This window comes from Adelges cooleyi, unplaced genomic scaffold, assembly GCF_023614345.1.
Source record: "Adelges cooleyi isolate 19-005CV unplaced genomic scaffold, UGA_ACOO_1.1 ACOO_flye_CR_arks_rails_tigmint_CR_PRNA_396, whole genome shotgun sequence".
Lineage (NCBI taxonomy): Eukaryota > Metazoa > Arthropoda > Insecta > Hemiptera > Adelgidae > Adelges > Adelges cooleyi.
In genome coordinates, this window is record NW_026096074.1 from 219922 (window position 1) to 360210 (window position 140289).

Here is a 140289-nt window from a genome sequence, read left to right on the forward strand (position 1 = left end):
ACTTCATTTATAATATTATGAACATTATTTAATTATATTCATATAATAATGTGATGTATGAAATTTCCATGCATAATATTATCACGAAGTACTAGAATTCTAATATGCTCTATTTTTTTTTACACCTTTGATAAGTTTGATTACGGATTTTTACTAATAACCTACTAAAAAAACCGGCAACACTAGTAAGCATAAATTAAATACATAAGTCTGCATATTTATTTAATCTGCGTAGTAAGTAAGTATGCACGATAATATCGAAATTTAAGTTTTGCAGGAGTATATTTTTTATTTTCAACTATACATTTAATAAACTCAGCTTGAATTTTTTTCAATCAATTTCGCTTTAAATTTCAATTTTAACATATTAGTTCGGATTAAAGCGTAGGATCACCTCATCCCTTCCAAAACCAGTCCTGTCCATAGATTACGTACATTATAATTTATTTATAGACAAAAACACTCGATTTTTGTAATTTTTTAAAACAATTTTAATACCAAAGATTGAATATATTAAATTATAAATTGTCATAATAATAGATTAAAAATATTTAGTAGCATATCATGGAAATTACTCCGTTAAGTTATGTGAGCTCGTCGACTTAAAATAAATTCGCAGGACAGAGTGTATGTATTAGGTTCACATTTTTTTGTGCATTGACAAAACTATAAGTATTTGAGTCTACACGTGAAAAACCAATAATAATATTAGGAAATACAAATCTTGTAGGTGGTGACATACGTAGAAGTAGCAAAGACAGGATGTAATAAAGATATGAGGGTATACATTTTTTCAAGTTATCGTTACCATTGATTTTTTATACATACACATTTTATGTTGTTTATTTATGTTTTGATGTAAAATAGCTGATTACCTACCCAAAGATTCAATTATTTTTGACATTTTCATGTCTTAGCTCTGGCACATAACCGAAAAAAGCGTTACCAAAAGATCGTAACGAAAAAGTTTTTCAGCCGTGTCTGCAACCACGAAAGAGCATTTTCATGTCCCGTTGAAGTACCGAATAAATATAGATTAGCTGTGGAATTATAATTTAAAAAAAAAAATTACATGGAGCTTCCAGTTACAGCATAAGCCAAGGAGATTAAAAAATTATGTAAAATCATGTTTCTGGCTAAAATTGAAGTGTTTATTATTTGGCCAAAAGTAACTTAACATAGTTTAATATATAGAGAATTAAACTGTTTTGAATTTATTATTTAGTTCTAATTTGATCGTTGAACGTACATCATATCTCTTATCTCCTATATCTTACCCCTATCCCCTACCTATATATACCACCCCTATCTCCTGTCCCCAATATTTAAGCAAACACTTGGAACGACTATAATCGTTTTTTAATTAAAATAAATTTGATAATCGACCATAAAGTTTCAGTTAATCAGTTAATTTTTTTTGCTTTGGTGTATATTTTATTTATAAACATTTTTTATAATAAACTAATTGGTTATTATAGGAACCCAAAAAATTGAACGAGGGAGAAAGTAGGGATTGTCTGGTCCCTGGCAGCGACGGCGGTGGTGCCATTAGACTTGTTGGAGGACGTAGGCATTACAGTCGGCCTAACCCGTGCACAGCCGCCTTTAATGGAGCCACATTTAACGGCCAGGTGGTTGTGTACTCTGGGCTGGTGATAAGGCCTTCGTCCTTGTCGCGGCGCAACCGTCGAGGTATCCGGAAAACCCCACGTAGTAAACATAAGTGACATTTATAAATATTAGAAACATTTTCTTTTCTACATTTAATTTGATTGATGTTTTAGGCTGTTACCAGTGTGGGGTCGATGGCCACCTCGCCAGGAACTGCTCGGCATCAAGTCCGTTGGCAACTCATTGTGGCAGTCTATGATTTAGTACATGTTTTGCGATGACTCGTTCTGTGCCGGATTGCCCTGCACCGACGTGGGGTCCGGTGTTCAGACAATGGGAAATACGACGCTATAGAAATCACAATAAAGATTATTATAGCTTATGCACACTGCTCAATTTGTATTAATTGTCCCGGTCTGGAAACGAGGTCAAACGGATATACCAACAAAGGGAACCCGTTGATAAATTGAAGGGTCGATGAATACTAGCGTTTCTCGCGGGATGGATTAATAAACGGCAATAATTGCCGGGACGACTTTGCCTGCCAAACAATTATTACTAGAGGGGTCGGCTGAGGTTTGTGTCACACACCAGCTCTGGCAATCGTCATTCGATCACGAAGGCTTTACTCGTTCGGCCGCGAATTTCTTTTGCACATTTTTAGTGAATTTCCCATCATAAAAACTGTTTCGTTTGTGTGTATTCGACAACGTCACCATGTTCAAAATCTATATTGTCTTATTGGTTGCACTGCTATCGCTTTGGTTGGACATTGGTACCGCCACGGGTGGATCTGGGCTTCAACACGAATATACTCACGACGACCATGTTTATGCCGTGTTATCAGCAAACGTTGTCAACTTTACCATCGTCGATAACAACCAATACGTCGAAATTACATTGTTAGTAGAAGGCGTAGGTCTCACGAAAGATGTAATGGTGCGTACGACTTCAGCTTTTAAGGGGCGTGGATCATTATGCTTCACAGAACAACAATATAAGTATGCCGACTCCGAGAGAAACTCGTTTGAAATAGTAAGTCTGACATTTATGTTTTCAATACTTCGAATATGAATAATATCGGCTTGTACATTTTTTAAATACCATCGTACCCGTGGATCATTACTTTGAACAAAACAATTACAGTTAGTTTAATACTGATATACTGTTCGTTCATAAGATATAAAAACGTATCATAATATTTTTTAGTCAGTAGTTTCGTTAGGTCTAGTTTAGATGACAGTTGTATTGATAAAATACGTTGGTATACGCTTTAAACACTTGGTCGTACTGTTAAACGTAAAAATGCTGTGCTTGTGCGATACGTTTTATTTTTCAATATGAATTTCGATAGATTTAGTTATCTCAATATGTAGTTAAAAAAAAAAAATCAAAAATTAATTCTAAAAAGTCGCTAAAAGTCAAAAACATTTTTTATAATTCATATTACATTATGTAGCATTATAATTGACGTCTTATTGTTAAAAAAGAAAATATAACATTTGTATATGATATTAGGCCCTCAGATCTCGTCAGTTGCCTTTGCCCTATCATTTATCAATATATATATATATATATGAATATTAATTGTAATACCTTTAATGATTTTTAGTTGCAAGCAAATGGTACACGAATGTATTTAACCAACAAGTTGAAGATCGATGAAAATATCGTGGAAGGAAAGTTGTTCCTGTGCCTTAACAGACCACGGTTATCGACCAGAAATTCGTCACATGGTCGTTGGGTACATCAGGGTGATTTTGGTTGGATCGTTTGGCCTGTACCGCCGATGTATCTGTTTCGTAGATATGCATACGAAGTGTGAGTATGTTGTAGATAAACTTTACATATCGTTAGTAGTATTTAACTAATGAGTGGAATAGTAACGCATTAAGTTACTTAAGGAATATTAAATAATTACCAAGTTCAAATAAAATCTTTTTGTTTTGGTGATAATTATTTGTTGATCAAGAAAAATTTAACTTTCCGTAGAGATAATTGCGAAAAATCCGTGACTTCGATTCCACAATGCTGGCTATTTTATTATTTCAATTTATATTGAAAATTGACGATTATTTATTTAGACAATTTGTTATTTTAATTGTCATTTCCATACCTGTTATTTAAGCTAATCCCCTAGGATTGAACCTGGGCAATTTTTATTTAAATAACAAGTTGTTTGAAATTATTACTTAAACATCTATTTGTTAATATAATGCTCAGGTTCAACTACAATATTCGTGCGCCGATGGTAATCACTAATCTTGATTAAATAATTGTCGGTTTACAGCACCGAACCTGCAAGTGAATCGAACTCATTTGAGACAACAACAAGCGATTATGGAAAAAAATACAAACATCGCGGTAACAAGTTACATTTTTTAAATGACACGGCTTGATCCTACACAAAAATGAACCGGACGAACACTTTAGTCACCGGTAATGGCCTCAGGTGCAAATTCCTCGTCAAAGCCGTTAAAAAGGTAGACTTTTTTTTACGCTCGAGTCTCGTTCTGTCAAACATCAGAAAACTATCAGATTCTATAAATTATATAAACTCATATATGTTTTTTACAATCACCTTTTTTCAGCCAAACTTATTGGACGACTACAGCAAGTCGGAACCCTCAAACCTTCAGCGTGAAACAGTTTATTTATGTGAGCACTAGTCTGCCGTAGCGGATAAATACAGAAAAAGCAATAATAGATGTAAGTAAAGGTTTTAGGTTTTCTTTTCGTTTTAGCTGTAACTGTCCATTTTATTTGACGTTTTACAATTATTTCCCTATCCTTAAGTTCTTCAGGCGGTTAACTACTTCAAAATCATTTGTGAATTAAAAAAAAAAATTAACGAATTTTAGTAATTATTTAAAATTGTAAACATTTTAAAAATCAAAATAGAAGAAGAAAAGGGGGTTTAAAAATACCGTTTATGCACCTTTATTTTATACAGCTGATTAATAATATAGCTTCGTGATGACACTTCATCTTTCGACTATTTACTGAACAATTTTTGTTTTTTTTTTTTTCAGAACGCCGAAAAAATTGAGTAATGCTAATTATGCCTGTACTCGAATTGCACCCAAATTTAGTTGTTTGAGAGGGTACCTGAAGTCGCACATATCACCTAAATTTTTTTTAGAAATTATATTCACTATTAAACTATATGCACGAGTATTTTACACTCATTCAAAAAATCAATTTTATTATAATTTTATCGAATTATAAATATAAAGTTATTATACTCATTCGGTGTGTTATGTCAAAAATATATATTGAGTAAAAATAATATGTCTTATACTTGTATTTAATTAACTAATCTAATTAAAATAGAAAATTATAAAACAGATTCACATTAAATATTTTTAAAGATTGCAACATTCACAAGGATACTATAACAATTGAGACAAATTGTTTGTAAAGACGATCCAGGTGATTAAACCAAATATTTACTTCTTTTATATGTTTATTAAAGAATAGATAACATTAAGTAGGTGTTTTTGTTTTTAAATTAATCAGGTAAGAATAACCAGAACATGTTTCGAAACAATCGTCATTAAATATTTCAAACAGGTTCTGTGTTTTAAATAAAAGTTTTCGGTATTCGGTTTCTAAAATAATATTCACATACGATATTGAAATTTACTCAATCAAGGTTAGCTTTACAAGTAGATCAATGTACAATACAATGTTTTGCATACAATCAAATTGTAAACATCAATTTAGTATTAACGAAAAAAAAAAATTGTTAAAAGATGAAGTGGCATACTTACAATTTTTTTTTTCAGAACGCCGAAAAATTTTAGTACTAATTATGTCTGGACTCAAATTGTATCCAACTTTAGTTGTTTGAGAAGGTACCTCAAGTCACACATATCACTTACAGCTATGTAAATAAATTAGCCCTAAATTTTACTTATGGTATATATAAATACAGATTGTATATATTTTTAATAAAAAAAAAAAATGTTTAAACAAATTATTTAAAAAATGCAAAAAATACAGTAGGTCAAACCAAAATTATTTTTTTAACCATTTTTTTTTCTTGTACTAGTTTTCTTTTCTAGCATTCTTTAATTGATAATCGCTAAAATTTAAGATATAAAATTGCAATGATTTAACTTATTAAAAAACTGTTTGTCCACTGGACACCGGCCTGTCACCGTTGTGCCTACATCCCCACAATAAATTACAAGTGGTTTATTTGTAGAATTCAGTAATAATTATAGTCTGTAATAACCGTTAAAACCAAAATACTCATTAACTTGCATAGTTTATGTCATACATATTGGCAGCTTGCAACATTTTTTAAAAAATAATGAGTGATTAAGTATGAATAATAATAAATGTTACTGAATGTGTTGTATCTACTATTGATACTTGTTACCTTGAACCCTATTTTTGCAAGTTAAAACACCGATAATATAAGTATACATATATCATTAAGGAACCCTAAATTGTGAACTCAATGAAGAGTAGACTGTGTACACATTATGACTTCCAGTTTTTTAGAAATTATATTCACTTACAGACTTCATGCACAAATTAAACTCATTCTAAAAATCAATTGTGTTTTAATTTTATATAATTCTAAATATAATGTTATTTTACCGATTAGTTGCAGAATAGCAGTCCAAATACTGTTTAGGCTAAAAATACTGTCCTAACAGTCTGGAACCAATTTTTAAATTAAATGTTAAAAACTTCTAAAAGCTGAACTTTGACATTGCTTAATCAAGGAATAATTTTTCAATTGTTAACTCCTAACATCATTCTGAGCTAGTTACTACATCCATTAATTACAATTACTTAGTCGATCTTCTTGAACACACAAATCTTGTAACCCTATGCTATAGGTTACAATAAAATTGGTCCTGGTTCAGTGTTAACTTAAGCTTGTTTGTTTAATAACAAACAGTGAGTAAAAATGTACATTTTTAGTATAATAATAGTCAATACCTATATTATAATATTTTAGCAATATGCAGTGTGTCGAAGAGGTTTGCCATTATATTTTATATTAAAACAATTACTTTTTTTAACGACAAACATAACTGTCATAGGGTACCAAAATTTTGGACATACCTTCAAGCTATTCCAAAAAGATCCTAAGCGTGACACCAAAGGCATATATATTTAGCTAACGATAAGCAGTGTGTCAAAGCGTGTTAACATTGCAACCGTCTTGGTTACATTAGTACATACGAATCAAGAAAAAAGTGTAACATTTCATACGTTGTTTATTCAAGTCTGTAGTAAAGACAATGGGTAAACTAAATTTCAATTAAGTGTTCAGCATATCACAACTGATTAACACAAGAAAAGTTAAATCAAATATGTGTAATCCAGTATAATTATCGTTTACAACAGCGAATGGTGAAATATACGGTTTACTAAATTACAAAGCCGACAATAGTTTTTAAATCTTGGCTACCGACAACCTTTATGAATGCTCGTTTTTTTACAATTAAGGATTATTATACACATCGTATTTGACCAAAAAACGTATATCGTATTTGTAATAAATTATAATACGTGACATTTGGTGATGTCATATTTCTTATTACCTTTAACACGGACAAGACTATACGAGTACACCATTTCATGTCCGGTATGTTAAAAATGTACAAGTAATAATATAAGGCTTTTTATTATATTCGTACGAATAGTATACCGTATTTACACCACAAACGCATCGGTTTAACGAAAAAGATGTAATAGCATAAAAGCTTTCTTTTCGACAAAGACCAGTGTTTTTTTGTTTTTATTAAGTAAACGAATCGTGTCAACACCAAAGTCACCGGTCTATCGGGACTCAAAAAACGTACAATACGAAATACTAGCCGGCGTCTGCACTCGCAACCAATCGATACGTACGATTGAATTGAAGGAAAAATATTGAGTACAAATTTGTAATACCTAGTTTTTTAATTATACAAAATTATTAACCACGAGCAGCAACATATCCGAAATGCGAAATGAAAGAAAATAGTGATAAACGACTGGGATAGGGACGCCGATTGTTATCTAGCATGGTTAGGTCGAACTCGGTTATAAATGATAACGTGGTAACTGATAAGCCGTACACACTTCGTATGGCGGTAAATACAAAGTTTATTCAAATATTATAGGATTTTCTTGTGAACAAAATATTAGAGCTCATAACAAAAAACAAATTAATAAACACATTCAATCGAATAGTATGTAGCTTTCTCACTTCCTTCGATAAAATCCATTTTTAAATAGTTAGAGTATTACAAAATGCGATGCTGTAAATATTTTATACAGCAACATGTACGATATAAAATACAGTATGTATATATAGGTATTGTTAATTAAATAAAAGTTAGCTATAAAATTACTTTTAACGAAACAATATAACATAGTTTATTAATAGTATCTGACGATTTTTTACGAAAACTTAATTACGATAGTTAAAAAAAAACGAAAATTCACAACTCAATCTTAACGTGTGACACTAATAGTGTAGGTATCGATTTTTATATTAGCATACAACTAAAACAGTGTTTCTGTAAAGTCCTTAAATTCATATATAAGATTAAATTGATAATAAATCATAACCAATTTTAGCTTCGATGCAAAGCGAGAAGGTATTGGTTTTACTCTGATGTGTGTTTTTTTTTTATCTGTATACACTGTAACTTCTTTAATACTTGACCAATTCGTTCGAATAGCAACTGTATAAATCGCAATTTTCATCTAGTTGGTACTTTGGGGTGGTAAAAGTTGAAAAAGTTTAATTCTTCACAGACGAAAGTTGAAAAAACAAAAAAAAAACCGTACGAGTTTTTAAGTTAGAACTTTTACTGGCTATAATTTCGAGAAAAAGAGTCGGATCGAGTTGAAATGTATAAGAAATAATTATTTGGTATGCCCGCACACGTCAGTTGTGTCAAACTTAAACTATACCCATTTCCCACCCCCCCTAGAGGGGGTACAATTTTTTTTGTTTTTCCGGGTTTTTAGCGGTAATTTTAAAAATTTTGGGTTGAAAATTTGGCAGTAGTTGGAACTCATATGTACCCATAACATATTAAACGGGAAAAAAATTCGGCACTACAGTTTTTTTTTAATTGCCGGGAAACTGTGTTTTCGCAGGTTTCGTATATTTTAACAAAAACACCTAAAATCTTTAAAAAAAATTGATCAAATCATTAAAACAATTTTAGTTATATCTATGCAGAATGATACTATTAGGTTTTGTGCTCAAGTACCACTCTTGACTTAAAGTTTACACAAAGTTCAATTTTTTTTTTTTTTTTTTAAGTACAAACGCACTCTACCAGATGTGAGAAACGAAAAAAAAAAAGTATAATTTTTTGTTCTATTGGCATCATCGTGTGTACGAACGGCATATTGATGCGCGCTCTTATCTGCTCCGTAATGAATTATGAAATCAGTTATGATAGAAAATATTGTATGTCGTTTTAAATAGTATTTTTAAATCTCTACAAAAACGCTAGTTTTTATTCTGGTTGTAACTTGTATTGCGCTGTATAAAACTTTTATGACGTAGTTGATGTTTATTTTATCAATTTTCATTATTTAATAAAAAACAATTTGTCAACAGAATATAACTAACTGGGTGTGGATTTTATTAAGTCACAGTTGATATAAAATCGATTTGGACTTGAACTTTTTGCGGAATGACTGAATTTAATTTAAGTAACTAATTTAATTTTAATTGGCAGCCATTACGTGAGAAATGATAACATGAGTTGTTTATACTATAGTGTATAGTTGTTGTAATTATCAATTTTCGAGACAAAATAATATTCGATCGTGACCATATAAACGCCCGATCGCGTTATCAACTGTCCACCGTCTTATGTACACGGTACAGGTGGGAACAAAAAACCCCTTATCGGCCCGAGCCGGTCATGGAGTGTGAGAGAGAGGTCTATTTACTCCTTAATAATATGTCATGCTGGCAGCACAACTAGCACCATTAATAATCGTATATTGTACACACATATTGTTAGTGTTGGCATTACTGGGAGGCGGTCTTTTTAGGGGCGGCGTTTTGTCGATTTTTTGTCCGGCGACGTTATGTCGGGCGACGTACTGCGGTGTAACCACTATTATTGATTCCATACTATCTAAAATTTTATCGCCTAACGCGCGGACAGGTAAATGATATTACTTTAATTGTATCTGGGGTCGCATTTATATTATTTCTGTAGGAGTATATACACAGACATACAGAAGCACGAAGATAATGATTATTACTAGACATTAAAAATTACGAGTTTACTTACTTACTTTTGACAAATATAATAACAGCAGACTAGCAGTTATCGATGAAAATTTGATTATAACTATAGTAATAAATTAATACAATTTTAATATATAAAGATATTTTTTTGGTTTGTCAACGTTTTTCCGTTTACGTTGTATAGTACTTTATCCGAAGAATATTCCATAGAAATTTGGAACAAAATCGACTATTTTAAAAAAAGTAATATGTACATTTTTATGTGTTTTCCCAATTTTGAAGGGGAAGAAGTGAACTTTCAAAATTTTGCCCCAAGAAATAAACTTTTAGATTAGATTTAGATTTAGAACGGGAGGCACTTGTGACGGCCAACCCTTGTAGTCAGAACGATCGGCTGGTGGAAATAGTGATTGAATATTGTGAGAATAAACAATATAAACTCAACTATAATCGTTCATGCGTAGTTGCCGTTAAAATAGTGCAACTTTAATACAAATAACTCTATTATTGTTAGTTGTTACAATTCATAAATGTGAAACGTTTATAAAAATAGTTGAAAACATTTTGGTAAATATATTATTTTACTTATCAAATTAATCTGGATAGTTCATCATGACCCTCGGAGACAGTTTGGGATTAAAACTGTCATGGGTAGGAAAAATTCTGTTGCGGTGGCGTTTAATTTTACAAGTCAGTCACACGTCAGAAAACAGTATTTTATGGTGTTTAATTTTTTTTCCAAGACAGCCGCCAAAGGGTTAGAGATTTCTAATATATAAAGTAAATACATGAAGAAATCGGTTAACGGCATAGAAGATACGTCCAAACACAAAAAATAAATACAATTAAAAACACATCATTGTAAAAACAATACCTTCTCAACTACGCACCGAAGCTAAAACAAAAATTGTTTTTTGGTAAAATATGCCGTTCTTAAAAATATAATACATAAGGACTCGTTTTAATCATCAAGACATAATATTAGGTAACTCACGGAGCATGATCTAACCTCTCTCTGGATAGTTTTTTTTATTCAGCGAATTTAAATTCCCTTTATTCTTTATCCAGCGAGATAAGGGTTTTCTATACTTAGGTCAATACTTCCTAGTATACTTATTATTCATTATTATATGAAATATAAATCATATAAAATATGAATTGTGTGAGTATAAGACGACCTGACGATGGACAACATCAACAACGCTAGTCGAATACTCGAATGACTAAAATCTAAATTGTAGAAAAACGATCATTTTTACAATTCAGTATAAATTGCAATGCTCTGCCAATGATCCTCGTTTTAATAGTATTTTGTTATACACCGTACATGACAAAATATCTAAAAATAATATCCTCATCTGCAATTTGCGGGTGCCATGCGACGACGACGATAGCGGTCGATAAGAAGTGTCACGCACTCGCAGGCAAAAGTCAATAAACTGTTTGAAGCCACAAAATTTGAAATTGAAATTTCACTTTAATACATCATTCTACTTCAAACGTACTGTCCTTAAAAATACTTCGATTTAAATTTTTAAAAAACATTTGAATTCTTCACAACATTTTCAAGGCATCGGTCGTGGCACAATTTTAAAATTAATTTCAGTTAATTAATTATTTCAATGTAAAAAAATGCAATTTTTTTACTTTTTTAAACTGAAATAATTAATTAACTAAAAATAATTTTAAAATTGTGCCAAGACCGATGCCTTGAAAATGTTTTGAAGAATACAAACATTTTTTTCAAAACTTAAATCGGCGTATTCTTAGGAACAGTACGTTTGAATTAGAATGAGTTGTTTTCTACTAAAAAAACGCAGGTGTAGAGGCCCCTTAAGGGGAACATCCCAATGAGTTATCGACAAATTCCGTAGGAGCGCGCCACTATTATCGGTTGCAATAAAATAATATAAATTGTACACGTACTGTCGTCGCACGTCGGCAACCGGCAACGTGCGATGGTCTGGTGCGATAAACAACAATGTTCTCAGTTTACAATACTATTGTCATATGCCTACCTACCTATCCGACCGATTATGAACCCATCGGCCGAATTTACGGTTAGGTACATATGTACACCGTTCAAAATAAAAAGCGATCTCGGTGGCTATCTGAATGCCACGTGGAAAAACCGGTTTTCAGGTAGCCGCTGAAGTCGCTTGTTATTTTGAACAAGAATATACAAGATAATAATATTATTATTATTATTTATCATTTATATTATGAATGATATTAGAATTATTTGTTACTTCGTGACTAGGTCGTACTGTGTAGATTGCTATACTTAAATTTAGATACATTTTGCGTTTTTACCAAGACAAATGTTTAGGCATGTTATATGTCATTACCATTTGCGTCCCTGAAGTGAAACGTGAAAGCGGTAAAAGCGCAAAGTGTGGTTTTTTCTAAAAAATAACGGCAAACAAAAACATGGCCGACCATTTAAAAGCAAAAAAAAAAAAGCTCGAGACCCCAACTCATTGAAAGTTTAACTTATAATAGAATGCAAAAAAAATATTCTCTAGTCGTTCCAGAGACTTCTTCAAGTTCTCTAGAGATTCCTCTTTCTGTGGAAAATACAAATATGTAAGTATATCATTGCAGTAATAATAAGTATTTGTTTATTTGACCAATGATAAATTATAATAAAATGCAAGCCAATAGAGGTATAATCTCCATTAGCATACATACTCTGTAATACAAAATATAATGAATTATCTATTAACCCATTTTCCAAAATTTAACCCCTAAGAGTGTAAAAAGAAAACGCGTATATTCAAAACAATAAAAACTCTCCGTTAGCTTGGATCAAATTAAAAAAAAAAGAGCATATTGCAAAACCCCCGGCGAAGCCGGGCAACACAGCTAGTATACTATATTATAGTACATACTACAGATACACATATATATATATATATATAATAAAAAAAGTAAAATATGAAATTATCTCCTACTATTAGGTATAATTAGTAAATATTTTGTTCATGAGTCATAAGTCTTATTGCTTCCATTAGCAATCAAATATTCATATGGAAAATGTTATCATCTTATCAATTTTTCGTCCCAACGCGTCCGACCATCAGTGATGCCGACTTCTTGTCGGTATAGAGGTCTTATTCCCGTATAACCTTTTGGTTTTTTTCCGTTAATTAATTTCACCATTTCTTATGTCGAGTCATTAGTTTAAGCTATTAACGAATTATCGTTGTTTTACACTTTAAATTTGGCCAATGTCCATCACTCATCTGTATTTAGCGTCGGCGTCTACACAATTGTAATATAGATAAAAGATATTTTGTGTGCCGGACATGCCCGCACTGTAATAACACAACAAGCGACGCCTCAGTAAAATCATAATTTCACAATGTTGTTATTTACCAAACGACTCGACTGCTTAGTAGACGAGCCTTGAGTATTTAGGATAATAATTTAACTGCTAAATCCTTAGAAATTGGATCGAGTTTAATTTTGAATTTATTTTTAAGAGTTTGATATTAATTTTAACTTATAGTGCTCATCCGCCGTGTACGATAATGTCTGTGGATCCCTTCCGTTTCGATAAAAGTAAGTTACGATTACAGTCTCTTCTTTTTTTTTTTTTTTACTTTTATGTATTATTATTTTTTACCCGAGTAAACTTATAAGGTGATTCAAAATTGACGGTGATGAAATTTAAATACGAATGAGGACATTTTAGAGATATTGAAAGTAGGTAGCTAAATTAAATATTTTACATTGGATCTGCTGGACAAAATTAAGTAGAGTATATTTATCTAAGAGGTAGCATTAAGTTTGTATCTGTAGTAGCAATAATTAATGAGATTAGGGAATAGTTAATACAGGCAGGGGATACAACAGAGAACGAGGTCAAGAAAACAGCAGTAGCGTTTGATCTTATGAAAAGTGAACAAAGAGTAGCCATTATTTATAAAAAGTAGGTGAGTTTTGTTGAAAGTGAGTTAAGATGATATGAATTAGGTAATAACAAATATTGTTAAAATTTTGAGTAATATGCACTGATTGGATAGAAATCTAACAAAAAGAAAAGATTTTTGTGAGTAAATAAAAAACCAGACAGCTGCAACAACCATTTTTATACAAATATATGCAATATTTCTTTTCATTATAAATAAATAAAAATTTTAAAATCACAATTACGCCAAATTGATTTGAATCGTTTGTTATTTGACAGATGACATAGTGCTGTGTTACCACAGATCTATGCTATATGAAGCAAAGTGCTTAAAACGACGAATTGGACCTGACGGTGAATTGAACTACTACATTCATTACATAGGGTGGAAAACGAAATGGGATGAATGGGTACACGGTGATCGTGTTTTGTCTGTAAATGAGTTTTCGCTTGACCACATGAAAGCACTCCAAGACCAACAGTAAATATGTGTTTTAATATTAATATTGTATCGAATGCAATTATTATGTCGTCAATTTTACCAATAATATTAATTTTTTTTGAGAGAGAGAGTGATTTTTAAATTTTCACATTATTTATAACATGAATCGATCAGTCTAATTAAATAAATACTTTTGTAATATTTTCAGCAAGTTTAAAAAACATTTTAACAAAGGAAGAGTTGGCAGACGTAAAAAAAATACTGAAGTAAACCAAACCACTGATGCTCCATCTTCGGCTACTGAAGAGTCTGGTAATTAATTGAAATTAAAAGTTTAAATTTTTTGACCTGAAACATTCCGGAAAAAAATCCAAATTTTACTAATTTCCTTATTTATTTAAATAGAACCATCTTCTAATCCGGTTTTGGTTGCATTCAGAACTGTTGGTCTAATAGAAAATAACATTAATAACTTACCTGCCATACAAGAGTTTTTGGTAATATACCTTTTTATAATTAAATTATTATCTTAATAAATATTTTGTTTAACAGAAAATTGTTATTATAATCTTTAGAACATTGTTATGGCTGATAATTGATGTATGTGTTGAACGGATGTACGTATACAGCCAAACAGTTATTTATTTTGATTTTGACTTTGTCTGCAACAAAACTATTAATTTTTCTAGCCTCCATACGATAAACAACTAAAATTTGATGTGCCTACAATTCTGAAACGGCGATTGTCCTACGACTATAATATGATAAACGTTTTTAACAAGGTATTTAACAAGGTGTTTTAAACATTTTAATAATATTTGGTCACTTTGTTAATAAATTGTTTGCCTAATAATGGTGTGTAAAATATTTTAGCAATTAAAGTTTCCATCCAAATTCACTGTTATGCATCTCATTGATGGTTATATCGGTTCCAAACAAAAATCAACAATATTTGTTAGGTAATTATTGTTTTTCTTACAAAGTTAATAGTATAATAGTGTCGAAAATATAATAAGATATTTTTAGGGAAAGAGCTTTGTGTGTTGGATCGACTTTTATTCAATATTTTAATTCACGAATACAGACGCTGCTATATGCGAAAGAACGTAATAATGAAGTGCACAATAAAGTAAATTATTTTTCGTTGATGAGATTTTATGTAATGAGAATTTTTATTTAATAACTTTACCAATATTTTTCTTTTAGGCTGTTGCTCTGTTATCAGAAAAAATAAGACTTGACAGTTTACAATTCAAATATAAAAACATTTATTCGGAAGACTTGTGGTGTACAGTTTATGGACCCATTTATTTACTAAGGCTATGTGGTACGTATGAAATATTGACTTTGATGTTAGCGAAATGATGTTTTATTAATTCCTTATAAACGCGTTCAGGAGCTCATTTAGTGAAAAAGAACACCTTCCTTACACTCAACCGTTTTTGAAGTGTTTTTCCAAACATTGATAATAACATTTTATATGGTCTTACACGAAGTGCTATCCTAATAAACATAATTTTTTAGTGTTTTTGTAGTGTCCTAATTATATTTTTTATACATATACCTATGTGTATTTTAGTATTCGATACTTGATGACATATTAATGGATTTTAATCAATTTTTCAGTTAATTTGAAAAAATTTCTAAGACCAAAGTTTGTGACCGAAGACAACCAGCTCTCTTCCATTGCTGATAGCATAAATGATTTTTTCAAGTAAGAATTAAATTTTTTTTTTTAATTTAACGATCCATTTAGTTAAACTATTATATTTATTATGGTTTATATAAAATAATAATCAAATGAACTTGCTGGTTCATCTATGGCTATCATTTTTAATAATAAAAAAAAAAACGGAACACTATTTTGTCCAAACTTCTAAAGAAAGAGCTTCAATAAAAAATTGAAAATTACTTTTTGCACCTTTTGATAATAACAATTTTTATTATTATAAATAATATTTTGATAATAAGTATTATTATTTTAAATTACTTTAATTTATTAATAAAAAAATCGTTTTAATTTCTTGTTTTGTATTAATAGTTCACTGACTAACTTTCAAGTTTCATTTTTTTTTATACAGTTCAATAAGTACATCTTTATTTTTTTTTTTTGTAAAAATGAGTGGCAAGAATTAGAAATTTTCTTTTTTTTCTCATAGAAAAAGTCATATTTTTTTCTACCCAAAATTCTATTTTAGTTATTTTAAAATCTTTTTTTGAATAGTTATTTAAAAATAGTTAGCGTTTAATTCCACTACTTTCTCCACACTTTCGAAATCTAAATCAAAATTAATAATTATTGCTCTATTTTTATTAATATTTTGATAAGATAGCTGATAAAGAGAGAACCTAACCATATTCTAAGAACCGGACAAAAAGCGTCCAGTCGAAAGTCAGTTAGTGGGACAAGGGAATATTTAGCTCCAAAAAGGGACAATCCCATTTTTAACGAGACGTATGGTCACCCTAGGCTAAGTGAGAAGGTTAAGTGAGTGATAACTCGTGTTTTATCGTAGAGGGCCATGCGATTCAGTAGGAATTAGACAGAATATGTTGAGATAATTAGAGATATGATTTATTAGCAAAGATAACTTCTGCAATAGATTCATCGCTTTATGCAAGGTGTAAACAACAGAATGCGTTGAGGATGTATAGTACAGAGTTAGATAAATAAGATAAATGGTGGTAGGGTTGAAGCAACAATGTGAAGTAGCTTACATTTTTAAAAACTGATCCGTAAAAAAGCCACATTTGTTTCAATCTCAACTTTAGTCAACAATCGACGAGCAATTCAAATTGAGCAGTCGTGTACGTAGGTATCGACTATAGTTTGATGGTAAATTGTTTAGTTATTTTTTCAAAAAAAAAAACATTTGGGTCTAAAATATAATTTTATTCTTATGTTATGAAACATCAACACTGTTTTCTGACAACCTTTCTATAAAATGTCTTTGTTAAAATATTTGTTTTCAGGTACCTAGAACAGCAACATTCCAAATATTTTGCCAACGATGACTACGAACCTGCAACTGATACGAGCGAGACAGAAGTATCGTTAACATAATCTATTTTTCACATCACTAAAAATTCATCCTCTCAATTCTTAGTTTTCTTCCTATTTTGATATAAACTAAATTATTTGAGCAGTGAAGTATAATTTTATGTATTTTATAATGTGTTCAGAATTTATATTTGAATTTTTTTCTACGTCATCCATCGCACATTCAACTTTTTTCCTCTTTTTATCTTTTGACTTATCAATTTTTTTTTTTTTTTATGACGTAACTGACGTTTGGTCGATAATGTACATCAATTTTTAGTCATAATATTATTTGTATTTTTACTAGTTGTCCAAATGTATATTTTTTCAGTCAATTATCTATTTTGTATATTGTCATTCTATTTTTTGTTCAATTTTATTCGTAAGCCAACTAATAATTATATTTTTACATCAATTATTGTCACTTGCTATTATTGAATGTGCCAATATTTTTCCTTTTTTAGTATAAGATAGTACCTACAGTTTGGTTAGATGTTCCTGAGTGGTACCAAAAATAAATAAATTGTATCCATACTCTTTTTAATCCCACCTTAATTTCTACTCTACGCTTGTACGAACGGTCCATCTGTTCAGGTCAAATTTATTAAAACGAGTTATTATTATTCTTTTAAGTAACTTTTATATTAATTGTATACAATACATCTTGTGTTATTTTTAAGTGATACTAGCAATTTTTTGTGTTGCATGATTTAATTGTATTTTTAAGCTTGTGTCAATACGAATGCCAAATAAAATATTTATTTACTTTTGTCTTAAAATTGTTTAAAACACTTTTTTTTAACTTGAGCAATTATTATAAACTATAATGATTTCCGATTTTATAAAGACAAATGTAGTAAAAAACATAATAGTTAAGGTTCGAATGATTTTTCATAAATATTAATTTATAGAAATAACGATTGATAAAATGAAATAAAATAACCAGTATACAGGTATTTTTATGAGTTATATGTGCAAGCATTTAGTGAAAAGATGGCAATATGTACTTTGAGTGGTTACATGATTATAATAATTAAAGTATTGAACAAATTAAAAACAAAGTTAGATGTTTAGAGTTTGAATATTTGTTCCACACATAAATTGTCATTTATTGGTAAATAATCAAATATTTTTTAGACCTGGTTACTGAATGGCTTTAGGTGTTATTCTTTTTTTTAAATTAATGTGCTTTTATTTAAACAATATTACTGCACGACAATTACAGGTGTTAGGTCCTTATCGAGGCAAAAAATGTGTTTCCCTAATCCAAAGAAGTTCGATTTATGGACATAAAATTTTGATTCATTTAGAAAATCCACTCGCACACACATTAGATGATTTGGCATGGAGTGATTATAAAAAGTAGTTTTTCCAAATAGGCAATAGTTATTTAACTTTCAAATACAAAAACTTTATCTTCAAACAAAATCTGTAGTGTTACCCTATCAAATTGTTTATAGGGGGTTATCTTATGTATTTTATAGAGCAAGAATTAAAATGGGTACATTCATTTATTATTATTTTTTTTTGCTAAATCTGATTCGGGCCTTAGATTTTTTCAAGCACGTTTAGTTATTTTTCAAATAACCTCTAAAAATGTGAAATAAACCGCTTTGTGTATTATTTTTAGCATGTTCGATACGGTTGCATAATTATCTAAAATATACTTCAAATAGAGTATTTGTGTTTAGAACTAATCTAAAAATTACTTAACAGTTTTTACAATTTTTTTTTTTTAAACCAAAACCAAAATAAAAATTTTAATTTTGTTTTTCACAAATAATTTTTTACAATACACAAATACACTTTTATTTTGTGTATTGTAGTTCAAAAATGTATATGCTAATGAAAATAGTAGGCCAATTTCGGATTCATTAAATAGGTATATCCTATTAAAGTAGTACTTTTTTCACTCTCAATTAAGACCGCTTTGGCTGGCATAACTTGAGCATTACAATCAATTTGGATCTTAAGAGAGACACTATTGTGACGGTCGTTCCTTTTGATGGTTCAATTTACATGGTTCAATGGGCTAGGCATATATAGGTGTATCACAATGATCCGACAGCTTCGCATATAAATTGTATGAAAAATCTTTTAGATGACTGATACACCCTGTATACTATAAAGAGCCTGTCAATTAGTGTATTATTTAGATTGGGTCCTGTCCCTACATCCTGTCCTTGTACCTACGGTTTAACAAATGAGCCGTTTTATAATTCTACAATAGAACTTTGATGTATTATAAGTTAAAACGAGCAGTGGCGGTTCTGGCATTAAATTGTTAAGGAGGCAACAACTTTGTACCCTTATTGATAAAAAAAAGCGCAAAACCCCCAGACCTAAAATTTCTTCATACTAGTTTTGTTAGCGTACTTCCTTTTTTTAACTGTACCAGAAGGCTTTTGCTTATTTTCCTAGTTATTAGTTGACTAGTATCTTTCTAGTAAAAAATAATTCTTATTCAAGTTTAACAACATATTAAAATATTTAAAACAAATTTAATAAAGAAATCAATTAATAATTTTAAATAAAACAAATTGTAATAATAACATTTTTTTGGTCTAGTATCTTTCTAAAAAAAAATAATTTATATTAAAGTTTAACAACATATTAAAATAATCCTATCAAATTTAATAAAGAAATCAATTAATAATTTTAAATAAAACAAATTGTAATAATAACATTTTTTTTGGGCTAGTATCTTTCTAGTACCTAACAAAAAATGAAAAGTACAAATTTTAGTAGGGTAGAAGTTAAATAATAAAATATGTTGAATTCAAATTTGGATGTATGAACTAGTATCTTTCTTGTAACAAAAAAATAAAAGAACAAATTTAAGAAAGATAAAATTTTAAACATATATGTTAAATTATAAATGTATAAACTATGTTTTATATTTTATCTCAATATTTCTATCTTTTTTATCAGCATATATATTAATGATATCTTCATAAAATGGTTCATTTTCTTTCAGCTGTTGGATTAATAATTTTTCTATACTTATTGTAGACAGAGAACTTAAACGTTGTTGGGATGTACTATTCCTTAAATATGTTTTAATTCGTTTCAGGCAAGAGAAACTTCTTTCGACAGAAACACTAGTAGAAGGAATTGTTAATATTAGAGAAAATAGCTTATAAACTTCAGGCATAACTTCTTTTAAATAATCATTTTCAAAAATCTTAACCATGTCATAAATGTGTGATAGATTATGATATTTGACATCATTGTATAAGACTTCTAGTTCTACTTTTAAGTTGTCCATATCTTGAAAAATATTAGAATATGTTTTTTTAAGATTTTCTAAAGCACTAGTGGGAAAATTACAAGAATAATCTTTAAATTTTGTAACATCAGCTAACTGTAAATAAATTAATTTATCAGTATCATTTAATCTAATACTTAACTGCATTAAAATATTATCAATAATTTCATAAAATACAATTTAAAACTTAATTCACTATTTGAATTAGTTCTTGAAGCTTTGGGAAGTCTAGTTAAGGCCACTGCTTTGTTATATTAACTCAAAATATCTGTCTCGTTTCTTTTTTGTTTTATAAGATCACATGTAGAGTTTATTTTTCTCAAACAATATTCTATATCAAAATATTTATTTTGAAGAGTGTTAAATAGGTTATCTGTAATTAAAAATATGTCACTAAAAATATGTGATAAAAATGCAAATTCAAAAGTATTCAATTGTTTTAAATGACCAACTGATCCACTAATAGTTTCAGATGGTGATTTAGGATTGTTTATAATGGTTTCAAAAACTGTTTTTAAGTTGTTCCACTCTTTAAATACTAAATGTAAAATCTTTGAACGCGATGCCCATCTAGTTTGAACAAACTGGGGAATGCGTTTCCTTATAATACTGTCAACTACATTAGTGCGAGATGTTGAATTATGAAAGAATGTACTTGTCATATTAGCGAAAAATATGCGACATTTTTGGTTATTACTACATCCATGTTGTAGTACTAAATTTAATCTATGTGCTAAACAATGGGTAAATAAAGCATTAGGGGCAATTTCTTTTATCCGGGCTTGTAAGCCGTTTAAATTTCCAGCCATCACACTAGCACCATCATAGCACTGACCAACCAATTTGTTTTCAATACTGAACTCTTTTAAAAGGGAATTGATTAAATTAAATAATTTACCGTGTTCACTAATAACATCTACAACACTAACGGTGTTTTTTTCTAAATTTTTTAGATTTAAATAGTTATGAACATGATCTTTAGAAGCTTCGTGTCTTTGAATACTTCTTGAGATACTTTTAAAGTCACAGTAACCTGATGAGGTCCAAATAGAATTTGTTTGGCTCAATAAAATGCATGGCCAACAGAATAATTTTTGTAAATAAAAACTTCCACACAACCACGCATGTTTATTATACAAGTTTGAATTAAAAGAGCTACAAAACACTTTAGAACCTTTTTTGTCTGCAGACAAACATGTCAGAGGAGGAGTTGGTTTACCTTGCTTAATCAAATCGTTTTTGTCATTATTACTCCAACGCCTGTATGGATGTTGCTTAATAACTACTATACTGTCATATACAGAATTAATTTTGAACAAAAATAATGAAACTAATATGTATAAAAATATATTAACTAATAACTTATGAAAACTAAATAAAACGCCAAATAGGATGCCGGTATCAGAATCAAGTAAAAAATATAGTGATATCAAATTAGGAATGCTGATAAATGATTTAGTGAGAATGGGAAATGGCGTTTTGTTGTTGGCAGTGTCGGTGCTGATGAACATGCTGAATATCTATGCCCCCTTTCTGCCCCAAGACAAGAACGATCATCGGTCAATTGCCCACAAAGGCAATATTTTTGTGTCGCTTCTCGCAGAGAATTGCACATGCGCTATTCGTATTATGTTATGTATGTGTGTGTGTATGTTGTGAACACAACAACATAACGTGAGATACTAGCGGCCACGGTTGTCTTCTCAGGTTGGCGCTCGCGCAATGTGTCTAATAGAATTTCGCGGTAATGAGCGGTGTTGACTAGAACTAATAGCGCTAGTGGTCACTGGCCATAATATTACCTATAGAGCAATAGGTACATTATAATTTTTTTATTATTACGCTAAAATGGTTGAATTTACGACAAAAATAATAGAGAACAAATTTTTAGATTAATAATTTTTACATATGATAAGTACATTTTCTGAAATATTTTACCGAAAATTGAACTAAAATAAATAGTCAATTGAACGATATCCATTACGTTTTAAACAAAACGACTATTTATAACTCTTAAAACTAATGTAATTTTAGTCAGCGTCAGTGGTCGATATTTATTATTTAAAACAGTAGGTTCTGTTGTAGTTTCCTTAAATATTGGCATAGCGATTGATTTGATGAATAAAATATAAATAACCTAGTTAAATTTAAAAAATTATTTTTACACCTGATAGCATAAAAAATATAGTCAATATTATTGGTAAACAAATAAACATTAAACCATAAAAATATTAATGGTTGCATTATACTGTTAATGTGTTTTTCGCTTAGCTCAGAATCTAAAAATAAAAAACTACACAGACACCTTTATTATTAGTACATGAGTATGTTTTTTATAATTTGATTTTTATTTAGACTAAAATTGTAATTGTCTTAATGGTCATATAACTGAGAACCAGTGGCAGACTTACGGGGAGGGGGGTATACGTGGGTTGTATCCCACCTAGGGCCCTAACAGTACACAAAAATATAACAGTCACACCTAATGAAGTACTCAATATTCTTTCACTGTCCTCGAGAAAATTAGACTTTGTTTTGTAATTAAGAATCCAAACTTTTGTTTACATGCAACATGTATATAATAATATGAATATATGTTTATATTGAATAGGTATGGATGTTATAATCTGTATTCCCCCTCCCTAACCGTTGAAAAATTCTAGATACGCTACTGCTGAGAACATGATATTGCATGACAAATCAAGCTTAATAAAATAATGTAAATTTGATACCTAATATCATTTGGACAATACTATTACAGTTTTTTGGAAGAGAGTATAGATTGAATATTAAACAAAATATTTAGAGAATATAGAACTTTAAGAGAGAATTCTGTGAAGTAGAAGAACATTAAAGAATATATGGTCAATATAAAAAATTGGTTATGATTTATTATTAATTTAATCTTATATATGAATTTAAGGACTTTACAGTAACACTGTTTTAGTTGTATGCTAATATAAAAATAGATACCTACACTATTAGTGTCACACGTTAAGATTGAGTTGTGAATTTTCGTTTTTTTTTAACTATCGTAGTTAAGTTTTCGTAAAAAATCGTCAGATACTATTAATAAACTATGTTATATTGTCTCGTTAAAAGTAATTTTATAGCTAACTTTTATTTAATTGCTGTATAAAATATTTACAGCATCGCATTTTGTAATACTTTAACTATTTAAAAATGTGTTTTATCGAAGGAAATGAGTAAACTACATACTATTCGATTGAATGTGTTTATTAATTTGTTTTTTGTAATGAGCTCTAATATTTTGTTCACAAGAAAATCCTATAATATTTGAATAAACTATGTGTTTACCGCCATACGAAGTGTGTACGGCTTATCAGTTACCGCGTTATCATTTATAACCGAGTTCGACCTAACCATGCTAGATAACAATCGGCGTCCCTATCCCAGTCGTTTATCACTATTTTCTTTCATTTCGCATTTCGGATATGTTGCTGCTCGTGGTTAATAATTTTGTATAATTAAAAAACTAGGTATTACAAATTTGTACTCAATATTTTTCCTTCAATTCAATTGTACGTATCGATTGGTTGCGAGTGCAGACGCCGGCTAGTATTTCGTATTGTACGTTTTTTGAGTCCCGATAGACCGGTGACTTTGTTGTTGACACGATTCGTTTACTTAATAAAAACAAAAAAACACTGGTCTTTGTCGAAAAGAAAGCTTTCATGCTATTACATCTTTTTCGTTAAACCGATGCGTTTGTGATGTAAATACAGTATACTATTCGTACAAATATAATAAAAAACCTTATATTATGACTTGTACATTTTTAACATACCGGACATGAAATGGTGTACTCGTATAGTCTTGTCCGTGTTAAAGGTAATAAGAAATATGACATCACCAAATGTCACGTATTATTATGTATTACAAATACGATATACGTTTTTTGGTCAAATACGATGTGTATAATAATCCTTAATTGTAAAAAAACGAGCATTCATAAAGGTTGTCGGTAGCCAAGATTTAAAAACTATTGTCGGCTTTGTAATTTAGTAAACCGTATATTTCACCATTCGCTGTTGTAAACGATAATTATACTGGATTACACATATTTGATTTAACTTTTCTTGTGTTAATCAGTTGTGATATGCTGAACACTTAATTGAAATTTAGTTTACCCATTGTCTTTACTACAGACTTGAATAAACAACGTATGAAATGTTACACTTTTTTCTTGATTCGTATGTACTAATGTAACCAAGACGGTTGCAATGTTAACACGCTTTGACACACTGCTTATCGTTAGCTAAATATATATGCCTTTGGTGTCACGCTTAGGATCTTTTTGGAATAGCTTGAAGGTATGTCCAAAATTTTGGTACCCTATGACAGTTATGTTTGTCGTTAAAAAAAGTAATTGTTTTAATATAAAATATAATGGCAAACCTCTTCGACACACTGCATATTGCTAAAATATTATAATATAGGTATTGACTATTATTATACTAAAAATGTACATTTTTACTCACTGTTTGTTATTAAACAAACAAGCTTAAGTGAACACTGAACCAGGACCAATTTTATTGTAACCTATAGCATAGGGTTACAAGATTTGTGTGTTCAAGAAGATCGACTAAGTAATTGTAATTAATGGATGTAGTAACTAGCTCAGAATGATGTTAGGAGTTAACAATTGAAAAATTATTCCTTGATTAAGCAATGTCAAAGTTCAGCTTTTAGAAGTTTTTAACATTTAATTTAAAAATTGGTTCCAGACTGTTAGGACAGTATTTTTAGCCTAAACAGTATTTGGACTGCTATTCTGCAACTAATCGATAAAATAACATTATATTTAGAATTATATAAAATTAAAACACAATTGATTTTTAGAATGAGTTTAATTTGTGCATGAAGTCTGTAAGTGAATATAATTTCTAAAAAACTGGAAGTCATAATGTGTACACAGTCTACTCTTCATTGAGTTCACAATTTTGGGTTCCTTAATGATATATGTATACTTATATTATCGGTGTTTTAACTTGCAAAAATAGGGTTCAAGGTAACTAGTATCAATAGTAGATACAACACATTCAGTAACATTTATTATTATTCATACTTAATCATTATTTTTATACTCATTATTTTTTAAAAAATGTTGCAAGCTGCCAATATGTATGACATAAACTATGCAAGTTAATGAGTATTTTGGTTTTAACGGTTATTACAGACTATAATTATTACTGAATTCTACAAATAAACCACTTGTAATTTATTGTGGGGATGTAGGCACAACGGTGACAGGCCGGTGTCCAGTGGACAAACAGTTTTTTAATAAGTTAAATCATTGCAATTTTATATCTTTAATTTTAGCGATTATCAATTAAAGAATGCTAGAAAAGAAAACTAGTACAAGAAAAAAAAATGGTTAAAACAATAATTTTGGTTTGACCTACTGTATTTTTTGCAATTTTTAAATAATTTGTTTTAACATTTTTTTTTTTTTATTGAAAATATTTACAATCTGTATTTATATATACCATAAGTAAAATTTAGGGCTATTTATTTACAAAGCTGTAAGTGATATGTGTGACTTGAGGTACCTTCTCAAACAACTAAAGTTGGATGCAATTTGAGTCCAGACATAATTAGTACTAAAATTTTTCGGCGTTCTGAAAAAAAAAAATTGTAAGTATGCCACTTCATCGTTTAACAATTTTTTTTTTTCGTTAATACTAAATTGATGTTTACAATTTGATTGTATGCAAAACATTGTATTGTACATTGATCTACTTGTAAAGCTAACCTTGATTGAGTAAATTTCAATATCGTATGTGAATATTATTTTAGAAACCGAATACCGAAAACTTTTATTTAAAACACAGAACCTGTTTGAAATATTTAATGACGATTGTTTCGAAACATGTTCTGGTTATTCTTACCTGATTAATTTAAAAACAAAAACACCTACTTAATGTTATCTATTCTTTAATATACATATAAAAGAAGTAAATATTTGGTTTATTCACCTGGATCGTCTTTACAAACAATTTGTCTCAATTGTTATAGTATCCTTGTGAATGTTGCAATCTTTAAAAATATTTAATGTGAATCTGTTTTATAATTTTCTATTTTAATTATATTAGTTAATTAAATACAAGTATAAGACATATTATTTTTACTCAATATATATTTTTGACATAACACACCGAATGAGTAAAATAACTTTATATTTATAATTCGATAAAATTATAATAAAATCGATTTTTAGAATGAGTGCAAAATAGTCGTGCATATAGTTTAATAGTGAATATACTTTCTAAAAAAAATTTAGGTGATATGTGCGACTTCAGGTACCCTCTCAAACAACTAAATTTGGGTGCAATTCAAGTACAGGCATAATTTGCATCACTCAATTTTTTCGGCGTTCTGAAAAAAAAAAACAAAAATTGTTCAGTGAATATTTGAAAGATGTAGTGTCATCACGAAGCTATATTATTAATCACCTGTATAAAATAAAGGTGCATAAACGGTATTTTTAAACCCCCTTTTCTTCTTCTATTTTGATTTTTAAAATGTTTACAATTTTAAATAATGACTAAAATTCGTTAATTTTTTTTTTTATTCACAAATGATTTTGAAGTAGTTAACCGCCTGAAGAACACTTAAGGAAAGGGAAATAATTGTAAAACGTCAAATACAATGGACAGTTACAGCTAAAACGAAAAGAAAACCTAAAACCTTTACTTACATCTATTATCGCTTTTTCTGTATTTCTCCGCTACGGCCGACTAGTGCTCACATAAATAAACTGTTTCACGCTGAAGGTTTGAGGGTTCCGACTTGCTGTAGTCGTCCAATAAGTTTGGCTGAAAAAAAGGTGATTGTAAAAAACATATATGAGTTTATATAATTTTTAGAATTTGATAGTTTTCTGATGTTTGACTGAACGAGACTCGAGCGTAAAAAAAAGTATACCTTTTTAACGGCTTTGACGAGGAATTTGCACCTCAAGCCATTAGCGGTGACTAAAGTGTTCGCCCGGTTCATTTTTGTATAGGACCAAGCCGTGTCATTTAAAAAATGTAGCTTGTTACCGCGATGTTTGAATTTTTTTCCATAGTCGCTTGTTGTTGTTGTCTCAAATGAGTTAGATTCACTTGCAGGTTCGGTGCTGTAAACCGACAATTATTTAATCAAGATTAGTGATTACCATCGGTGCACGAATATTGTAGTCGAACCTGAGCATTATATTAACAAATAGATGTTCAAGTTATAATTTCAAACAACTTGTTATTTAAAAAAAAATTGTCCAGGTTCATTCCTAGGGGATTAGCTTAAATAACAGGTATGGAAATGACAATTAAAATAAAGAATTGTCTTAATAAATGATCGTAAATTTTCAATATAAATTGAAATAATAAAATAGCCAGCATTGTGGAATCGAAGTCACGAATTTTGCGCAATTATCTTTACGGGAAGTTAAATTTTTCTTGATCAACAAATAATTATCACCAAAACAGGAAGATATTATTTGAACTTGGTAATTATTTAATATTTCTTAAGTAACTTAATGCGTTACTATTTCACTCATTAGTGAAATACTACTAACGATATGTAAAGTTTATCTATAACATACTCACACTTCGTATGCATATCTACGAAACAGATACATCGATGGTACAGGCCAGACGATCCAACCAAAATCACCCTGATGTACCCAACTACCATGTGACGAATTTCTGGTCGATAACCGTAGTCTGTTAAGGCACAGGAACAACTTTCCTTCCACGACATTTTCATCGATTTTCAATTTGTTGGTTAAATACATTCGTGTACCATTTGCTTGCAACTAAAAATCATTAAGGGTATTACAATTAATATTCATATATATATATATTGATAAAGGATAGGGCGAAGGCAACTGACGAGATCTGAGGGCCTAATATCATATACATATGTTATATTTTCTTTTGTTACAATAAGACGTCAATTATAATGCTACATAATATAATATGAATTATAAAAAAGTCTCTAAAAAATAAACGAATAAATAAAAAAAACCAGTACAGTGGGGTCGGGACATAGTGGGGACGGAGCATAGTTGGGTCGGGGCATATTGGGGACGGGGAGGTCACAGGTTTACAGGAATTTTTAAATCTGAAAGTGATAAAATCACTTTCGAAAAAACGCTTCGATGCAAATCGGTAGTTAGTATTTTCAAGCCAGTACAGTCCAAACCAAGCACAGTATAAAACCAGCAAAGTTAGAAAGTATTAAAAGAAGGTTCTGTATTTACAAATGAGCATCAAAGCGTTTATTTGAAAGTGATTTTGTCCGAGAGGACTAGTACAGTAGAGTATTGGCATAATGTAATCAAAGCAATAAGGAAACGGAGAGGTCACAGGTCTACAAGAATTATTATAAATAAAAGTGATAAAATTGAATAAAATCGCTTTCAAATAAACGCTTTGATGCTCATTTGTAAATCCAGAACCTTCTTTTAATACTTTCTAACTTTGCTGGTTTTATACTGTGCTTGGTTTGGACTGCACTGGCGTGAAAATACTAACTACCGATTTGCATCGAAGCGTTTTTTCGAAAGTGATTTTATCACTTTCATATTTAAAAATTCCTGTAAACCTGTGACCTCCCCGTCCCCAATATGCCCCGACCCAACTATGCTCCGCCCCCACTATGCCCCGACCCCACTGTACTGGTTTTTTTTTTTTTGCAAAAACTTAGTGGACCAAATAACACATATACAATGTCTTGTTATATTTTGTTGGAATGGTCGACGATTCATGTTTCAATCGTTTGTACTCCATAGTTTAAATTATAATCGCTTATTCTCAATAAAATTAATATTTATGTATTATATACTTCCATTAAAGCAATTTCACACAAACTATTTATACTTCACAGATTATATTATTTCAAAGCTATATTATACTTCTATTTTACTAGATTGACGATGTACAAAATAAAATGCAACTAAAAAAACCTTTTCATAGATCCTTAAAATGTAAAGGGTGGGATAGTGAAACGGGTTTTTACCATTTAAATACATTAGAAAATCGCCGTTTTACTGCCTCATCCTGTATATTAATTTCTTGTTATTTTCTAAAGAAAAATCGATTTTCTTACATTTAAATTAAAATAAATCGTATACTGGTACTGTGATGGAGAAATCAATAAATTTTACCTACATTTATTACTTATTAGTTTAATATTACTAACGTGTATAGCCACTAGCGGTCGGCTGTTGCCTGTTATTTAACAATAACCTATTATGGAGATTTTAAAAATTGTGTTTTTTTAATAAAAGCATAGGAGCAGTATCAAGATATTAAATGTTCACGAGATCTGATCTAGTCACAAAATAAAGTATTATCATTTATGACTTAATTATTATTAAAATTTATCTTAATAGTAATGGTACATAGTAATAAAATAATGAAATATTTTTTACAAAATTAGAGCTACAAGTTGATAAACTAAAAAAATAAAATTAGCACGAAGCAGATTATCTAATATTAGACAATTTAAACAATCAAGCGTGAATCTCTTTAAATGAATAACAGTATAACAATATACAAAACATAAGTTTTCCTTTAAAAAAATTGTGTAATAAAAAAAACATTTTGAGGCGGTATACTGCATAAAAACTAACACTTAATCTGAATCCAAAAAACAACAGTCCTCATTCATTGTTTGCAGGTAGTTGGACATTAAATACTCATAGTTGACCTTCGGTACGGTAATATAACGCAGGCTATAAAATAACGAGACAACGGCAGTGGTTTTGTCGTATCAGAATCATTAAATGTCTTAATAAGTACACGGATAGGTTTTTTTCCCAATAAATCGAGTGTCTACTATAATCAGTTACACGATTTAGTCGCCTGTGATATCATGTAATATAACACAATGTTATGATACCGATCATTGGGCCCTAACCTAATCTAACACGGATAGACGTTACCAACTGATAGTTTTTAGTGTCAGTTCGTTTCTCACATCTGGTACACTGGGTTTTTAGTTAAAAAAAAAAAAAAAATGAACTTTGTGTAAACTTTAAGTCAAGAGTGTTACTTGAGCACAAAACTTAATAGTATCATTCTGCATAGATATAAATAAAATTGTTTTAATGATTTGATCAATTTTTTTTAAAGATTTTAGGTGTTTTTGTTAAAATATACGAAGTCTGCGAAAACACAGTTTCCCGGCAATTAAAGAAAAACTGTAGTGCCGAATTTTTTTTATACATTTCAACTCGATCCGACTATTTTTCTCGAAATTATAGCCAGTAAAAGTTCTAACTTAAAAACTCGTACGGTTTTTTTTTTGTTTTTTCAACTTTCGTCTGTGAAGAATTAAACTTTTTCAACTTTTACCCCCCCAAAGTACCAACTAGATGAAATTTGCGATTTATAGAGTTAAACTGACACATAGATTTATTTATAAAATATGTAAAATTAATAAAACTAAAATATAAAAGATAAACTATGTTGGGCGAACTATGTTGGGAAATTGGAATTTAAACTAATATTAGCAAGGCAAAGAATACTATTTACAGAATAGTTTTGTTATATTAGCTTAATAAATTAGCTTAAGTTTGTATAAAAAAAAAAAATGTTTTTTTCTACGTCTATTGGTCATCGTTTAAGACTTTTCCCTAAGTATACTCGTAAAGTTAAATGTTTACCTAATATAGAAGCTAGGTTTGGTTCAGATCCTATGTTCACTTGGACGGCTTGGTCAACCATATTTATTTTTCCTGGCTGCTCAGTCAATGGAGGTGTGAGGCTTCTAAATGTTATCCTGTGGATGCTGGCTTGATTTTCGGTGGACGGTGACGGCAACGGGACGTGGTACGACGCTATCCGGAAATACCACTTGAACGCCATTACCTTGTTCCATTTGATCCGACGTTCCATAGATCGGTATTGGGCCGCTCTGCTGTACAGCACGTGGTCGACGTAGCAACACCCGTACAGAAAGTGTTCGGTGGTCATCCACGTTCTCCAAAATCGCCGTTCCGCAATCGCGCCACCAGCATGTCTACGATGCAGTTCGGTTCGTACAAGTACGCGTATTCGACCACGGTCCCCCGGATTTTATTCTTCAACTTAACCACTTGGCTTTCCAGTGAAGTCGCGTTCGGCGACTGTGCGATAACACCGGTCGGCGCTGGCCGCGGTGGTCGTGTAGCCTGCGGCTGTACAGTCGACGGCACCCTGGGCCGCGAACTTCTGACCGTCATGCCTATGCCAAAGAACTCTCTGAGCTCCACGATGTCCGGCGGCAGAGGAAGTTCCACGTCGGCATGACTGACTAACCAAGGTTCCGCGTGTTCCGAAGGACGGCCTACATCGATTTCAATCATCAGTTCATCGTCATCGTCATCGTTTCCATGCTGGTCGGCGACCGGCGAACAGTCGGCTAAAACGTAGCCCGCGTCCTCGTCGTCAGAAGTAGTCAAATCAATGATGGCCGAGGTTGGAATCGTTTCGGGGCTCATCTCTGGTCCTGCTGCTGTAGAACAGGTCGGCTGTTGGTATTCGTCGTCTTCGTTTTCCGATATGATTATTACTTCACAGTCTTCTATCGTACAAAGCCTGTTCGGCTCCTGGTCGGGTGCTGTCGCGACAACAGTCCTTCGCCCTTTGTTTTTACCGATTTCGGTTTTTTTTTCCCATTTTTGTCGATGTCGTTTTGGCACAGGTCGACGGCATGCAGCACGAGACTTGGATGTTTGTATATTGTTTCTTGCCACCGCCCTAAGGTTAAATAAATCCCTCAACCTTTGGCGTAGTCTTCTACTTTTCCTTTTCAATTTGTTAAGATTTGTTTTCTTTATTTTTCTTCTCTCTTTGGACGACTGCTTTTTTATCGGCCCGACGGATACAGTCGCTGATGTCGATTCACCGTTTACACCGTTGTCACAGAAGGCCCGTCGGCGTTGGAATGAGATGGCTGAATATCTCCTTCGACATTTTCAACTACTTCGAAGTTTGAATCGCTGACACAAGCAGTATTATTTGTATTCTCTCTATGAAAAAAAATAAAATAAAATTAGTTCACAACTTGAGTTATCTGCACTTATTCCACTGATTACAACGGTAAACATACTTTTGTGTATCGTCCAAATTGGGTTCCATGTCTATTTTATTGTTCATTGTTAATTTCAACGACCACAGTACGCCTGAAAATATAATGATTGTCTCAACATTTTAAAATTACAATTAAAAACAACTATATAATAACTTAAAATTTGATTTTTGTGACAAGAGGTCCTTTTTCCCCAAATATTTGTTTTTCTCATGTTTATTTATAATTTTTAAGTACAAAATTAGAGCGTGTTATCTTTTATTTTAATAAAATCTATTGCGTGATAATTTTATTAATACGGTAAACATTTTAAAAACTCTATTATATGTGTATGTATTTTCCACACAATTGTTTAACATAAAAAAAAATCAAAGAAAGGAGAGAGAACGTGACATTATATTATTCTCATCACTACTACCCGTCACTAGAAAAAAATATAAAATATAATTGGTTATCTACTCTAAACACAATTTTTCAAGGGCGATAACAAAGTGGTTAATATAATAATATAAACTAAACACAAATGACTTAATTTTTCCATAAATCTAACAATTAAAATTAAATTTATTTTTTATGATCTGTCATTCATAAATCATAGTTTTACCTTTGTCTAAAGCAATATAAAACATATTCGAATTATGTTATTTTGTTGGAAATAAAGCAACTAATTTTTTTTAAATTTAGGTAAAAAAATAAAATAGTTTAAAAATAATTAAAAAGTACATACCACCTAAATATCAAATTTGATTAATAAGTTTTTGTAAAAAACAGTGATCTATGTCATTTTTTGAAATCACGAATGTTGGTTTTAATAACCAAGTTTTGGATACCTACTATGAATATTATGCTACTATTATTATAGATATGCTTAATTATTAACTATGTGTTCATGTGATTTCCTTTTATGAAAAAACGCCCGTATTGAAGACTTATAAGAATCATCAGAGATTTTCGTTTCGGTATTTTAAGTTAATAGTCCAAATTAATAACATTGTTTTTAGGGATCATACGGAAAGTTCTGACATAAACAAACATGAAGTTAAGTTAATATTATTCTATTGCAAGTAACGAAAACCTAAAACAAACATTTCTTACGATTCTCTATGAATTAAAAAAATGGTATCCAGTAAACCTTGTTTAAATATTTTTAAGTTGTAACCCTATTGTTTTTTAGCACTTAAATTTAAATTTATAAAAGCTATGGGAAAGCGACCTCTTCTCGCTTTATAACACCTGCGGTGCTGGTAATAATGTGAATATAAACGGAAATTTATTATGACGGTTTCAGATAACAAATATAAATATAAATAACAAATCGCCCAGTAAGCATTCAATTACTTCAATTACATCGGAGTATAATACGGGCTCATAAGTACCACATGAATAAGTTTAATCAAATATTACACTAAACACCGGAACTACTTCATTACTAGTTCCACTCAAGTTACCCGTATATGTATTTGGGGCGTGTGCTAGAGAAAACCGATTATTATATTATATTTTGTTATATTATTAAATTGACGGCAAATAAAAACGTTTAACATAAAGTGTATTGGTTTTTTAGTTTCAGCCAATGTTACACAGTGCCTAAACCTCAACAAAGTTATGGAGTTTTATGAGACAGAATATTAAATATTTATCGTACATTCAAAATAAGTACTGCTCGTGAGACTTGTACTTAAAATCATTTACTTTTAGTACTATTAGTGCTAGTGAAATGTAGCCTGTTTAAATCCATACTTAAGTTATGTAGTTATAAACCGGGTGATTCTTTTAACTCCCTACACTAGGTTACTTTTAAAATAATTGCAATTTTCTAGTGTCACTTTTTGGAATCATTTTTATTTATGTTATAGTACACTATTAGACAATATTCAAATTTTTATCATTTTTAGTGATCTTTCAACTTATAAAACTTAAATGGTAACGTATATATTTAATTTGCCATTTCAACTAAGAAGAATTTACTGACAAATTTGCCTGGTCATAACAAACTATGAATAATTATTTTTGAAGTTATTTAAGTTTAAAACTTAGGATGGAAGGTGAAGAGGGGTTGATAAATGCGCAAATATAAAAATAACTCTTTAATCTCCACATTTTCTCCCGTCCTAAATTTTAAACTTTAAAACTATTTATTCAAAACTGATATATGCAAAGGCATTATTCGAAAGCCACTATTAATTTTCTATTTAAATAACCCACAAAATATACTATTATATTAATTATATAAAATATTTATATACTGTAATTGAGTTTTGACAAGTAGTTTAGCCGATAAAACCCTCGGAATATTGAAAAAATAACAAAAGAAGATTAGATAAGAGCTGTAACAATAAAATTAATTCGATATTTATATTAAAATTTGTTTTTTTGTTTCGATATTCCGAGGGTTTTAAATGCTACTTGTCAAAACTCAATTATAGTTATAATCAATCTTAGACAACTTTTTATAAGCTTTAAAACGCTGTATGTTAAAACCGTACATCTTAAAAATTGAATAAGTTATGTTTAATTAAAAAAAAAAAACTAGTATATTTTGTGGGTTACTTAAATTGGAAATGAAAAATGCCAAAGTACTCATTTTTTATTGTGGAGGTGGAAAAAAAACAATTTTATTTAAACCAGTCTAATATACAGGGTATCATTTAAGTTTCAAAAGTTGATAAAGCTCTAAAAATACATAAAAAAGATAGATAGAAATTTTAATATTGTCTAATTTAGCAATATATCATAAACAAAAAAGTTAAAAAAAAAAACACTACACAAATTATCTTAAGAGTAAACCAGTGTAGGGCGTTAAAAGAATCGCTTGGTTTATATTGTAACATTTTTGGCATTAATTGATATATTTTATAATTCCAATAAATCTGTCACTTGCCTATAAAAGGTAAAAAACAATGATTATAAACCCTTAATAATTATTATTAATTGATAAAGTTTATATTAATACATTCCCACTAAAATACCCTTGTACTTCACCAATTTTTGCCAACAACGTTTGGTTATCTTTTGGTTCGATTTGTTTTGATTTCAGATTTTAAAATAACACTAAAAACTATTTTAGGTATTTTTAAGGAAGAGCAGACGTGTACAATGAATAACAAAAAATACTGTGTTGTATTTTATTTAAAAATTGTTTTTTCTTCACTTTTAACAAATAGAAAAAATAATAGCTAGAGCGTTATCATTCAAACATGTTGACGTGGCCGTACGGTTCACATAATCATCATCAAGTTTTACCGAGAAGTCATTTAGTAATAGTAATATATTTAGTTCAGTACTAGAGAAATACAAAATTAACTACTGTGTAGTGTAAATACAATACACAAATCAATTTATATTATACATTTACAGTTATTATGATAACATATTAAATATAAACCAAAACCATTTAAACACATGATGTATCAAATAAATAAATCGTAGTATTTTATATTAGTATTATGATTCATTTTGAGTACACAAAAAAAGTACAACAGCAAATATTGAGGAACAAATCTAGTTTGGTTCCCCAAGCGCTTCTTTTGATTTGTATTTGTATTCAAGTTATACTCAGATTTTTCTAATTGCACAGTTTTTAAATTATAAAAAAATATACTTAACATACTTAAGCATAAAGCATAACACATTCTAAAAATCGCTAAAATTATACTGATACAAAATAAATATAAGCTGTACATCATTTAGAACAAATAAAAAGTATTGAATGATAAATAGAAACAAATTATCTTTTTTGAAATGATTATCTAGTAAAAGACACTTATTGCAAATTGTTAAATATATGAAGTGTTCAATTAGCTTATTAATCCACACACTGAAGTTTGTATATTTTACGTTGATGGTTTTTGAGTAAATTACTAAACAAATTCCGCACTGGTGGTATCAAATATTACCAACAAATGCGAAATTTGTTTCAGTAGCTTCTTCAAAAATTCATTCCACATATGTAGGTGTAGGTGAATGTTGTTAGTTTTTTCTCGCTTGTCTGCTGATTTTCTTGTGCTGATTGTCGAATATTGCAAATTGTCAAATGTATGAAGTGTTCAATTAGCCTATTAATCTACGTACTGAAGTTTGTATATTTTACGTAGAGAGTTTTGAGAAAATTACCCAGCATACATCACACTGGTATTATTTATCAAATATTACCTACCAATGTGATGTATGCCTTAGTAGCTTCCTCAAAAACCACATCTCATTAGGTCATTAGGTGTACGTGATATTTGATACCAGTTGGTCATTTTATATCGATAAAATTATACTGATACAAAATAAATATAAGCTGTACATCATTTAGAACAAATAAAAAGTATTGAATGATAAATAGAATCAAATTATCTTTTTTTAATGTTTATCTAGTAAAAGACACTTATTGCAAATTGTTGAATGTATGAATTGTTCAATTAGTCTATTAATCCACGCACTGAAGTTTGTATATTTTACGTAGAGAGTTTTGAGAAAATTACTCAGCATACATCACACTGGTAGTATTTATCATATATTACCTACCAATGTGATGTATGCTTTAGTAGCTTCCTCAAAAACCACATTTCATTAGGTCATTAGGTTTGTATAATACGGGATACTATTTGGTCAAAGCAATATGCATTGATTCCTTTTATTTTAATTTCATGATTTTTGTTTTGATGCTCAATTAAATTACACAATAAATCAAATTTCATGTCAAAATAGACGTTAAAAATTGATGTTGGGCTTTATTTATTTGATACATCACATGTTTAAATGTTTTTGGTGTATAATTAATATGTTATCATAATAACTGTAGATGTATAATATAAATTGTATTGTGTATGTTACACTACCCAGCAGTTAATTTTGTATTTGGGCACTAGCACTGAACTAAATATATTACTATTACTAAATGACTTCTCAGTAAAACCTTCTTCAACATTTATTTTATCGTACCTTAACCATAGTTATGTTAATATATATATTACTTGAGGAAAAACTATAACCAAAGACCCGCTAAGCATGACGATGATTATGTAAACCGTAAGGCCACGTGCACAAATTTGAATGATAACGCTACAGCAATTATTTGTTTATTTGTTAAAAGTTAAGAAAAAACAATTTAAAAAAAAAAAACAACAGTTTTTTTTGTCATCTATTGTACACGTCTGTTTTTCTTTTAAGATACCTAAAATAATTTTTAATGTTATATTATGATCCGAAATCAAATCAAAACGAACCAAGAAAAAACCAGACAATGTTGTACTCACACTGTTTCAGTAACATATTATCCATTATCCACTATCCAGGATAGGGAATTGGAGGCTTATAAGTTACAACTATTTCCCGTAATGTCTTCGGTGGTTTTTTAAATATATCAATAAATGCAAAAAAATGTTAACATATAAACCAAGCGATTCTTTGAACGCCCTGCACTGGTTTACTCTTAAGATAATTTAATTTTAGTAGTGTCTTTTATTTTTTAAACATTTTTATTTATGCTATATTGTTAAATGAGACAATATTCATTATTTTATATAATTAATATAACAGTATATTTTGTAGGTTATTTAAATAGAAAATGCGACTAGCCAAAAAAAAAAGGTATCGGATAAATCGGAAAGTATTTTTTTTTTACCAAAATATACCCATTTTTCATTGTACAGTCTACTGCATATTTTATTATTATTTTTGTATTAAAAATAATTTGCAAAAAATGTTGACTGGTCGATAATCAGTATTGAATAAATAGTTTTAAAGTTATTAACGTTTAAAATTTAGGACGGGAGGAAGTGTGGAGATTAAAGAGTTATTTTTTTATTTGCCCACTTCAAAAATAATTATTCATAACTGGTTTTGAACCAGTCAAATTTGACAGTAAATTATTCTTAATTTAAAAATCAAATTAAATAAAACGGTGCCAATTAAGTTTTGTAAGTTGAAAAGGCTCTACCAAATAAAAAAAAAAAAAAAAATTTGAATATCGTCTAAAACTGTACTATAACATAAATAAAAATGATTCCAAAATGAAACGCTAAAAAGTTGCAATTATTTTAAAAGTAATATTTAAATTTTATACGGCGTATCCAAACACATTTGTATGTAAGAAACATTATCACGAAGATCGGTGTTCATCAACTATTCTTTAGTCTAGTTGTCTTAATAGTAACAACATTGATCTGATAATATTTCTGGACTGCACATCGGCGGACCTATTTAAAAATATAGAAAAACTGGGGTTTTGTTTGTAAAATATTAAAAAAAACCTTTCAGTTAGGTTACTCTGATAACTTGTTAAACAATTGTTTTACTGATAAAAAACTCCTCATTGCTGTATTAACCCTACATACAAATACTTGTATGTATTTTTCAGAAAGTTTAAATCTAAATGGGCTAATATGCCATTATGATATGAAAAAAAATTATTTTGTATTAAAATATTTGATTTGTTATTTTATTTATATAAGTATAAACAAGACGCAATTGTTTTAAAGCTGACAACATGCACATCATATGCAACCGAGTATACAACCCATATTATCCAAGAAAAATACTGTAGGTAATCCAGACCTCTTTAAATTATTTTTAATACTTTCAAAACCCCTCGTAAATTGTCTACAAAAAATTACACCGTGGTTTAAAGTAGTTTTGGGAAATCGGTTGTTTCTGTTATTTTAAACTAGCGAGTTTCATGTCTGTAAATGGATAAAATCCTGTTATATAAATAATGACCAGACGAAACTATTCAATAAACGTTACACGACTAATTCAGGTAACAAATAATTAATACCTAATAGACTTATTGTGATCAAACCTTGAAAAACATAACAATTATCTGGGAAAATGGTAAAGTGTTGCTTAAGTAACAATTTCAGATGCTATATTTTATTTATTTCCTAAACTAATTGTTACCGTAAAAAAAAAAAGAGTACCCGATTAAAATCACCTACACATAACATTTTAGAAATAACTAGGAAATGTAATATCGGGAATGATATGAATAAAAATCCACAAGTATAATTGTAAAACTACTTAAAAAGAAAATTGTTCACAAAGGCTTAGTTATTAAGCTGAAAATAAAATAAATATTAATTGAACGGGCCAGAGCAAGAACCAGGTCATATCTTCACTTTTTATAAAAAATTGTTTTTTTTATGGGAAGATGTTCATGGAAAAATAATTTACCCTTTCGTGCATCAAACAAATCATAAAATCGGACAATTACCTACAAAGATATTGCAAAACGCATTTTTTCCCGCCAATCGTGGTAAATGGGACAATGGATTTTCTTTTGGCTGTCCTGAACAATTTCAAAATAAGGAGATAACCTGGTTCTTACTATGGACCCTTCAATCAACCCTACACTGCGTACTAGTGCATTTTGTCAAGTTAATTTATAAAGTACAACATAATTTATTTTGATATAATAATGACATATTAGTGCATACCTCTAAGGTCAATACGTTGGCAGTTTTTAAAAACTGAAAGGGTTTTCACAAACAATACACTAGTTTTTCTATATTCTTAAATATATCCGCCGATGAGCATTCCAGAAATATTATCAGATCAGTGTTTTTACTCTTAAGACAACTAGACTAAAAACTAGTTGATGAATACCTTCGTGACAATGTTTCTTACATACAAATCTACATGTAATGTGTAAAATAATGTATATTTGTAAGCAAATATGGTATAATATTGTAGTAACATAAAGCATATGTTTAAGTTTTAACTATATTTATTAAACTATCATTTTGTAATAACATATTATACATTCAAATTTATACTATATGTGACATTTTTATATAACTATCATGTTATTATTATTCAATATACAACGCGCGTAGTGTGATATAGAACCTCTTTGAATAATTTCAATAAACTTAAAATACTCTAATAGATAGCGTACATACTCATTTCAGGCGTAACATTTACATAACAATAAGTTCATTAAAGAAGGGGTCGGACACACGACTCGACACGAACTTAACCAACACAAAAACGCACTATTTAAGCCAGCCTACAGCGCAGCGAAGCGCAGTTGCTCTCTCACATCTCTCATACAACCTTCCTCTCCTTATTGTGTGGACGCCAAAGTCGGGTAGCTGTTATCAGTCCGCCGCGGCCACCAATATCCTTTCTTTCCTTATTGTGTGGACGCCAAAGTCGGGTAGCTGTTATCAGTCCGCCGCGGCCACCAATATCCTTTCTTTCCTTATTGTGTGGACGCCAAAGTCGGGTAGCTGTTATCAGTCCGCCGCGGCCACCAATAACATAATCCTTCCTTATTATCCTTACACATACATACGCCGAGTCCGTAGCGATATATAAAAATACTATATTCATTACAATTCAATTACTTAAAACCGTACGAGTTTCTTATCACACACGTGTCATTATTAAGCAATAAAAACACTGTTGTTCTTTCGTTCATACATATAACTCTTAAAAGTGTCGTTAAAGGTCATTAATTCTAGCGGTCGAACAATCCTATTACACCCATGTGACTATTTTTGGTCAGCAAGGAATGTAGTCGGCTTATAATAACTCAGTAGACGTTGTTATTTCTGACAAGCGCATTGATTATTATAAAACCATTGGTAGACCGTGTACTGAATTACACTTTAACGAGAAACAGATAGTCGTAAGATAACGTTAAAACACCAGTGTCTGAAATATTTTATGAATGAAAACATTCGTGTTAAAACAACGTTCATTTCGACATATCAAGATCACATACTCAAGGAATATCGACAAGGTCATAGAGCTTCGAGTGACTCCACGACAAGGTATGTACTGTATACAATATTATAACACTGTGTAATAGTAAGTCTAGAGGCAGGAAGTGAGCCCTTGTAGTAAACATACACACATGCACACCCCGATTAAGAGCCGTTTTCATACTTATTTAAAATATCCATTCACCGCCGCTTCCCCGTGCTTTTCTTCTATTACAATATGTACACAAACATTTTTTTTTTTTTACAAGACCAACAATGTTTGCGTTTTATTAAAATATATTTGTCACACAACAACAGCTGTACCCAAGTGTTCAGTTGAAATCGAAATAAGTGTTTAAATTTTTAAAAAAATATTATCGTTTACATATTTCAACCGTTAACGTTTACCCCGCGCTTGACTACAAACCCTTTTTTGGGGCGGCAAATAAATTATAAACCCGAGTGTAAAACATGCGTCCGCCTATCCATATATTTATAATATACACGCGCAAACGTTTGTGTGTTATAATATACACCTACATGTTATTTTATGTACAATAAATAGATAAATGTATACTCACAAAAACAGGACGCCTCGCGTGGTCTGCACGACTCTTTTGGGCTTGGAAACGACAGCTGAACATAACCGTCAGAGGGATCGCCTGATCACAGAGTGCCCGTGTGGAGTGTGCATGGCGGCGTGGGGAGGTCTTCGTTATTGATTCGAATAGGCTCTGCCCGGGACGACCTGACTTGCGGCAGCGTTGCCGAACCGCGTTGCTGTTACAAGCAGATGCCACCAGGGTGCCTCGATCGCTGCGCCTCCCCTTCGAAAACAACGTAGGTAATCCAGCGGCTACATACAGGAGGGTCGTGTTATAACGATGATCCGCATACAGGGTGATCGTTTTAAAACATCGTTAAAGACACCGATAGTCTTTAAAAAAAAAAAAATGACAATAATTGCGGCTTTGCTGTTTTTAGCGACATTCGAGTTATTATTTATACGATATAATAGACAGTATTGTAATTTTTAATTTCCCGTTCACAGTTCTGCCAACTTTAAAAACTCGAAAAATGAAGTGCCCGATGGTTACACCTCAAAGAGCCACTCGACAAGGGTTGGGGTAGTTCTTCCAAAAAATGATAACGCGTGATAAGAAAAAAATGTTACATAACCTATAAAATGTGTAATACTACAGATAGTACCAACATCGATTTTACCAAAAACCCGCCAAGAGAAATTTCGTATTTTAATATCAAAAACATTGCCTTTAGTTAGGTTCTTATCTTTATTGCAAATTGTAGTTAGATCTTTATCAATTATCTAATTTAAATCGTATACACTATACACGTAAAATCCATAATAAATTACATTATATTATAGTATATACCTATCATATAAGTACATGTTATAATTTAATATTATTTGGTATAAAATAATAATAATTTTATTAAAATTTCCCTCAAATTGTTTATATTACTATTTAAATAAAACATTATTTTTACTTTTTACCTAAATTAGTTGACGATTTCAGAATTTGGCTGTCAAGTATAAATTAGTTTTACCACATCTTACATATGTATTCTGTAGTTAAAGAATACAGGTAGGAGCTTATAAGCTTTGTCTTCAATCTTGTCTCTTAGAAGATATATTATTAACAAAATTTGGTACCTAAAGGATATATTAGAGCAAGATAACGGAACATATGACACTTGTAGTTTAAATACCTTACATGAATAACTAGAACAAAACACATATTTAATTTTCAAGTTTCCACATAAATCAATATATACATTATAAGGTTATAGTCCAAAGTGAACCTTTTGCCAGATAAAGACTCGTGAAGAGAAAAAAATTGTTGTACGGCCCCTTTTGCATGGGATAATAGGTAGATAATACGAATATGGCATAATATAAAATTACTGTAAACTAGATTTAACAATTCTGTTGTATTAATAAAAATGATCAAAGTAGGGTCGTAATCGTATAAACGTCATACTCAATAAATATATAATGTAATTTAATAAAAACTTGCTTTTATGTTGGTAAGATTATCAAATCAGACTGATCGGTATTAAAATACCTTGCAAGACTGAATGTTATTTATAATCAATTAGTAGGTTTTTAAAAAAATTATTATTAATCACTTAATATTTTACAGAAATTAGATTATATTAAGCTACTCTGGGTATATATTTTTATTATATAAACCATACTAAACAATATGAATTTGTTCTGAAATAGTTATTCATATGATTTAAAAATATGATACAATTTTTGGTCAATATAAATTTGCAAATTTACAATTATCTCTTGATTTGAAAATGTCCTTGTTTGTTAGAAGATTGCATAGCCCATATTTTATTAATCTATGTACTTATTCATTTAATATGGCCATTTACTTAGCGATAACCAAGTCATTAGATTTGTTTCTTATAGAAGTGATATTATAACTTTTCTGTTATTAATTCTGTCTACATTCCATTTATTAAGAAATGTATACTTTACTTATATTATAAAAAAAATAGAAATAATACATATTATAAAATAAATAGATACAATTGCAAGTTGCAGCATCTCATCATATTTATTTATCTCTTATCTCGTTCTCATCGAGATCTGCTGTTAAAGCTCTTTTTGCCCACAAAAAGTTTAATAAGTTATAATAAGACTGATTTAAGTATGTTAATATTTACTTAAGACTGGTGAAGTTGTGAAAATTTAAATGATATAAACGTAGCTATGGACATATTTAATGTGAAAACTAATGAGGCTATTTCCAATTCCACTAATATGTATATAATAAAATTGTCAAATCAGAAATTAAAAGATTGAATATCAAGCGGTCAGGTTAACTCTATTTTAACTAAGTGAACATTTAAAAACAGATTAGATAATCCCATTTTTATTTAACATTAGTTAAAAATGGTATAATTGTGTTAGGAATATCTTATACCCCCATAATTTTGGTTAGAAATACTAGATTAAACTAGTAGAAGATAATTCTAACTTTATACTGTTAAACAGTTGTACTTTACTAAATTGTAGTTAACAATGAAAAGTATAAAAGTTGTAGGTATTTAATTTATCATTATTTTCAGGTAAGTGCCCCAATAGTTTTAACAAATGTGTCTTCATTCCTTTACACAAAACAGGAAATAAATAATTGTTCAGTAGTTATTATCTATTATTTCAGTCGGTAATTATAATTACTAGGGCTCTAGTTATAATTACTAGACTGTAGCCATTATAAACCAATATCGTTATCACTGTCTCTATAAAAAATATTTGAAAAATCATTAAATCCCAAATAATGAAGTAATATAATATTTAGTTATTAAAACATATTTACATGGTTTTACGAGTTTTTATAGTTGAATTTGAATAAAACTAAACATATGGTTTTCAATATTCAAAACTATTTTAATCTGGATAACTTAAAGTTTAGAGGTCAAACTGTGTAGAGCTACAAAATTGTGTTTCATGAATTATGATTCATATAAGATGTAACTGCGTTACTATTAAAAAGAAAATAGTTGTATACTTTGATTCATTGATAACTGACTAAAATGAAAATATCAAAAATATTGAATATGTTATAAAACTATTCAATTATTATCAAGACATTATTTATATATATCTATAGTTTTTAGATAATAGCAGGTATTGTTAAGGGTTAAACTTACTAAAGCTAATTTATTATTTAAATGTTGAATCTATAATTATTTACTACATTATACTATGCATATAAATAAAGATAACGGTATCTGGACTTTATAATACAATTTATATCGAACACATCATTGTATACTCAAAGAGAGTATTCAATATGTTAAACATCCTTCGTTTAATCGCATTATATAATATCCCTTGTATTACAATACACAGATACAAATCAGTCGTTATCGAGAGTAAACGTGTCTATGAGAACAGATTTAGAAAAAATACATTTGGTTTACTTTTACTTTATTGTGTCAAAAACTACATCTAAAAACTAATGCATTTCTAAATAATAAAATTATAAACAAATATATACTATATACTAAATACGCTTTGAATTTTTATCATAATTAAATATTATTTAATTAAAAATTATCAAAAAAGTAAGTGGTTATTAAAACATGTTTTCAGTTGTAAAATAACACAAACAAAAATGTTTTGAAAAATAATTTTACCTAATTGAAATTATTATGAGAGAAAATTAGTCAATCACACTATATAATTAAGCTAACCAAGAAAAAACAACTTTTATTTCTAAAAAACAATATAGACTTCCTGTCTATCAGGCTACCTAAAGTAACACAGTATACATTTCAGACCAATTTTATAATTTATAAAGTACAATTCATAAAGTTTGATAAGTCATTTAAATAAATAATAAATAGTAATAATAGAAATAATAAATGTAATAGTTTAAAACACATAAAATAATCTGGTAAAAAGTATAAATAGTATAAAATGATACTTAAGTAAAGATATTTTTTAACTAAAAATGTATATATTATAAACTAAACATCAAAATTTACAAATGTATAATTACTTGGTTTAGCAAAAAAAAATTGTACCGTTTTTTTTTTTTTAATCTAGGTATTCAAAATTTTGACTACACAATTTTTCCTAACAACATCAACATAATTTCACAACAGTTTACAAATTTTCAATCTTTTAGTTAGGTCAAGATATTTTTACAATAAATTAATATTTTAATGTTATTAAGGTAAGTAAATTTTAATAAATAAGCAAATACAGAAGCTACATTTATAATTTATTTGGTAGGCTAATAATTATGTTTGTCAAAATTGTAATAATAATATACTGTTAGTATCGTTAAACTAAAGATACTTGTATTGACACTTAAAGTGTAAAAATATTCAAACAATAATACAAGTATTCAAAAAAAAAAAAAATTTAAACAATCTTAATTTTGTTTTAATGTAGTTGAAAATTAAAAATATTTAGCCAAATGAGATATCAGTGTAGTGGTCATAAATACAGTACAGTTTATATGGACGTTGAAGACAGGATAATAAGTTATTCAATAAGTAAACAACTGAATTACAGTTGATTAATAATAAATTATAATGAGACTTTTTTAAATAAAATTAAACAAAATATAAAGAGATTGGAGATGATACTACGATGTCTAACAGCAGGTAAACAGAAATACTGGGTGGTTTTAATAATGTTAGTCTGATACAGAATATTCTTCCAGGGGTTTTGCACAAAATCCAATTAACTTCAACAACAAATATTCAAATATAGTGTCAAAAATCCGTCTATGGATTACAGTGTCCATGGAGAAATATATGATATGTCCATTACATCTTCCTCTGGTCACATTCTAGCTGAAAAAACAACAAATGGTTAAATAATATTAATAATAATTATAATATAAAACCAATTTTAAATGAATTACTAATGTTAAGGTTTGTTAATTGTGAAGTTAAAATTAAATATAACGAAAATTGATAATGACATTTTTTTATACCATTTAACTTCCAACTTTTTATACCATTCAATTTAAATTATCTATCAATAACACTTGGAAGAGTGATTTCATGAATAGACTATATTTGTGACCGGTATATATCATGTGGACCTAGTTTGTTATCTCATACCAATGAAGCGTAAGATCTACAAGTAAATGCAATTTTTCTTGTACAAAAACTAACAATGTTAGAAAATAGTAAATTAAATTATTAAAAAGAAAGATAATTTACATTTGATTTCTTTTTTTTTAAATACCCTATATTAGGGTGTTTTAGATTGATATTAAACTAATTTTGTATCAATATTTGTATTAATACTACAAATCTAGAATGTTTTCCATACCTAATCTATTTAGACAAATGATAAAACAATTATTTCTTCCAGTTGGTGTCGATGGAGAACTGTTCAACCAGAATCTTTGACTCATCTTAAAACTGAAAGATATATTTTTAATAAATAAGTTAAAAGTTGAAATGTTAATTATTAAAATAATAGAGATTAAATCAATTAAAACAATTTTACAAAAAATAACTCCATACCTGTTACCACACTTAATCAGACTAGAGATAGTTTCAGGAATCGAACCGCTCTGATGAATAAGCATACCGATAAGCTTTTTATGACTTCAGACAACTACCATCATACTGTAAAACATAATTTACTTGTATTAATAGTTTTATTTAAATAGGATGTAATAATATTGTCACACAAATTAGTACAATATAGTGTATGTCTGAACTTTGTCGCTAGGTACTATAATTGATAAATATATTATGTTATTCATATTAAATATTGCAAGTTTATATTATGTGAAAATAAGAGTTTTGAATTATGAATTAAAAAAGAATTCTAATAAAAATATTCATTTAATATTAATAAGAAACGAAAGTAAATTTTATTTACCAATAATTATCGTTGTCGTCATATGAACTAGTTGGTTTTTTGTCATTATAAATGTATCGTAAAAATGTGTACTATTTAAGAAAATATAATATATTTTAACACGGTTATTTTTTTTATCATTTGAATTATTGCCGTTTAGTTCTAGAGATAACAGTTAACTCTGACAAACGTTAGTTATATTTTAGTTACTTTTATTCTGATAGAATTGGCAGACTGATAGAATGTGATTTTATATTTTGGTGTTTCTGGGTTGGTCACGCTGATAAAATAAAAATTGTGTTATCTTTTGGAAGAACTCTTATCTCTTATCATTTTTTGGAAGAACTGCCCTGAACCCACTCGACAAACTACCACCGAAAATCGACACGGAGCCACTCGACAAGCAGCCACTCGAAGGGGTACCAACATATACAATATTTATAAAAAATGCACGATTATTATCCGTGTATGTTGTGCGGCTAGTATTGTTTATTTAAAGGGGAAAACTTGTACATTTCATAATTAATGCAATAAGGCTTGAACTATTTTTAATTCACTGTGTGACCTGTCTCCTGTTTTGAGTTTTTTTATTTAAGTTATAATCAAATCAGTTTCTATTATTGAAATTTATATTAAAAAAAAACTGAAAGTATATGAAACAATATTTACAATATTATATTATAGTGATAATTTACCAACAATTAATTGTCTCTTGAGTTTGTAAAAAAAAAATATTTTTTAAAACATACTTACACGTTTTATAATAAGTAAAGCAGAATGTTCATTGATCAAATTTCAATGAAATTATACTTTTTTTTTAAATTATTTAATACCGATGTATTATACCTATCTATTTAAAACAATACATCGTGAATACCTCATACGAAACTATTCGATACCCGACAATAAAATTAAACACATTTACTTAAATACTTTACAACTTTCAATAGGCAATAACACAATAATAAATTATAGTTAAATATTATTTAATTTTGTATTATATATTTTCATATCTGTGTATTAGTTATCATGTTATATATATATGCCGAAAATAATAATTCCGAAAAAATTTAGAACCAAAACATATATTAACCGAAAATATAATAGCCGAAAAATATTTAAGTCGAAAATAATATTTACTAAAACTATTTAGGTAGAAAATAATGTCATCGAACGTATTTTAGCTGACACTTATTATTTGAACAGAACCTTATAAGTTATAAATTATAATAGTATACAAAAACACTGTTACGCGCGCCGTGTGACCGCGTTGTGTCTACTATCTACGCTATTTTTATAACATCTGTGATAAGTTCCATTTGATATTGAAATATGCAGCTATTTTTTATTTTGTGGTTGACATTTTTTTTCCATATATACTACCAATGCTTAATTGTTAGTATTTGTTTATACTTAGCTACACAATAGTAAATTCAAACAGGGACAACCTATGGTAGACTGGCGCCTTGCCGATGCTGAATAAAATGTTTATATATTATTAAGCCGGCAGTAGTTTTGTGGGGTCTAAAATAACCGGTATGGTTCTTTTGGATCTAGATATGATACACTCATCAGACTTATCACTAATGTCCAGCTAATATATAAAATAGATCACTCCAGTTTATGTGTAAACAAGGTCAGATACAAGGGGAAGGCTGCAGTTAATAGTTAATAGTTTATAATACAATCTATATTAAAATAAATATAAACCAAGTCAAACTATAACGAATTTATGAGTAGTAAATTCACATGACTTCTTAAAAACAATCCAAATTAACTCAGGTGCTATAATATAATATACATAATATTATCATTGATTATCATTAATCAAAGATATTATGTATAAATGCACAAACAACAAAAAAGTTCAAATATATTAAATTTATATTTAAAAACACAGATTTCCTTATTTCACACTATTATAATATACAAGTTAAAAGTTAGCTATAACTTAAATTTAAGTGACACGTGTATTGGCGTTGTCGATTGCATTATCTAGATGTTTTTATACATGTGCATAGAGTACACAAGGGTTTCACAAAATTATTGATACTTAGTGTGTGATATTATAATTAACGTGAAGTGGGCCTCATACGGTTAAAAAGTTATTAACGAAACGTTAATATTACTAAGTTTACTGTGGTCAAGTTTATACAAACTAACGGTTGGTTACCAACTGCGGCCATCCATCACTGACATCCATCAAAACATCCCAAGAAGACGTGGCGAGCGTTACGCAGCCTGTAATTTCGTTTTGACGTCCATCTGATGCGTAAAGGGCAAAGCGGGACTCGTCGGTGAACAGGACGTCACTCCATTCTGCTTCTGTCCACGCACTATACTCACGCGCGAATTCCAATCGCGCTCGCTTATGCGCTACCGTCAATGCGGGTGCATTTGCTGGTCTAAAGGAATGCAGTCCATATTCTGCCAACCTTCTTCGTACTGTTTGGGCAGAAACATCCACTCCCCGGGCTGCATGAAGCCTTTGGGCTATCTGCACAGGAACAGAGCCACGATTTCGTAATGCGTATAACTGCATAAAACGGTCGTCCACCCTATTTGTGGCCTTCTGCGGACCTGTACCAGGTCTACGGGTTAAGAGACCAGTCTCCCTGTATCTTCGGACGCACCTACGAAGTGTACTTTCCGGTACATCCAGAATACGGGCCGCGTACCTTTGACTGCGCCCATCTTCGATCAAGGCCACAGCACGGGCAATTTGTTCACTAGTTAACACCATTTTTTTCACTTTAAATTGTTTATTTATTGTTAATTGTCCACCAAAATTAGTTTTTTCGTGTTCGAAGGCCGAGAACGTAAAATGAACTAACCATTGAATTATCCATAGATATCCTTTTCAGATTTGTTTTGCTTAACCTGTAGGAATTTATGTGATAAGACGAAAAAATCATATGCTAGCACATTAATAACGGTGTCATAAATTGAATTTTATTTATTTTAAGCATAAAAATGTCAAGTGGAAGTCATAACATTTAAAATTAATAGTTTATTTCAAGTGCGCCACTTTCCGTGTAACTCAGTGTATATATATAATATAAATAGATAATAAAAATAGAAATAATTAATCAGATAAAAAAATCAAATTTATATAGATGGCCTATAGCATAAGCCAAATGTGTGGAAAATATACACATTTGCCAATTAGCTAAAAATGTACTTTTTTTGGATTTTTATATCGGTATTTATCTAATTCTAACCCTCTGCTTCTGAGTTTTTAATAATTAGTTCTAAGTCAATAAAAAGTAAAAACCTTTATCAAATACTTTTTAGTTGTATATATAATATATACATGGATCGTTCATTTCGATACTCATGAAAATGCACACAAATTAAACAATGTTCAATAACTTCATTTGTTTTATATTTAAAATATATTTGTAATTTAATTGGAATACATGAAAGCAAGTTAAAATATTATTCAATTAATATCGTTGCAATATACATAATTTTTTTACCTATGTATTATATTAATAAATAAGTATCAATAATATAAAAACGTATAATTATTTATAATAATAGAGTAAAAGTATTTAGAAACAATAATTATTATTAATAGCATGAGTTAACAATAAATCCTGTTGAGTAAATTGAAATGTTTACAATGAACATAGTAACAATGTCTACTATACAATAGGGGTTTTAATAAAAATATAATATTTTCTACAAAGTTACTGTTTTTATTTTTATTGATATACAATTTGGAAATTACATTTTTTGCTATTACTCCGTTATAATATGTGGTGTCGGCCGCACAACATACACAAATAATAATCGTACATTTTACATAAATATTGTACATGTTGGTATCTCTTCGGGTGGCTGTTTGTCGAGTGGCTGTTTGTCGAGTGGCTCCGTGTCGATTTTCGGTGGCTGTTTGTCGAGTGGCTCCGTGTCGTGCTCCCTGCCCGATGCGAGAACCGGCTGTCTACGGTTTTTATCAAATTCATGGAAAGATGTACCTACAAAACGCGTTTTTCCCCGCCAATAGGATGGTAAACGGGACGATTAATTTTCTTTTGTCTGTCAAAATATGGATGTAGCCGGTTTTTGCACCGGATCCTTTTAATGGTGTTTAATTTACTCAATTATGAATAATTTGCCGACAATTTTTGACTGGACGATAACCATAAGGTAGAATACATGCGTTTTGAAAAGCGGTAGATTAATCCCGTCTTAAATTATAATGTTTAATAACTCAAAAAGTGACCATCAAAAACCGGTTACCGATCAGTCAAATCGGTCAGCAAATTATTTCTAATTTAAATACCTAATGAAATTTGTATGCTAACATTTAAGTTTCGACAGAGATGTGGAAAATATTAAAAATGGTAAATGTTTAGTAATTTTATAATAATACGAATAGAAAATAAACAAAAATGTTTTCAAAATTGCAAATATTCTCTAGGAAAATGAGTGTCTTACGTTGAATTTATCACACTGTATGTACAGTATATGTATACAAGTTGTATCACAAAGATTTGACAAATAAAATAACTTTTGTTCTAGTAAATATTTTTTAAAAAACATTTTTTTAAATTTATTTATATTTATTTGCATTATAAAAACCACGGTTCGTATTTCTCTCAACTGTTTTACTTTTATAAATTTTATTTTTATTTTTTTCGTTACCTACGCTAACTAACCCTACCCGTCTCAAATTTTGACCTTTAATAACTTAAAAAATAATTATCCAAAACTGCCATAAATAACGCGGCGCTTAAAGCGCAAATGTGCATAAATAAATGTTGAAATAAAAATCTTAAAAATATTCACCAGAACAAAAATTACTCGTTTGTCAGATCTTTGTGGCACACCCTGTATATTTTGTGTTTTGAAGGATCATTTTGCTCCAGTAAGGTTCACAGCCGGTCGGTAATAATGCATTGGGGAAAAGAAGGGTCGAACGAGGGTCCGACCCCTGTTTAAACATACTATTTTTTTTTGTTGAAAGAAGGACCCCGTTTGTCGACAAAGCGATAGTTGGAATACAATAATATGTTAACGTTAGTAGTTTTTGGGTAGAGGGTTTTAACCATTATTCTAGAGCAAAAAATCCTATTTTTCCCAGGCCGACAACCTTATATTCTTATTGACACAGCAATAATATGTACTATAGCTACTATGATTGTCTAACTTTCAAGTACATACATTTTATATTAATCTAATAATCTAGAGTTAGTGTAGAACTAGTAGTTTGTTTTTATATCAATTGGGAACATACAAATAACATTTAAAAAAATATAAAAACATTAAATATAACAAAACTACACGCAAATTTTAATAGTATAAGTACACTGGACAGTTTTAAAAACGATAAAAATTGGAAGGCTGTCCAGAATAGCACTATGCTTTTATGAAAATCCTGTTTATAAAAGCCAAACAATTATCAACAGTCTTCTGTTTAGAGTGGTGTAATGTTGACTGAATTCTAGATTTATTGAAAGAAACTTTACTTAGCAGCTATATAGAGTAGGATAAATAGAACGCTGTTAAACCGTGAAGAATATTAAAAATTGACAAAAAAACAACATGGTCAATTGCCAATTTTAAAATTACAATAACAGCAATAAGTTAAACAGAATATGTAGCTGTAGCTTGTAGGTCCCAAAAATAAAAATTAAAAAAAATATAACAACGTTGTATTGTGTTATTGAACAATTTTATAAGCGTTTAATGAATGTTTTTAATCGTGGAAAAAATATTATGTAGACAACTTTGTCGGTTTTGTACTTTAACCAAAAACATAATATTATTATACATAAGTATTATGTTAAAGTCATCAAAATTGAATTTATAATGTAAAAATTTGTTTTTTTCATGTTACCAAAAATTTGAGATTTTTTCTAATAGTTTTTTTCAGAGAGCCGAGGAAATTTTACATAATATGTGTAAATTTCAAATTGGGATCTCCATAAAAACAAGAGGTCAAAATTCATATAAAAACGACCACAGTATTAAAAATAGTTAAAATAATTATGTGTAAAAATTAGGTAATTTTCCCTTTTTTTTTAGAAAGCTGAGATTATTTTACATAAAAAACTTATTTTTAATAAATATATACATATATATATATATTTTTTTTTTAAGGCCGAAGATACGATAAAATAATGATAATGAAGAAGTATCAAGGCAAAAACTCAAAATACTTTTTACGCCCATGACCAAAATAATCGAAAAAAAAAATTGACTGGTGGTCTGTTCAAACGTTTGTTCATACTTGGAGTTTTGACCCATATGGAATATTTTATTCACAACAATTAGGTAGGCATCTAGACATAATAAAATATCATACTCATATATTACCTATAATAATGAAATTTATCCGGTGTAGGTACCTATAAACTATAGCCTACAGGGTATTTTATTCAGGTAGGTAGTCGTTGGACGGCAATGACCGTGTGTGTAGGTAGGTACAACCGAACACTCTGTACTCAATTGTATAGATACCTAGTCTATAAGAAATTTGACCCTTTCACACGCCAGTTGGCATTTCAAATTCCAAAGAAACTTAAAAAAAAATTAAAACCTATAATATCCAGGTATGTTACAACATGGCATCCACGTGGAAAATGATTATTTTTTTTTTTCAGCGCATCAAAATAATAAAATATATTATATTCTCTTATATAAAAACATTTTTCCATAATATTACCCATTTCGCTTACTTGAATGACGACCTAATCGAATAGCCGGTTCAGCATTTCTAAAATAAAGACTTAAATATTTTAGGTGGTTTAGTTTATATTTTTTCAGGTTGGCAAATATTAAATTTATTGAATTTTTAATTAAATACATTTCTAAATTTAATTATTATTACAACTTTTATAAGCTATTTATTATTCATTTAGACACAGATTTTTTTGAAATTATCATTTAAATTGATATTTCAATATATAGTATTAAAATAATAACCAAGTCTGCACAAGGGTAGTTAATATAATAGTAACTTCTGAATCCATTTACATGGCGAGGTCTGTAAGTTTGTAGTGTGAACTAACACAGTAAATTCATTTTTAGCAATTAAATAATAAATGTATGTTTAATAAACGGAATTGCTAATAATATAATATTGTAACTCTAATTATCGTGGTCTAAAAATTAAAATAGGGCAAGAATTCTTATTTGAAAAATAATCTTAAAAAATAAATATTTTTGAAACGGTCAGACAAGACTCGTTTTCAGTGGCGGTTTTCCCGGGAGGCTAGGGAGGCGGTGCCTCCCTTGAAAATTAAGGAAACTATGTACCTAATATTGTTATTATGATGAGATATTTTGGTTTACAATAAATATTTTCAATCGAAAATATTGGAAAAAATGTATATGAACAATAATTTTTGAAAGCGAAAAAAAAATTTAAGAATTTGAAATAACGTCTCTCCGTATCGGCGGTGACAACCGCCGCCGTCCGCTGCCTGTTTTTACACACGTGGCATAAGGGCAGCCGGCGGAGGCGGCTGCCGCTGGTCGCCGCCGCTAGTATCTCACGTTATGTTGTTGTGTTCACAACATACACACACACATACATAACATAATACGAATAGCGCATGTGCAATTCTCTGCGAGAGGCGACACAAAAATATTGCCTTTGTGGGCAATTGACCGATGATCGTTCTTGTCTTGGGGCAGAAAGGGGGCATAGATATTCAGCATGTTCATCAGCACCGACACTGCCAACAACAAAACGCCATTTTCCATTCTCACTAAATCATTTATCAGCATTCCTAATTTGATATCACTATATTTTTTACTTGATTCTGATACCGGCATCCTATTTGGCGTTTTATTTAGTTTTCATAAGTTATTAGTTAATATATTTTTATACATATTAGTTTCATTATTTTTGTTCAAAATTAATTCTGTATATGACAGTATAGTAGTTATTAAGCAACATCCATACAGGCGTTGGAGTAATAATGACAAAAACGATTTGATTAAGCAAGGTAAACCAACTCCTCCTCTGACATGTTTGTCTGCAGACAAAAAAGGTTCTAAAGTGTTTTGTAGCTCTTTTAATTCAAACTTGTATAATAAACATGCGTGGTTGTGTGGAAGTTTTTATTTACAAAAATTATTCTGTTGGCCATGCATTTTATTGAGCCAAACAAATTCTATTTGGACCTCATCAGGTTACTGTGACTTTAAAAGTATCTCAAGAAGTATTCAAAGACACGAAGCTTCTAAAGATCATGTTCATAACTATTTAAATCTAAAAAATTTAGAAAAAAACACCGTTAGTGTTGTAGATGTTATTAGTGAACACGGTAAATTATTTAATTTAATCAATTCCCTTTTAAAAGAGTTCAGTATTGAAAACAAATTGGTTGGTCAGTGCTATGATGGTGCTAGTGTGATGGCTGGAAATTTAAACGGCTTACAAGCCCGGATAAAAGAAATTGCCCCTAATGCTTTATTTACCCATTTTTTAGCACATAAATTAAATTTAGTACTACAACATGGATGTAGTAATAACCAAAAATGTCGCATATTTTTCGCTAATATGACAAGTACATTCTTTCATAATTCAACATCTCGCACTAATGTAGTTGACAGTATTATAGGGAAACGCATTCCCCAGTTTGTTCAAACTAGATGGGCATCGCGTTCAAAGATTTTACATTTAGTAGTTAAAGAGTGGAACAACTTAAAAACAGTTTTTGAAACTATTATAAACAATCCTAAATCACCATCTGAAACTATTAGTGGATCAGTTGGTCATTTAAAACAATTGAATACTTTTGAATTTGCATTTTTATCACATACTTTTAGTGACATATTTTTAATTACAGATATATTTAACACTCTTCAAAATAAATATTTTGATATAGAATATTGTTTGAGAAAAATAAACTTTACATGTGATCTTATAAAACAAAAAAGAAACGAGACTTTTTGAGTTTATATAACAAAGCAGTGGCCTTAACTAAACTTCCCAAAGCTTCAAGAAATAATTCAAATAGTGAATTAAGTTTTAAAATTTTATTTTATGAAATTATTGATAATATTTTAATGCAGTTAAGTATTAGATTTAATGATACTGATAAATTAATTTATTTACAGTTAGCTGATGTTACAAAATTTAAAGATTATTCTTGTAATTTTCCCACTAGTGCTTTAGAAAATCTTAAAAAAGCATATTCTAATATTTTTCAAGATATGGACAAATTAAAAGTAGAACTAGAAGTCTTATACAATGATGTCAAATATCATAATCTATCACACATTTATGACATGGTTAAGATTTTTGAAAATGATTATTTAAAAGAAGTTATGCCTGAAGTTTATAAGCTATTTTCTCTAATATTAACAATTCCTTCTACTAGTGTTTCTGTCGAAAGAAGTTTCTCTTGCCTGAAACGAATTAAAACATATTTAAGGAATAGTACATCCCAACAACGTTTAAGTTCTCTGTCTACAATAAGTATAGAAAAATTATTAATCCAACAGCTGAAAGAAAATGAACCATTTTAAGAAGATATCATTAATATATATGCTGATAAAAAGATAGAAATATTGAGTTAAAATATAAAACATAGTTTATACATTTAACATATATGTTTAAAATTTTATCTTTCTTAAATTTGTTCTTTTAATTTTTTGTTACAAGAAAGATACTAGTTCATACATCCAAATTTGAATTCAACATATTTCATTATTTAAATTCTACCCTACTAAAATTTGTACTTTTCATTTTTTGTTAGGTACTAGAAAGATACTAGCCCAAAAAAAATGTTATTATTACAATTTGTTTTATTTAAAATTATTAATTGATTTCTTTATTAAATTTGATGGGATTATTTTAATATGTTGTTAAACTTTAATATAAATTATTTTTTTTTAGAAAGATACTAGCCCAAAAAAATGTTATTATTACAATTTGTTTTATTTAAAATTATTAATTGATTTCTTTATTAAATTTGTTTTAAATATTTTAATATGTTGTTAAACTTGAATAAGAATTATTTTTTACTAGAAAGATACTAGTCACTTCAAAATCCAAAAACTTTTACGATTACAATTTCATCTTTTGTAAATTGTATTTACGTATGTTTTTACGACTTAACATTTATCTTAAGTTAGTACATTTTAATGATAATTATTTTAATAGATGACGGGTAATGCGATTATAACTAATAACTAGGAAAATAAGCAAAAGCCTTCTGGTACAGTTAAAAAAAGGAAGTACGCTAACAAAACTAGTATGAAGAAATTTTAGGTCTGGGGGTTTTGCGCTTTTTTTTATCAATAAGGGTACAAAGTTGTTGCCTCCTTAACAATTTAATGCCAGAACCGCCACTGCTCGTTTTAACTTATAATACATCAAAGTTCTATTGTAGAATTATAAAACGGCTCATTTGTTAAACCGTAGGTACAAGGACAGGATGTAGGGACAGGACCCAATCTAAATAATACACTAATTGACAGGCTCTTTATAGTATACAGGGTGTATCAGTCATCTAACAGATTTTTCATACAATTTATATGCGAAGCTGTCGGATCATTGTGATACACCTATATATATGCCTAGCCCATTGAACCATGTAAATTGAACCATCAAAAGGAACGACCGTCACAATAGTGTCTCTCTTAAGATCTAAATTGATTGTAATGCTCAAGTTATGCCAGCCAAAGCGGTCTTAATTGAGAGTGAAAAAAGTACTACTTTAATAGGATATACCTATTTAATGAATCCGAAATTGGCCTACTATTTTCATTAGCATATACATTTTTGAACTACAATACACAAAATAAAAGTGTATTTGTGTATTGTAAAAAATTATTTGTGAAAAACAAAATTAAAATTTTTATTTTGGTTTAAAAAAAAAAAATTGTAAAAACTGTTAAGTAATTTTTAGATTAGTTCTAAACACAAATACTCTATTTGAAGTATATTTTAGATAATTATGCAACCGTATCGAACATGCTAAAAATAATACACAAAGCGGTTTATTTCACATTTTTAGAGGTTATTTGAAAAATAACTAAACGTGCTTGAAAAAATCTAAGGCCCGAATCAGATTTAGCAAAAAAAAATAATAATAAATGAATGTACCCATTTTAATTCTTGCTCTATAAAATACATAAGATAACCCCCTATAAACAATTTGATAGGGTAACACTACAGATTTTGTTTGAAGATAAAGTTTTTGTATTTGAAAGTTAAATAACTATTGCCTATTTGGAAAAACTACTTTTTATAATCACTCCATGCCAAATCATCTAATGTGTGTGCGAGTGGATTTTCTAAATGAATCAAAATTTTATGTCCATAAATCAAACTTCTTTGGATTAGGGAAACACATTTTTTGCCTCGATAAGGACCTAACACCTGTAATTGTCGTGCAGTAATATTGTTTAAATAAAAGCACATTAATTTTAAAAAAAGAATAACACCTAAAGCCATTCAGTAACCAGGTCTAAAAAATATTTGATTATTTACCAATAAATGACAATTTATGTGTGGAACAAATATTCAAACTCTAAACATCTAACTTTGTTTTTAATTTGTTCAATACTTTAATTATTATAATCATGTAATCACTCAAAGTACATATTGCCATCTTTTCACTAAATGCTTGCACATATAACTCATAAAAATACCTGTATACTGGTTATTTTATTTCATTTTATCAATCGTTATTTCTATAAATTAATATTTATGAAAAATCATTCGAACCTTAACTATTATGTTTTTTACTACATTCGTCTTTATAAAATCGGAAATCATTATAGTTTATAATAATTGCTCAAGTTAAAAAAAAGTGTTTTAAACAATTTTAAGACAAAAGTAAATAAATATTTTATTTGGCATTCGTATTGACACAAGCTTAAAAATACAATTAAATCATGCAACACAAAAAATTGCTAGTATCACTTAAAAATAACACAAGGTGTATTGTATACAATTAATATAAAAGTTACTTAAAAGAATAATAATAACTCGTTTTAATAAATTTGACCTGAACAGATGGACCGTTCGTACAAGCGTAGAGTAGAAATTAAGGTGGGATTAAAAAGAGTATGGATACAATTTATTTATTTTTGGTACCACTCAGGAACATCTAACCAAACTGTAGGTACTATCTTATACTAAAAAAGGAAAAATATTGGCACATTCAATAATAGCAAGTGACAATAATTGATGTAAAAATATAATTATTAGTTGGCTTACGAATAAAATTGAACAAAAAATATAATGACAATATACAAAAAAGATAATTGACTGAAAAAATATACATTTGGACAACTAGTAAAAATACAAATAATATTATGACTAAAAATTGATGTACATTATCGACCAAACGTCAGTTACGTCATAAAAAAAAAAAAAAAATTGATAAGTCAAAAGATAAAAAGAGGAAAAAAGTTGAATGTGCGATGGATGACGTAGAAAAAAATTCAAATATAAATTCTGAACACATTATAAAATACATAAAATTATACTTCACTGCTCAAATAATTTAGTTTATATCAAAATAGGAAGAAAACTAAGAATTGAGAGGATGAATTTTTAGTGATGTGAAAAATAGATTATGTTAACGATACTTCTGTCTCGCTCGTATCAGTTGCAGGTTCGTAGTCATCGTTGGCAAAATATTTGGAATGTTGCTGTTCTAGGTACCTGAAAACAAATATTTTAACAAAGACATTTTATAGAAAGGTTGTCAGAAAACAGTGTTGATGTTTCATAACATAAGAATAAAATTATATTTTAGACCCAAATGTTTTTTTTATTTTTTGAAAAAATAACTAAACAATTTACCATCAAACTATAGTCGATACCTACGTACACGACTGCTCAATTTGAATTGCTCGTCGATTGTTGACTAAAGTTGAGATTGAAACAAATGTGGCTTTTTTACGGATCAGTTTTTAAAAATGTAAGCACTTACTTCACATTGTTGCTTCAACCCTACCACCATTTATCTTATTTATCTAACTCTGTACTATACATCCTCAACGCATTCTGTTGTTTACACCTTGCATAAAGCGATGAATCTATTGCAGAAGTTATCTTTGCTAATAAATCATATCTCTAATTATCTCAACATATTCTGTCTAATTCCTACTGAATCGCATGGCCCTCTACGATAAAACACGAGTTATCACTCACTTAACCTTCTCACTTAGCCTAGGGTGACCATACGTCTCGTTAAAAATGGGATTGTCCCTTTTTGGAGCTAAATATTCCCTTGTCCCACTAACTGACTTTCGACTGGACGCTTTTTGTCCGGTTCTTAGAATATGGTTAGGTTCTCTCTTTATCAGCTATCTTATCAAAATATTAATAAAAATAGAGCAATAATTATTAATTTTGATTTAGATTTCGAAAGTGTGGAGAAAGTAGTGGAATTAAACGCTAACTATTTTTAAATAACTATTCAAAAAAAGATTTTAAAATAACTAAAATAGAATTTTGGGTAGAAAAAAATATGACTTTTTCTATGAGAAAAAAAAGAAAATTTCTAATTCTTGCCACTCATTTTTACAAAAAAAAAAATAAAGATGTACTTATTGAACTGTATAAAAAAAAATGAAACTTGAAAGTTAGTCAGTGAACTATTAATACAAAACAAGAAATTAAAACGATTTTTTTATTAATAAATTAAAGTAATTTAAAATAATAATACTTATGGATCAAAATATTATTTATAATAATAAAAATTGTTATTATCAAAAGGTGCAAAAAGTAATTTTCAATTTTTTATTGAAGCTCTTTCTTTAGAAGTTTGGACAAAATAGTGTTCCGTTTTTTTTTTTATTATTAAAAATGATAACCATAGATGAACCAACAAGTTCATTTGATTATTATTTTATATAAACCATAATAAATATAATAGTTTAACTAAATGGATCGTTAAATTAAAAAAAAAAATTTAATTCTTACTTGAAAAAATCATTTATGCTATCAGCAATGGAAGAGAGCTGGTTGTCTTCGGTCACAAACTTTGGTCTTAGAAATTTTTTCAAATTAACTGAAAAATTGATTAAAATCCATTAATATGTCATCAAGTATCGAATACTAAAATACACATAGGTATATGTATAAAAAATATAATTAGGACACTACAAAAACACTAAAAAATTATGTTTATTAGGATAGCACTTCGTGTAAGACCATATAAAATGTTATTATCAATGTTTGGAAAAACACTTCAAAAACGGTTGAGTGTAAGGAAGGTGTTCTTTTTCACTAAATGAGCTCCTGAACGCGTTTATAAGGAATTAATAAAACATCATTTCGCTAACATCAAAGTCAATATTTCATACGTACCACATAGCCTTAGTAAATAAATGGGTCCATAAACTGTACACCACAAGTCTTCCGAATAAATGTTTTTATATTTGAATTGTAAACTGTCAAGTCTTATTTTTTCTGATAACAGAGCAACAGCCTAAAAGAAAAATATTGGTAAAGTTATTAAATAAAAATTCTCATTACATAAAATCTCATCAACGAAAAATAATTTACTTTATTGTGCACTTCATTATTACGTTCTTTCGCATATAGCAGCGTCTGTATTCGTGAATTAAAATATTGAATAAAAGTCGATCCAACACACAAAGCTCTTTCCCTAAAAATATCTTATTATATTTTCGACACTATTATACTATTAACTTTGTAAGAAAAACAATAATTACCTAACAAATATTGTTGATTTTTGTTTGGAACCGATATAACCATCAATGAGATGCATAACAGTGAATTTGGATGGAAACTTTAATTGCTAAAATATTTTACACACCATTATTAGGCAAACAATTTATTAACAAAGTGACCAAATATTATTAAAATGTTTAAAACACCTTGTTAAATACCTTGTTAAAAACGTTTATCATATTATAGTCGTAGGACAATCGCCGTTTCAGAATTGTAGGCACATCAAATTTTAGTTGTTTATCGTATGGAGGCTAGAAAAATTAATAGTTTTGTTGCAGACAAAGTCAAAATCAAAATAAATAACTGTTTGGCTGTATACGTACATCCGTTCAACACATACATCAATTATCAGCCATAACAATGTTCTAAAGATTATAATAACAATTTTCTGTTAAACAAAATATTTATTAAGATAATAATTTAATTATAAAAAGGTATATTACCAAAAACTCTTGTATGGCAGGTAAGTTATTAATGTTATTTTCTATTAGACCAACAGTTCTGAATGCAACCAAAACCGGATTAGAAGATGGTTCTATTTAAATAAATAAGTAAATTAGTAAAATTTGGATTTTTTTCCGGAATGTTTCAGGTCAAAAAATTTAAACTTTTAATTTCAATTAATTACCAGACTCTTCAGTAGCCGAAGATGGAGCATCAGTGGTTTGGTTTACTTCAGTATTTTTTTTACGTCTGCCAACTCTTCCTTTGTTAAAATGTTTTTTAAACTTGCTGAAAATATTACAAAAGTATTTATTTAATTAGACTGATCGATTCATGTTATAAATAATGTGAAAATTTAAAAATCACTCTCTCTCTCAAAAAAAATTAATATTATTGGTAAAATTGACGACATAATAATTGCATTCGATACAATATTAATATTAAAACACATATTTACTGTTGGTCTTGGAGTGCTTTCATGTGGTCAAGCGAAAACTCATTTACAGACAAAACACGATCATCGTGTACCCATTCATCCCATTTCGTTTTCCACCCTATGTAATGAATGTAGTAGTTCAATTCACCGTCAGGTCCAATTCGTCGTTTTAAGCACTTTGCTTCATATAGCATAGATCTGTGGTAACACAGCACTATGTCATCTGTCAAATAACAAACGATTCAAATCAATTTGGCGTAATTGTGATTTTAAAATTTTTATTTATTTATAATGAAAAGAAATATTGCATATATTTGTATAAAAATGGTTGTTGCAGCATTCTGGTTTTTTATTTACTCACAAAAATCTTTTCTTTTTGTTAGATTTCTATCCAATCAGTGCATATTACTCAAAATTTTAACAATATTTGTTATTACCTAATTCATATCATCTTAACTCACTTTCAACAAAACTCACCTACTTTTTATAAATAATGGCTACTCTTTGTTCACTTTTCATAAGATCAAACGCTACTGCTGTTTTCTTGACCTCGTTCTCTGTTGTATCCCCTGCCTGTATTAACTATTCCCTAATCTCATTAATTATTGCTACTACAGATACAAACTTAATGCTACCTCTTAGATAAATATACTCTACTTAATTTTGTCCAGCAGATCCAATGTAAAATATTTAATTTAGCTACCTACTTTCAATATCTCTAAAATGTCCTCATTCGTATTTAAATTTCATCACCGTCAATTTTGAATCACCTTATTAGTTTACTCGGGTAAAAAATAATAATACATAAAAGTAAAAAAAAAAAAAAAGAAGAGACTGTAATCGTAACTTACTTTTATCGAAACGGAAGGGATCCACAGACATTATCGTACACGGCGGATGAGCACTATAAGTTAAAATTAATATCAAACTCTTAAAAATAAATTCAAAATTAAACTCGATCCAATTTCTAAGGATTTAGCAGTTAAATTATTATCCTAAATACTCAAGGCTCGTCTACTAAGCAGTCGAGTCGTTTGGTAAATAACAACATTGTGAAATTATGATTTTACTGAGGCGTCGCTTGTTGTGTTATTACAGTGCGGGCATGTCCGGCACACAAAATATCTTTTATCTATATTACCATTGTGTAGACGCCGACGCTAAATACAGATGAGTGATGGACATTGGCCAAATTTAAAGTGTAAAACAACGATAATTCGTTAATAGCTTAAACTAATGACTCGACATAAGAAATGGTGAAATTAATTAACGGAAAAAAACCAAAAGGTTATACGGGAATAAGACCTCTATACCGACAAGAAGTCGGCATCACTGATGGTCGGACGCGTTGGGACGAAAAATTGATAAGATGATAACATTTTCCATATGAATATTTGATTGCTAATGGAAGCAATAAGACTTATGACTCATGAACAAAATATTTACTAATTATACCTAATAGTAGGAGATAATTTCATATTTTACTTTTTTTATTATATATATATATATATATATATATATATATATATATATGTGTATCTGTAGTATGTACTATAATATAGTATACTAGCTGTGTTGCCCGGCTTCGCCGGGGTTTTGCAATATGCTCTTTTTTTTTTAATTTGATCCAAGCTAACGGAGAGTTTTTATTGTTTTGAATATACGCGTTTTCTTTTTACACTCTTAGGGGTTAAATTTTGGAAAATGGGTTAATAGATAATTCATTATATTTTGTATTACAGAGTATGTATGCTAATGGAGATTATACCTCTATTGGCTTGCATTTTATTATAATATATCATTGGTCAAATAAACAAATACTTATTATTACTGCAATGATATACTTACATATTTGTATTTTCCACAGAAAGAGGAATCTCTAGAGAACTTGAAGAAGTCTCTGGAACGACTAGAGAATATTTTTTTTGCATTCTATTATAAGTTAAACTTTCAATGAGTTGGGGTCTCGAGCTTTTTTTTTTTTGCTTTTAAATGGTCGGCCATGTTTTTGTTTGCCGTTATTTTTTAGAAAAAACCACACTTTGCGCTTTTACCGCTTTCACGTTTCACTTCAGGGACGCAAATGGTAATGACATATAACATGCCTAAACATTCGTTTTGGTAAAAACGCAAAATGTATCTAAATTTAAGTATAGCAATCTACACAGTACGACCTAGTCACGAAGTAACAAATAATTCTAATATCATTCATAATATAAATGATAAATAATAATAATAATATTATTATCTTGTATATTCTTGTTCAAAATAACAAGCGACTTCAGCGGCTACCTGAAAACCGGGTTTTCCACGTGGCATTCAGATAGCCACCGAGATCGCTTTTTATTTTGAACGGTGTATATATGTACCTAACCGTAAATTCGGCCGATGGGTTCATAATCGGTCGGATAGGTAGGTAGGCATATGACAATAGTATTGTAAACTGAGAACATTGTTGTTTATCGCACCAGACCGTCGCACGTTGCCGGTTGCCGACGTGCGACGACAGTACGTGTACAATTTATACTATTTTATTGCAACCGATAATAGTGGCGCGCTCCTACGGAATTTGTCGATAACTCATTGGGATGTTCCCCCTTAAGGGGCCTCTACACCTGCGTTTTTTTAGTCGAAAACAACTCATTCTAATTCAAACGTACTGTTCCTAAGAATACGCCGATTTAAGTTTTGAAAAAATATTTGTATTCTTCAAAACATTTTCAAGGCATCGGTCTTGGCACAATTTTAAAATTATTTTTAGTTAATTAATTATTTCAGTTTAAAAAAGTAAAAAAATTGCATTTTTTTACATTGAAATAATTAATTAACTGAAATTAATTTTAAAATTGTGCCACGACCGATGCCTTGAAAATGTTGTGAAGAATTCAAATGTTTTTTAAAAATTTAAATCGAAGTATTTTTAAGGACAGTACGTTTGAAGTAGAATGATGTATTAAAGTGAAATTTCAATTTCAAATTTTGTGGCTTCAAACAGTTTATTGACTTGTGCCTGCGAGTGCGTGACACTTCTTATCGACCGCTATCGTCGTCGTCGCATGACACCCGCAAATTGCAGATGAGGATATTATTTTTAGATATTTTGTCATGTACGGTGTATAACAAAATACTATTAAAACGAGGATCATTGGCAGAGCATTGCAATTTATACTGAATTGTAAAAATGATCGTTTTTCTACAATTTAGATTTTAGTCATTCGAGTATTCGACTAGCGTTGTTGATGTTGTCCATCGGCAGGTCGTCTTATACTCACACAATTCATATTTTATATGATTTATATTTCATATAATAATGAATAATAAGTATACTAGGAAGTATTGACCTAAGTATAGAAAACCCTTATCTCGCTGGATAAAGAATAAAGGGAATTTAAATTCGCTGAATAAAAAAAACTATCCAGAGAGAGGTTAGATCATGCTCCGTGAATTACCTAATATTATGTCTTGATGATTAAAACGAGTCCTTATGTATTATATTTTTAAGAACGGCATATTTTACCAAAAAACAATTTTTGTTTTAGCTTCGGTGCGTAGTTGAGAAGGTATTGTTTTTACAATGATGTGTTTTTAATTGTATTTATTTTTGTATTTTGTGTCTGGACGTATCTTCTATGCCGTTAACCGATTTCTTCATGTATTTACTTTATATATTAGAAATCTCTAACCCTTTGGCGGCTGTCTTGGAAAAAAAATTAAACACCATAAAATACTGTTTTCTAACGTGTGACTGACTTGTAAAATTAAACGCCACCGCAACAGAATTTTTCCTACCCATGACAGTTTTAATCCCAAACTGTCTCCGAGGGTCATGATGAACTATCCAGATTAATTTGATAAGTAAAATAATATATTTACCAAAATGTTTTCAACTATTTTTATAAACATTTCACATTTATGAATTGTAACAACTAACAATAATAGAGTTATTTGTATTAAAGTTGCACTATTTTAACGGCAACTACGCATGAACGATTATAGTTGAGATTATATTGTTTATTCTCACAATATTCAATCACTATTTCCACCAGCCGATCGTTCTGACTACAAGGGTTGGCCGTCACAAGTGCCTCCCGTTCTAAATCTAAATCTAATCTAAAAGTTTATTTCTTGGGGCAAAATTTTGAAAGTTCACTTCTTCCCCTTCAAAATTGGGAAAACACATAAAAATGTACATATTACTTTTTTTAAAATAGTCGATTTTGTTCCAAATTTCTATGGAATATTCTTCGGATAAAGTACTATACAACGTAAACGGAAAAACGTTGACAAACCAAAAAAATATCTTTATATATTAAAATTGTATTAATTTATTACTATAGTTATAATCAAATTTTCATCGATAACTGCTAGTCTGCTGTTATTATATTTGTCAAAAGTAAGTAAGTAAACTCGTAATTTTTAATGTCTAGTAATAATCATTATCTTCGTGCTTCTGTATGTCTGTGTATATACTCCTACAGAAATAATATAAATGCGACCCCAGATACAATTAAAGTAATATCATTTACCTGTCCGCGCGTTAGGCGATAAAATTTTAGATAGTATGGAATCAATAATAGTGGTTACACCGCAGTACGTCGCCCGACATAACGTCGCCGGACAAAAAGTCGACAAAACGTCGCCGGACAAAAAATCGACAAAACGCCGCCCCTAAAAAGACCGCCTCCCAGTAATGCCAACACTAACAATATGTGTGTACAATATACGATTATTAATGGTGCTAGTTGTGCTGCCAGCATGACATATTATTAAGGAGTAAATAGTAATCATCCATCTGATTTGATCATATTAATTTTTAAACATTTATTATTATAGTTAAATGACGATTGTTAATAGCATATACCTGTGCTGTTACAAACATTTTAGGTTACATTTGACTTATAAATTAAAAATGTAGTACAGGTAAACCGTACGTATAATTCTCTAAATTAGAATTCGTCTTGGGCAGCTTTTTCCACTGCATTCACGGTAACCACGCCACAGCGTTGAATATATATCTCTATGACTCCATATCGATGCTAAAAAAGCAAAAGGTCGTAAACGTCTCAGGGTAAGCTGACTGGATTGGACAGTATTAAAATAATTTTCCAGACAACATAAAAACGTTTTACAGAAATACAGAATATCTGAATATGCTACCGTTTGTGCTTCAAAAAATGAAAGTGTTGAACAAAAGTTACTTTGGATAATGAAAATGGATTATGAAAGTGATAATCAATTATCCGAAACAGTAGGTTTGAATAAATGTAACAATTGATTTGTTCTCTAAAAATCTCTCACTGTAATAGTAATTCTTGTGTCATTCATTGTAAAAGTGAATTATCTCTTTGTAGTTGAATTTTGAAACAACGAGCTTTTTAAAAATTAATGTATAGCAAAAAAAAAAAAAAAAAATAGAAAACGCTGAACTAATACTTGTACCTACCTGATTTTATTCAATTTTATCACTTTTATTTATAATAATTCTTGTAGACCTGTGACCTCTCCGTTTCCTCATTGCTTTGATTACATTATGCCAATACTCTACTGTACTAGTCCTCTTAGATAAAATCGCTTTTAAATCAACGCTTTAATGCTCATTTGTAAATACAGAACCTTCATTTAAGACTTTCTAACTTTGCTGGTTTAAACTGTGCTTGGTTTGGACTGTACTGGCTTGAAAATACTAACTACCGATTTGCATCGAAGCGTTTTTTCGAAAGTGATTTTATGACTTTCAGATTTAAAAATTTCTGTAAACCTGTGACCTTCCCATCCCCAGTATGCCCCGACCCAACTATGTTCCGTCCCCACTATGCACCGACCCCACTGTACTGGTTTTTTTTTTTTGCAAAAACTTAGTGGACCAAATAACACATATACAATGTCTTGTTATATTTTGTTGGAATGGTCGACGATTCATGTTCCAATCGTTTGTACTCCATAGTTTAAATTATAATCGCTTATTCTCAATAAAATTAATGTTTATGTATTATATACTTCCATTAAAGCAATCTCACTCAAACTATTTATACTTCATAGATTATATTATTTCAAAGCTATATTATACTTCTATTTTACTAGATTGACAATGTACAAAATAAAATGCAACTAAAAAAACCTTTTCATAGATACTTAAAATGTAAAGGGTGGGATAGTGAAACGAGTTTTACCATTTAAATACATTAGAAAATCGCCGTTTTACTGCCTCATCCTGTATATTAATTTCTTGTTATTTTCTAAAGAAAAATCGATTTTCTTACATTTAAATTTAAATAAATCGTATACTGGTACTGTGATGGAGAAAACAATAAATTTTACCTACATATATTACTTATTAGTTAAATATTACTAACGTGTATAGCCACTAGTGGTCGGCTGTTGCCTGTTATTTAACAATAACCTTTTATGGAGATTTTAAAAATTTTGTTTTTTTAATAATAGCATAGGAGCAGTATAAAATAAAATAAAATATTATCATTTATGACTTATTTATTATTAAAATTTATCCTAATAGTAATAGTACATAGTAATAAAAAAATGAAATATTTTATACAAAATTAGAGCTACAAGTTGATAAACTAAAAAATTAAAATTAGCACGAAGCAGATTATCTAATATTAGACAATTCACACAATCAAGCGTGAATCTCTTTAAATGAATAACAGTATAACAATATACAAAACATTAGTTTTCCTTTAAAAAAATTGTGTAATAAAAAATACATGTTGAGGCGGTATACTGCATAAAAACCAACACTTAATCTGAATCCAAAAAACAACAGTCCTCTTGATTATTTGCAGGAAGTTGAACCTTATATACTCATAGTTGACCTTCGGTAAGGTTATATAACGCAGGCTATAAAAAAACGAGATAACGACAGTGGTTTTGTCGTATCAGAATCATTAAGTGACTTAATAAGTACACGGATAGGTTTTTTTCCCAATAAATCGAGTGGCTACTATAATCAGTTACACGATTTAGTCGCCTTGATATCATGTAATAAACACAATATTATGATACCGAATATTGGGCCCTAACCTAATCTAACACGGATAGACGTTACCAACTGATAGTTTTTAGTGTCAGTTCGTTTCTCACATCTGGTACTCTGGGTTTTTAGTTAAAAAAAAAAAAAAAAATGAACTTTGTGTAAACTTTAAGTCAAGAGTGTTACTTGAGCACAAAACCTAATAGTATCATTCTGCATAGATATAAATAAAATTGTTTTAATGATTTGATCAATTTTTTTTAAAGATTTTAGGTGTTTTTGTTAAAATATACGAAACCTGCGAAAACACAGTTTCCCGGCAATTAAAAAAAAACTGTAGTGCCGAATTTTTTTCCCGTTTAATATGTTATGGGTACATATGAGTTCCAACTACTGCCAAATTTTCAACCCAAAATTTTTAAAATTACCGCTAAAAACCCGGAAAAACAAAAAAAATTGTACCCCCCCTAGGGGGGTGGGAAATGGGTATAGTTTAAGTTTGACACAACTGACGTGTGCGGGCATACCAAATAATTATTTCTTATACATTTCAACTCGATCCGACTCTTTTTCTTGAAGCTATAGCCAGTAAAAGTTCTAACTTAAAAACTCGTACGGTTTTTTTTTGGTTTTTTCAACTTTCGTCTGTGAAGAGTTAAACTTTTTCAACTTTCCCCCCCCCCCTTTAGTACCAACTAGATGAAATTGGCGATTTATAGAGTTGCTACTCGAAGGAATTGGTCCAGTATTAAAAAAGTTACAGTGTATACAGATAAAAAAAAACACACATCAGAGTAAAACCAATACCTTCTCGCTTTGCATCGAAGCTAAGTTTGACACATATTTAAAACATTTACGTTAATTTGAGTTTTGGTTTCAAATTCAAACAATTTGTAAATTTTAAATAAATTTAACTCATTCATTTTTTTTAAATAAAAGAAGGAAAGAGAACTAAGTGAAAATAATACGTGTTAACACGTAGAGACTATACTTACGTATGACATTTTAATTAATTCGAAACCTATTTTAGGTGATTTTTCTGAACAAAACAAGAGATTATCTACTATCTACACTACCTATCCTTATTTTTTTTTGTGCCATCGTTTTCAGCATTAAAAAACAAATTGATTGAAAAAAAAAATCGAAATTCGGGTCTGGGGTGGTAAAGTCGATTTGTTCCAATTATTTTTATTAATAAATTAAATTAATTATTGGTTTCGTATATTCGTAATTTAAATAAAACAATTTTATTGAGATTCTGCAGGATAATCATTACGGTATGTGCAATTTGAAACAAAGAATATTACACTCTATCGCTGTTAGAAAAATGAATTGGTTATTATTAGTTTAGAGAAACAGTATAGTTTGTTGTGGTCGAGATAGATGGGGGTTGAAATAAAGGGTACACTGGTGTTCAGTTATTACGGATAAATTTATTCGAACAAAATAAACATATGGTTTTTTTAACAAAATGTATCGTCGAAACGGTATCCACATAGGAAGTTAGTGGTCAGCTAACGGCGGCGGCGACCGGTTCGCACTGCCGACCCGCGACCTGACGGACTAAGGTAAGAGATGCGGTCGCCACCCAGCGGTGACGAATGTAGTTAGCATCCGCCACCGACTGGGGTCGCGGTGCGACCGCGTCAAGTTGTTTTACTTGGGTGTAAAAAACTGTAGATTGTTTTTAAAAATTATCAACAGTAAATATTTTATAAGAAGACTGGACATCAAACGATTAATAAAACTATGTATATTTATTTAAAAGTGATATCTATTCCGCAAACATTGCGTGACCAATTAGAAATTATTCATTTAAAAGGGTACACTGGAGTATGTTTTTTATAATTTGATTTTTATTTAGACTAAAATTGTAATTGTCTTAATGGTCATATAACTGAGAATGGCGTACTTACGGGAGGGGGGGGGGTATACGTGGGTTGTATCCCTCACAGGGCCCTAACAGTACACAAAAATATAACAGTCACACATAATGAAGTACTCAATATTCTTTCACTGTTCTCGAGAAAATTAGACTTTGTTTTGTAATTAAGAATCCAAACTTTTGTTTACATGCAACATGTATATAATAATATGAATATATGTTTATATTGAATAGGTATGGATGTTATAATCTGTATTCCCCCTTCCTTTTTTTTTTTTTTTCCACATGCACCCATAGAACACTGGGGGGGGACGCGCCCTGTGAGGAATTACTTCCCCCCAGTCTCCGATGCCATTTATTGGGTATACTAAACAATAAATACAATCATAAACTTAAAAACTAACACACCCACTTCGGGTGGTGGCCTAATAACAATATTCACATTAGGCCACAACGAAATTTAGTTACAAGTTTATTAGTCTATACAGGTTTATGTACAGTCGGTGGAATGTTTCCGGACCAGTGACTCGCGCACACGCCACCCTTGCACGCCGGGGCTCTCAATTGGCCGGTCGCTGTCTAGCCCTCTCTGCTTCCTCCTTCTCTTTGAGGACCGACTCGGCAAAGCGGGCGACCGCGTTCCACGCATCAGAACTTGCAATCATGTTGGCGACCAGTGTCTCCGGGACAACTTCGCCGACGACGTCCTGGAGGTCCCGCCTTTGGGACTCCCAGGCCGAACACTCCACTAGTGTGTGATAGGCACTGTCCACCATGCCTTCACAGTGTGAGCATGCTGGACTGGGTGCTTTGCCGATCCTGTGGATGAATTCGTTGAAGCACCCATGCCCAGACAGCAACTGGGTTAGGCGGTAGCCCATCATCCCGTGCTTCCGTCCAACCCATTTCCGGAGGTCAGTGACGAGAGTTCTCGTCCACTCACCTCCTGTTGCTGTCCGAAGTCTGTCCTCCCACTTGCCGAGGGTAGCAGTCCTAAGGGGGGCCCGTTGTCCGGATCCTTCTTCTGCTTGCCGGCGGAGGCGGAACGCCTCTTCTCGCTCCCTCGCCAGCAGGTCGATCGGCGGTATCGCAGCCAGCACGTTGGCTGCGTCGTACGACACGGTGCGGTACGCGCAGACACTGCGGAGTACAGCTCTGCGCTGCACCTTCCTCAATTCCCCTACTCTGGCTTGGTTTAGCCCGCTGGCCCAAACCGGTGCTCCGTAGAGGAGAATGGAGTGGACGACACTGACGAGTAGCCTCCGCCTTGGCTCACGGGGGCCGCCGATGTTAGGCATAAGCCTAGTCAACGACGTGAGCGCACCCTGCGCTTTGACCGCCGCGGCTTTGGCGTGCTGCTTGAAGTTAAGCTTGCGGTCGACTAGCATTCCAAGATAGTTGATCGTCTCTCCCAGCTTAACTTCTACCCCGTTCAGGAAGATACGCGGATCGCTAACCTTGTACCTGCGCCTGATCATCACCGCTTCCGTCTTCTCGACGGCGAGTTGGAGATCCAGCTCCCGGAACTTTGCTGCCACCGCACACAGAGCTCGGTTTGTCCTATCTTCCACCTCCTCGACCGTCTTGCCGGAGGCGATGATCAACGTGTCGTCCGCGAAACCGATGACCGTCGCCTGGTCCGGTAGATCGGCTCGCAGCACCGCGTCATACGTAAGGTTCCACAAGGTCGGACCGACCACCGAACCCTGTGGAACGCCGCAGGATACCTCGATGGTGACTTCTCCACCGTCAGCTGTTGGGCACGCGACCCTGGCTGCTCGCTCCGAGAAATAGGACCGGAAGATGCGCTGCAGGTACAGCGGCACTTCCCATTCCTGTAGGGCCCGCATGATGTGGCGCCAGCCGATCGAATTAAACGCGTTCTTCACGTCCAAGCTGACAGCCACACATACTTTGCGTGCGTTTATCGCTGTCTGGGCCTCATCCCGGAGCAAACGCACTGCGTCGTCCGTCGATCTTCCCTTCCGAAAGCCGAACTGCCGGTCGGAGAGTCCACCTCTCTCCTCGAGGTGTTTCTCCAGTCGACGAACTAGTAAGAGCTCCATCAACTTCCCCACGTCGTTCAGGAGACACAAAGGGCGGTACGATGATGGCTCACCGGCCGGCTTTTGGCCCTTACGAAGCAGCACCAGTCGGGCTTGCCTCCAACGGGTGGGGAAGCTTCCTGCTTTGAGGCAGGCGTTGAGGGTGTCGGCTACAAAGTCGGGGTCTGCCTTGTAGACCGACGCCAGGATCGCATTGCTGATACAAGAGTTCCAAACCGGACCGTGGTCCTTCTGCTCCACAACCCGCATATGAGATTTCTCTCGTGACAGGGTGCAGAGAGACCCGAGACCCAAGCGACCTCGCCCCCCGAAGGTGACGAACTCGGTTAGGACGCCGGGCAGCGCTCGGTGGACATGCGGCCACCAAGCTACCAGTTTAACGCAGAGCGAGCTATTTCCCCTTGTCAACCACTGGTGAGGCCGCGGCACTATCCAATCCGCTCAGGCAATTTGGTTATACCCTAACCTTCGGTGCTTATCCTCCAACCGATAGAGTCGCTAGTCTCCCGGGGGTCAAGCCACAACCGTTAGATTTCGCCTAGGCCAGCACAGGCCGTAACCACTTTCGTTTCTCGGGGTCGGACAAGTCCTTCCCTTCATCTGATACAACCACTACGAATCCAACCGCAGGCGGGGTGTCAGTTGACCGCTACCAACATCTTCACCACACGCCGTCCCGTAGTACCGAATTCACCTGATATATGTGCGCAGGCACGGCGATCGGTTTGCCGCTCCGACCTGGTTTCATGCCATCCTCGTCCCGAAGCCGAGCTCTTGGGACTAGGCACCAGATCTCCCACTATTTATTCATCACGGTAGCTCGAAAGGGCTAGTGGTTGGCCCAGTGCTAACCTCCCGCCGTCCTCAGAATAAATTCTGCGATCCGAACGGAAGGCGTGACGGTCACGAACCCTCGTTCAGCCGAGTTACTCTCCGCGCCCAGCGCCTACAGATCGGCCCGAAACTGGTTACCCTCCCTCCAGACAGCCGGGGAAACGGGAACACCCCACGTTCACCGCCCCAGACCCGAACCCTGAGGTCCGGCGGGAACAGCAACCTTGAGATGGCCACCGCAGCCCCTGAGCCGCCTTTTGGGCGGGACCAGCCGATCGTGCATTTTTGTCTCGGTCCTACGCGCACCCGGTGCGCCTGCAGATCTTCTGATCGTGCATCGTTTGGCCAGTCAGCCATGTCCACTTCTCCGAGGAGAGTGTCATTCAGGGCCCCAGCCGCCCCCGCGGTCCCTGACCGCCTACGAACCTACTTGGTTCGCATCTAAACCGTTGTCCGGTGAGACATAACGGCGCCTGCCCTGAGCGAGTGGCCATCCATTAGTCTCACTTCCACGCGTTCCCAACGCCTACAGGTCTTGCCAGGACCTGCATCTATTTTGGCCGTCTAGCCTCATCCACTGACCCGTAGGTGAGTGTCATCCGAGACCTCAGCCTCCCCGCGATCCCGGATCGCCTGTACGTCCTCCTTGGGCGCACATCGCCCCCATCCACTCTCCACACACCCTGTGTGTCTACAGGCCTAGGCCGTGCATCTCATGCTAGGCCCAGAACGTGACCCCTTGTAGCACAGCACCTGCGCACGAAGGCTCGGAAAGCCATAAAGGCTTCCCGACTCCGCACGAGGTCACCACGCTCGCAAGGCCAGTCTAGGCCTATACCTCCCAATCGGTCTATCAGTGCTCTCCGCGCCTCAGACACACCCGGACAATCGAATATGACGTGATCCGTCGTATCGATCGCCCCGCATGCCTGACACGTTTCGATCGCAGATTTTGCGAAGCGGTGGAGATATTGCATGAACGCCCCATGTCCCGTTAGGAACTGTGACATCTCATGCCCTATCTCCATCCATCTGCACTTCAACCGCTCTTCGACCCTCGGGAAATAGCCGTAAAGGTACCTACCCTTATCGGACGTCTCCCAGCGGGTCTGCCATTCGTTCACCACCTCCGCCTCGATCTCCCTCTCTTCCTCTACCGAGCCTTGCCTCCTCCTGCAGCGAGCCACGCGACAACACTTCTTGAGCTCCAGGTCCAGAGGGAGTACCCCCGCCAAGACCGGGCACGCATCAGTACTTGTGGTACTGTACGCGCCGGTCACGGACAAGAGAACCCTTCTCTGTGCTCGGAGCAGCAAGACTTTCGTCTTCGAGTTCAACGCCTTCTCTCCCCAGACCTCGGACCCGTAGGCAACCCTAGGCAAGAATACCTGTCGGTATATCCTGCTCGTAGTGTCACCCCTAAGACCCCAAGTCGAGGAGACAACTCGTCGAACTCTCTGAAACATCGGTGTTGCCGCACCCACTACTCTCTTGACATGCTCAGTAAACTCCCACCTATCGTCCAGTTGTACCCCCAGGTATCTCATGGACGTCACCTCCTCCAGCCTTGCACCCCCCATCCTAACGGTATAGGGTGGAACTAGTCTTCCCTTCAGACACATGACTTTCGTCTTTGCGGCTGAAAAGGTCAACTTCATTCCACGGGCCCACTCTCTCGCCTGTTCTAACTTGAACTCCGCCTTTCGGATCACCTCAGCCCGCGTACTGCCACACACCATGAGCAATGCGTCGTCCGCATAACCCAAGGTGAGCTCTCCTTCGTGCCCATCAAGACTCAATAAAGAGTCCATCAGAACATTCCAGATCACTGGACCGTACTGCGAGCCTTGAGGACAACCCTTGGACAGAGTTCGGCGTACCTCAACCGTCGGCGCAGTGATTAGGGCAAGCCTACCTACCAGATAGTCCCTCGTCAACCTAATCACTTTCTCCTCAGCTCCCAATCTCCGCATATGATGCAATATTGCCGGCCACCAGGCATTGTCGAATGCCCCCGAGATGTCCAAGAACACCCCGAGCACATACTTCTCCGCCCGGCTTTCGACCCATTCCCTCATCCTACATATTGCACCAACAGTAGAACGCTTCTCCGTAAATCCATACTGATTGTTGCTCATCCTCGGACTCACCTGGGCCCTCAGTCGCCGACAAATCAGGTACTCCAGCGTCTTTGACAACGCCGGGAGTAACGTGATAGGTCGGTATGACTTCGGGTCAGACTTGTCCTTGTCACAAGACTTCAGCAGGGGGACTACCCAGCCTACCTTCCAGCACTTGGGAAACTGCTCTGTTCGCCAACACTCGTTGAAAAGAGTGGTCACTATCTCCGCCATCACTGGCCAAGCCACCCTGAGTGCTCGGGCTGTGACGCCGTCATACCCAGGGGCCTTGTCCTTCCCCATTCTCCACACCGCTGTTCGGACTTCCTCCTCCGAGAACTCTACGCACTGGTCGTTTACCACCGCTGGTTCCTCCCTTTCACTGACCGGGGTCCCCAAGTACACACCCGTCTCCTCTCGGAGTCGAGCATGGTCCTCGGTTTCCCCGTCCAGCGCGTCAGGCGGCACCAACGACTTCAACAGCAATTCCGCGGTCTCCACCAAGCCAGTCGTGAACTCGCCGCTCGCCTTTCGGAGAGTGGTGAGAACATTCCTGACATCGGTTTTGGCCCCTTCCTTGATCCAGCGGTAGACGGACCCCCACGGCTTCGAGTTTCCCTCTTCCGAGGTGAACTCTCGCCAAGCCCGCAGCCTTTCTCGTCGCTTCACCTTCGTGTACGCATTTCTGCTTCTCCTAAGTTCGCTACCTAGCCTTTCGGCTTCTTCGTTCTCTCCCGCCGCCCTCGCTCTCGCCACGAGTCGCCTTAGCCTTCTGATCCGCCTCCGGCTCTCCACCAGCTCCTCCGTGAACCACGTCGGAGGGCGAAGAGCTTTAGGTTTCACTTTCGGCATTGACGCCTCGCATGCATGAGTTAGGGCTTTGGTAAGGTAATCCGCTCTGGAGTGGACGTCCTGCTCCAGCCAGTCAGATTGACCGTCAAACAGTCTCTCCGCCAGCCTTTGCCTGAATCCATCCCAGTCGGCTTTCCGGTACGCAAATCTTACCACACTCGGTGTACTCGCCTCCCTTCTTCCAATTGCGAGTTTAAATGTTACCAGCCTCTGTCTATAAGGTCACTGTCTATAACGCCCGAGAGGTCGACCTCCCACTCATTGACCCGGGCGGCAATGTCGGTTGACGCGAACGTCACATCCAACATAGCCTCTCCCATGGCCGCCGAGAAGGTGGGCACCGCTCCCACGTTACAGCAGATCATTCCACATGCTGCGAACATTGACTCCGAGCACCACTCCGAGCGTTCAGTCGAGTCTTCGGGAGGCTCTTCCTCCACCCGGCCCCATTTTGCAAGGTTGTATCCGGTTCGGAAAGCCTCTAGGTCGATCCCTTTGGCAGTATTCCATCCTCGTACCTGGAGGTGGGTTGGCGGGCTTGCTGGGGTGGTGCCCGCGGTCACCTCGAACTCGATGGCGTGATGGTCGGATTGGTTGTCCACCTCTGACCGCACCCTCCATCCCCTTAACATGCGTGCAGCGGGTTCGGAGGCCATCGTAACGTCTACGATGGAGCCAGCGCCCCTACCCACAAAGGTAGGTTCCGTTCCCTCGTTAACGATGATCATGCCCAGTGTGTCAGCAACTGAGACCAAGCCATCTCCGCGCGCGTCGGTTACCCAGTCTCCCCAGGCAGCCGAACGCGCGTTGAAGTCGCCCGCAATGATGACCTTACTGGCTGGCCCAAGGGACCGCACGCTGGTCTCCAACCTTTCCAAAAAGGAGACAAAACGGGCTGGCGGGATGTTTGGCGAGACGTAACAGCTATAGATGTAGGTGCCACCTATCCTTGCTGCCACGTACTCTACATCCCTCTCGACGGATCCCACCGTCACTCCTGTCCCGAACACTCCCAGGGCCGCTCGACCAGTGTCGGTGCTAGTTAGCCAGCCACCGACTCCGTGTGTCTGCCTGTACGGGTCCGAGGCTGTGACCACGTCGATCGCTTCCTCAGCGATCGTCTGGGCCAGGGTGTCCTGGGCCAGCCTACAATGGTTGAGGTTCGTTTGGAGGAGCCTCATACACCAGGCTGGCCGGTAGAAGGACCCTGCATTGGGTCCATCTCCATAAAGGACACCTCATCCACGGCGTCGATATCCTCTATAACCACCGAGATCTTCGTTTTATGCTGGGGTGGTTGTTTCGTTAGCTCGTCGAACGACTTGCGGTCCTCCCTGGACGCCTTGCATTCGATGATCTTGTGGTCTTTCGACCCGCATCTAAAGCAACCACCCTTCCTATCTGGGCCAGTGCAACCTTTCATTAGATGTCCAACTCCCAGGCACCTGAAACAACGTCACGTTGTTCGGTCGCCTTCAGGTTTCTCCTTGATCGATGGTTTTTCCTTGCTTGCACCTTCTGGCCGCCTGGAGGTGTTGGTTATGGTCCTGTTGCTCCTCTTCCTCTTTCTTTTCTCTTGCGGTGGGTTAGTGGTAGCATTGACTTCGGTTTTTTCTTTGCAGTCCTTCGCTGCGTGCCCCTCCTTATGGCACCGGAAGCACCGTCCCGACCGGTCTGGTCCGTTGCAGCGGGTGGACGTGTGGCCCCACATCTGAAGCATCGTGGACCTTTGTCCTCCATGACCCTGACGCGACAAGTTGTCCATTTGACACTTATTTTCTTGGCTTTGACTAATTGTGCGGCTACCTTTAGCGGGGCCAATAAGCGGGCTACTCCTTTGGTCCCATCTTTGCCCCTCGAAACCACCGGAAGGCGCACGTCGTTCCAGTGGGCTGCCGCTGGGCCGTCCTTAACGATGCTTCTGATGGCCTCTTTGATGTCGTCTGCTCCGACCCACTCCTCGACATCGAGCACGAGGACGCTCGCTAATTTGTTAGGCCTGCCGACCCTGATGGACTGGCCAATAGCCTTCCTTATCTCTTCGGCCACTCCATCGGCCTGATCGCAGGTGCCCTTCAGTTGAAGCAGCACCGCTCCGCTCTGGGTCCTTCCTGTGCCTTTTATGGACACCCCGAATGACTGGAGGTTTACAGATGCCATGATCTTGCCCCGCTCACACCTGCCTTTTTGCCCTTGCTGACAACTTCTATCCACTTCGGCTTGGCTTGTGCGCTTTGGGCAGGGGACATACTCGTCTTGGTGGACTGCTCGGCCTGGGTTCGCTCCGACTCACTCACCCCGTTGCTTTCTCCTAGCGGAGGGAAGTCCTGTCTGACCTGGGTGTTGCCCTTTTTAGGTTTCATTTTGCATACATTTTTGGGGGATGAGGGGCCTCCTTTCGCCGTCTCTTCTTTCGGTGGGCTGGTGTTCGTCGCCCCGTCGACCCTCAGTGGCCTTTTCCTTTTACCGATCCCTTCGATCAGCCCGGTCAGATTCTTAGCCGCGACCTGTATTTCCCGACTAATACCCCTTCCGTTTCTTGCTCTGACCGCGGCTTCGATAGCTTCGACGTTCTCTTTGAGCGTTCGCATGTCGTGGTCGCTTTCTGCCAGGCACGCATTTGTCGGCTGCTGTTGTGGGTTCTCTCTGATTGCCAGGAGACAATCTAAGCCGCGCACAAATAATATCAATTTGTCAGCCGCCTCCTTCACAGTTTCAGGTAACTCAACGTTTGCCATTGCCATATGAAGGGCTTCAGCTTGGGCTGCTGCTCTTTCCATTCCGGTCGTCAAGATTCCCTCTACTTGCTCGGGGTTTTCCTTTGGCGACCCATCCTTGTTAAGGAGATCCTCCTCAAAGGAAGTCTCCGGCTTGGCTCTCTTTGTAGTCCTACGCCCAAAGGTCTTTTTGGGTCGTTCTCCGTTTCCTGTTGCTGCAGTAGTGTCGATGGACATTGAGGTTTGTCCACCCGTGTACGCCTGCTCTTCACGCACACAATCAGTAGTTTCGATGGCATTAATGCCACCGCCTGGGGCCTGACTCGACGCCCCTACCGGTAAGTCACGATCGCTTGACGACGGTGCCGGAGAGCTCGCGATATGACTCTCCACCACCGGCGACTGGGTGTCCGAAGCCCCTGTCGCAGTAACGGTGTATTCCCCCTCCCTAACCGTTGAAAAATCCTAAATACGCTACTGCTGAGAACATGATATTGCATGACAAATCAAGCTTAATAAAATAATGTAAATTTGATACCTAATATCATTTGGACAATACTATTAACAGTTTTTTGGAAGAGAGTATAGATTAAATATTAAACAAAATATTTAGAGAATATAGAACTTTAAGAGAGAATTCTGTGAAGTAGAAGAACATTAAAGAATATATGGTCAATATAAAAATTTGGTTATGATTTATTATTAATTTAATCTTATATATGAATTTAAGGATTTTACAGTAACACTGTTTTAGTTGTATGCTAATATAAAAATAGATTCCTACACTATTAGTGTCACACGTTAAGATTGAGTTGTGAATTTTATACTAATAATAATTACACACACACACACATCAGGTATAGTATAATAACATATAGTTTTATTTCATGAAGATATTTTTGGAACACATAAACGTACAAGATATGCTTTGAGTGTAAATATTTAATTCCATTTATAATATCTAAACGTTTCTAATTTTTTTTTTATATCTTTATGTATATTTTTTCTATAGAGAACAGAATCTCTTAAGGCTTACTTAAAGCGAGTTACTATTGACAAAGACAAATTTCAACAAGAAACTGCTGGGTACAAAGAAATAACAGAGTTGTTGAAATCAGTGGCGGTTCTGGCATTAAATTGTTGAGGAGGCAACAACTTTGTACCCTCGTTGATAAAAAAAAGCGCAAAACCCCCAGACCTAAAATTTCTTCACACTAGTTTTTTTAGCGTACTTCCTTTTTTAAGACTTTTGCTTATTTTCCTAGTTATTAGTTATAATCGCATTACCCGTCATCTATTAAAATAATTATCATTAAAATGTACTAACTTAAGATAAATGTAAAGTCGTAAAAACATACGTAAATACAATTTACAAAAGATGAAATTGTAATCGTAAAAGTTTTTGGATTTTGAAGTGACTAGTATCTTTCTAGTAAAAAATAATTCTTATTAAAGTTTAACAACATATTAAAATATTTAAAACAAATTTAATAAAGAAATCAATTTATAATTTTAAATAAAACAAATTGTAATAATAACATTTTTTTGGGCTAGTATCTTTCTAGAAAAAAATAATTTATAATAAAGTTTAACAACATATTAAAATAATCCCATCAAATTTAATAAAGAAATCAATTAATAATTTTAAATAAAACAAATTGTAATAATAACATTTTTTTTGGACTAGTATCTTTCTAGTACCTAACAAAAAATGAAAAGTACAAATTTTAGTAGGGTAGAAGTTAAATAATAAAATATGTTGAATTCAATTTTGGGTGTATGAACTAGTATCTTTCTTGTAACAAAAAATTAAAAGAACAAATTTAAGAAAGATAAAATTTTAAACATATATGTTAAATTATAAATGTATAAACTATGTTTTATATTTTAACTGAATATTTCTATCTTTTTATCAGCATATATATTAATGATATCTTCATAAAATGGTTAATTTTCTTTCAGCTGTTGGATTAATAATTTTTCTATACTTATTGTAGACAGAGAACTTAAACGTTGTTGGGATGTACTATTCCTTAAACATGTTTTAATTCGTTTCAGGCAAGAGAAACTTCTTTCGACAGAAACACTAGTAGAAGGAATTGTTAATATTAGAGAAAATAGCTTATAAACTTCAGGCATAACTTCTTTTAAATAATCATTTTCAAAAATCTTAACCATGTCATAAATGTGTGATAGATTATGATATTTGACATCATTGTATAAGACTTCTAGTTCTACTTTTAATTTGTCCATATCCTGAAAAGTATTAGAATATGCTTTTTTAAGATTTTCTAAAGCACTAGTGGGAAAATTACACGAATAATCTTTAAATTTTGTATTATCAGCTAACTGTAAATAAATTAATTTATCAGTATCATTAAATCTAATACTTAACTGCATTAAAATATTATCAATAATTTTTATAAAATAAAATTTTAAAACTTAATTCACTATTTGAATTATTTCTTGAAGCTTTGGGAAGTTTAGTTAAGGCCACTGCTTTGTTATATAAACTCAAAAATTCTGTCTCGTTTCTTTTTGTTTTATAAGATCACATGTAGAGTTTATTTTTCTCAAACAATATTCTATATCAAAATATTTATTTTGAAGAGTGTTAAATAGGTTATCTGTAATTAAAAATATGTCACTAAAAATATGTGATAAAAATGCAAATTCAAAAGTATTCAATTGTTTTAAATGACCAACTGATCCACTAATAGTTTCAGATGGTGATTTAGGATTGTGTATAATGGTTTCAAAAACGGTTTTTAAGTTGTTCCACTCTTTAACTACTAAATGTAAAATCTTTGAACGCCATGCCCATCTAGTTTGAACAAACTGGGGAATGCGTTTCCCTATAATACTGTCAACTACATTAGTGCGAAATGTTGAATTATGAAAGAATGTACTTGTCATATTAGCGAAAAATATGCGACATTTTTGGTTATTACTACATCCATGTTGTAGTACTAAATTTAATCTATGTGCTAAACAATGGGTAAATAAAGCATTAGGGCAATTTCTTTTATCCGGGCTTGTAAGCCGTTTAAATTTCCAGCCATCACACTAGCACCATCATAGCACTGACCAACCAATTTGTTTTCAATACTGAACTCTTTTAAAAGGGAATTGATTAAATTAAATAATTTACCGTGTTCACTAATAACATCTACAACACTAACGGTGTTTTTTTCTAAATTTTTTAGATTTAAGTAGTTATGAACATGATCTTTAAGAAGCTTCGTGTCTTTGAATACTTCTTGAGATACTTTTAAAGTCACAGTAACCTGATGAGGTCCAAATAGAATTTGTTTGGCTCAATAAAATGCATGGCCAACAGAATAATTTTTGTAAATAAAAACTTCCACACAACCACGCATGTTTATTATACAAGTTTGAATTAAAAGAGCTACAAAACACTTTAGAACCTTTTTTGTCTGCAGACAAACATGTCAGAGGAGGAGTTGGTTTACCTTGCTTAATCAAATCGTTTTTGTCATTATTACTCCAACGCCTGTATGGATGTTGCTTAATAACTACTATACTGTCATATACAGAATTAATTTTGAACAAAAATAATGAAACTAATATGTATAAAAATATATTAACTAATAACTTATGAAAACTAAATAAAACGCCAAATAGGATGCCGGTATCAGAATCAAGTAAAAAATATAGTGATATCAAATTAGGAATGCTGATAAATGATTTAGTGAGAATGGGAAATGGCGTTTTGTTGTTGGCAGTGTCGGTGCTGATGAACATGCTGAATATTTATGCCCCCTTTCTGCCCCAAGACAAGAACGATCATCGGTCAATTGCCCACAAAGGCAATATTTTTGTGTCGCCTCTCGCAGAGAATTGCACATGCGCTATTCGTATTATGTTATGTATGTGTGTGTGTATGTTGTGAACACAACAACATAACGTGAGATACTAGCGGCCACGGTTGTCTACTCAGGTTGGCGCTCGCGCAATGTGTCTAATAGAATTTCGCGGTAATGAGCGGTGTTGACTAGAACTAATAGCGCTAGTGGTCACTGGCCATAATATTACCTATAGAGCAATAGGCACTTTATAATTTTTTTATTATTACGCTAAAATGGTTGAATTTACGACAAAAATAATAGAGAACAAATTTTTAAATTAATAATTTTTACATATGATAAGTACATTTTCTGAAATATTTTACCGAAAATTGAACTAAAATAAATAGTCAATTGAACGATATCCATTACGTTTTAAACAAAACGACTATTTATAACTCTTATAACTAATGTAATTTTAGTCAGCGTCAGTGGTCGATATTTATTATTTAAAACAGTAGGTTCTGTTGTAGTTTCCTTAAATATTGGCATAGCGATTGATTTGATGAATAAAATATAAATAACCTAGTTAAATTTAAAAAATAATTTTTACACCTGATAGCATAAAAAATATAGTCAATATTATTGGTAAACAAATAAACATTAAACCATAAAAATATTATTGGTTGCATTATACTGTTAATGTGTTTCTCGCTTAGCTCAGAATCTAAAAATAAAAAACTACACAGACACCTTTATTATTAGATTGATATTTTTCTCTGAGCCATTACTTGATTTAGGTATGTTCAATTACACACACACAATTCTTTTACTATGAAAAAAAAACAACATTATATTAGTCAAATAAGTAATAAATATTTTTGCATAGAATAAAAACAAGAATTATAGTTTCAAAATAAGAAGAAATCTTTCATTTTTTAATTAGCAAATATATATTTAATAAGCAGCCATAAACCAATGCATAATACAAATTAATAGTTAAAAAATGCTTACACATAAAGTATTATTTCAGTTGTAACCTCTGTTACATGTTGAATACATGGGAATTGAAAATTAAAATGATTATCAATTATGTGATGTCTTGAAGTAATGGCTCAGAGAAAAATATCAATCTAATAATAAAGGTGTCTGTGTTGTTTTTTTTTTTAGATTCTGAGCTAAGCGAGAAACACATTAACAGTATAATGCAACCAATAATATTTTTATGGTTTAATGTTTATTTGTTTACCAATAATATTGACTATATTTTTTATGCTATCAGGTGTAAAAATTATTTTTTAAATTTAACTAAGTTATTTATATTTTTTTCATCAAATCCATCGCTATGCCAATATTTAAGGAAACTACAACATAACCTACTGTTTTAAATAATAAATATCGACCACTGACGCTGACTAAAATTACATTAGTTAAAAGAGTTATAAATAGTCGTTTTGTTTAAAACGTAATGGATATCGTTCAATTGACTTTTTATTTTAGTTCAATTTTCGGTAAAATATTTCAGAAAATGTACTTATCATATGTATTATTAATCTAAAAATTTGTTCTCTATTATTTTTGTCGTAAATTCAACCATTTTAGCGTAATAATAAAAAAATTATAAAGTGCCTATTGCTCTATAGGTAATATTATGGCCAGTGACCACTAGCGCTATTAGTTCTAGTCAACACCGCTCATTACCGCGAAATTCTATTAGACACATTGCGCGAGCGCCAACCTGAGTAGACAACCGTGCTAGCGGCGGCGACCAGCGGCAGCCGCCTCCGCCGGCTGCCCTTATGCCACGTGTGTAAAAACAGGCAGCGGACGGCGGCAGTTGTCACCGCCGATACGGAGAGACGTTATTTTAAATTCTTAAATTTTTTTTTTCGCTTTCAAAAATTATTGTTCATATACATTTTTTCCAATATTTTCGATTGAAAATATTTATTATAAACCAAAATATCTCATCATAATAACAATATTAGGTACATAGTTTCCTTAATTTTCAAGGGAGGCACCGCCTCCCTAGCCTCCCCGGGAAAACCGCCACTGGTTGAAATACAAATTTAGAAAATCTCAAATATGAAATATCTTTACAAATTTAAATAACAAAAAGACTTAAAAACCAATTAGAAGAACTAGACACTAAGTACACAAAGCTTTGAATCGAGTCCAAACTCTAGAGTTGTCAACTAAAAATGTAGATAAAGAAAATCAATACCTTAAACAAATAAATAATGAGGTGTATTAGTACTATTGGTGTACTAGTTTTGTTGTAACTTAATCTTATCAATGATAAGGTTAACTTGCAAAAATAGGGTTCAAGGTAACTAGTATCAATAGTAGATACAACACATTCAGTAACATTTATTATTATTCATACTTAATTACTCATTATTTTTTAAAAACTGTTGCAAGTTGCCAATATGTATGACAAACAATGCGAGGTTCAGTTAATGTGTATTTTGGTTTTAACGGTTTTTACAGTCTATAAGTATTACTCTATTCTACAAATAAACGACTTGTAATTTATTGTGGGGATACAGGCAAAACTGTGCCCGGCCGGTGTCCAGTGGACAAACAGTTTATATAAATCATGGAGGTATATTATTTAGTTGGCTGTATAAAATAAAGGTCCATTAACAGTTATTTTAAATCCTCTTTCTTTTCTATTTTTATTTATAAATGTATTCACTACCTATTTAATATTTACTAAAATTCGTTAATTTTTTTTAATACACTTATATTTTTGAAGTAGTTATCCGCCTGAAGAACACTTAAGGATAGGGCAATAATTGCAAAACGTCAAGTAAAATATATCGGTACATTTGGTACGGCTCCCTTTTATACCTCTCCAATGAAATTTATTCATATAAATTTATAATTTCATACTAAAGACTAATTATAAAAATTGTAAATTAATAACGCATTATGCTTAACAATGATCATCAATATAATAACCCATAGATACACTTATTCTTAGAAATGTGTACAAAGTTATGTAACAATTACCTAATAGTTGAAATATTACATTCAACATTATATTTCAACATTAGTTGAAATATAATTCTTCTCTTCTATAATTTAAAAATAAAATAAAAAAATCCAATTTGCACCATAAATAAGTTTATTTTAAAGTAAACTTCCATATCAAACATAAGTAAATATAGACAATTTATATAAGTTCAATGAAATTACAACTGCTTGATTATTAGTAAGTTGAACAAAAAACCCTTAAATTTAATATTATTTAAAATTATATTACATGATTCTTATATACATATATGATCACTTTTAACTAAAAAAAACCTCAAGTCTATTTGGTACTGGTTGTAAAAACTATACACAACAATGTATTACACCATATTTAATCGTTAAATGCATACTGTTGCGTATGAGCAACAACCAGCCATTATTGATTTACAAATAAAATATTTGATTTATCTGCACGGTTGTCTACTGAGTAGACAACCGTGCTTATCTGTATAAACTTGGAAATTATCTAAAGTTTAGATATTTATCAACACGGTTATATTTTTAATGTTATCCATAGATATATTTTACGATTAAAAAAATGACTGAAAGGAAACCCAGAATAATTTCACATTTATATGTACCGGTCCATCGATAAATAGTTTAATTTTTTCTATCATGTACTGCCATCTATCAGTTTGAAAGTAAATCACGCAATAGAATATCTATACACACTAACAGCTGATATACACTAACCTAACATAGATAAATATCTGATTATAACCGTTTTTATTGGTTGTTGCCGGGAAGCATCACCACGCATTGTAGGGTTAAATTACTTAAGTTTCTTTGTCGCTGCGTTTTCGGCTTCGTCATCCTCAGAGTCGTAATTCGGTCGCTGTCTTTTTAGCGGGCAAGAGCGGTCTTTGTCCATCTCGCTGTCGGTCTTGTCTAACTGCATGCTATTTAATTCCGGATAACTAATTATACAAATGTATTGTATATAAAATTATTGAATTATCTCCATTTTAAAAAGGCTGATACAGTGCTCGACCGAGCGGAGGAACTTCTTAAATTAAATAAAGATAAACACAACTCTTAAAGTCACCAATGGCTGTATTCAATGAGACAGTATAGAACATAGAACACTGTGACACATGTTGCGGAAATGACGGTCGGTCAGCCCATCGGGTGGTGATTTATACCATTCGCTGGACGTTCCGCATCTGGTGGCGTGAGGCATGTACCGCTTCCCAGTCCACCGGCCACTCTGGTCCCGGTAACTCCTCCAGCTCCCGGATAGCGTCTATATCTGGAATGTCCGTTTGGTCCTGACATACGACCATACCAATACAGGCCATAGTCACCTCTTGGTAGACCTTGGGGACCCTGAATAAGCCCAAGGGCTTCTTCCATTTGGCCGCCGTTCCCGCTCTTCCCGGGTTTCCGGCCTAGCGGTACTGACCTTAATGCGTGCCCATCTGAAACGGTACAGAAATTACATGAAGTTTTAATTTGAATTTCCATGGGGAAAATTTACTGATGAGACACTTGACTTGACAAAAACAAGAAAAATGTATAAGTATTTTAATTAATTATTGGTTTTGTATATTAGTAATTTAAATAAATACAATTTTATAGAGATTCTGCAGGGTTACCAATTATGGCATGTGCAATTTGAAACAAAGAATATTACACTATCGCTGTAAGAAAAATTAATTGATTATTATTAGTTTAGAGAGACAGTATAGTTGTTTTACTTAGGTAGAATAAAGTGTAGACTATTTTAAAAAATAATCAACAGTAAATATTTTATAAGAAGACTGGACATCAAACGATTAATAAAACTATATATATTTATTTAAAAGTGACATTTATTCCGCAAACATTGCGTGACCGATTGGAAATTATTCATTTAAAAGGGTACACTGGAGTATGTTTTTTATAATTTGATTTTTATTTAGACTAAAATTGTAATTGTCTTAATGGTCATATAACTGAGAACCAGTGGCAGACTTACGGGGAGGGGGGATTACGTGGGTTGTATCCCCCCTAGGGCCCTAACAGTACACAAAAATATAACAGTCACACCTAATGATGTACTCAATATTCTTTCACTGTCCTCGAGAAAATTAGACTTTGTTTTGTAATTAAGAATCCAAACTTTTGTTTACATGCAACATGTATATAATTATATGAATATATGTTTATATTGAATAGGTATGGATATTATAATCTGTATTCCCCCTCCCTAACCGTTGTAAAATTCTAGATACGCTACTGCTGAGAACATGATATTGCATGACAAATCAAGCTTAATAAAATAATGTAAATTTGATACCTAATATAATTTCGACAATACTATTAACAGTTTTTTGGAAGAGAGTATAGATTGAATATTAAACAAAATATTTAGAGAATATAGAACTTTAAGAGAGAATTCTGTGAAGTAGAAGAACATTAAAGAATATATGGTCAATATAAAAAATTGGTTATGATTTATTATTAATTTAATCTTATATATGAATTTAAGGACTTTACAGTAACACTGTTTTAGTTGTATGCTAATATAAAAATAGATACCTACACTATTAGTGTCACACGTTAAGATTGAGTTGTGAATTTTCGTTTTTTTTTAACTATCGTAGTTAAGTTTTCGTAAAAAATCGTCAGATACTGTTAATAAACTATGTTATATTGTTTCGTTAAAAGTAATTTTATAGCTAACTTTTATTTAATTGCTGTATAAAATATTTACAGCATCGCATTTTGTAATACTCTAACTATTTAAAAATGTATTTTATCGAAGGAAATGAGTAAACTACATACTATTCTATTGAATGTGTTTATTAATTTGTTTTTTGTAATGAGCTCTAATATTTTGATCACAAGAAAATCCTATAATATTTGAATAAACTATGTGTTTACCGCCATACGAAGTGTGTACGGCTTATCAGTTACCGCGTTATCATTTATAACCGAGTTCGACCCAACCATGCTAGATAACAATCGGCGTCCCTATCCCAGTCGTTTATCACTATTTTCTTTCATTTCGCATTTCGGATACTTTGCTGCTCGTGCCTCGTAGTTAATAATTTTGTATAATTAAAAAACTAGGTATTACAATTTTGTACTCAATATTTTTCCTTCAATTCAATCGTACGTATCGATTGGTTGCGAGTGCAGACGCCGGCTAGTATTTCGTATTGTACGTTTTTTTAGTCCCGATAGACCGGTGACTTTGTTGTTGACACGATCCGTTTACTTAATAAAAACAAAAAAACACTGGTCTTTGTCGAAAAGAAAGCTTTTATGCTACTACATCTTTTTCGTTAAACCGATGCGTTTGTGGTGTAAATACGGTATACTATTCGTACGAATATAATAAAAAACCTTATATTATGACTTGTACATTTTTAACATACCGGACATGAAATGGTGTACTCGTATAGTCTTGTCCGTGTTAAAGGTAATAAGAAATATGACATCACCAAATGTCACGTATTATAATGTATTACAAATACGATATACGTTTTTTGGTCAAATACGATGTGTCGGTAGCCAAGATTTAAAAACTATTGTCGGCTTTGTAATTTAGTAAACCGTATATTTCACCATTCGCTGTTGTAAACGATAACTATACTGGATTACACATATTTGATTTAACTTTTCTTGTGATAATGAGTTGTGATATGCTGAACAGTTAATTGAAATTTAGTTTACCCATTGTCTTTACTACAGACTTGCATAAACAACGTATGAAATGTTACACTTTTTTCTTGATTCGTATGTACTAATGCAACCAAGACGGTTGCAATGTTAACACGCTTTGACACACTGCTTATCGTTAGCTAAATATATATGCCTTTGGTGTCACGCTTAGGATCTTTTTAGAATAGCTTGAAGGTATGTCCAAAATTTTGGTACCCTATGACAGTTATGTTTGTCGTTAAAAAAAGTAATTGTTTTAATATAAAATATAATGGCAAACCTCTTCGACACACTGCATATTGCTAAAATATTATAATATAGGTATTGACTATTATTATACTAAAAATGTACATTTTTACTCACTGTTTGTTATTAAAGTATTTGGACTGCTATTCTTCAACTAATCGGTAAAATAACATTATATTTAGAATTATATAAAATTATAACACAATTGATTTTTAGAATGAGTTTAATTTGTGCATGAAGTCTGTAAGTGAATATAATTTCTAAAAAACTGGAAGTCATAATGTGTACACAGTCTCTACTCTTCATTGAGTTCACAAGTTAGGGTTCCTTAATGATATATGTATACTTATATTATCGGTGTTTTAACTTGCAAAAATAGGGTTCAAGGTAACTAGTATCAATAGTAGATACAACACATTCAGTAACATTTATTATTATTCATACTTAATTACTCATTATTTTTTAAAAACTGTTGCAAGCTGCCAATATGTATGACATAAACTATGCAAGGTTCCAGTTAATGAGTATTTTGGTTTTAACGGTTATTACAGACTATAATTGTTACTGAATTCTACAAATAAACCACTTGTAATTTATTGTGGGGATGTAGGCACAACGGTGACAGGCCAGTGTCCAGTGGACAAACAGTTTTTTAATAAGTTAAATCATTGCAATTTTATATCTTTAATTTTAGCGATTATCAATTAAAGAATGCTAGAAAACTAGTACAAGAAAAAAAAACAAAAAAGTAATTTTTAAAAAAAATAATTTTGGTTTGACCTACTGTTTTTTTTGCATTTTTTTGAATATATTTACAATCTGTATTTATATATACCATAAGTAAAATTTAGGGCTTATTTATTTACAAAGCTGTAAGTGATATGTATGACTTGAGGTACCTTCTCAAACAACTAAAGTTGGATGCAATTTGAGTCCAGACATAATTAGTATTACTAAAATTTTTCGGCGTTCTAAAAAAAAAAAATTGAAAGTATGCCACTTCATCTTTTAACAATTTTTTTTTTCGTAAATACTAAATTGATGTTTACAATTTGATTGTATGCAAAACATTGTATTGTACATTGATCTACTTGTAAAGCTAACATTGATTGAGTAAATTTCAATACCGTTTGTGAATATTATTTTAGAAACCGAATACCGAATACTTTTATATAAAATACAGAACCTGTTTGAAATATTTAATGACGATTGTTTCGAAACATGTTCTGGTTATCCTTACCTGATTAATTTAAAAACAATAACACCTACTTAATTTTATCTTTTCTTTGATAAACATGTAAAAGAAGTAAATATTTGGTTTAATCACCTGGATCGTCTTTACAAACATTTTGTCTCAATTGTTACAGTATCCTTGTGAATGTTGCAATCTTTAAAAATATTTAATGTGAATCTGTTTTATAATTTTCGATTTTAATTAGATTAGTTAATTAAATACAAGTATAAGACATATTATTTTTACTCAATATATATTTTTGACATAACACACCGAATGAGTATAATAACTTTATATTTATAATTCGATAAAATTATATTAAAATCGATTTTTAGAATGAGTGCAAAATACTCGTGCATATAGTTTAATAGTGAATATAATTTCTAAAAAAAATTTAGGTGATATGTGCGACTTCAGGTACCCTCTCAAACAACTAAATTTGGGTGCAATTCGAGTACAGGCATAATTAGCATTACTCAATTTTTTCGGCGTTCTGAAAAAAAAAAAATTAAAATTGTTCAGTAAATAGTCGAAAGATGAAGTGTCATCACGAAGCTATATTATTAATCAGCTGTATAAAATAAAGGTGCATAAACGGTATTTTTAAACCCCCTTTTCTTCTTCTATTTTGATTTTTAAAATGTTTACAATTTTAAATAATTACTAAAATTCGTTAATTTTTTTTTTTAATTCACAAATGATTTTGAAGTAGTTAACCGCCTGAAGAACTCTTAAGGATAGGGAAATAATTGTAAAACGTCAAATAAAATGGACAGTTACAGCTAAAACGAAAAGAAAACCTAAAACCTTTACTTACATCTATTATCGCTTTTTCTGTATTTATCCGCTACGGCCGACTAGTGCTCACATAAATAAACTGTTTCACGCTGAAGGTTTGAGGGTTCCGACTTGCTGTAGTCGTCCAATAAGTTTGGCTGAAAAAAGGTGATTGTAAAAAAAATATATGAGTTTATATAATTTTTAGAATCTGATAGTTTTCTGATGTTTGACTGAACGAGACTCGAGCGTAAAAAAAGTATACCTTTTTAACGGCTTTGACGAGGAATTTGCACCTCAAGCCATTAGCGGTGACTAAAGTGTTCGCCCGGTTCATTTTTGTATAGGACCAAGCCGTGTCATTTAAAAAATGTAGCTTGTTACCGCGATGTTTGTATTTTTTTCCATAGTCGCTTGTTGTTGTCTCAAATGAGTTAGATTCACTTGCAGGTTCGGTGCTGTAAACCGACAATTATTTAATCAAGATTAGTGATTACCATCGGTGCACGAATATTGTAGTCGAACCTGAGCATTATATTAACAAATAGATGTTTAAGTTATAATTTCAAACAACTTGTTATTTAAAAAAAAATTGTCCAGGTTCATTCCTAGGGGATTAGCTTAAATAACAGGTATGGAAATGACAATTAAAATAAAAAATTGTCTTAATAAATGATCGTAAATTTTCAATATAAATTGAAATAATAAAATAGCCAGCATTGTGGAATCGAAGTCACGAATTTTGCGCAATTATCTTTACGGGAAGTTAAATTTTTCTTGATCAACAAATAATTATCACCAAAACAGGAAGATATTATTTGAACTTGGTAATTATTTAATATTTCTTAAGTAACTTAATGCGTTACTATTTCACTCATTAGTGAAATACTACTAACGATATGTAAAGTTTATCTATAACATACTCACACTTCGTATGCATATCTACGAAACAGATACATCGGTGGTACAGGCCAGACGATCCAACCAAAATCACCCTGATGTACCCAACTACCATGTGACGAATTTCTGGTCGATAACCGTAGTCTGTTAAGGCACAGGAACAACTTTCCTTCCACGACATTTTCATCGATTTTCAATTTGTTGGTTAAATACATTCGTGTACCATTTGCTTGCAACTAAAAATCATTAAGGGTATTACAATAAATATTCATATATATATATATATATATTGATAAAGGATAGGGCGAAGGCAACTGACGAGATCTGAGGGCCTAATATCATATACATATGTTATATTTTATTTTGTTACAATAAGACGTCAATTATAATGCTACATAATATAATATGAATTATAAAAAAGTCTCTAAAAAATAAACGTATAAATAAAAGAAACCAGTACAGTGGGGTCGGGGCATAGTGGGGACGGAGCATAGTTGGGTCGGGGCATATTGGGGACGGGGAGGTCACAGGTTTACAGGAATTTTTAAATCTGAAAGTGATAAAATCACTTTCGAAAAAACGCTTCGTTGCAAATCGGTAGTTAGTATTTTCAAGCCAGTACAGTCCAAACCAAGCACAGTATAAAACCAGCAAAGTTAGAAAGTATTAAAAGAAGGTTCTGTATTTACAAATGAGCATCAAAGCGTTTATTTGAAAGCGATTTTGTCCGAGAGGACTAGTACAGTAGAGTATTGGCATAATGTAATCAAAGCAATGAGGAAACGGAGAGGTCACAGGTCTACAAGAATTATTATAAATAGAAGTGATAAAATTGAATAAAATCGCTTTCAAATAAACGCTTTGATGCTCATTTGTAAATACAGAACCTTCTTTTAATACTTTCTAACTTTGCTGGTTTTATACTGTGCTTGGTTTGGACTGCACTGGCTTGAAAATACTAACTACCGATTTGCATCGAAGCGTTTTTTCGAAAGTGATTTTATCACTTTCAGATTTAAAAATTCCTGTAAACCTGTGACCTCCCCGTCCCCAATATGCCCCGACCCAACTATGCTCCGCCCCCACTATGCCCCTACCCCACTGTACTGGTTTTTTTTTTTTTGCAAAAACTTAGTGGACCAAATAACACATATACAATGTCTTGTTATATTTTGTTGGAATGGTCGACGATTCATGTTTCAATCGTTTGTACTCCATAGTTTAAATTATAATCGCTTATTCTCAATAAAATTAATATTTATGTATTATATACTTACATTAAAGCAATTTCACACAAACTATTTATACTTCACAGATTATATTATTTCAAAGCTATATTATAATTCTATTTTACTAGATTGACGATGTACAAAATAAAATGCAACTAAAAAAAAACCTTTTCATAGATCCTTAAAATGTAAAGGTTGGGATAGTGAAACGGGTTTTACCATTTAAATACATTAGAAAATCACCGTTTTACTGCCTCATCCTGTATATTAAATTCTTGTTATTTTCTAAAGAAATGATGTGATGGAGAAATCAATAAATTTTACCTACATTTATTATTATTACATTTATTAGTTAAATATTACTAACGTGTATAGCCACTAGCAGTCGGCTGTTGCCTGTTATTTAACAATAACCTTTTATGGAGATTTTAAAAATTGTGTTTTTTTAATAATAGCATAGGAGCAGTATCATGATGTTAAATGCTCACGAGATTTGATCTAGTCATAAAATAAAGTATTATCATTTATGACTTAATTATTATTAAAATTTATCTTAATAGTAATAGTACATAGTAATAAAATAATGAAATATTTTTTACAAAATTAGAGCTACAAGTTGATAAACTAAAAAAATAAAATTAGCACGAAGCAGATTATCTAATATTAGACAATTTAAACAATCAAGCGTGATCTCTTTAAATGAATAACAGTATAACAATATACAAAACATAAGTTTTCCTTTAAAAAAATTGTGTAATAAAAAAAACATTTTGAGGCGGTATACTGCATAAAAACCAACACTTAATCTGAATCCAAAAAACAACAGTCCCCTTCATTGTTTGCAGGTAGTTGGACATTAAATACTCATAGTTGACCTTCGGTACGGTAATATAACGCAGGCTATAAAATAACGAGACATCGACAGTGGTTTGGTCGTATCGTTTTTTTCCCAATAAATCGAGTGTCTACTATAATCAGTTACATGATTTAGTCGCCTGTGATATCATGTAATAAACACTATGTTATGATACCGATCATTGGGCCCTAACCTAATCTAACACGGATAGACGTTACCAACTGATAGTTTTTAGTGTCAGTTCGTTTCTCACATCTGGTACTCTGGGTTTTTAGTTAAAAAAAAAAAAAAAATGAACTTTGTGTAAACTTTAAGTCAAGAGTGTTACTTGAGCACAAAACCTAATAGTATCATTCTGCATAGATATAAATAAAATTGTTTTAATGATTTGATCAATTTTTTTTAAAGATTTTAGGTGTTTTTGTTAAAATATACGAAGTCTGCGAAAACACAGTTTCCCGGCAATTAAAGAAAAACTGTAGTGCCGAATTTTTTTCCCGTTTAATATGTTATGGGTACATATGAGTTCCAGCTACTGCCAAATTTTCAACCCAAAATTTTTAAAATTACCGCTAAAAACCCGGAAAAACAAAAAAAAAATTGTACCCCCCCTAGGGGGGTGGGAAATGGGTATAGTTTAAGTTTGACACAACTGACGTGTGCGGGCATACCAAATAAATATTTCTTATTTATTTCAACTCGATCCGACTCTTTTTCTCGAAATTATAGCCAGTAAAAGTTCTAACTTAATAAAAACTCGTACGGTTTTTTTTTTGTTTTTTCAACTTTCGTCTGTGAAGAATTAAACTTTTTCAACTTTTACCCCCCCCCCCCAAAGTACCAACTAGATGAAAATTGCGATTTATTGAGTTGCTATTCGAAAGAATTGGTCCAGTATTAAAGAAGTTACAGTGTATACAGATAAAAAAAAACACACATCAGAGTAAAACCAATACCTTCTCGCTTTGCATCGAAGATAAAACATTTTTCTGGATTTTTGTGAAAAAGGCATTTAAAGGGGTCAAATTATATGTTTTTGGGGTCGGTGATTACGAATTTGTTATCAGTTCTAAGATTTTAGGTGTTTTTGTTAAAATATACGAAACCTGCGAAAACACAGTTTCCCGGCAATTAAAAAAAAACTGTAGTGCCGAATTTTTTTTATACATTTCAACTCGATCCGACTATTTTTCTCGAAATTATAGCCAGTAAAAGTTCTAACTTAAAAACTCGTATGGTTTTTTTTTTGTTTTTTCAACTTTCGTCTGTGAAGAATTAAACTTTTTCAACTTTTACCCCCCAAAGTGTTTTTCTACGTCTGTTGGTCATCGTTTAAGACTTTTCCCTAAGTATACTCGTAAAGTTAAATGTTTACCTAATATAGAAGCTAGGTTTGGTTCAGATCCTATGTTCACTTGGACGGCTTGGTCAACCATATTTATTTTTCCTGGCTGCTCAGTCAATGGAGGTGTGAGGCTTCTAAATGTTATCCTGTGGATGCTGGTTTGATTTTCGGTGGACGGTGACGGCAACGGGACGTGGTACGACGCTATCCGGAAATACCACTTGAACGCCATTACCTTGTTCCATTTGATCCGACGTTCCATAGATCGGTATTTGGCCGCTCTGCTGTACAGCACGTGGTCGACGTAGCAACACCCGTACAGAAAGTGTTCGGTGGTCATCCACGTTCTCCAAAATCGCCGTTCCGCAATCGCGCCACCAGCATGTCTACGATGCAGTTCGGTTCGTACAAGTACGCGTATTCGACCACGGTCCCCCGGATTTTATTCTTCAACTTAACCACTTGGCTTTCCAGTGAAGTCGCGTTCGGCGACTGTGCGATAACACCGGTCGGCGCTGGCCGCGGTGGTCGTGTAGCCTGCGGCTGTACAGTCGACGGCACCCTGGGCCGCGAACTTCTGACCGTCATGCCTATGCCAAAGAACTCTCTGAGCTCCACGATGTCCGGCGGCAGAGGAAGTTCCACGTCGGCATGACTGACTAACCAAGGTTCCGCGTGTTCCGAAGGACGGCCTACATCGATTTCAATCATCAGTTCATCGTCATCGTCATCGTTTCCATGCTGGTCGGCGACCGGCGAACAGTCGGCTAAAACGTAGCCCGCGTCCTCGTCGTCAGAAGTAGTCAAATCAATGATGGCCGAGGTTGGAATCGTTTCGGGGCTCATCTCTGGTCCTGCTGCTGTAGAACAGGTCGGCTGTTGGTATTCGTCGTCTTCGTTTTCCGATATGATTATTACTTCACAGTCTTCTATCGTACAAAGCCTGTTCGGCTCCTGGTCGGGTGCTGTCGCGACAACAGTCCTTCGCCCTTTGTTTTTACCGATTTCGGTTTTTTTTTCCCATTTTTGTCGATGTCGTTTTGGCACAGGTCGACGGCATGCAGCACGAGACTTGGATGTTTGTATATTGTTTCTTGCCACCGCCCTAAGGTTAAATAAATCCCTCAACCTTTGGCGTAGTCTTCTACTTTTCCTTTTCAATTTGTTAAGATTTGTTTTCTTTATTTTTCTTCTCTCTTTGGACGACTGCTTTTTTATCGGCCCGACGGATACAGTCGCTGATGTCGATTCACCGTTTACACCGGTTGTCACAGAAGGCCCGTCGGCGTTGGAATGAGATGGCTGAATATCTCCTTCGACATTTTCAACTACTTCGAAGTTTGAATCGCTGACACAAGCAGTATTATTTTTATTCTCTCTATGAAAAAAAAATAAATAAAATTAGTTCACAACTTGAGTTATCTGCACTTATTCCACTGATTACAACGGTAAACATACTTTTGTGTATCGTCCAAATTGGGTTCCATGTCTATTTTATTGTTCATTGTTAATTTCAACGACCACAGTACGCCTGAAAATATAATGATTGATTACACCATGCTACGTTATAACTACCTTTTTGTATGTCTAATAACTTATATACATAAAAAAAATACACAAGCATTTGTGAGGCGGAAAGGGAAAAGTGACATGTTCCAGCGAGAATAGCAGGAGAGGCTAAAACATCTATCCGGGTTGGAAACATTTTTATGAAAAAAAATTAAATTATCTGCTTAAGGGCACTTTATTTTAATTTTTGATTAAGTTTCATTCCTTTAGTATGGAAATTAAAAGTTGGCAACATTACAAAACTTAAAGAGTTTTTTTCTTAAAACAACCATTTTTTCCGAAAAAAAGTTTATATATATTTTGGCCAATTAACAAGATAGGAGAATGATTTTGGTCTCAACATTTTTAAAATTAGAATTAAAAACAACTATATAATAACTTAAAATTTGATTTTTGTGACAAGAGGTCCTTTTTCCCCAAATATTTGTTTTTCTCGTGTTTATTTATAATTTTTAAGTACAAAATTAGAGCGTGTTATCTTTTATTTTAATAAAATCTATTGCGTGATAATTTTATTAATACGGTAAACATTTTAAAAACTCTATTATATGTGTATGTATTTTCCACACAATTGTTTAACATAAAAAAAAATCAAAGAAAGGAGAGAGAACGTGACATTATATTATTCTCATCACTACTACCCGTCACCAGAAAAAAATATAAAATATAATTGGTTATCTACTCTAAACACAATTTTTCAAGGGCGATAACAAAGTGGTTAATATAATAATATAAACTAAACACAAATGACTTAATTTTTCCATAAATCTAACAATTAAAATTAAATTTATTTTTTATGATCTGTCATTCATAAATCATAGTTTTACCTTTGTCTAAAGCAATATAAAACATATTCGAATTATGTTATTTTGTTGGGAAATAAAGCAACTAATTTTTTTTAAATTTAGGTAAAAAAATAAAATAGTTTAAAAATAATTAAAAAGTACATACCACCTAAATATCAAATTTGATTAATAAGTTTTTGTAAAAACAGTGATCTATGTCATTTTTTGAAATCACGAATGTTGGTTTTAATAACCAAGTTTTGGATACCTACTATGAATATTATGCTACTATTATTATAGATATGCTTAATTATTAACTATGTGTTCATGTGATTTCCTTTTATGAAAAAACGCCTGTATTGAAGACCTATAAGAATCATCAGAGATTTTCGTTTCGGTATTTTAAGTTAATAGTCCAAGTTAATAACATTGTTTTTAGGGATCATACGGAAAGTTCTGACATAAACAAACATGAAGTTAAGTTAATATTATTCTATTGCAAGTAACGAAAACCTAAAACAAACATTTCTTACGATTCTCTATGAATTAAAAAAATGGTATCCAGTAAACCTTGTTTAAATATTTTTAAGTTGTAACCCTATTGTTTTTAGCACTTAAATTTCAATTTATAAAAGCTATGGGAAAGCGACCTCTTCTCGCTTTATGACACCTGCGGTGCTGGTAATAATGTGAATATAAACGGAAATTTATTATGACGGTTTCAGATAACAAATATAAATATAAATAACAAATCGCCCAGTAAGCATTCAATTACTTCAATTACATCGGAGTATAATACGGGCTCATAAGTACCACATGAATAAGTTTAATCAAATATTACACTAAACACCGGAACTACTTCATTACTAGTTCCACTCAAGTTACCCGTATATGTATTTGGGGCGTGTGCTAGAGAAAACCGATTATTATATTATATTTTGTTATATTATTAAATTGACGGCAAATAAAAACGTTTAACATAAAGTGTATTGGTTTTTTAGTTTCAGCCAATGTTACACAGTGCCTAAACCTCAACAAAGTTATGGAGTTTTATGAGACAGAATATTAAATATTTATCGTACATTCAAAATAAGTACTGCTCGTGAGACTTGTACTTAAAATCATTTACTTTTAGTACTATTAGTGCTAGTGAAATGTAGCCTGTTTAAATCCATACTTAAGTTATGTAGTTATAAACCGGGTGATTCTTTTAACTCCCTACACTAGGTTACTTTTAAAATAATTGCAATTTTCTAGTGTCACTTTTTGGAATCATTTTTATTTATGTTATAGTACACTATTAGACACTATTCAAATTTTTATCATTTTTAGTGATCTTTCAACTTATAAAACTTAAATGGTAACGTATATATTTAATTTGCCATTTCAACTAAGAAGAATTTACTGACAAATTTGCCTGGTTCATAACAAACTATGAATAATTATTTTTGAAGTTATTTAAGTTTAAAACTTAGGATGGAAGGTGAAGAGGGGTTGATAAATGCGCAAATATAAAAATAACTCTTTAATCTCCACATTTTCTCCCGTCCTAAATTTTAAACTTTAAAACTATTTATTCAAAACTGATATATGCAAAGGCATTATTCGAAAGCTACTATTAATTTTCCATTTAAATAACCCACAAAATATACTATTATATTAATTATATAAAATATTAATATACTGTAATTGAGTTTTGACAAGTAGTTTAGCCGATAAAACCCTCGGAATATTGAAAAAATAACAAAAGAAGATAAGATAAGAGCTGTAACAATAAAATTAATTCGATATTTATATTAAAATTTGTTTTTTTGTTTCGATATTCCGAGGGTTTTAAATGCTACTTGTCAAAACTCAATTATAGTTATAATCAATCTTAGACAACTTTTTATAAGCTTTAAAACGCTGTATGTTAAAACCGCACATCTTAAAAATTGAATAAGTTATGTTTAATTTAAAAAAAAAAAACTAGTATATTTTGTGGGTTACTTAAATTGGAAATGAAAAATGCCAAAGTACTCATTTTTTATTGTGGAGGTGGAAAAAAAACAATTTTATTTAAACCAGTCTAATATACAGGGTATCATTTAAGTTTCAAAAGTTGATAAAACTCTAAAAATACATAAAAAAGATAAATAGAAATTTTTATATTGTCTAATTTAGCAATATATCATAAACAAAAAAGTTTAAAAAAAAAACACTACACAAATTATCTTAAGAGTAAACCAGTGTAGGGCGTTATAAGAATCGCTTGGTTTATATGTTAACATTTTTGGCATTAATTGATATATTTTATAATTCCAATAAATCTGTCACTTGCCTATAAAAGGTAAAAAACAATGATTATAAACCCTTAATAATTATTATTAATTGATAAAGTTTATATTAATATATTCCCACTAAAATACCCTTGTACTTCACCAATTTTTGCCAACAACGTTTGGTTATCTTTTGGTTCGATTTGTTTTGATTTCAGATTTTAAAATAACACTAAAAACTATTTTAGGTATTTTAAAGGAAGAGCAGACGTGTACAATGAATAACAAAAAATACTGTGTTGTATTTTATTTAAAAATTGTTTTTTCTTCACTTTTAACAAATAGAAAAAATAATAGCTAGAGCGTTATCATTCAAACATGTTGACGTGGCCGTACGGTTCACATAATCATCATCAAGTTTTACCGAGAAGTCATTTAGTAATAGTAATATATTTAGTTCAGTACTAGAGAAATACAAAATTAACTACTGTGTAGTGTAAATACAATACACAAATCAATTTATATTATACATTTACAGTTATTATGATAACATATTAAATATAAACCAAAACCATTTAAACACATGATGTATCAAATAAATAAATCGTAGTATTTTATATTAGTATTATGATTCATTTTGAGTACACAAAAAAAGTACAACAGAAAATATTGAGGAACAAATCTAGTTTGGTTCCCCAAGCGCTTCTTTTGATTTGTATTTGTATTCAAGTTGTACTCAGATTTTTCTAATTGCACAGTTTTTAAATTATAAAAAAATATACTTAACATACTTAAGCATAAAGCATAACACATTCTAAAAATCGCTAAAATTATACTGATACAAAATAAATATAAGCTGTACATCATTTAGAACAAATAAAAAGTATTGAATGATAAATAGAAAAAAATTATCTTTTTTGAAATGATTATCTAGTAAAAGACACTTATTGCAAATTGTTAAATATATGAAGTGTTCAATTAGCTTATTAATCCACACACTGAAGTTTGTATATTTTACGTTGATGGTTTTTGAGTAAATTACTAAACAAATTCCGCACTGGTGGTATCAAATATTACCAACAAATGCGGAATTTGCTTCAGTAGTTTCTTCAAAAATTCATTCCACATATGTAGGTGTAGGTGAATGTTGTTAGTTTTTTCTCGCTTGTCTGCTGATTTTCTTGTGCTGATTGTCGAATATTGCAAATTGTCAAATGTATGAAGTGTTCAATTAGCCTATTAATCTACGTACTGAAGTTTGTATATTTTACGTAGAGAGTTTTGAGAAAATTACCCAGCATACATCAAATATATCAAATATTACCTACCAATGTGATGTATGCCTTAGTAGCTTCCTCAAAAACCACATCTCATTAGGTCATTAGGTGTACGTGATATTTGATACCAGTTGGTCATTTTATATCGATAAAATTATACTGATACAAAATAAATATAAGCTGTACATCATTTAGAACAAATAAAAAGTATTGAATGATAAATAGAAACAAATTATCTTTTTTTAAATGTTTATCTAGTAAAAGACACTTATTGCAAATTGTTGAATGTATGAATTGTTCAATTAGCCTATTAATCCACGCACTGAAGTTTGTATATTTTACGTAGAGAGTTTTGAGAAAATTACTCAGCATACATCACACTGGTAGTATTTATCATATATTACCTACCAATGTGATGTATGCTTTAGTAGCTTCCTCAAAAACCACATTTCATTAGGTCATTAGGTTTGTATAATACGGGATACTATTTGGTCAAAGCAATATGCATTGATTCCTTTTATTTTAATTTCATGATTTTTGTTTTGATGCTCAATTAAATTACACAATAAATCTAATTTCATGTCAAAATAGACGTTAAAAATTGATGTTGGGCTTTATTTATTTGATACATCACATGTTTAAATGTTTTTGGTGTATAATTAATATGTTATCATAATAACTGTAGATGTATAATATAAATTGTATTGTGTATGTTACACTACCCAGCAGTTAATTTTGTATTTGGGCACTAGCACTGAACTAAATATATTACTATTACTAAATGACTTCTCAGTAAAACCTTCTTCAACATTTATTTTATCGTACCTTAACCATAGTTATGTTAATATATATATTACTTGAGGAAAAACTATAACCAAAGACCCGCTAAGCATGACGATGATTATGTAAACCGTAAGGCCACTTGCACAAATTTGAATGATAACGCTACAGCAATTATTTGTTTATTTGTTAAAAGTTAAGAAAAAACAATTAAAAAAAAAAAACAACAGTTTTTTTTGTCATCTATTGTACACGTCTGTTTTTCTTTTAAGATACCTAAAATAATTTTTAATGTTATATTATGATCCGAAATCAAATCAAAACGAACCAAGAAAAAACCAGACAATGTTGTACTCACACTGTTTCAGTAACATATTATCCATTATCCACTATCCAGGATAGGGAATTGGAGGCTTATAAGTTACAACTATTTCCCGTAATGTCTTCGGTGGTTTTTTAAATATATCAATAAATGCAAAAAAATGTTAACATATAAACCAAGCGATTCTTTGAACGCCCTGCACTGGTTTACTCTTAAGATAATTTAATTTTAGTAGTGTCTTTTATTTTTTAAACATTTTTATTTATGCTATATTGTTAAATGAGACAATATTCATTATTTTATATAATTAATATAACAGTATATTTTGTAGGTTATTTAAATAGAAAATGCGACTAGCCAAAAAAAAAAGGTATCGGATAAATCGGAAAGTATTTTTTTTTTACCAAAATATACCCATTTTTCATTGTACAGTCTACTGCATATTTTATTATTATTTTTGTATTAAAAATAATTTGCAAAAAATGTTGACTGGTCGATAATCAGTATTGAATAAATAGTTTTAAAGTTATTAACGTTTAAAATTTAGGACGGGAGGAAGTGTGGAGATTAAAGAGTTATTTTTTTATTTGCCCACTTCAAAAATAATTATTCATAACTGGTTTTGAACCAGTCAAATTTGACAGTAAATTATTCTTAATTTAAAAATCAAATTAAATAAAACGGTGCCAATTAAGTTTTGTAAGTTGAAAAGGCTCTACCAAATACAAAAAAAAAAAAAATTTGAATATCGTCTAAAACTGTACTATAACATAAATAAAAATGATTCCAAAATGAAACGCTAAAAAGTTGCAATTATTTTAAAAGTAATATTTAAATTTTATACGGCGTATACAAACACATTTGTATGTAAGAAACATTATCACGAAGATCGGTGTTCATCAACTATTCTTTAGTCTAGTTGTCTTAATAGTAACAACATTGATCTGATAATATTTCTGGACTGCACATCGGCGGACCTATTTAAAAATATAGAAAAACTGGGGTTTTGTTTGTAAAATATTAAAAAAAACCTTTCAGTTAGGTTACTCTGATAACTTGTTAAACAATTGTTTTACTGATAAAAAACTCCTCATTGCTGTATTAACCCTACATACAAATACTTGTATGTATTTTTCAGAAAGTTTAAATCTAAATGCGCTAATATGCCATTATGATATGAAAAAAAATTATTTTGTATTAAAATATTTGATTTGTTATTTTATTTATATAAGTATAAACAAGACGCAATTGTTTTAAAGCTGACAACATGCACATCATATATACAACCGAGTATACAACCCATATTATCCAAGAAAAATACTGTAGGTAATCCAGACCTCTTTAAATTATTTTTAATACTTTCAAACCCCTTGTAAATTGTCTACAAAAAATTACACCGTGGTTTAAAGTAGTTTTGGGAAATCGGTTGTTTCTGTTATTTTAAACTAGCGAGTTTCATGTCTGTAAATGGATAAAATCCTGTTATATAAATAATGACCAGACGAAACTATTCAATAAACGTTACACGACTAATTCAGGTAACAAATAATTAATACCTAATAGACTTATTGTGATCAAACCTTGAAAAACATAACAATTATCTGGGAAAATGGTAAAGTGTTGCTTAAGTAACAATTTCAGATGCTATATTTTATTTATTTCCTAAACTAATTGTTACCGTAAAAAAAAAAAGAGTACCCGATTAAAATCACCTACACATAACATTTTAGAAATAACTAGGAAATGTAATATCGGGAATGATATGAATAAAAATCCACAAGTATAATTGTAAAACTACTTAAAAAGAAAATTGTTCACAAAGGCTTAGTTATTAAGCTGAAAATGAAATAAATATTAATTGAACGGGCCAGAGCAAGAACCAGGTCATATCTTCACTTTTTATAAAAAATTGTTTTTTTTATGGGAAGATGTTCATGGAAAAATAATTTACCCTTTCGTGCATCAAACAAATCATAAAATCGGACAATTACCTACAAAGATATTGCAAAACGCATTTTTTCCCGCCAATCGTGGTAAATGGGACAATGGATTTTCTTTTGGCTGTCCTGAACAATTTCAAAATAAGGAGATAACCTGGTTCTTACTATGGACCCTTCAATCAACCCTACACTGCGTACTAGTGCATTTTGTCAAGTTAATTTATAAAGTACAACATAATTTATTTTGATATAATAATGACATATTAGTGCATACCTCTAAGGTCAATACGTTGGCAGTTTTTAAAAACTGAAAGGGTTTTCACAAACAATACACTAGTTTTTCTATATTCTTAAATATATCCGCCGATGAGCATTCCAGAAATATTATCAGATCAGTGTTTTTACTCTTAAGACAACTAGACTAAAAACTAGTTGATGAATACCTTCGTGACAATGTTTCTTACATACAAATCTACATGTAATGTGTAAAATAATGTATATTTGTAAGCAAATATGGTATAATATGTACACAAACATTTTTTTTTTTTTACAAGACCAACAATGTTTGCGTTTTATTAAAATATATTTGTCACACAACAACAGCTGTACCCAAGTGTTCAGTTGAAATCGAAATAAGTGTTTAAATTTTTAAAAAAATATTATCGTTTACATATTTCAACCGTTAACGTTTACCCCGCGCTTGACTACAAACCCTTTTTTGGGGCGGCAAATAAATTATAAACCTGAGTGTAAAACATGCGTCCGCCTATCCATATATTTATAATATACACGCGCAAACGTTTGTGTGTTATAATATACCTACATGTTATTTTATGTACAATAAATAGATAAATGTATACTCACAAAAACAGGACGCCTCGCGTGGTCTGCACGACTCTTTTGGGCTTGGAAACGACAGCTGAACATAACCGTCAGAGGGATCGCCTGATCACAGAGTGCCCGTGTGGAGTGTGCATGGCGGCGTGGGGAGGTCTTCGTTATTGATTCGAATAGGCTCTGCCCGGGGACGACCTGACTTGCGGCAGCGTTGCCGAACCGCGTTGCTGTTACAAGCAGATGCCACCAAAATGTTTATATATTATTAAGCCGGCAGTAGTTTTTTGGGGTCTAAAATAACCGGTATGGTTCTTTTGGATCTAGATATGATACACTCATCAGACTTATCACTAATGTCCAGCTAATATATAAAATAGATCACTCCAGTTTATGTGTAAACAAGGTCAGATACAAGGGGAAGGCTGGAGTTAATAGTTAATAGTTTATAATACAATCTATATTAAAATAAATATAAACCAAGTCAAACTATAACGAATTTATGAGTAGTAAATTCACATGACTTCTTAAAAACAATCCAAATTAACTCAGGTGCTATAATATAATATACATAATATTATCATTGATTATCATTAATCAAAGATATTATGTATAAATGCACAAACAACAAAAAAGTTCAAATATATTAAATTTATATTTATAAACACAGATTTCCTTATTTCACACTTTTATAATATACAAGTTAAAAGTTAGCTATAACTTAAATTTAAGTGACATGTGTATTGGCGTTGTCGATTGCATTATCTAGATGTTTTTATACATGTGCATAGAGTACACAAGGGTTTCACAAAATTATTGATACTTAGTGTGTGATATTATAATTAACGTGAAGTGGGTCTCATACGGTTAAAAAGTTATTAACGAAACGTTAATATTACTAAGTTTACCATGGTCAAGTTTATACAAACTAACGGTTGGTTACCAACTGCGGCCATCCATCACTGACATCCATCAAAACATCCCAAGAAGACGTGGCGAGCGTTACGCAGCCTGTAATTTCGTTTTGACGTCCATCTGATGCGTAAAGGGCAAAGCGGGACTCGTCGGTGAACAGGACGTCACTCCATTCTGCTTCTGTCCACGCACTATACTCACGCGCGAATTCCAATCGCGCTCGCTTATGCGCTACCGTCAATGCGGGTGCATTTGCTGGTCTAAAGGAATGCAGTCCATATTCTGCTAACCTTCTTCGTACTGTTTGGGCAGAAACATCCACTCCCCGGGCTGCATGAAGCCTTTGGGCTATCTGCACAGGAACAGAGCCACGATTTCGTAATGCGTATAACTGCATAAAACGGTCGTCCACCCTATTTGTGGCCCTCTGCGGACCTGTACCAGGTCTACGGGTTAAGAGACCAGTCTCCCTGTATCTTCGGACGCACCTACGAAGTGTACTTTCCGGTACATCCAGAATACGGGCCGCGTACCTTTGACTGCGCCCATCTTCGATCAAGGCCACAGCACGGGCAATTTGTTCACTAGTTAACACCATTTTTTTCACTTTAAATTGTTTATTTATTGTTAATTGTCCATCAAAATTAGTTTTTTCGTGTTCGAAGGCCGAGAACGTAAAATGAACTAACCATTGAATTATCCATAGATATCCTTTTCAGATTTGTTTTGCTTAACCTGTAGGAATTTATGTGATAAGACGAAAAAATCATATGCTAGCACATTAATAACGGTGTCATAAATTGAATTTTATTTATTTTAAGCATAAAAATGTCAAGTGGAAGTCATAACATTTAAAATTAATAGTTTATTTCAAGTGCGCCACTTTCCGTGTAACTCAGTGTATATATATATATATAAATAGATAATAAAAATAGAAATAATTAATCAGATAAAAAAATCAAATTTATATAGATGGCCTATAGCATAAGCCAAATGTGTGGAAAATATACACATTTGCCAATTAGCTAAAAATGTACTTTTTTTGGATTTTTATATCGGTATTTATCTAATTCTAACCCTCTGCTTCTGAGTTTTTAATAATTAGTTCTAAGTCAATAAAAAGTAAAAACCTTTATCAAATACTTTTTAGTTGTATATATAATATATACATGGATCGTTCATTTCGATACTCATGAAAATGCACACAAATTAAACAATGTTCAATAACTTCATTTGTTTTATATTTAAAATATATTTGTAATTTAATTGGAATACATGAAAGCAAGTTAAAATATTATTCAATTAATATCGTTGCAATATACATAATTTTTTTACCTATGTATTATATTAATAAATAAGTATCAATAATATAAAAACGTATAATTATTTATAATAATAGAGTAAAAGTATTTAGAAACAATAATTATTATTAATAGCATGAGTTAACAATAAATCCTGTTGAGTAAATTGAAATGTTTACAATGAACATAGTAACAATGTCTACTATACAATAGGGGTTTTAATAAAAATATAATATTTTCTACAAAGTTACTGTTTTTATTTTTATTGATATACAATTTGGAAATTACATTTTTTGCTATTACACCGTTATTATATGTGGTGTCGGCCGCACAACATACACAAATAATAATCGTACATTTTACATAAATATTGTACATGTTGGTATCTCTTCGGGTGGCTGTTTGTCGAGTGGCTCCTTGTCGAGTGGCTCCGTGTAGTGCTCCCTGCCCGATGCGAGAACCGGCTGTCTACGGTTTTTATCAAATTCATGGAAAAATGTACCTACAAAGATAGTACAAAACGCGTTTTTCCCCGCCAATAGGATGGTAAACGGGACGATTAATTTTCTTTTGTCTGTCAAAATATGGATGTAGCCGGTTTTTGCACCGGATCCTTTTAATGGTGTTTAATTTACTCAACTATGAATAATTTGCCGACAATTTTTGACTGGACGATAACCATAAGGTAGAATACATGCGTTTTGAAAAGCGGTAGATTAGTCCCGTCTTAAATTATAATGTTTAATAACTCAAAAAGTGACCATCAAAAACCGGTTACCGATCAGTCAAATCGGTCAGCAAATTATTTCTAATTTAAATACCTATTGAAATTTGTATGCTAACATTTAAGTTTCGACAGAGATGTGGAAAATATTAAAAATGGTAAATGTTTAGTATTTTATAATAATATGAATAGAAAATAAACAAAAATGTTTTCAAAATTGCAAATATTCTTTAGGAAAATGAGTGCCTTACGTTGAATTTATCACACTGTATGTACAGTATATGTATACAAGTTGTATCACAAAGATTTGACAAATAAAATAACTTTTGTTCTAGTAAATATTTTTTAAAAAACATTTTTTTAAATTTATTTATATTTATTTGCATTATAAAAACCACGGTTCGTATTTCTCTCAACTGTTTTACTTTTATAAATTTTATTTTTATTTTTTTCGTTACCTACGCTAACTAACCCTACCCGTCTTAAATTTTGACCTTTAATAACTTAAAAAATAATTATCCAAAACTGCCATAAATAACGCGGCGCTTAAAGCGCAAATGTGCATAAATAAATGTTGAAATAAAAATCTTAAAAATATTCACCAGAACAAAAATTATTCGTTTGTCAGATCTTTGTGGCACACCCTGTATATTTTGTGTTTTGAAGGGTCATTGTGCTCCAGTAAGGTTCACAGCCGGTCGGTAATAATGCATTGGGGAAAAGAAGGGTCGAACGAGGGTCCGACCCCTGTTTAAACATACTTTTTTTTTTGTTGAAAGAAGGACCCCGTTTGTCGACAAAGCGAACAGTTGGAATAAAATAATATGTTAACGTTAGTAGTTTTTGGGTAGAGGGTTTTAACCATTATTCTAGAGCAAAAAATCCTATTTTTCCCAGGCCGACAACCTTATATTCTTATTGACACAGCAATAATATGTATTTTAGCTACTATGATTGTCTAACTTTCAAGTACATACATTTTATATTAATCTAATAATCTAGAGTTAGTGTAGAACTAGTAGTTTGTTTTTATATCAATTGGGAACATACAAATAACATTTAAAAAAATATAAAAACATTAAATATAACAAAACTACACGCAAATTTTAATAATATAAGTACACTGGACAGTTTTAAAAACGATAAAAATTAGAAGGCTGTCCAGAATGGCACTATGCTTTTATGAAAATCCTGTTTATAAAAGCAAAACAATTATCAACAGTCTTCTGTTTAGAGTGGTGTAATGTTGACTGAATTCTAGATTTATTGAAAGAAACTTTACTTAGCAGCTATATAGAGTAGGATAAATAGAACGCTGTTAAACCGTGAAGAATATTAAAAATTGACAAAAAAACAACATGGTCAATTGCTAATTTTAAAATTACAATAACAGCAATAAGTTAAACAGAATATGTAGCTGTAGCTTGTAGGTCCCAAAAATAAAAATTTAAAAATATATAACAACGTTGTATTGTGTTATTGAACGATTTTATAAGCGTTTAATGAATGTTTTTTAATCGTGGAAAAATATTATGTAGACAACTTTGTCGGTTTTGTACTTTAACCAAAAACATAATATTATTATACATAAGTATTATGTTAAAGTCATCAAAATTGAATTTATAATGTAAAAATTTGTTTTTTTCATGTTACCAAAAATTTGAGATTTTTTCTAATAGTTTTTTTCAGAAAGCCGAGGAAATTTTACATAATATGTGTAAATTTCAAATTGGGATCTCCATAAAAACAAGAGGTCAAAATTCATATAAAAACGACCATAGTATTAAAAATAGTTAAAATAATTATGTGTAAAAATTAGGTAATTTTCCTTTTTTTTTTAGAAAGCTGAGATTATTTTACATAAAAAACTTATTTTTAATAAATATATACATATATATATATATTTTTTTTAAGGCCGAAGATACGATAAAATAATGATAATGAAGAAGTATCAAGGCAAAAACTCAAAATACTTTTTACGCCCATGACCAAAATAATCGAAAAAAAAATTGACTGGCGGTCTGTTCAAACGTTTGTTCATATTTGGAGTTTTGACCCATATGGAATATTTTATTCACAACAATTAGGTAGGCATCTAGACATAATAAAATATCATACTCATACATTACCTATAATAATGAAATTTATCCGGTGTAGGTACCTATAAACTATAGCCTACAGGGTATTTTATTCAGGTAGGTAGTCGTTGGACGGCAATGACCGTGTGTGTAGGTAGGTACAACCGAACACTCTGTACTCAATTGTATAGATACCTAGTCTATAAGAAATTTTACCCTTTCACACGCCAGTTGGCATTTCAAATTCCAAAGAAACTTAAAAAAAAATTAAAACCTATAATATCCAGGTATGTTACAACATGGCATCCACGTGGAAAATGATTATTTTTTTTTTCAGCGCATCAAAATAATAAAATATATTATATTCTCTTATATAAAAACATTTTTCCATAATATTACCCATTTCGCTTACTTGAATGACGACCTAATCGAATAGCCGGTTCAGCATTTCTAAAATAAAGACTCAAATATTTTAGGTGGTTTAGTTTATATTTTTTCAGGTTGGCAAATATTAAATTTATTGAATTTTTAATTAAATACATTTCTAAATTTAATTATTATTACAACTTTTATAAGCTATTTATTATTCATTTAGACACAGATTTTTTTGAAATTATCATTTAAATTGATATTTCAATATATAGTATTAAAATAATAAGCAAGTCTGCACAAGGGTAGTTAATATAATAGTAACTTCTGAATCCATTTACATGGCGAGGTCTGTAAGTTTGTATAGTGAACTAACACAGTAAATTCATTTTTAGCAATTAAATAATAAATGTATGTTTAATAAACGGAATTGCTAATAATATAATATTGTAACTCTAATTATCGTGGTCTAAAAATTAAAATAGGGCAAGAATTCTTATTAGAAAAATAATCTTAAAAAATAAATATTTTTGAAACGGTCAGACAAGACTCGTTTTCAGTGGCGGTTTTCCTGGGGAGGCTAGGGAGGCGGTGCCTCCCTTGAAAATTAAGGAAACTATGTACCTAATATTGTTATTATGATGAGATATTTTGGTTTACAATAAATATTTTCAATCGAAAATATTGGAAAAAATGTATATGAACAATAATTTTTGAAAGCGAAAAAAAAAATTTAAGAATTTGAAATAACGTCTCTCCGTATCGGCGGTGACAACCGCCGCCGTCCGCTGCCTGTTTTTACACACGTGGCATAAGGGCAGCCGGCGGAGGCGGCTGCCGCTGGTCGCCGCCGCTAGTATCTCACGTTATGTTGTTGTGTTCACAACATACACACACACATACATAACATAATACGAATAGCGCATGTGCAATTCTCTGCGAGAGGCGACACAAAAATATTGCCTTTGTGGGCAATTGACCGATGATCGTTCTTGTCTTGGGGCAGAAAGGGGGCATAGATATTCAGCATGTTCATCAGCACCGACACTGCCAACAACAAAACGCCATTTCCCATTCTCACTAAATCATTTATCAGCATTCCTAATTTGATATCACTATATTTTTTACTTGATTCTGATACCGGCATCCTATTTGGCGTTTTATTTAGTTTTCATAAGTTATTAGTTAATATATTTTTATACATATTAGTTTCATTATTTTTGTTCAAAATTAATTCTGTATATGACAGTATAGTAGTTATTAAGCAACATCCATACAGGCGTTGGAGTAATAATGACAAAAACGATTTGATTAAGCAAGGTAAACCAACTCCTCCTCTGACATGTTTGTCTGCAGACAAAAAAGGTTCTAAAGTGTTTTGTAGCTCTTTTAATTCAAACTTGTATAATAAACATGCGTGGTTGTGTGGAAGTTTTTATTTACAAAAATTATTCTGTTGGCCATGCATTTTATTGAGCCAAACAAATTCTATTTGGACCTCATCAGGTTACTGTGACTTTAAAAGTATCTCAAGAAGTATTCAAAGACACGAAGCTTCTAAAGATCATGTTCATAACTATTTAAATCTAAAAAATTTAGAAAAAAACACCGTTAGTGTTGTAGATGTTATTAGTGAACACGGTAAATTATTTAATTTAATCAATTCCCTTTTAAAAGAGTTCAGTATTGAAAACAAATTGGTTGGTCAGTGCTATGATGGTGCTAGTGTGATGGCTGGAAATTTAAACGGCTTACAAGCCCGGATAAAAGAAATTGCCCCTAATGCTTTATTTACCCATTTTTTAGCACATAAATTAAATTTAGTACTACAACATGGATGTAGTAATAACCAAAAATGTCGCATATTTTTCGCTAATATGACAAGTACATTCTTTCATAATTCAACATCTCGCACTAATGTAGTTGACAGTATTATAGGGAAACGCATTCCCCAGTTTGTTCAAACTAGATGGGCATCGCGTTCAAAGATTTTACATTTAGTAGTTAAAGAGTGGAACAACTTAAAAACAGTTTTTGAAACTATTATAAACAATCCTAAATCACCATCTGAAACTATTAGTGGATCAGTTGGTCATTTAAAACAATTGAATACTTTTGAATTTGCATTTTTATCACATACTTTTAGTGACATATTTTTAATTACAGATATATTTAACACTCTTCAAAATAAATATTTTGATATAGAATATTGTTTGAGAAAAATAAACTTTACATGTGATCTTATAAAACAAAAAAGAAACGAGACTTTTTGAGTTTATATAACAAAGCAGTGGCCTTAACTAAACTTCCCAAAGCTTCAAGAAATAATTCAAATAGTGAATTAAGTTTTAAAATTTTATTTTATGAAATTATTGATAATATTTTAATGCAGTTAAGTATTAGATTTAATGATACTGATAAATTAATTTATTTACAGTTAGCTGATGTTACAAAATTTAAGGATTATTCTTGTAATTTTCCCACTAGTGCTTTAGAAAATCTTAAAAAAGCATATTCTAATATTTTTCAAGATATGGACAAATTAAAAGTAGAACTAGAAGTCTTATACAATGATGTCAAATATCATAATCTATCACACATTTATGACATGGTTAAGATTTTTGAAAATGATTATTTAAAAGAAGTTATGCCTGAAGTTTATAAGCTATTTTCTCTAATATTAACAATTCCTTCTACTAGTGTTTCTGTCGAAAGAAGTTTCTCTTGCCTGAAACGAATTAAAACATATTTAAGGAATAGTACATCCCAACAACGTTTAAGTTCTCTGTCTACAATAAGTATAGAAAAATTATTAATCCAACAGCTGAAAGAAAATGAACCATTTTATGAAGATATCATTAATATATATGCTGATAAAAAGATAGAAATATTGAGTTAAAATATAAAACATAGTTTATACATTTATAATTTAACATATATGTTTAAAATTTTATCTTTCTTAAATTTGTTCTTTTAATTTTTTGTTACAAAAAAGATACTAGTTCATACATCCAATTTGAATTCAACATATTTTATTATTTAACTTCTACCCTACTAAAATTTGTACTTTTCATTTTTTGTTAGGTACTAGAAAGATACTAGCCCAAAAAAAATGTTATTATTACAATTTGTTTTATTTAAAATTATTAATTGATTTCTTTATTAAATTTGATGGGATTATTTTAATATGTTGTTAAACTTTAATATAAATTATTTTTTTTTAGAAAGATACTAGCCCAAAAAAATGTTATTATTACAATTTGTTTTATTTAAAATTATTAATTGATTTCTTTATTAAATTTGTTTTAAATATTTTAATATGTTGTTAAACTTGAATAAGAATTATTTTTTACTAGAAAGATACTAGTCAACTAATAACTAGGAAAATAAGCAAAAGCCTTCTGGTACAGTTAAAAAAAGGAAGTACGCTAACAAAACTAGTATGAAGAAATTTTAGGTCTGGGGGTTTTGCGCTTTTTTTTATCAATAAGGGTACAAAGTTGTTGCCTCCTTAACAATTTAATGCCAGAACCGCCACTGCTCGTTTTAACTTATAATACATCAAAGTTCTATTGTAGAATTATAAAACGGCTCATTTGTTAAACCGTAGGTACAAGGACAGGATGTAGGGACAGGACCCAATCTAAATAATACACTAATTGACAGGCTCTTTATAGTATACAGGGTGTATCAGTCATCTAAAAGATTTTTCATACAATTTATATGCAAAGCTGTCGGATCATTGTGATACACCTATATATGCCTAGCCCATTGAACCATGTAAATTGAACCATCAAAAGGAACGACCGTCACAATAGTGTCTCTCTTAAGATCCAAATTGATTGTAATGCTCAAGTTATGCCAGCCAAAGCGGTCTTAATTGAGAGTGAAAAAAGTACTACTTTAATAGGATATACCTATTTAATGAATCCGAAATTGGCCTACTATTTTCATTAGCATATACATTTTTGAACTACAATACACAAAATAAAAGTGTATTTGTGTATTGTAAAAAATTATTTGTGAAAAACAAAATTTTATTTTGGTTTTGGTTTAAAAAAAAAAAATTGTAAAAACTGTTAAGTAATTTTTAGATTAGTTCTAAACACAAATACTCTATTTGAAGTATATTTTAGATAATTATGCAACCGTATCGAACATGCTAAAAATAATACATAAAGCGGTTTATTTCACATTTTTAGAGGTTATTTGAAAAATAACTAAACGTGCTTGAAAAAATCTAAGGCCCGAATCAGATTTAGCAAAAAAAAAATAATAATAAATGAATGTACCCATTTTAATTCTTGCTCTATAAAATACATAAGATAACCCCCTATAAACAATTTGATAGGGTAACACTACAGATTTTGTTTGAAGATAAAGTTTTTGTATTTGAAAGTTAAATAACTATTGCCTATTTGGAAAAACTACTTTTTATAATCACTCCATGCCAAATCATCTAATGTGTGTGCGAGTGGATTTTCTAAATGAATCAAAATTTTATGTCCATAAATCGAACTTCTTTGGATTAGGGAAACACATTTTTTGCCTCGATAAGGACCTAACACCTGTAATTGTCGTGCAGTAATATTGTTTAAATAAAAGCACATTAATTTAAAAAAAAGAATAACACCTAAAGCCATTCAGTAACCAGGTCTAAAAAATATTTGATTATTTACCAATAAATGACAATTTATGTGTGGAACAAGTATTCAAACTCTAAACATCTAACTTCGTTTTTAATTTGTTCAATACTTTAATTATTATAATCATGTAATCACTCAAAGTACATATTGCCTAGGGTGACCATACGTCTCGTTAAAAATGGGATTGTCCCTTTTTGGAGCTAAATATTCCCTTGTCCCACTAACTGACTTTCGACTGGACGCTTTTTGTCCGGTTCTTAGAATATGGTTAGGTTCTCTCTTTATCAGCTATCTTATCAAAATATTAATAAAAATAGAGCAATAATTATTAATTTTGATTTAGATTTCGAAAGTGTGGAGAAAGTAGTGGAATTAAACGCTAACTATTTTTAAATAACTATTCAAAAAAAGATTTTAAAATAACTAAAATAGAATTTTGGGTAGAAAAAAATATGACTTTTTCTATGAGAAAAAAAAGAAAATTTCTAATTCTTGCCACTCATTTTTACAAAAAAAAAAATAAAGATGTACTTATTGAACTGTATAAAAAAAAAATGAAACTTGAAAGTTAGTCAGTGAACTATTAATACAAAACAAGAAATTAAAACGATTTTTTTATTAATAAATTAAAGTAATTTAAAATAATAATACTTATGGATCAAAATATTATTTATAATAATAAAAATTGTTATTATCAAAAGGTGCAAAAAGTAATTTTCAATTTTTTATTGAAGCTCTTTCTTTAGAAGTTTGGACAAAATAGTGTTCCGTTTTTTTTTTTATTATTAAAAATGATAACCATAGATGAACCAGCAAGTTCATTTGATTATTATTTTATATAAACCATAATAAATATAATAGTTTAACTAAATGGATCGTTAAATTAAAAAAAAAAATTTAATTCTTACTTGAAAAAATCATTTATGCTATCAGCAATGGAAGAGAGCTGGTTGTCTTCGGTCACAAACTTTGGTCTTAGAAATTTTTTCAAATTAACTGAAAAATTGATTAAAATCCATTAATATGTCATCAAGTATCGAATACTAAAATACACATAGGTATATGTATAAAAAATATAATTAGGACACTACAAAAACACTAAAAAATTATGTTTATTAGGATAGCACTTCGTGTAAGACCATATAAAATGTTATTATCAATGTTTGGAAAAACACTTCAAAAACGGTTGAGTGTAAGGAAGGTGTTCTTTTTCACTAAATGAGCTCCTGAACGCGTTTATAAGGAATTAATAAAACATAATTTCGCTAACATCAAAGTCAATATTTCATACGTACCACATAGCCTTAGTAAATAAATGGGTCCATAAACTGTACACCACAAGTCTTCCGAATAAATGTTTTTATATTTGAATTGTAAACTGTCAAGTCTTATTTTTTCTGATAACAGAGCAACAGCCTAAAAGAAAAATATTGGTAAAGTTATTAAATAAAAATTCTCATTACATAAAATCTCATCAACGAAAAATAATTTACTTTATTGTGCACTTCATTATTACGTTCTTTCGCATATAGCAGCGTCTGTATTCGTGAATTAAAATATTGAATAAAAGTCGATCCAACACACAAAGCTCTTTCCCTAAAAATATCTTATTATATTTTCGACACTATTATACTATTAACTTTGTAAGAAAAACAATAATTACCTAACAAATATTGTTGATTTTTGTTTGGAACCGATATAACCATCAATGAGATGCATAACAGTGAATTTGGATGGAAACTTTAATTGCTAAAATATTTTACACACCATTATTAGGCAAACAATTTATTAACAAAGTGACCAAATATTATTAAAATGTTTAAAACACCTTGTTAAATACCTTGTTAAAAACGTTTATCATATTATAGTCGTAGGACAATCGCCGTTTCAGAATTGTAGGCACATCAAATTTTAGTTGTTTATCGTATGGAGGCTAGAAAAATTAATAGTTTTGTTGCAGACAAAGTCAAAATCAAAATAAATAACTGTTTGGCTGTATACGTACATCCGTTCAACACATACATCAATTATCAGCCATAACAATGTTCTAAAGATTATAATAACAATTTTCTGTTAAACAAAATATTTATTAAGATAATAATTTAATTATAAAAAGGTATATTACCAAAAACTCTTGTATGGCAAGTAAGTTATTAATGTTATTTTCTATTAGACCAACAGTTCTGAATGCAACCAAAACCGGATTAGAAGATGGTTCTATTTAAATAAATAAGTAAATTAGTAAAATTTGGATTTTTTTCCGGAATGTTTCAGGTCAAAAAATTTAAACTTTTAATTTCAATTAATTACCAGACTCTTCAGTAGCCGAAGATGGAGCATCAGTGGTTTGGTTTACTTCAGTATTTTTTTTACGTCTGCCAACTCTTCCTTTGTTAAAATGTTTTTTAAACTTGCTGAAAATATTACAAAAGTATTTATTTAATTAGACTGATCGATTCATGTTATAAATAATGTGAAAATTTAAAAATCACTCTCTCTCTCAAAAAAAATTAATATTATTGGTAAAATTGACGACATAATAATTGCATTCGATACAATATTAATATTAAAACACATATTTACTGTTGGTCTTGGAGTGCTTTCATGTGGTCAAGCGAAAACTCATTTACAGACAAAACACGATCATCGTGTACCCATTCATCCCATTTCGTTTTCCACCCTATGTAATGAATGTAGTAGTTCAATTCACCGTCAGGTCCAATTCGTCGTTTTAAGCACTTTGCTTCATATAGCATAGATCTGTGGTAACACAGCACTATGTCATCTGTCAAATAACAAACGATTCAAATCAATTTGGCGTAATTGTGATTTTAAAATTTTTATTTATTTATAATGAAAAGAAATATTGCATATATTTGTATAAAAATGGTTGTTGCAGCATTCTGGTTTTTTATTTACTCACAAAAATCTTTTCTTTTTGTTAGTTTCTATCCAATCAGTGCATATTACTCAAAATTTTAACAATATTTGTTATTACCTAATTCATATCATCTTAACTCACTTTCAACAAAACTCACCTACTTTTTATAAATAATGGCTACTCTTTGTTCACTTTTCATAAGATCAAACGCTACTGCTGTTTTCTTGACCTCGTTCTCTGTTGTATCCCCTGCCTGTATTAACTATTCCCTAATCTCATTAATTATTGCTACTACAGATACAAACTTAATGCTACCTCTTAGATAAATATACTCTACTTAATTTTGTCCAGCAGATCCAATGTAAAATATTTAATTTAGCTACCTACTTTCAATATCTCTAAAATGTCCTCATTCGTATTTAAATTTCATCACCGTCAATTTTGAATCACCTTATTAGTTTACTCGGGTAAAAAATAATAATACATAAAAGTAAAAAAAAAAAAAAAGAAGAGACTGTAATCGTAACTTACTTTTATCGAAACGGAAGGGATCCACAGACATTATCGTACACGGCGGATGAGCACTATAAGTTAAAATTAATATCAAACTCTTAAAAATAAATTCAAAATTAAACTCGATCCAATTTCTAAGGATTTAGCAGTTAAATTATTATCCTAAATACTCAAGGCTCGTCTACTAAGCAGTCGAGTCGTTTGGTAAATAACAACATTGTGAAATTATGATTTTACTGAGGCGTCGCTTGTTGTGTTATTACAGTGCGGGCATGTCCGGCACACAAAATATCTTTTATCTATATTACCATTGTGTAGACGCCGACGCTAAATACAGATGAGTGATGGACATTGGCCAAATTTAAAGTGTAAAACAACGATAATTCGTTAATAGCTTAAACTAATGACTCGACATAAGAAATGGTGAAATTAATTAACGGAAAAAAACCAAAAGGTTATACGGGAATAAGACCTCTATACCGACAAGAAGTCGGCATCACTGATGGTCGGACGCGTTGGGACGAAAAATTGATAAGATGATAACATTTTCCATTTGAATATTTGATTGCTAATGGAAGCAATAAGACTTATGACTCATGAACAAAATATTTACTAATTATACCTAATAGTAGGAGATAATTTCATATTTTACTTTTTTTATTATATATATATATATATATGTGTGTACCTGTAGTATGTACTATAATATAGTATACTAGCTGTGTTGCCCGGCTTCGCCCGGGGTTTTGCAATATGCTCTTTTTTTTTTAATTTGATCCAAGCTAACGGAGAGTTTTTATTGTTTTGAATATACGCGTTTTCTTTTTACACTCTTAGGGGTTAAATTTTGGAAAATGGGTTAATAGATAATTCATTATATTTTGTATTACAGAGTATGTATGCTAATGGAGATTATACCTCTATTGGCTTGCATTTTATTATAATATATCATTGGTCAAATAAACAAATACTTATTATTACTGCAATGATATACTTACATATTTGTATTTTCCACAGAAAGAGGAATCTCTAGAGAACTTGAAGAAGTCTCTGGAACGACTAGAGAATATTTTTTTTGCATTCTATTATAAGTTAAACTTTCAATGAGTTGGGGTCTCGAGCTTTTTTTTTTTGCTTTTAAATGGTCGGCCATGTTTTTGTTTGCCGTTATTTTTTTAGAAAAAACCACACTTTGCGCTTTTACCGCTTTCACGTTTCACTTCAGGGACGCAAATGGTAATGACATATAACATGCCTAAACATTCGTTTTGGTAAAAACGCAAAATGTATCTAAATTTAAGTATAGCAATCTACACAGTACGACCTAGTCACGAAGTAACAAATAATTCTAATATCATTCATAATATAAATGATAAATAATAATAATATTATTATTATCTTGTATATTCTTGTTCAAAATAACAAGCGACTTCAGCGGCTACCTGAAAACCGGTTTTTCCACGTGGCATTCAGATAGCCACCGAGATCGCTTTTTATTTTGAACGGTGTATATATGTACCTAACCGTAAATTCGGCCGATGGGTTCATAATCGGTCGGATAGGTAGGTAGGCATATGACAATAGTATTGTAAACTGAGAACATTGTTGTTTATCGCACCAGACCGTCGCACGTTGCCGGTTGCCGACGTGCGACGACAGTACGTGTACAATTTATATTATTTTATTGCAACCGATAATAGTGGCGCGCTCCTACGGAATTTGTCGATAACTCATTGGGATGTTCCCCCTTGAGGGGCCTCTACACCTGCGTTTTTTTAGTCGAAAACAACTCATTCTAATTCAAACGTACTGTTCCTAAGAATACGCCGATTTAAGTTTTGAAAAAATATTTGTATTCTTCAAAACATTTTCAAGGCATCGGTCTTGGCACAATTTTAAAATTATTTTTAGTTAATTAATTATTTCAGTTTAAAAAAGTAAAAAAATTGCATTTTTTTACATTGAAATAATTAATTAACTGAAATTAATTTTAAAATTGTGCCACGACCGATGCCTTGAAAATGTTGTGAAGAATTCAAATGTTTTTTAAAAATTTAAATCGGAGTATTTTTAAGGACAGTACGTTTGAAGTAGAATGATGTATTAAAGTGAAATTTCAATTTCAAATTTTGTGGCTTCAAACAGTTTATTGACTTGTGCCTGCGAGTGCGTGACACTTCTTATCGACCGCTATCGTCGTCGTCGCATGGCACCCGCAAATTGCAGATGAGGATATTGTTTTTAGATATTTTGTCATGTACGGTGTATAACAAAATACTATTAAAACGAGGATCATTGGCAGAGCATTGCAATTTATACTGAATTGTAAAAATGATCGTTTTTCTACAATTTAGATTTTAGTCATTCGAGTATTCGACTAGCGTTGTTGATGTTGTCCATCGCAGGTCGTCTTATACTCACACAATTCATATTTTATATGATTTATATTTCATATAATAATGAATAATAAGTATACTAGGAAGTATTGACCTAAGTATAGAAAACCCTTATCTCGCTGGATAAAGAATAAAGGGAATTTAAATTCGCTGAATAAAAAAAACTATCCAGAGAGAGGTTAGATCATGCTCCGTGAGTTACCTAATATTATGTCTTGATGATTAAAACGAGTCCTTATGTATTATATTTTTAAGAACGGCATATTTTACCAAAAAACAATTTTTGTTTTAGCTTCGGTGCGTAGTTGAGAAGGTATTGTTTTTACAATGATGTGTTTTTAATTGTATTTATTTTTGTTTTTTGTGTCTGGACGTATCTTCTATGCCGTTAACCGATTTCTTCATGTATTTACTTTATATATTAGAAATCTCTAACCCTTTGGCGGCTGTCTTGGAAAAAAAATTAAACACCATAAAATACTGTTTTCTAACGTGTGACTGACTTGTAAAATTAAACGCCACCGCAACAGAATTTTTCCTACCCATGACAGTTTTAATCCCAAACTGTCTCCGAGGGTCATGATGAACTATCCAGATTAATTTGATAAGTAAAATAATATATTTACCAAAATGTTTTCAACTATTTTTATAAACGTTTCACATTTATGAATTGTAACAACTAACAATAATAGAGTTATTTGTATTAAAAGTTGCACTATTTTAACGGCAACTACGCATGAACGATTATAGTTGAGATTATATTGTTTATTCTCACAATTGTAAAGTTCCTCGCAAGTTCGTGGCCTTTGAGTACTTGTACACAAAAGGTTGAAGATGGTATTGAAGGTTTAAAAATGAAAAGAAACTCTCAAAGACAAAAATAAAGTAAGTATTTTGTAATTTCAACGTGTATAAGTTTAGTGTACAAAACAGTAATCGTGAATGTTATTGTTGCAGGTATCAAAATACGCAGCCAAAACACTTCTGAGGATCGCATGGCGAGGCGGCTCGTATTTACGTCGAATGGCCGTCCGATCGTCGTGGAAGGAGTCGTCCTTTGGCGGCTCGTTGACCTCTCCCAAGTGGTGCAATGGCCAATCCTCGAGTCCGGGTTGCGGGTGAATGGCTGAGCTGTTCATTGTTAATTGTGGAACATTGTCGGATAGTTGATTTATTAAAATGGCTTATTCGTGTGTTTTTACAATCTCTTTTTGTACAAAGTATATGATTTCTTATAGTGTATAAATAAATCGGTTTTTACAATTTATAATTGGAGTTTACAATTTATGCCATGGTTTTTACCCTTTGGCTAGGTACAGAGTACACGATTTCTTATAGTTGTATGAATACATTGGTTATTACAATTTATAATAGGATTTTACAATTTATTACGTTGTTTTACCCTTTGGGCTACAAAGTAGAGAAAAAACCCATTTAGGTCGTGCATTATTAACGTTCGAGGAGAAATCGGTTATTTAGTTAGTTGTAGCAACCCATTACACCTTCCTTCCAAAAAGGAGGTATATTGTACATCCGTAAACAATATACCTTCTTCATCATTGATTACGTGTTTGTGTATCATTACATAACATTGAAAATTACATTCGTTATAAAAGTTATACATTTGAGTACATAATGAATATAGTAGGTTAATGGTTAGTATTACATATAATTTTTTTCTTTTTTAACATTTAAAATTATTGATTAGTATAGATTAGTATTTAACATCAATTACAATTTATATATCTATTATTATTTTTTTTCATAATTTTACAATTACAATATATATCTTTTCATCAAGACACAATACAATATATATATAAGTTTTTTTTTCAAAGTACTGAATTACAATATTTTTTTTTAAAGTACAATTACAATTTATTACCATAGATAATATCTTCAGTTAATTTAGAATCTATAACAAAAGGAACTTTACCATTTTTAATGATTGACCGTGTCACAATCTTATTAATTATTATTAATCATAATCTATTTGACGCTGGTGTGTGTCCTTGAGCTCGGTGTGAGAAAAGACAAGTCCTGCCTTCTCTTGAACTATTGCGGAACAAAACACTTTTGTCTTCATTAAACGAGGTACGAGCAATTTATTTTATCCGAGGAAAGCCTGACTCGACCAAGACAGGGCCATACCAGTTCGGTGTGAAGAGAGACAAATCCTGTCTCCCTTAGAACTTTTTAGGCACAGCCTAGTCTATGGTCTCGTCTACGGTGTAATCCATGTTGGGTAGCACCCCCGTGATTTGTGATACTAGAAAATCTTTATCTTGGATGGCTATGACAATTGCCATGCTGGTATTGTATGGTCTTAGCTTATTAAAACGATCCCTAAATGCAGCCTTAAATTGGGTTTCAGTACGTTTGAGGAAACTATCGGAAAAATCAATGGTATTTGCCTCTACCAATATGTCCCAAAGTGTGCGCCTCATTTTATGTATAGTACAGTTTTCAAATGCTATTCTTAACACATTAGTGAAGTAATTTACTTTATCTGATGTATTTTTATATTCAAAAACCGAATCTAATAAGTTGTCCCCATCTATTGCGGAGATAACAAGTGCCATTGAAATGTTATATGGTCGTAAGGGTCCATAAAGTTCCCTCATTAATTTTGTAATATCTTTTTCTACGCTTTTTAAATAATAGTCATCAAATTTTATAATTAGATTTGAGTTTACTTCAGCTATTATTGTATGTAATGTATGTTTGGGCGCTAAAGGGTTGGTACAATTGTTTAAAGCAAGTTTTATTACTCGTTTCAAAAAGATTATCCGGGGATTGCTCGTACTCATTGTAATGTCTAATGTATTAATTCTAATGTAAGTAGGAAAGATTTCCATTACCTAAAACATTAAAACATATATTTTTAGAATCAAATGTTAGTGATACTTATATAATTACTTAATTCTATGTTAGTCACTATACTACAGTCTTTTTTTTGTTTTTTCTCTTATTGTTTTTCTTTTTTCTTAACCTAGGCATATCTTTAATTAAACGGTAAAATTTTATGGGTCTTAATCTATTAATTATATAATTTAAAACACAGCGGGAAGCAATTGTGTCAAAAATAGGATTATGATAGTTCATGTGGGGGGGTGTGTTTCTATACACGTTAACTCGTGGGCTTCCCGTAAGTTCAAATCTCTTCCCCCCTTCCTTACTTCCCCCAAGAACTCATCGTAATATATCTTCCCGGTATCCATGTTTATAAGTTTTAAATGGAACCGCCCGTCATTGTTATTATCCCAGGCGGTCATATTTAGATATTTGTAGATATTAGTCACTCCAAACTGTTTCAATATTTTATAATCATGGCTACCGTTCCAAAATACCACGATAGGCTTTCGTGATCCTTTATGCAAATATTTTGTAATGGAGGGTAACGTCATTGTTGAGGGTTCTGTTTGACACAACCCCTTCTTCAACTCATTTAATAATGAGTCGAACGCTGGTTTGGTAGCTTTAAATCTATTACACTGCCTTATTAATGACTTGAGTTCCTTTTGACTAGCTGCTCTAGGCGCACAATGTGTGGTTACTACTACGGGAAATCCCGATAGTTTCACAGGAATGTTGTTTTTGTGCGTCGACAGTAAACACCCCGACACAGCGATGTACTCACTGTGTGCTTTTGGTAAGAACTCAAAGTCAGCAACAATGATTTTTACGTTGGCACTAAAACAGGTTTTATTACATTATTACAGATATTATACGTGCATTGATCGTCCTTCACCGTGGTTATTTTAATATTTAAATTACTATGCTAGACTTATAAAACTACTTTCTATCTGATTTATTACTTTTTTTTTTTGAATAAAATTAAATCATAGACCTACTCGGGGAGAAAAATCGCACACCTAATTCCGGCTTTACCAAGAAAATTGTTTTAAGAGTTTATAATTACATTCATCATAGAGATTCACCTATAATACAGGTTAGTAAAAGCTATTTTATTTATGTGCAGTGTTTTAGTGAACTAAAAGTGTTTTTTTTTTTTTTTTTTGTTTATTAAAATTAACTTGATTTAAAGGTGTAACAGTATAAAAATGTGACAGTCTTAGTATTACTCTTCCTCATCGGAACTAGGACTGAAATATTTTTTTACATTATTTATATGAACAGTCACGTGTTTGTTGCCCCTTAATATCTGTACGTTGTGAGATCCAATCACTTCTGTGACCTTGTATGGTCCCTTCCAAAGTGGAGCTAATTTATTTCTTTGAGTATGGTCTAATAACAAAACGTCGTCTCCCACCTCTAATTCGATTGGATTAATTTTCTTATCATAGCGTTCCTTTGACTCTACTTTTTTCTTTATTAAATTTTCCCTAGCTATTTCGTGAGCTACTTGCATACGCTGCTTTAAATCAAAATAGTAATCATCATAATTATAACGAGGTTCTGGTTCGCGTTGTAATTTAAAAGGTATTTCTATGGCTCTGCCATATACCAATTGATAAGGGCTATAGTTAGTCGACGTATGCACAGTATTATTGTAAACAAAGATAGCGTACATTATATTTTTATCCCAATCATTTAAGTTCTTATTTGAATAAGCACGCAGATATTCAGCTAAGTTCCTATGGAGTCTCTCCACCGAGCCAAGGCTCATGGCGTGATTAGCCGAAGATTGAGCTTTATCTATATTTAGTAATTTACATACATCTTTAAAAGTTTTTGATAAGAAATCCGTTCCTTGATCGGTTAAAATTCGTTCTGGGAGTCCATGTAAACACACAAAATGTATTACAAGTGCTTCTGCGACCGTATTAGCTTTGTGGTCGGGTAGGGGAATTGCCAAGGCAAATTTAGTAAGGTCGTCTTTGATCGATAAAAGATAACTGTTTCCTAAGTCAGTGGTTCGCAGTGGGCCGACTATATCTAATTGAATGGTCTGGAAAGCTCGTGAACTTGTACTAGTAATAGCGAGAGGTTGTTTAACGTGGTGGTTCGATATTTTGTTGCGCTGGCAAGAATCGCATTTTTTAATATATTCTTTTACCTCTTTCTTAAGCCCCTTCCAGCTAAAGTATTGCTGTATTTTTTTAAGTGTTTGACTTACGCCTGAATGACCGCCGGCAAGCTTTGAGTCGTGATATTGCGCAAAAATAGTACGTTTTTCTTCCGGTGTAAACTCTACGCGTGAACAAATAATAATTACTATGTCGGTATCACGGAAAACATACCGTATCATTGACCTTACGTGTGACCAGTCTAAATCGTCGCCATGACCTAATTTATTCATGGCTAGTTTGTTCAAGTTGTTTTCTTCACAGAATTGCCGCAATGCTACTAACGTTAGAAACAGGTTTTCACACGTCGTTACCTGCTGATCGCGTGTCTTCGTTATTAAGAATATAATGTATCGGTCGTTATTTTTTATGAAAGTCGTCCCACCAATATCGCCTGCTTGTACGTTTTGGTCGGCTCCGAATTTTTGTTTTAACTGATAGTTAATACCGGTTCTAAAATTAAATTGCTTCGCGATCTCGGACACTATGTGATATTCGTCGGGTACGTCTATTAGTTCTCCCGTTACTTCAGATACATTTTTATTAGTAATCAGCTGTGTTTCGAATTTCTCAAGGAAAACTGGGTACGTTAATTCTTTGACTTCTGTAATACTATATACTCGGCTTAGCGCGTCTACGTTCGAGTTTTGTACCCCCGGTTTATAACGTATTTCATAATCGTATTCTTCTAATAATATTCGCCAACGGGCTAATTTTGATAAAGGGTCTTTTAAGTTAAAGAGCCACTGCAAAGCTCTGTGGTCTGAATATATTGTGAACTTTCGTCCATAGAGATAAGGCCTGAACGTTTTTACCCCAAATACTATTGCTAAACATTCGAGTTCGGTTGTTGAGTAATTACTCTCACTTTTATTTAAAGTCCTAGAGGCATATGCTATAGGTTTTTCTTCTTTAGGTTCCCCCTGTGACAATATGGCTGCCAACCCTTTTAAACTAGCATCCGTAGTCAATATAAAAGGCCTAGTAAAATCTGGGTATTGCAAAACGGGTTCTGAACATAGTGCATTTTTTAGTGTATTAAATGCTTCCTGACAACTATCTGTCCATACGAATTTTACCCCCTTTCTTAATAGATTAGTTAATGGTTTCGCAATACTACTATAATTATCAATAAATTTTCTATAAAAACCTGAGAGACCAAGAAAGCTTTTAATGTCTTTTGGTGTTCTAGGGACAGGAAAATTTAAAACCGCCTGGACTTTCGATTTGTCCGGACGAATACCGTCAGCTGAAACAACGTGCCCTAGGAAAACACATTCCCTTTGAATAAAATGACATTTATCCGGTTGAATTTTTAAATTATGCTGTCTTAACCGATCGAAAACGTCACGTAACTTAGAGTTATGCTCACTAAGCGTGCTTGAATACACGATGACGTCATCCATGTACAGTAGTGCTTTAAGTCCTATTAGTCCTGATAGTACTGTAGCCATAAGACGTGAAAAGGTCAAAGGGCTTCCTTTAAGCCCCATAACTGCACGATTGAAAATCATATGACGAGCTCCGTGTCTGGAGTTCATTACGGTGAATCCAGTGAGTTCCCGTGACGCTTCTGATAAGGGAATTTGATAAAACCCCGATGCTAAATCTATGACGCTAAAAATCTGACTTCGACCTAATTGGTCAAGTATCTCGGTAATATTAGGTATCGGATAAAATTCATCTAATGTAACAGCGTTTAACCCCCGAAAATCAACTACTATACGGTACTTTTGAATCCCACTAGCGTCTAACTTTTTCTTTACTAACAAAAGTGGTGAATTCCAAGGAGAGAAGCTTTCCTGTATTATCCCGTCCTTTTCCATTTGCGATACCTGTCTACTTATTTCTTCTTGCTGCGCGAAAGGCAACCTATATGGCCTTAAGTACACGGGCTTTTGATCCGGTTTTATTCTAATTTCGTGTTCTATTGTATTAGTACAAGATAATTTATCTCCCTCTAAATAAAATATATCTGAAAAATCCCCACATATTTCTAGAATAGATTCCTTTTCTTCAGCGTTCATATGATCGCTCCTAATTAATGTTTTAATCTTATTGACCCTGTCTTCTTCGTTATTTTCTACATTAATATTATAAATACTATAATTGTTTTGTCCTTCGTAAGTTATTTTACTTAAATCGTGACTACTTAAACGTGACTCGGTTTCTGCGATATTTAATAGTCCTACTATAAACCCACCGTCCTTGACAAGAGAAATCGCGCTGCTACAATATACGTCTTTAATTAATTCCTGTTTATGCACTAATATCTCCTGCCCGTCCAGATCAGTGATTGGTACCGTTATGACCGTCTCTGACCTCGGTTGTAGTATTACATCATTATTCTTGGCTACCTGCTCATTTCCCGTATCGTTTAGTTTCATGTTACCTATGTTTTTTATTACCCTGTCATCTAAATGTAATTTATTACATATATTTTTTACCAATTCATTTACATTTATAACATTATGAGCCCCGTCTATATCGACTAAATCCTTGTTCGGTGACCCAATACATTCCAATGTCGTGTTTTCTACATTTATTTCCCCTGCGTCATTCGCATTTAAACCTATTTTACTACATTTGTCATTTATTTCATCATAACTAATATTCATATCCTTTTCGTTTCTACCTATGGCAGGGTGTTCAATAATATTCGCCGCTTGATGCGAACATGATACACTCTGACGTAACCCATTATCATTATAATTATTTTTTCCAATTTTTTCTGCTAAGGGGAATTCAACTATATCCTCACTTAATCTATTCCTACTGGCTATATTCCCATCAACTACATTTTCATTAATTATACTCCCATTGACTAGAGTGACTATACACTCATCAATTATTTGCTCCCCACTAACCATTAAAATACTCTTAGTATCTGTTTCACCTAACATATTTTCCCCAATTACATTGCTATCCATTTTCAAGCTTTCTTCACCTAATACTTTATTATTCCCAACTATACCTAATTCTTTTTCATTTTTTAAAATATCATTTTTCCCATTTTGCTTACCATTTCTACTTAAAACATCATCATCATCATCATTATCATTTATCAAAAGAACATTATTACCCATATCTATCACCGTGTGATTTTCAGTAAGGAATTTTTCCCCCAAAATACCATCTTCCTGCATTATACAATTGTTACCTACTAAATTAAATTCTGTGTATATTTCCTTATTATTAATTATTATCGGAATAACTATAGTACCATAAGTTGGTATAATTTTTTCATGAATTCCCTTAAGATAGACTTTATTTAATTCGTTAACCATAATATCATCTTTTACCGTGCTAATTTTTAAAATATTAATCTGAGAGCCAGTATCGACTAGCAATTGAAAATTATCGTTTTTGCTAGCGTTACTATTACAAAAAATATGTTTATTAATCATTGTCGTTCGAGTGATTCTGAAACAGTCTGCGATTCCACGGCTATTTGTCTGACGACGCGCGCCCCGTGGTTCGCGGTCGGTTCTAGAAAATTTTCTGTTTTAATCGCGGCGCCTCCCATATTTGCACGTTTCGCGTCATTTTCCCTTTTATAGCAAACAGACTCCCCGTGCCCGATTTTGCCACAATAATTACAAACCATGGGACCCGCATTATTCGAATTAAAATTTCCCGATTGATAATTAGTATTTTGCCTATTTTGCTGAGGCGGAGGTCTATTATTATCATTGCCATTGTTAGTGTTTAATCTACAATTATAGGATAAATGACCTACTTGATTGCAAATCCTGCAACGTCTATTATCTACATTAGGACGATTACCATTAAAATTGTTACCCCGATTATTATTATTATTGCCGTTATTCCTTGGTGACTGAAAACTCCTATTCCCGTTGTTGTTTTGACCCGTATTAAAATTATTCCCTGAGTTTTGCGATTTAAACATATCCTGTACCCCTCTGTAAGTGATTAAGTCCTTTTCAGCTAGGACTGCGGTTTGCATAGCACCATCAAGTGTAAGAGGATTTTTAGTTTTAACTTCAAATTTAAGTTGATCATTTAACCCATTAATATAACTAACCAGAGCCTGTGTTTTTACATTTTCGTTTATAATTTTCGCGTCTTCCTTCGATTTTCCTGCAGCTAAAGCGTTACATAATTTTTGATAAACTTCATCTACCCGTTCATTATAACTATTAACTGTTTCATTTTTGTTCATTCTTATTATATTTAATTGAATTTGTAAGTTAGCCGCTGCAAAAGGTGTTTCAAACGCGTCAAGCAATGATTTTTTCAACTCCTCCCAAGATGCCAAAGTTTTATATTTAGTACAGTTAAACGCACGGCCCGTAAGCTTGGTGCTTATAACCATTTTTAACAAAAGCGGTATTTGATCGGCACTAACTGAATTAATTATTGCCTCACATGCATTTAAAAATTGATAAATATCCGTTTCACCGGAATATTTAGGAGTTAAATGTAACGCGTCAGTTAAACTTAACGTGGGAGTTGAAGACATCATTGATTGATTAGTTTCTATTTCTGGTGTATTAGCCGTAGCTGTTGTGTTAATTTCTTTTACCTTAGATTTTGTTTTCCTAACTGGTTGTAGTTCAACGTGCACTACACCTCGTGTACTCCTAGTGAGTCGCCTATCTGCTTCCCTAAACGTTCTGTTTAAAAGGTCTATCGGGTCAGTTTCAGATTCCTGATTAATAATAATAGAACTACCGTTACTTTCGTCTAAATTAATCAAATTAATTTCATCAGATTCTAACGTAACTTCAGATAAATCTAATTCTACCTTAACGTGAGAAGTGCCTAACTGCTTATTATTACTCATACAATCAACTTAATTAACTTATCTTATATTCTTATATTATAGATTACTCACAATAGAGCGTTCATGATGAGTCGTCTGGTCGTGTCAAAAAGCGTTGAAGATCAAGAAGGCAGGAACTCTTCAATTGGTCTTCGGTGTGATGTTGAAATCAGTCCCGCTTTTGACAATCCTACCGACTGCGCCAGTGTAAAGTTCCTCGCAAGTTCGTGGCCTTTGAGTACTTGTACACAAAAGGTTGAAGATGGTATTGAAGGTTTAAAAATGAAAAGAAACTCTCAAAGACAAAAATAAAGTAAGTATTTTGTAATTTCAACGTGTATAAGTTTAGTGTACAAAACAGTAATCGTGAATGTTATTGTTGCAGGTATCAAAATACGCAGCCAAAACACTTCTGAGGATCGCATGGCGAGGCGGCTCGTATTTACGTCGAATGGCCGTCCGATCGTCGTGGAAGGAGTCGTCCTTTGGCGGCTCGTTGACCTCTCCCAAGTGGTGCAATGGCCAATCCTCGAGTCCGGGTTGCGGGTGAATGGCTGAGCTGTTCATTGTTAATTGTGGAACATTGTCGGATAGTTGATTTATTAAAATGGCTTATTCGTGTGTTTTTACAATCTCTTTTTGTACAAAGTATATGATTTCTTATAGTGTATAAATAAATCGGTTTTTACAATTTATAATTGGAGTTTACAATTTATGCCATGGTTTTTACCCTTTGGCTAGGTACAGAGTACACGATTTCTTATAGTTGTATGAATACATTGGTTATTACAATTTATAATAGGATTTTACAATTTATTACGTTGTTTTACCCTTTGGGCTACAAAGTAGAGAAAAAACCCATTTAGGTCGTGCATTATTAACGTTCGAGGAGAAATCGGTTATTTAGTTAGTTGTAGCAACCCATTACACAATATTCAATCACTATTTCCACCAGCCGATCGTTCTGACTACAAGGGTTGGCCGTCACAAGTGCCTCCCGTTCTAAATCTAAATCTAATCTAAAAGTTTATTTCTTGGGGCAAAATTTTGAAAGTTCACTTCTTCCCCTTCAAAATTGGGAAAACACATAAAAATGTACATATTACTTTTTTTTAAAATAGTCGATTTTGTTCCAAATTTCTATGGAATATTCTTCGGATAAAGTACTATACAACGTAAACGGAAAAACGTTGACAAACCAAAAAAATATCTTTATATATTAAAATTGTATTAATTTATTACTATAGTTATAATCAAATTTTCATCGATAACTGCTAGTCTGCTGTTATTATATTTGTCAAAAGTAAGTAAGTAAACTCGTAATTTTTAATGTCTAGTAATAATCATTATCTTCGTGCTTCTGTATGTCTGTGTATATACTCCTACAGAAATAATATAAATGCGACCCCAGATACAATTAAAGTAATATCATTTACCTGTCCGCGCGTTAGGCGATAAAATTTTAGATAGTATGGAATCAATAATAGTGGTTACACCGCAGTACGTCGCCCGACATAACGTCGCCGGACAAAAAGTCGACAAAACGTCGCCGGACAAAAAATCGACAAAACGCCGCCCCTAAAAAGACCGCCTCCCAGTAATGCCAACACTAACAATATGTGTGTACAATATACGATTATTAATGGTGCTAGTTGTGCTGCCAGCATGACATATTATTAAGGAGTAAATAGTAATCATCCATCTGATTTGATCATATTAATTTTTAAACATTTATTATTATAGTTAAATGACGATTGTTAATAGCATATACCTGTGCTGTTACAAACATTTTAGGTTACATTTGACTTATAAATTAAAAATGTAGTACAGGTAAACCGTACGTATAATTCTCTAAATTAGAATTCGTCTTGGGCAGCTTTTTCCACTGCATTCACGGTAACCACGCCACAGCGTTGAATATATATCTCTATGACTCCATATCGATGCTAAAAAAGCAAAAGGTCGTAAACGTCTCAGGGTAAGCTGACTGGATTGGACAGTATTAAAATAATTTTCCAGACAACATAAAAACGTTTTACAGAAATACAGAATATCTGAATATGCTACCGTTTGTGCTTCAAAAAATGAAAGTGTTGAACAAAAGTTACTTTGGATAATGAAAATGGATTATGAAAGTGATAATCAATTATCCGAAACAGTAGGTTTGAAAAAATGTAACAATTGATTTGTTCTCTAAAAATCTCTCACTGTAATAGTAATTCTTGTGTCATTCATTGTAAAAGTGAATTATCTCTTTGTAGTTGAATTTTGAAACAACGAGCTTTTTAAAAATTAATGTATAGCAAAAAAAAAAAAAAAAAATAGAAAACGCTGAACTAATACTTGTACCTACCTGATTTTATTCAATTTTATCACTTTTATTTATAATAATTCTTGTAGACCTGTGACCTCTCCGTTTCCTCATTGCTTTGATTACATTATGCCAATACTCTACTGTACTAGTCCTCTTAGATAAAATCGCTTTTAAATCAACGCTTTAATGCTCATTTGTAAATACAGAACCTTCATTTAAGACTTTCTAACTTTGCTGGTTTAAACTGTGCTTGGTTTGGACTGTACTGGCTTGAAAATACTAACTACCGATTTGCATCGAAGCGTTTTTTCGAAAGTGATTTTATGACTTTCAGATTTAAAAATTTCTGTAAACCTGTGACCTTCCCATCCCCAGTATGCCCCGACCCAACTATGTTCCGTCCCCACTATGCACCGACCCCACTGTACTGGTTTTTTTTTTTTGCAAAAACTTAGTGGACCAAATAACACATATACAATGTCTTGTTATATTTTGTTGGAATGGTCAACGATTCATGTTCCAATCGTTTGTACTCCATAGTTTAAATTATAATCGCTTATTCTCAATAAAATTAATGTTTATGTATTATATACTTCCATTAAAGCAATCTCACTCAAACTATTTATACTTCATAGATTATATTATTTCAAAGCTATATTATACTTCTATTTTACTAGATTGACAATGTACAAAATAAAATGCAACTAAAAAAACCTTTTCATAGATACTTAAAATGTAAAGGGTGGGATAGTGAAACGAGTTTTACCATTTAAATACATTAGAAAATCGCCGTTTTACTGCCTCATCCTGTATATTAATTTCTTGTTATTTTCTAAAGAAAAATCGATTTTCTTACATTTAAATTTAAATAAATCGTATACTGGTACTGTGATGGAGAAAACAATAAATTTTACCTACATATATTACTTATTAGTTAAATATTACTAACGTGTATAGCCACTAGTGGTCGGCTGTTGCCTGTTATTTAACAATAACCTTTTATGGAGATTTTAAAAATTTTGTTTTTTTAATAATAGCATAGGAGCAGTATAAAATAAAATAAAATATTATCATTTATGACTTATTTATTATTAAAATTTATCCTAATAGTAATAGTACATAGTAATAAAAAAATGAAATATTTTATACAAAATTAGAGCTACAAGTTGATAAACTAAAAAATTAAAATTAGCACGAAGCAGATTATCTAATATTAGACAATTCACACAATCAAGCGTGAATCTCTTTAAATGAATAACAGTATAACAATATACAAAACATTAGTTTTCCTTTAAAAAAATTGTGTAATAAAAAATACATGTTGAGGCGGTATACTGCATAAAAACCAACACTTAATCTGAATCCAAAAAACAACAGTCCTCTTGATTATTTGCAGGAAGTCGGACCTTATATACTCATAGTTGACCTTCGGTAAGGTTATATAACGCAGGCTATAAAAAAACGAGATAACGACAGTGGTTTTGTCGTATCAGAATCATTAAGTGACTTAATAAGTACACGGATAGGTTTTTTTCCCAATAAATCGAGTGGCTACTATAATCAGTTACACGATTTTTGTCGCCTGTGATATCATGTAATAAACACAATATTATGATACCGAATATTGGGCCCTAACCTAATCTAACACGGATAGACGTTACCAACTGATAGTTTTTAGTGTCTGTTCGTTTCTCACATCTGGTACACAGGGTTTTTAGTTAAAAAAAAAAAAAAAAAATGAACTTTGTGTAAACTTTAAGTCAAGAGTGTTACTTGAGCACAAAACCTAATAGTATCATTCTGCATAGATATAAATAAAATTGTTTTAATGATTTGATCAATTTTTTTTAAAGATTTTAGGTGTTTTTGTTAAAATATACGAAACCTGCGAAAACACAGTTTCCCGGCAATTAAAAAAAAACTGTAGTGCCGAATTTTTTTCCCGTTTAATATGTTATGGGTACATATGAGTTCCAACTACTGCCAAATTTTCAACCCAAAATTTTTAAAATTACCGCTAAAAACCCGGAAAAACAAAAAAAATTGTACCCCCCCTAGAGGGGTGGGAAATGGGTATAGTTTAAGTTTGACACAACTGACGTGTGCGGGCATACCAAATAATTATTTCTTATACATTTCAACTCGATCCGACTCTTTTTCTTGAAGCTATAGCCAGTAAAAGTTCTAACTTAAAAACTCGTACGGTTTTTTTTTTGGTTTTTTCAACTTTCGTCTGTGAAGAGTTAAACTTTTTCAACTTTCCCCCCCCCCCCCTTTAGTACCAACTAGATAAAATTGGCGATTTATAGAGTTGCTACTCGAAGGAATTGGTCCAGTATTAAAAAAGTTACAGTGTATACAGATAAAAAAAAAACACACATCAGAGTAAAACCAATACCTTCTCGCTTTGCATCGAAGCTAAGTTTGACACATATTTAAAACATTTACGTTAATTTGAGTTTTGGTTTCAAATTCAAACAATTTGTAAATTTTAAATAAATTTAACTCATTCATTTTTTTTAAATAAAAGAAAGAAAGAGAACTAAGTGAAAATAATACGTGTTAACACGTAAAGACTATACTTACGTATGACATTTTAATTAATTCGAAACCTATTTTAGGTGATTTTTCTGAACAAAACAAGAGATTATCTACTATCTACACTACCTATCCTTATTTTTTTTTGTGCCATCGTTTTCAGCATTAAAAAACAAATTGATTGAAAAAAAAATCGAAATTCGGGTCTGGGGTGGTAAAGTCGATTTGTTCCAATTATTTTTATTAATAAATTAAATTAATTATTGGTTTCGTATATTCGTAATTTAAATAAAACAATTTTATTGAGATTCTGCAGGATAATCATTACGGTATGTGCAATTTGAAACAAAGAATATTACACTCTATCGCTGTTAGAAAAATGAATTGGTTATTATTAGTTTTGAGAAACAGTATAGTTTGTTGTGTTCGAGATAGATGGGGGTTGAAATAAAGGTACACTGGTGTTCAGTTATTACGGATAAATTTATTTGAACAAAATAAACATATGGTTTTTTTAACAAAATGTATCGTGGAAACGGTATCCACATAGGAAGTTAGTGGTCAGCTAACGGCGGCGGCGACCGGTTCGCACTGCCGACCCGCGACCTGACGGACTAAGGTAAGAGATGCGGTCGCCACCCAGCGGTGACGAATGTAGTTAGCATCCGCCACCGACTGGGGTCGCGGTGCGACCGCGTCAAGTTGTTTTACTTGGGTGTAAAAAACTGTAGATTGTTTTTAAAAATTATCAACAGTAAATATTTTATAAGAAGACTGGACATCAAACGATTAATAAAACTATGTATATTTATTTAAAAGTGATATCTATTCCGCAAACATTGCGTGACCAATTGGAAATTATTCATTTAAAAGGGTACACTGGAGTATGTTTTTTATAATTTGATTTTTATTTAGACTAAAATTGTAATTGTCTTAATGGTCATATAACTGAGAATGGCGTACTTACGGGAGGGGGGGGGGGGGTATACGTGGGTTGTATCCCCCACAGGGCCCTAACAGTACACAAAAATATAACAGTCACACATAATGAAGTACTCAATATTCTTTCACTGTTCTCGAGAAAATTAGACTTTGTTTTGTAATTAAGAATCCAAACTTTTGTTTACATGCAACATGTATATAATAATATGAATATATGTTTATATTGAATAGGTATGGATGTTATAATCTGTATTCCCCCTTCCTTTTTTTTTTTTTTTCCACATGCACCCATAGAACACTGGGGGGGACGCGCCCTGTGAGGAATTACTTCCCCCCAGTCTCCGATGCCATTTATTGGGTATACTAAACAATAAATACAATCATAAACTTAAAAACTAACACACCCACTTCGGGTGGTGGCCTAATAACAATATTCACATTAGGCCACAACGAAATTTAGTTACAAGTTTATTAGTCTATACAGGTTTATGTACAGTCGGTGGAATGTTTCCGGACCAGTGACTCGCGCACACGCCACCCTTGCACGCCGGGGCTCTCAATTGGCCGGTCGCTGTCTAGCCCTCTCTGCTTCCTCCTTCTCTTTGAGGACCGACTCGGCAAAGCGGGCGACCGCGTTCCACGCATCAGAACTTGCAATCATGTTGGCGACCAGTGTCTCCGGGACAACTTCGCCGACGACGTCCTGGAGGTCCCGCCTTTGGGACTCCCAGGCCGAACACTCCACTAGTGTGTGATAGGCACTGTCCACCATGCCTTCACAGTGTGAGCATGCTGGACTGGGTGCTTTGCCGATCCTGTGGATGAATTCGTTGAAGCACCCATGCCCAGACAGCAACTGGGTTAGGCGGTAGCCCATCATCCCGTGCTTCCGTCCAACCCATTTCCGGAGGTCAGTGACGAGAGTTCTCGTCCACTCACCTCCTGTTGCTGTCCGAAGTCTGTCCTCCCACTTGCCGAGGGTAGCAGTCCTAAGGGGGCCCGTTGTCCGGATCCTTCTTCTGCTTGCCGGCGGAGGCGGAACGCCTCTTCTCGCTCCCTCGCTAGCAGGTCGATCGGCGGTATCGCAGCCAGCACGTTGGCTGCGTCGTACGACACGGTGCGGTACGCGCAGACACTGCGGAGTACAGCTCTGCGCTGCACCTTCCTCAATTCCCCTACTCTGGCTTGGTTTAGCCCGCTGGCCCAAACCGGTGCTCCGTAGAGGAGAATGGAGTGGACGACACTGACGAGTAGCCTCCGCCTTGGCTCACGGGGGCCGCCGATGTTAGGCATAAGCCTAGTCAACGACGCGTGCTGCTTGAA

The 140289-nt window shown here is 32.0% G+C and overlaps 2 protein-coding genes and 1 long non-coding RNA gene across 5 annotated transcripts; 1 reads left to right on the forward strand and 2 right to left on the reverse strand.

Moving 5' to 3' along the window:
• Positions 1-13220: 13220 nt before the first annotated feature.
• Positions 13221-17472, forward strand: LOC126841601 (uncharacterized). The gene is made up of 11 exons (XM_050578187.1): positions 13221-13257; positions 13332-13411; positions 14040-14241; positions 14411-14514; positions 14608-14699; positions 14892-14984; positions 15076-15161; positions 15229-15331; positions 15409-15529; positions 15829-15916; positions 17176-17472. The coding sequence occupies exons 2-11, from the start codon at positions 13381-13383 to the stop codon at positions 17264-17266; spliced, it is 1011 nt and encodes a 336-aa protein (XP_050434144.1). The 5' UTR covers positions 13221-13257; positions 13332-13380; the 3' UTR covers positions 17267-17472.
• Positions 17473-45906: 28434 nt separating this feature from the next.
• Positions 45907-47882, reverse strand: LOC126841602 (uncharacterized). Its single transcript, XR_007686200.1, has 4 exons — positions 47685-47882; positions 47321-47425; positions 47124-47215; positions 45907-46636 (listed from the first exon to the last, which is right to left on the reverse strand). It is a non-coding gene; the product is annotated as an uncharacterized LOC126841602 (long non-coding RNA).
• Positions 47883-60063: 12181 nt separating this feature from the next.
• LOC126841599 (uncharacterized) lies at positions 60064-121169 on the reverse strand. Of its 3 annotated transcripts, none has more exons than XM_050578186.1 (11): positions 121129-121169; positions 120979-121054; positions 120150-120351; positions 62975-63078; positions 62790-62881; positions 62505-62597; positions 62328-62413; positions 62158-62260; positions 61960-62080; positions 61573-61660; positions 60064-60306 (listed from the first exon to the last, which is right to left on the reverse strand). In XM_050578186.1, the coding sequence occupies exons 2-11, from the start codon at positions 121007-121009 to the stop codon at positions 60216-60218; spliced, it is 1011 nt and encodes a 336-aa protein (XP_050434143.1). In that variant the 5' UTR covers positions 121010-121054; positions 121129-121169; the 3' UTR covers positions 60064-60215. The 3 variants fall into 3 exon arrangements, with proteins under 3 accessions (XP_050434143.1, XP_050434141.1, XP_050434142.1); XM_050578184.1 differs by lacking the exons at positions 120150-120351; positions 120979-121054; positions 121129-121169 and adding exons at positions 63248-63449; positions 64078-64153; positions 64228-64268; XM_050578185.1 differs by lacking the exon at positions 120150-120351 and adding an exon at positions 63248-63449 and having other exon boundaries at positions 120979-121151.
• Positions 121170-140289: the final 19120 nt, after the last annotated feature.

Bases quoted from the DNA above. Each gene is read 5' to 3' on its own strand.
- LOC126841601 (XM_050578187.1), top strand. From the start codon at position 13,381: ATGTCTGTGGATCCCTTCCGTTTCGATAAAA. The intron at 14,515-14,607 runs GTAATTAATTGA...TTATTTAAATAG, and splicing joins TTCGGCTACTGAAGAGTCTG to AACCATCTTCTAATCCGGTT. The intron at 15,917-17,175 runs GTAAGAATTAAA...ATTTGTTTTCAG, and splicing joins AGCATAAATGATTTTTTCAA to GTACCTAGAACAGCAACATT.
- LOC126841599 (XM_050578186.1), bottom strand. From the start codon at position 121,009: ATGTCTGTGGATCCCTTCCGTTTCGATAAAA. The intron at 62,598-62,789 runs GTAATATACCTT...TAATTTTTCTAG, and splicing joins CTGCCATACAAGAGTTTTTG to CCTCCATACGATAAACAACT. The intron at 60,307-61,572 runs GTAAGAATTAAA...ATTTGTTTTCAG, and splicing joins AGCATAAATGATTTTTTCAA to GTACCTAGAACAGCAACATT.